The sequence below is a fragment of the Carcharhinus amblyrhynchos genome, chromosome 28 (genome assembly GCF_965287045.1).
Source record: "Carcharhinus amblyrhynchos chromosome 28, sCarAmb.v2.hapA, whole genome shotgun sequence".
NCBI lineage: Eukaryota > Metazoa > Chordata > Chondrichthyes > Carcharhiniformes > Carcharhinidae > Carcharhinus > Carcharhinus amblyrhynchos.
The window spans coordinates 28,521,160-28,665,338 of record NC_137351.1 but is presented as its reverse complement, the minus strand read 5'-3'; the positions used below and the strand labels follow the sequence as shown (position 1 = coordinate 28,665,338).

The window sequence follows — 144,179 nt, the reverse complement described above, 5'->3', positions numbered from 1 at the left end:
GGTACACTATTGAAGAATTTTTGAAAATCCAAATATATTTTATATCTTGCAGATTTATTTCCCTGAAGGACAATAGTGAACCAGATAGATTTTTAAGATAACCCGGCAGTTTCATGGTCACCATCGCCAGAGTATGTTCTCGATTTAATTATTTAACTGAATTTAAATTTCCCTGCTGCTATCTGAGCTCATTTCCCTGGATCATTAATCCAGGGCTTTGAAGTGCCAGTCTGATGACATAACCACTATACTACCAAACCTGATAAATGTTGATCCTTTCATCACATTCCAATCCTCTTCTTGCTCCTATCCAACTCATGCAGAGTTCCTTGTGTGTGTTACTTTTGCTTTACTATATTAGTAGACAACTTTCTGTCCTTTTTTCATGGGACACGGGCATCGCTAGCTGGCCAGCATTTATTGCCCTTCCCTAGTTGCTTGAGGGCAGTTGAGAGTCAATCATGTTGCTGTGGGTTTGGAGTCACAAATAGGCCAGACTAGTTAAGGATGGCAGATTTCCTTCCCTAAAGGACATTTGTGAACCAGATGGGTTTTTTCGACAATCGACAATGATTATCAGGAGATTTTTAATTCCAGATTTTTTAAAAATTGAATTCAAATTCCACCATCTGCCGTGGTGGGATTCGAACCCGGGTCCCCAGAACTTTAGATGAGTTTCTGGATTAATAGTCTAGTGGTAATGCCACTAGGCCATCGCCTCCCCACTCACTCCTGTCCTTTCACTCATCAGGGCAGATCACAAGAACGCCAACAGAAAAGGAACAACACAACAATGTATACTGCACGTGAAGAGACTGCATGTCTCTTTCTCATAGTAATACTCAAGTTTTGTACTCCCAAATGACTCCTCCTGTGCTCAGATACTTGGCTGTACAGTTGCCAGTTGTCACCTGAAATCCAGTGAATGGGCTAAGGTTGGAAGGAAACGTTGAGTTGTCGCAACCTTTAACAAGAGCTGGGATTCTTCAGCTGTTCACAATCTTCCAGTGCCGCCAATGGCTCACCCCCGCCATGGGGTCCCTGGCAGTGAGTGGTGCGTTCAACAGAAAACCATTTTGACGGAGACAGGACCAGGAGATCCACCCCCAGTACTGCGAGACACAGGACAGGTTTCATAGAAAATCCTACCCATGGCTGCATGGACAAGTTGGGCCACAGGGCCTGTTGCCATCCTTGAAACCTCTATGAAATATAATGAACAGGAAATGATGGCCAGGTCCACAGAAGTGGGCGACAGTGGCACCTTTTCAGGAATGTACAAGGTAAGACCATCCAACAGTGCTATGCATGAAATAGATAATCCAACTTTGCATGCTACAAGATACTGCCTCGATCAGATGTAAGTATAGTCCGTACATAGCCTTGCTCTGTGACTGCATCTCATGTCTATCTGTTGCTCATTCAAGGTGCAATTGAAAGCTTTGCAGTACACACAGTTACTATGGACATTAAAGCACAAACCTTGTCACTTAGTGACACCAGACCAGGCACATGGAAATAATCACGCACCAGCGAGTCAGTGACACTGAGTTGTTCCATCATGTTACCCAGTGACGTAGGAGGTACAAGTGCAGACAAGAAGAATTAACACATTGGTCACCTGTTTGAGCTCAGTATGGCAGGGGGTAGGGGCACATTCATTGATACTAAAAGTCTATTCAGAAATGAGTTGTAAGTGTAACAGTTGAGGGCAGCAGTGATCATTCCAGCCATTTGCACAGTCTTTCTTATATTGTGTTATTTATAGTGCTAGATTTTCACTGGGTGAGGCTTACTCCAGGATATGGAACAGAAGCTCAAATTAGACCAGATTTAATTTAAAAATTGTATTTACATAGCACTTTTTACATCCACCAGAAAACTCAAAGCACTTTGCAGTCAATTAAATAAGTGTAGTCATAGTTGTAACGGCATAGTTATACAGTACAGAAGAGGCCCTTTGGCCCATTAAGCCTGCACCGACAAAGATACACTAAATCTACACTCATCCCACTTTCCAGCACTTGGGCCCACAACCTTGAATGTTATGACATGTCAAGACATGTTCATCCATGTGCTTCTTAAAGGTTGTGAAGTTTCCCATCTCTATTATCCTCCCAGGCAGTGCATTCCAAACTCCCACCACCCTTGAAACTGCCTGCCCCTCACCTTAAAATTGTAACCCCTCGTTATTGACCCTTCAACAAAGGGGAACAGTTGCTGCCTGTCCACTCTGCATCTCAACAGAATACAGGAAAGAGATAGAGAATCTGGTGAACTGGTACAGCGACAATAATCTCATCTTCAATGTCAACAATATGAAGGAGATAGTCATCGACTTCAGGAAGCTTAGTAAAGGACATGCCCCTGTCTACATCAATGGGGATAAAGTAGAAATGGTCGAGAGCTTCAGGTTTCTAGGAGTCCAGATCACCAACAACCTGTCTGGTCTCTCCATGTTGATGCTATAATTAAGAAAACTCACCAAAGCCTCTACTTTCTCTGGATTCTAATGGAATATGGCATGTCAGCTACAGCTCTCACCAACTTCTATAGATGCACCATAGAAAGCATTCTTTCTGGTTGTATCACAGCTTGGTATGGCTCCTGCTCTGTCCAAGACTGCAAGGAACTACAAAACGTCATGAATGAAGCCCCATCCAGCCTCCCATCCATTGACACTGTCTACACTTGCCACTGCCTTGGAAAAGCAGCCAGCATAATCAAGGTCCCCGCACACCCCGGACATACGCTCTTCCACCTTCTTCTGTCGGAAAAAAGATACAAAAGTCTGAGGTCACGCACCAATCGACCCAGGTACAGCCTCTTCCCAGCTGCCACCAGACCCCCGAATGGACCCACTCTGCACCAAACTGTCTCTTTCTACACCCTAGCCATGACTGCAACACTACACTCTGCACTCTCTCCCCTCCATGTACGATACGCTCCGTCTGCAAAGTGCACACAGACAATGTGAGTGGAGAGAGAGTTAAGCACAGGTTGAAGAGGTGTGTATGGTCTCCAGCCAGGACAGTTGGTGAGATTCTGTAAGCCCAGGTGTGTCATGGGGGTTACAGATAGTGTGACATGAACCCAAGATCTTGGTTGAGGCCACCCTCATGTGTGCGGAACTTGGTTATCAGTTTCTGCTCGGCGATCCTGCATTGACGTGTGTCGTGAAGGCCATCTTGGAGAACGCTTATCCAAAGATCAGAGGCTGAATGCCTGTGACTGCTGAAGTGTTCCCCAACAGGAAGAGAAAACTCCTGCCAGGTGATTGTTGAGCGGTGTTCATTCATCCATTGTCGTAGCGACAAACCAGAGCACCTGGAGGAAACTCATGCAGACACGGGGAGAATATGCAGACTCGGCACAGGCAGTGACCCAGGCCAGGAATCGAACCCAGATCCCTAGTGCTGTGAGGTAACAGTGTTAACCACTGTATCACCATGCCGCCCCTATCTACGTAACACAACACTCCTCCATATGTACCCTGTCAGTACCCCTCAGGATTCTTTTATATGGAACAAGTTATCAGTTCCGACAATGAGTTTGAAGTTATGTTTAGGGCAGAGATGAGGAGAAATTTCTTCACCCAGAGAATGGTCATTCCACAATTCTCTACCACAGAAAGCAGTTGAGGTCAAAACATTGAATGTTTTCAAGGAGTTAGATATAGCAATTGGGGTGAAGGGGATCAAAGGATATGGGGGGAAGTTGGATGATCAGCCATGATCATAAGCCTGCTCCACCATTCATTAAAAGGCTGAGTGGCCTCCTGCTCTTGTTTTCTATGTTTCTATGTTATCCAAGGTTAAACGGGAAAGAAGTAAAATGGAAGTAGTTTTGGGAGGAGCTATATTACTCATCCCTGAATATAAATAAAATCAGAAACTCAAACATCTACCACCAAAACCATCGAACATAATCCTGTGAACTTACACTGAAGAAGTTTTGTTTTAAATTCATTCGTGGGACATGGGTGTCACTGGCTGGCCAATGTTTATTGCCCATTCCTAGTTGCCCTTAAGGTGGTGGTGAGCTGCCTTCTTGAATCACTGGAGGCCACGTGCTGTGGGATGACCCACAAATGCTGTTAGGGAAGGAATTCCAGGATTTTGACCCAGCAACTGCAAAGGAACGGCGATACATTTCCAAGTCAGGATGGGGTGAGTGGTTTGGAGGGGAATTTGCAGGTGGTGGTCTTTCCATGTATTTGCTGCTCTTATCCTTCAAAATGGAAGTGGTCATGGATTTGGAAAGTGCTGTCTAAGAATCTTTGGTGAATTGTTGCAGTTCCTCTCATAGGTAGAGTTCTCATGATGCCAGGTCGAAGTCCAACAGGTTTATTTGGTAACATGTTGGACTTTAACCTCGTGTTGTGAGACTTCTTACTGTGCCCACTCCAATCCAACGCTGGCATCTTCACATTATCTTATAGATAGTACACACTGCTACTACTTATTGTCGGTGATGGAGGGAATGGATGTTTGTGGATGTGGTGCCAATCAAGTGGGGCTGCTTTGTCCTGGATGGTTTCAAGCTTCTTGAGTGTTGTTGGAGCTGCACCCGTCCAGGCAAGTGGGGAGTATTCCATCACGCTTCTGACTTGAGCCTTGTAGATGGTGGACAGGCGATAGTGAGTCAGGAGGTGAGTTACTTGCGGCAGTATTCCAAGCCTCTACCTGCTCTTGCAACCATTGTGTTAATGTGGCAGGTCCAGCTGAGCTTTTGGTCAACGGTAACCCCAAGGATGCTGACAGTGGGTGTTTCAGGTAGGTTGCTACATAAGGCTAAATCTCACTGGATCCAGGTGTGGTATCTAAATGCATACAAAATTGGCTTCTTGCCAGAAGCCAGAGGGTGGAAGTCTATGATCAGCGGTGAGCCCCAGGGATCAGTGCTGCGTCCACTGTTATTTGATATTTATATTAATGATTTGGTTGAGAATATAGGAGGCTTGGTTAGTAAGTTTGCAGATATACCAAGATTCGTGGCATAGTGGACAGTGAAGAAAGTTATCTCCAATTGCAACAGGGTCTTGATCAATTGGGTCAGTGGGCTGACAAATAGCAGATGGAGTTTAATTTAGATAAATGCGAGGTGATGCATTTTGGTGGATTGAACCAGGGCAGGACTTACTCAGTTAATGGTAGGGTGTTGGGGAGAGTCACAGAACAAAGAGATCTAGGGGTACATGTTCATAGCTCCTTGAAAATGGAGTCACAGGTGGACAGAGTGGTGAAGAAGGCATTCAGCATGCTTGGTTTCATCAGTCAGAACATTGAATACAGGAGATGGGGCGTCTTGTTGAAGTTGTACAAGACATTGGTAAGGCCACACTTGGAATACCGTGTACAGTTCTGGTCACCCTATTTTAGAAAGGATATTAGTAAACTAACAAGAGTGCAGAAAAGATTTACTAGGATGCTACAGGGACTTGATGGTTTGAGTTATGAGGAGAAGCTGGATAGACTGGGACTTTTTTCTCTGGAGCGTAGGAGGCTGAAGGATGATCTTATAGAAGTCTACAAAATAATGAGAGGCACAGATCAGTTAGATAGTCAATATTTTTTCCCAAAGGTAGGGGAGTCTAAAACTAGAGGGCATAGGTTTAAGGTAAGAGGGGAGAGATACAAAAGTGTCCAGAAGGGCAATTTTTTCACACAGAGGGTGGTGAGTGTCTGGAACAAGCTGCCAGAGATGGTAATAGACAGGGGTACAATTTTCTTTTTTAAAAAGCATTTAGACAGTTATATGGGTATAGAAAGATATGGGCTAAATGCAGTCAATTGGGATTAGTTTAGGGGTTTAAAAAAAGGGCAGCATGGACAAGTTGGGCCAAAGGGCCTGTTTCCATGCTGTAAACCTCTATGACTCTATGAATTTGCGGTGACTTCAAGATTATATTAACTTTTAACATTAATTGAGGACCAATTCATTGGATTTTCTGTGGGACGGCAGTTCAGTAAGATAGACTCATCCCAAGGATACCTCCAAATTATAGAAGCATAGAATCCCTACAGTACAGAAGGAGGCCATTTGGCCCATTGAGTCTGCTCCGACCACAATCCCATCCAGGTCTTATTTCCATAACCTCACATATATTTCCTGCTAATCCCCCTGACAGTAGGGTCAATTTAGCATGGCTAATCAATGTAATCCGCATATCTTTGGACTGTGGAAGGAAACCGAAGCACCCGGAGGAAACCCATGCAGACAGACAGAGAAAGTGCAGACTCCACACAGGTAATGACCTGATTCTGGAATTGAACCTGGGACCCTGGTGCTGCGAGGCAGCAGTGATAACCACTGTGCCACCCTGTCACCCAGGAAGGTGAAGGTGGCAACAGAATCGCAACCACTGCTAATGATTGTTATTCACAAAGGGCTGTCCGGGTATAAACACCTACCATTTGGAATAACATTGACACCGGCATTATTACAAAAGTCCATGGATCAAATCCTAAGTGGCCTCACTGGTGTCCAGTGTTAGTTAGATGGCATTCTAATCACAGGCAAAAATGAACAGGAACATTTAGTAAATGTAGAAGAAACACTGAAGTATCTGGAGAAGCACAATCTTCACGCGAAGAAGGAAAAATGTGAATTTTTTCAAATCGTCGATCAGTTATCTCGGTCACATAATAAATTAAGACGGCCTCCATAAAGAACCAAAGAAAATGACGGCGATCCAAGAGGCACCAGGAACACATCACAGTTGCGATCATTTTTAGGTCGAATAAATTATAACTGAAAATTCGTTCCAAATGTCACAGCACTACTGAAACCACTTCCTACCTTATTATGTGTTAACCAACAATGGAAAGAGTGTCAAAGTGAGTACAAAGGAGTTAAAGATGTGCTAAAGAAAGCTGAAGTATTGTTCCATTTTAAACCAATGTTGAAATTTCAACTATGGTGCGATGCAACGTCCTATGGAGAGGGTGCAGTTGTCTCACGTATCATGACAGTGAAAGAAGAATGACCAATGGCATTCATAGAATCCCTACAGTGCAGAAGGAGGCCATTTGGTCCACTAAGTCTGCACCGACCACAATCCCACCCAGGCCCTATCCCTATAACCCCATGCATTTACCCTAGCTAGTCCCACTGACACTAAGGGGCAATTTAACATGGCCAATCCATCTAGCCCACACATTTTTCGGACTATGGGGGGAAAGCAGAACACCCGAAAGAAACCCACACAGACACGGGGAGAATGTGCAAACTCTACACAGACAGTGACCCAAGCTGGGAATCAAACGCGGGTCCCTGCGTTGCGAGGCAGCAGCGCTAACCACTGTGCCACTCACTCACATCACAAACTTTATCAAGCACTGAACAAAATTGTGCTCAACTTGAGAAAGAAGCCCCGGGCATAATTTTTGGAGTCAAAAGATTTCACCAGTACGTGTGTAGGAGACACTTCACTTTGTTGACCAAACACAGACCATTGACAATAATTTTTGGTTCATGCAAGGAATTCCATCATTAGATACAGGTCACCTACAAAGATGATCTTTCATATAATCAGTGTATCATTATGATAACAAGTATAGGGGAATCGATGCCAAAGCCAATGACCCTTTTCAAAATTGCCAATTCAGGACAAAATCAAATCATTGGATAAGTATATCAATATATTCTACTTTTCCCAGGTAGACCGTGCACCAATAACATTGTCTCAGGAGCAAAGGCACATCAGGATGATTGGTGTTGAGGAAGCATTGTCTTAACACGATCATTGCTGGACTAACAAATGAAGAATCCTGAATTCAGACTTTATGTCACAAGGGAGCTCGAATTAACTGTTCAAAATGAAGAACTACTACAGGGGAATCAGAGTGACCTTTCCTCCATGTTTGCGAAGCCGAATCCTGGATTGACTGCACAAAGATAATCCAGGGGTAGGAAGAATGAGAACTCGCAAGAAGCTACTTCCAGTGACCGGGACGTGACTCTCAAATGGAAGAAAAAGTGGGGCAATGACAGCACTGCGCTAGAATACAAAATACTCCACCTCTACAGCTACTTCAGCCATGGGAATGGCCACAGAAACCAAGGTACAGAGTACAAATAGGCTTTGAGGGACCAACTGAAGGATACGCATTTCTTGTTCTAATTGATGCACGTTCAAAATGGCCCAAAGTCATGATCATGTTTACAACAACAGAAAGAACTCCGGGGAAGGTTAATGAGTTATTCGCAAGATTTGGAATGCCGAAGTCAGTGATAAAGGAACACTATTCAATCCGAGGAATCTGTGGATTGCATTAGTTGCGTACAGCACACAGGGACTGCACCATATCATCCGTCCACTAATGGAATGGTGGAAGGGCTTGTACAGTCACTGAAACATTCCTTTAAAGTGTCAAAAGACAAAGATTAATTATCCAGGAGAGTAAAGAAGTTTCTCATGTCCTATCAGAACACTGCTCACATGACAAATAACAATTCACTGGCAATGTTGTTCTTGAGAAGGAACAAAGTACCAAATTCAGCCTCCTCATATCACCTGAAACTGTTACAATTTTAGAGCGGCAAAGTCAAGCACAAGTTACTCACCATGAATGAACATTGAAACAGAGGACCCTATTTTACCATTTTGATTCTAAGTGCCAGTTGGACTTGAAACTGGGAGTGTTTCAGATCTGACCCGTTCTCAGGCGTTTCCATACTCACTCTGCCTGAAAAAATATCAGCGATTCCGAATCGCGCTGTGGGCAGGACTTATCGTGCCCGAAATCCTGCAGCTCCAATTGGTGCCTCCAACTGCGCATGCGTAGAAAAAAGTGATAGGATGCGGCTCCCCTACCATATCGCACCCAGCTTGGATAATGCCTCCCCCGGCCCCCACAGACATCGCCCCACCACCCCCCCCAACATTACTGATCCCCCCCCCTATCCCCCCCACCTGTCCACCATCCAGACCGATCGTGGCCCCTTCCCCCTCACTGGTAGAGCGATCCACCCTCCCCTCTCCACCCTACAGATATCGGGCAGGGTGATTCCCCCCCTCACTCCCACCCTGGACCCTCCCGCATGAGGCCCCCATCTCCTCCAGGCTGTGTGACACCTCGCGCTCTCTCCCCTGTCCCCGTTCGTTAAGGCAGTAATCCACCACCTCCTTCCATTCCCATCAGCACACCTGCAAGTGCTCACTTGCCTTCCTCTCAACGCTAACAAGCAAACTGCGTGGAACTTGTAGGAATTCTCTGCCAAACTGCCTGCAGCTGATCTGCCCTAATGAGAGGCAGCTCCACTAATAACTCAAGAATGGACAGGCATTCTTGTTCTTGCACAAAATGTGTGCATGACCAGCTTCCCCGATGCTAGCATGCCTAATCCAACTAACATTCACATCTTTGGCTTGTGGGAGGAAACTGGAGCACCCGGAGGAAGCCCACGCAGGCACAGGGAGAATGTGCAAACTCCACACAGACAATCACAGAATCATAGAACCCCTACAGTGCAGAAGGAGGCCATTTGGCCCATCAAACCTGCATTGACCACAATCTCACCCAGGCTTCACTCCAACAACCCCACACATCTACCCTGCAAATCCCCCTGATGCTAGCATGGCCAATCACTCAACCACGTATCCCCCAGATCCTCCCATCCCCAGCACTCTGCACGCTTCCAGCTCCTGACCCCAAGCGCCTCCTTCCGATTTCCCCCCAGTGAGCCCCGCTGTGCTTGCCCGCTAAGGACCACCACCTGATACACTGCAGGAGTCACACCATGGCTCCTTCTGTCTCCACGGGAGAAGACCGACTACGACATTAATGAGAGTGTGAAGCTAGGGGGTGGTGAGGCAGACATCCGGGTCCTCACCCCCTTGAGGAGCTGGAGCTCTCAAGGGAGGGGCAGATGTGGGCTGTCAGTGACAACATGGTCGGACTGCCGTCAAGACGTGAACGCTCGTCATTCGTTCAATCACTCTTGAGGCAACTTCTCGGGGGCGAGGGGTAAGGAGATGTATGTTTATTTGCACAGAGAAGGGAGTGGGTGCCTGAAACTCACTCCCTGGAGAGTTCACGGCGCGGGCTCGTTGGGCCGAAGGGCCTGTTTCCCGTGCTGTGTTGTGTTGTTCTTTGTCTCGAATGCAGATACGATAGTGACTGTTAAGGTGAATGGGATAGGAATAGAAGTCTCCGGAAGGATAGGGGGTTACAATCAGATGGGCAGCCTGGCTGCTACAGGCCGGGAGGGCTGAAGGACCTGTTCCTGTGATGTAATTTTCTTGGCGCTTTGTTCCATGTTCGATGGAGAAATGTGAATCACGTGTTTGGCATCCCGGGTCCCTCTCCCTCCCTTGCACTTAGCCTTGTGTCCTGTGTTGCAGAGACAGATCCGGATGCCCCGGGGCCTTCTAGATGACAGGCCCCTCCTGCAGCTCCCACTCAGGACAGTTTGGATGAGTTCTTGGAGGAGGGCGGCACGGTAGCACAGTGGTCAGCACTGCTGCTTCACAGCTCCAGGGTCCTGGGTTCGATTCCCGGCTCGGGTCACTGTCTATGTGGAGTTTGCACATTCCCCTCGTGTCTGTGTGGGGGTGCTCCGGTTTCCTCCCACAGTCCAAAGATGTGCGGGTTAGGTTGATTGGCCATGCTAAGAAATTGCCCCTTAGTGTCCAGGGATGCGTAGGTTAGAGGGATTAGTGGGTATAATATGTAGGGATATGGGGGTAGGGCCTGGGTGGGATTGTGTTCGGTGCAGACTCGATGGGCCGAAGGGCCTCTTTCTGCGCTGTAGGGTTCTATGGGGATGGGTGAAGGGACCTCTGAAGGTGGCACCATTTTGGTATCAGCTTCTATCTCGCGACTCACCATTCCAGATACTGACACGTTGGTGGGTCCAATTCGAGGTGAGGCTTCTGGGTCACTCTCTGGTAAGCACAACACATCTGCTGATGTACATCGGGTGGAGGAGAGAACGTCCGAGGCCTCTGTCACCCGAGGGCCTGCCGGAGGCGGGGACTCAGCTGGCCCCGGGCTACACGCTGGGCCTCTGAGATCACTTCTCTCTCAGCTGTTGGGAGATGCAGCAACTGAACCAGGGAATGCAGGAGGGGCTGACAGCCACACTGGACCAACTATGAGGCTGCTGGGAGGAGTGCTAAAGCTTCCAGGCCGACCAGCTATTGCCTGTCTTGCCTGCTTCCCAGGTCAACATTGCAAGGGTGGCGCCTGCAGTGGAAAGCCTGGGGCAGGGGATCCTGACCATGAGTGGCAGGTTCCAAGCAATGACTGAGTCACAGGAGGCCACAGCTGAGGAACTGAACAGGCTTCTCGAGATCCTGCGGCCCATGACTGAGAGACTCTTGCGGAGACCCAGTGGGCCAGCGCTGAGACGTGACAGGCTATGGCAGCAGCCATTGAGAATGTGGCCCAATCTCCAAGGGCACTTGCTGCAGCCATGGCGAGGTGGCCCCCGACTCAAGTGGCCATCGCAGAGGGCTCGAACACCACGGGTAGGACACTGGCAGTCCTCCAGGACTGCTGGTGCCAGGCGACACAAGAGCTTCTGGAAGCATGGCCGTCCCATGGAAGCCCAAGGGAGGAGGGAGGGCTCGAGTGCATGCCTCGGCCTTCCAACCAGGAGACTGTGGCTGTGGCTACACCTTCTGACTCCCCACTTCCTGATCTCGGGGAATCTCAGGGGCAGAAGAGGGTGTCATGGAAACATCCCAGAGACCTGGAAGGCAGACAGGGCCCTCAAGATCCAGGCCCTCCAGAGGACACCCACTATGCGCCTCATAGGCCACAGAGCGAGGTAGGCAGCTGGCCCCCTCCACCTCCAATGTACATTCTGGGGGTCACTGAGACGCAATGGTGGGCCATGTAAGGTTAGGAAGGTGTAATTTCACTGAGATGGTACGGGTGAAGGGCTACACTACTTAGAAAGATATCTAAGCACCTCAACCTTTTCTGTTCACAAGTTTTTATGCTAGATTGTTTTATTTAAACACCTTTATTGCAAATAAGTATATTTTCACCACCCACCTGCAACTAATTTGTCTCAATTTTATGAACCCTCTTCCATTGGTGATCGTCAGAGAGGTGCTTCATGTTGATGTCAGTTTGGGGAGGCCCCTCAGTGCTGTGTCACTGAGAAACGGAAGGCATTGGTTCCCCGGACCCCATAAGCAATTCCCTCCCATGTGTCCCACCCCAGGGCCCTTTATGGGGGTTTCAGATCCCTTACCCACTACACAGATGTGGGCCCGGGTGCCAGCGCGCATGCGGAGCTCATCACAATGGTGCTTAGCGAGTTGTCATCACCCTCCTCTCTGCCAAAAAAAACTCACTAACACAGAGTACCAGGCCCACCACTCTGGTGTGACAGTGCTGCCGGAGAGAGAAGGAATTGGGGGGAGGGAATGGACCCCACAGACACAAGCCCCTAGCGAGTTGCCTGGTTATCAGGGCCTCCCTTGCTGCCCTTGCATGACTATGTGGGCTGCTAGCCCTTAAACACCTGGGTGGTGTTCCTCGGCATGTTCTTCCTCAACTTCCTCCTCCCCCTCTTCCTCTTCCTCCTCCCTGCTGGTTATTCTCCCCAATCAGCCTCCACATCCTCCTCCTCCAATAGGGTACCTCTCTGTAGAGCCAGATAGTGGTAGTGTGTTGGGCCTTGCACTATGTGGGCAGAGATCAGAGGGCTGTATTGTAAGGTCCCACCAGATCGGTCCAGGAGCCCAAGTAGAGCCCGTCTTGAGTAGCTCCACCATTGCGTGGGGGGCTACATGGGCCTCATTATAGCGGGTCTGTGCCTCAGACAGGCCTCCCACACAGGCACCATCAGCCATGTCTGAAGCGGGTAACCTATAATCACCCATGAGCCATCCCTGCAGCCTGGGCTCCTCCTCAAATACCTCCGGGTTGTCCTGACAATGAAACTGCCCTGCACACTTCCTGGGCGTCTTGCGCAGACACGCATAATGTTCATGTTACGAACAAAGAACAACACAGCACGGGAAACAGGTCCTTTGGCCCAACGAGCCCGCGCCGCCATTTTAACATTATGAGTGCCCTCCTCTACCTATGACCTTTGTCTACGCCTATTGGGGAAGATTGAGGGAAGACTAATTCAGGGACAATTTGTTACACCAATCGGCCTAAGAACGTATGGTCGCACACGAGTTGAACATTCAGGGAGGGGAACCCCTTTCTGTTGATGAATCTCTGCGGTTCTGTAGGAGGGCCTTGAGGGTGACGTGTGTGCAATCGATGGCCCCCTGAACATTAGACATCTCCACAATGGCTGCGAACCCTATAGCCCGGGCATCCTGCTGGGCCTGGTCCAGACTGCCCAGGCACACAGGTGTGCACAGCTGGTTGGGAGATGCCACAGACATCTCCGCTAGGGGTCTGGAGGGAGCCAATCGCATTAAAGTTCTGAGCGGCCATCAATTTGACAGCCACCGAGAGTGGGTGACTGCCACCCCCTGCACCCCACCCTTGGTGCTGGGTCCTACAGCAGAGTTGTCAACGGCACATTGTGTCTGACATCTGTATTAATGACACTCATGCACGAACTGCTGGGGTCCCTGCTCCCTCCTTTTCCTGCAACCCCCCCCCCCCCCCACCTGCTCTGGGTGAATGGTGGCCACCTCCTGCCTCTGGTGGTCATATCTCTCTACTCCTGCAAGTGGTAAGGCCCAGGCTCCCTGTGCCCACAATTCTTCCTCCTCGTCCTCCTCCTCCTCAGCTCCAGCAGTAACCAAAAAGACAGCAAGATCGATCAGTTGCATCGCAAAAGCCATCTCGTCACTCTGGGCAGAGGAGGCAGCGGGGGGATGGGGAGATGGACAGGAACGTATGTAGAGGTTATGGAATGCCGCATGCCCTTATCACATCAACAGTCACTGTCCACATCCCCAATTCCCCCAGCCACAATCTCCCCACAATCACACCCCCCCCAATTCCCCCAGCCACAATCTCCCCGCAATCACACCCCCCCCACTCCCCCAGCCACATGCACCCCACAATCACAGCCCCCCCAATTCCCCCAGCCACATGCACCCCACAATCACACACCCCCCCAATTCCCCCAGCCACAATCTCCCCACAATCACACCCCCCCCAATTCCCCCAGCCACAATCTCCCCACAATCACACCCCCCCCAATTCCCCCAGTCACAATCTCCCCACAATCACACCTCCCCCAATTCCCCCAGCCACAATCTCCCCACAATCACAGCCCCCCCAATTCCCCCAGCCACAATCTCCCCACAATCACACCCCCCCCACTCCCCCAGTCACAATCTCCCCACAATCACACCCCCCCCAATTCCCCCAGCCACAATCTCCCCACAATCACAGCCCCCCCAATTCCCCCAGCCACAATCTCCCCACAATCACACCCCCCCCAATTCCCCCAGCCACATGCTCCCCACAATCACAGCCCCCCCCAATTCCCCCAGCCACAAACTCCCCACAATCACAGCCCCCCCAATTCCCCCAGCCACAAACTCCCCACAATCACAGCCCCCCCAATTCCCCCAGCCACATGCTCCCCACAATCACACCCCCCCAATTCCCCCAGCCACATTCTCCCCACAATCACAGCCCCCCCAATTCCCCCAGCCACACACTCCCCACAGTCACAGCCCCCCCAATTCCCCCAGCCACATGCTCCCCACAATCACACCCCCCCCAATTCCCCCAGCCACATTCTCCCCACAATCACACCCCCCCCAATTCCCCCAGCCACATTCTCCCCACAATCACAGCCCCCCCAATTCCCCCAGCCACATGCTCCCCACAATCACACCCCCCCCAATTCCCCCAGCCACATTCTCCCCACAATCACACCCCCCCCAATTCCCCCAGCCACAAACTCCCCACAATCACAGCCCCCCCAATTCCCCCAGCCACATGCACTCCACAATCACACCCCCCCAATTCCCCCAGCCACATGCACTCCACAATCACACCCCCCCAATTCCCCCAGCCACATGCTCCCCACAATCACAGCCCCCCCAATTCCCCCAGCCACAAACTCCCCACAATCACACCCCCCCAATTCCCCCAGCCACATTCTCCCCACAATCACAGCTCCTTGCAAAGTTGAGAGGCTGCAGCAATGCTATCTGCAAGGGCTTTGCGCATATCCTTCAGCTGGAAGTGAGTTCAGTGCACTATGGCCCAGCAGGACCCGAGATCAGTGCTGAGACTCGGGTCCGTGCTGCAACAGCACCCCCCACCCACCCACCCACCCACCCACACACCCACACACTCTCGCAGAGCCCCCACCGACCCGAGACAGAAAATAGCCGCCACAACAGGACACCCACGAGTGGCAGAGAGCTGTCGGACGCTATCCACTTACCTCCTCACTAACCCTCTCTGACGGAGTGCCCACTTTTACTGAGCATATCTGATTCGGGCCGATTTCCCCATTGGCGAACGCGATGGTAAAGGGGGAAGTGCTGGTAAGATTGGGCGTCCAGTCCATGAATTCAATTAAAATGCATTTAAATTGCCGTCGCACCCGTTTCAGGCGTGGCCCCAATCGCAGCCATTTTCAGCCATTGGTAAAGGGCGGGGGAGGGGTGGGGGGGGGGGCGCGGGGAGGGGGGAGGCGGGGGGGGGGGGTGGACGGCTGCGGACGCGGTCACAGATTGCACTACTCGCCTCATGCCCGACTTTACCAAGTTTTCACGCCTGAAAATGGGCGCCAACTGATGGTAAAATCAGGTCCAGAGTTAACTATAACCCAAAACCTCTCTTCCCTTCCAGTTAGAGAGAACACAGGGACCTTCGTGGGTGTATGAAGGAGCAGCAATCTTAATACTGCACAGTACCACTCCTGACAGCCTCCAGCTCAGGCAGTTAGCAGTACTTTAAAGACTTTGCTAATAGTTACGATATATCACAGAAATAAAGACACTTCACTGAAATATCTTCCAGTATAACTAAATCCCTGAAAAAGGGAAAGATGGTTATTAGCATACTAAGCTCTTTGTTATTTGGCTAGGGCACCTAGAGAACATTTATTGACAGCCTGTGCATTTGGCAGGCATCCAAAAACCACTGAGGTGCCTTGTACACTCAGACTGAGTTACAGCTGTGATGATGAAATAGGTTATCATTGCAGGTGTAAATCTTTTAAACATTAATCTATCACTTTCCTTTCAGAAGCTGATGGACCCTCTTGTGTTTTAGCAGCGACTTTTCTCTTTTTATCACAGATTTTCAAGGTTGAAGTGGCTGAGCGGCACTGGTCAGTCTCAAATTTGAAGGACGGAGGGGAAGCTTGTAGAGTTGTAGAGCCATAGAGGACAGAAAAATGCCTTTTGGCTCTGCGTCTCCACCTAACCATTCCAATCCCATTTCCTTGGTCCATAGTCTTGTACACGATGGTGTTTCAAGTGCACATCTAAATGCTTCTTAAACGTGAGGGACAGTGCCCCTGCCACACTTTCAGGCAGTGAGTTCCAGATTCCCATCACCCTCTGGTAAAAGTTTTCCCACAGTTCCCTCTAAATCTCTTGCCCATTAGTTTAAAATCTATGCCCCCTGGTTAGTGACCCCTCAACGAAGGGGAAAAAGTTTTTACCATCTACCCTATCTATGTCCTCCATAATTTTGTCCATCTCAATCAGGTCCCCCTTTGGCCTCCTCTACTTTAAGGAGAATAACTCCAGCCTATCCAGTCTCTCTTCATAGCTAAAACACTCCAGACCAGGCAATATCTTGGTGCATCTCTTCTGCGTCCTTCCTAGTGCGGCAACCAAAAGTGCACACAGTGTTCCAGCTGTGGCCTAACAAAGATTTTATGCAGCTCCATCATAACCTAACTGCTCTTATAATCTATGCTTCAGTTAATAAAGGCAAGTGTCCCACATGTCTTTCTAACCACCTTATCTACTTGTCCTGCTGACTTCAGGCACCTATGGACAAACGCCTCAATGTCTCTATGGTCCTCTGTACTTCCCAGCACCCTACCATTCATTGTGCATTCCCTTGCCTTGTTCGTCCTCCCAAAATGCATCACCTCACTTTTCAGGGTTAAATTCCATTTGCCACTGTTCTGTCCATTTGAACAGCCCATCTGTTTCATCCTGTAATCTAAGGCTTTTCTCCTTACTATTTACCACACCACCAACTTTTGTGTCATCTGTGAACTTACTGATCATACCCACCATACTCACATCTAGATCATTAATGTACCCTACAAACAGCAAGGGATCCAGCACCAATCCCTGTGATCCACCACTGGACACAGGCTTCCAGTCACAAAAACAACCTTTGGCCAACACCCTCTGCCTCCTGCCACTTGGCTAATTTTCAATCCAATTCACCAAATTGCCCTGAATCCCGTGGGCAGTTATCTTCTTGATCAGTTTCTCATCAGAGCCATGTCAAATTCCGGACTTAAGTCCGTGTAGACTATAGCAACTGCACTGCCCCCATCTACACACCTAGTCACCTCCTCAAAAAGTCAATCAAATTTATTAGATATGATCATTTGGAAAGATGCAGCTTAATCCAGGATAGTCAGCAAGGTTATGTGAGGGGTAAGTCTTGCCTCACAAATTTGATTGAATTCTTTGAGGAGGTAACTACTTGTGCAGACGAAGGTAGAGCAGTTGATGTTGTGTACTTGGATTTTAGTAAAGCGTTTGATAAGGTTCCCCATGGTAGGCTCATGAAGCAGGTAAGAAGGTGTGGGATAGAAGGAAATTTGGCTGATTGGATAAGTAACTGACTATCTCACAGAAGGCAGAGGGTGGTGGTGGACAGTAAATTTTCAGACTGGAGGCCAGTTACCAGCGGTGTACCACAGGGATTAGTGTTGTGTCCTCTGCTATTTGTGATTGTTATCAATGACTTGGAGGAGGGGGCTGAAGGGTGGGTTAGTAAATTTGCTGATGACACCAAGATTGGTGGAGTAGTGGACGTGGTGGAGGGCTCTTGCAGGCTGCAAAGAGACATTGATAGGATGCAGAGCTGGGCTGAAAAGTGGCAGATGGAGTTTAACCCTGATAAGTGCGAGGTGATTCATTTTGGTAGGACAAATTTGAATGTGGATTACAGGGTAAATGGCAGGGTTCTGAGGAATGTGGAGGAACAGAGAGATCTTGGGGTTCATATCCACAGATCTCTGAAGGTTGCCACTCAACTGGATACAGCTGTGAAGAAGGCTTATAGTGTGTTAGTGTTTATTAACAGGGGGTTTGAGTTTTTAAGAGTCATGCAGTTATGCTGCAACTATACTGGACCTTGGTGAGACCACATTTGGAATATTGTTTGCAGTTCTGGTCACCTCACTATAAGAAGGATGTGGAAGCATTGGAGAGAGTGCAGAGGAGATTTACCAGGATGCTGCCTGGTTTGGAGGGTAGGTCTTATGAGGAAGGGTTGAGGGAGCTGGGGCTTTTTTCTTTAGAGCGGAGGAGGATGAGAGATGACTTAATAGAAGTTTATAAGATGATGAGAGGGATAGATAGAGTGGACGTTCAGGGAGTATTTCGTCGGGTGGATGTAGCTGTTACTAGGGGGCATAATTATAAGGTTCGTGGTGGGAGATATAGGAGGGATGTCCGGGGTAGATTCTTTACTCGGAGAATGACTGGGGTGTGGAATACACTGCCTGCTGTGATAGTGGAGTCGGACACTTTAGGAACTTTCAAGCGGTTATTGGACAGGCACATGGAACGCACCAGAATGATAGGGAGTGGGATAACTTGATCTTGGGTTCGAACATAGCTCGGCACAACATCGAGGGCCAAAGGGCCTGTACTGTGCTGTACTGTCCTATGTTCTATGATCTCCCTTTGACAAAGAAATGCTAACTATCCTTGATTAGACCCTGTGTCTCCAAGTGGAAATTAATTCTGTTCCTCTGAATATTTTCCGATTATTTCCCTACCACTGATGTTACATTCACTGGCCTGTAACTTCCTGGTTTGTCCCTACTTTTGGCTTCCACTGCCTTCCATGGTAGAGAATGCCATAAGTTCATCACCTTCTGAGTGAAGAAAATTCTCTTCGTCTCAGTCCAAAATTGTCTACCCCATATCCTGAGACTGTGACCCTTCCAGCCCATGGAAATAATGGCCCTGCATCCAATCTGTCCATGATGTGGAGATGCCAGCATTGGATTGGGGTGAACACAGTAAGAAGTCTCACAACACCAGGTTAGAGTCCAACCAGTTTATTTGATAGTAACTTACAAGCTTTTGGAAACAGTGTTCCTTCGGCAGGTGTGTGGAAGGTTGAATCTGTCCAGCCAGGTCAGATTACTACGAGAACTCATTCGCTGGTAGATTGCTGAGAGAGTTGGTTTCTTGAACCAGGCGACACGCTTATTTCAAAAGAGAATGGGAGACAGCGGCCTTCAGCCTGTTTCCTTCACTGAGGATGTTCATTCTCTATAAGATAAACGTGCGTTCTTAACTTTCATGTTACATTCTTATCCTGGTTAGGTGCATTGGTCCGAACAGTCACCGGACTGTGGCAACTAGGGAAATTTCACAGTAACTTCATTGCAGTGTTAACATAAGCCTACTTGTTACTAATAAATAAACTTCAGCTTTTAACTTTAATTATTAATGGCGAAACAGGGCGAAGGAGCTGAATGGCCTGCTCCTGTTCCTGATACTTCATTATGCTCCGGAGGGTGAGGGTAGTTTCTACTTTAAAGTGATAACAGAATTTGAAATATATATCATAGATCTGTACAAGATCTAAGATTCTTGGTTATCCTTAGTTTTTATCAGTATGTTTTAGACAGTGGAGGGTTCAGCGACTTCTGCTTCATGCTAATAAAATGTATAAAATTTTCTGGAGGCTGCAATACTTAAAACTGATCGAAAAGTAATCTGCAATCATATCTGTGTATGATCAGGTGGGTTCTAAACTTTATATTTCAATTCTAAATAAATCACATTCCATTGCTTTCAATTTACTCATGTGTGCATCATTGTTATTTGTTGAGATTGGCCCAGTCAGAGAGCTAGATGTACCGGCACTCCTTGTGGTTGGAACACACTGTTGGTTACAGGAAACTTTGGGATTGTTCCTTTATTGCACTGTAAAGGACATTGTCCAAGATAGCTCTGCTGTGACCAGGTGAAAAGGGGTGAACTGGCTCCTCTCTATTTGCCCTCCTTGGTGGGTCACGATAAAAGTTTAAAGTTTCTTTTTCATGAGGAGGTGTCTGTTCCAACTCAAAATGTATTTAATTATTTAAGCTGTGAGCAATAAGAAGCCAATCAAACATGATCTACTTGAGTCAAACAAAGAGCAAATTTATTATCCACTACATCCAAGAAAAGTAATAAAATTATAATGTCAAGCATTCGGCCCTTGTGTAGTCATTCGGGCCCAGACACACACACACACACACACACACATGCATGTGCAGACACATGTATGCACATACACATATACACACACGCGCATACACATATATACATATGCACGCAAACACACATATACATACACATACATGCACATATATACACATATGCACACACACATACATACATATGCATATACACATACACACACATATATGCGCACCCACACACATACATGCACACATATATGCGCACACACGCATATACATACAAACACATATATATACACATACACACACATACGCACATACACACATACATACACACATATACACACACACATATACATACAGAGATACACACTTATATACACACATATACATACATGCAGACACATATATACACAAACACAACACACACATGCACAGGTGTTATAACATATCAAAGGGATTAGACAAAGTCAACACGGATTTATGAAAGGGAAATCAAGTTTGACAAACTTACGAGAGTTTTTTGAGGATGTAACTAGCATAGATAAGAGAGAACCAGTGGATTTGGGTTTACAGAAAGTTATTATTGAAGTCCCACACAAAAGGTTAGTATGTAAAATTAAAGCACATGGGATTAGTGGTAATATATTGACATGGAATGAGAATTGATTAGCAGACAGGAAACAGAGAGTAGGAACAAATGGGTCATTTCTGAGTGGAAGACAGTGACTAGTGGAGCACCAGAGATCACAGTTGGGCCCCAGATTTTACAATATATATCAACTCCTTCATGCCCCCAATTCCCACACCCCATTCCCAGAGACTGATTCTTGACCTTCCCGAGCCACCACGCACAAAACCAACTGGTGCACGCCACCTTTAAACAAATGACAACCAGGTTAGACTCTCATGCGCTGCTGACTTTACCTTAAAGGGAGGACTTAATTTAAAAAAAAATTTTACACTGACGAGTATTATTGGCATGTAAATATGTTATTAGCACAGGGTGTTGTGAGGTCTGACATGCTGCAGACACACGGTGGACTGCTTCCCTCATACTCCAACCTATCCAAAAATTGAAATTTCACATCCCATCTAATAATGTCACCCTGCACACCAAATTTGCTGACTCCATAAAATCTGCACCATCCACCATACACTGAACCCTCCCTCCACAAACCCCATGTTTCAGCTCAATGCCCTGTCTTTCTTGTGTTTATTTAACTGAGATTTTGACTCAGAATTTCCATCCAACTGCATTATTTACTTTGCTTAATTCAAAGTTAGTTTAGTGCCAAGAGAACCAACTTAGAATTATGGCGAGTTATTTATTCATTAGTGTCACAAGCAGGCTTATACTGCAATGAAGTTACTGCGAAAATCCCCTAGTCACCACACTCTGGTGCCTGTTTGGGTACACTGAGGGAGAATTTAGCATGACCAATGCACCTGAACCAGGGCCCAGGTTTGGTTCCCGGCTTGGATCACTGTCTGGGTAGAATCTGCATGTTCTCCCTGTCTCTGTGTGGGTTTCCTCCGGATGTTCTGGTTTCCTCCCACAGTCCGAAAGATGTGCGGGGTTGGGTGCATTGGCTGTGCTAAATTCTCCCTCAGTGTACCCAAACAGGCACCAAGGTGTGGCAACTTGCAGATTTTCACAGTAACTTCATTGCATTATTAATATAAGCCTATTTATGACTAATAAATAAGTAAACTTTAACCATAAGAACGTAAGAACATAAGAAATAGGAGCAGGAGTAGGCCATCTAGCCCTTCGAGCCTACCCCGCCATTCAATAAGATCATGGCTGATCTGAAGTGGATCAGTTCCACTTTCCCGTTTTCTCCCCATAACCCTTAATTCCCCTGTTTATCAGAAACCTATCTACCTGTGACTTAAATATATTTAGCGAGGCAGCCACCACCACTTCAACGGGCAGAGAATTCCAGAGATTCACCACCCTTTGAGTGAAGAAGTTCCTCCTCAACTCCGATCTAAATGCTCCCCCCCCGTTATCTTGAGGCTGTGCCCTCTAGCCCTGCTATCCTTTCTAAGCGGGAAGAATCTCTCCACCTCTACCCTATCCACCCCCTTCATTATCTTATACGTCTCTATAAGATCCCCCCCCTCATCCTTCTAAACTCCAACGAGTACAGACCCAGTCTATTCAATCTCTCTTCATAGGCTAACCCCCTCATCTCCGGTATCAGCCTAGTGAACCAGCAAGTCTTCCAGACTGTGGGAGAAAACCACAGCACTTGGCCGAACCCCATGCAGACAAAGGGAGGGTCGGGGTGGGGGGGGGAGGAGGGTGCAGACTTCGCACAGTCGGTGACCCAAGCCGGGAATCGAACCCCAGTCCCTGGCAGCAGTGTTAACCCCGTGCCACTCTCCCAGAACTCGACAACGCTCTGAAACAATGGCGAAAGAGTAGGATTAAAGAGGTTGCCTTTAACCCCAAAGATGTCTCCCCCCCCCTCTCTTTGTTGGGTGCTGTCTTTTATTTACTGCGAAGCCTTGTGTGGCAAACATCACTTCCTCCAAACATGTTTTATAAACTGCCCCTTCCAGGAAAGAACCTCCCCTCCTCAATGTGTACCATGTATTGTTTGTGAGGTCTGAGTAAACTTGGGTGGGAAAGCAATGGATGAAATGTTGCAAATAGGAGGGAGGAAGTAAAACACAGGGATCTCTTTCATCCCCTAGATAGGAGTTTGCCCAGAGAGTGTTTGGAGGAGGAGGTGGGGGGATTGTTTTGGATGGCATTTCAATAAAGGGAAATAAACAAGCGCATGCGTTTGAAGTCAGGGAGCGACACAGAGAGAGAGAGAGAGACAAGGCTGGCCGCCTGTACCTTGCCTGTCTGCTGTAGCCAGCGCTGTGACTGTAACACTTCATTCGTCAAGGGCATCGGCATCAGTGGAGCTTTCCGCATTCCAGGGGGAGTTTGCTTTGGAGGCGGAAATCAAGGATTAGGGGGTGGGTGGGGGGGGGGATGGTTTTGTTAAAAAAATATATATGTGAAATAAGGTGTGGAGGGAGCTGTTAAGCCAGAGGCTCCCTCCTTTCTCTCTCTCTCTCTCTCTCCCCTCTACATCTGGTTCCATTCCCCTTGTCCTCTCTACATCCAGCCTTCCTCCTTTCCCGAGGTGGATTTCGCCAAGTCCCTTGTTTCCTAAAGTCGAGGGTGGTGGTGGTGGTGGGGGGAAGGACAAGGGAGAGAGAGAGAGAGAGAAAGGGACACACAGAGAAAGAGAGAGAGAGAGAGAGATGGCTCGACCGAGGCCGAGAGACTACAAGGCTGGCGATTTGGTCTTTGCCAAGATGAAAGGGTACCCGCATTGGCCGGCGAGGGTGAGTAACACAAGCCGCAGCAGGAGGGCTGGCGAGGTGGGGGGAAGGAGCGCTGCTCTCCCTCCCTCCGGCCACTGTGGCCGAGACACACGGGGAAATTCGCCTCTGCCTCCCCTTCTACTGGGTTGACATGTTTTATCTTGTGCTTACAAATATGGTTGTATAACCATTAGCATCTGGAGTGAACTCCTTCAGCCAAAGGATTAAACTGCTCTCCTAGAGAATGTATTTGTAGAGAGACAGAGAGATTAAATCTGATAGGGAGAGGTGGGTGGGTGTGGGGGGGGGGGGGGGGGTTAAATCTGAATTAATCTCAATAAAATGATTGATTGACTACTGCCAACTGGGGCTAAGGGATCAGGTAATATGTGAAACCCAATTGAGGTGACCCATTCTCACGTTAGATGATTACTGCTGTTTATAAAACCATGCCAGTAAGTGATCACAGTGTTACAGGTTTGTCTGGCAGTGTATACCTTGGCCTAGACCCAGTTTATATGGTCCTACAACCATTTTTGGTTGCCAAGTGTTTGCATTGGTCTCCAGGAAGGTAAAGATGGTGATATGAACGTTTGTAAATGTTTGGTGGTATAGTAATGTTTTGGAACATCATGAGTAAAGAGCGTGTTGTTGTGTGTGTGTGTGTTCTGCGTTGACAACTGGTAAACAAGAAGCAAGGAACGATGTTCATCATTCTTAAATCAATATCACGTTGCTATGACTCATGTAGTCACACAAAATGTTTACAGTCAGGTGTTGTTGGCAAGGTAGCTCGGAAATGTGCAGCTGAAAAGCCAACATCAGTGTGGCACGGATGGCTTCTTGAGGCCAGGTTTTCCTGACGTGGGTTCAGGGAGTAGGAAATGTTGCCCCTCAATCCAAATCTCGCTTCTCGTCAAATCTAACTGCGCGCCACAGTGTGAAAACCATCCCTTCCCCACTGGTGTGTAACAGGTTTGTACAGAAAGTGTGAGAGAGCTTGATCGCATGTGTTTGATTATTGATGTGTTGGTGATTATTTTCAGAATTTGTTAGCCTGTTCAAAGTGGCCATTAAAAGCCAGGTGGATTTATGAGGAGAGTTCTTAATGTGATATTAATATTCAAGATGATTCAGGAATAGTGGCCCACGTTTTTGTGGAGTTTCCAGGGGCCATTGAAAACAGCAGGTGGGACTAAGATCTACAAGTCCTTGCCAACTCAACCTATTTTCCATGGGATGGGTGGCAGATGCATAATTTGGCACTAGGTTGGCATTGGGGCTGTAGGACACCATGGGGGAAGGTTGGGTGAGGTTGGCATGAGTTGATAAGTATGTGCATGGAGAAATTTCCTTGACACTAAGGAGCAATTTAGCATGGCCAATCAACCTAACCCACACATCTTTGGACTGTGAGAAGAAAATTGAGAGAGGTGATACTCAACGAGACGTTGGAGTACTTATGCATCAGTCACTGAAAGTAAGCACACAGGTACAGCAGGCAGTAAAGAAGGCAAATGGTATGTTGGCCTTCATAACAAGAGGATTTGAGTATCGGGATAGGGATGTTTTGCTGCAATTGTATAGGGCGTTGATGAGGCCACACCTGGAGTATTGTGTGCAGTTTTGGTGTCCTTATCAGAGGAAGGATGTGTGTACTATAGAGGGAGTACAGCAAAGGTTTACCAGACTGATTCCTGGGATGGTAGGTCTGTCATACGAGGAGAGACTAAATCAGTTGGGATTATATTCGCTGGAGTTTAGAAGAGTGAGAGGGGAATCTCATAGAAACCTATAAAATTCTAACAGGGTTAGACAGGATAGATTGAGAAAGAATGTTCCCAATTGTGGAGAACTAGAGGTCATAGTTTGAGGATAAGGGGTCAACCTTCTAGACACGAGGAGAAATTTCTTCACTCAGGGAGCGGTGAATGTGTGGAATTCACTACCACCGAATGTAGTTGAGGCCAAAAGTTGTCTGATTTCAAGAAGAAATTAGATATAGCTCTTGAGGCTAAAGGGATCAGGGGATATTGGGGTGGGGTGGGGAATCAAAATATTGAATTTGATGATCAGCCATGTTCAAAATGAACGACTCGAAGGGCCTAGTCCTGCTTCTAGTTTCTATGTTTCTAAACCAGAGCTCCAGGAGGAAACACACGCAGACACAGGGAGAATGTACAAACTCCACACAGATAGTCACCTGAGGGTCTGTGGTGTTGTGAGGCGGCAGTGCTAACCACTGTGCCAACGGCAAGAATATCTAATGTTTAACATAACAACTGGGACAAGGTTACAGAGGACTGTGAAAGCCTTTGAAACAACCCACCTCAGCATTTGCAAGCCCCTGTGGCTGCCTCCCTGATGCTATCCTGCACTCAGCCCCCTCCATCCCCAGAATTGTATTTTTCCCTGAAAAGGGGAAAAGTTAATAGATTCTGCAAAGTTCAAGGGTTCACCAAATGCATCACATGGAACTTGGACAACATCCAAACCTTTGGACTATCTGCAATGAATATATAACCACAAGTGGGGGAGGGGTGTGCAGGGGATTTGCATCGTTGAGCATTCAGTTAATGTTCAGAAGTAGTATCAGGTACACTCCCTGAGCAAGTCCTGTTTGTCTACCACCCTCTCTTGTTAACTTGCCTTGGCTTCCAGTTAGACAATGATTTGACTTTAAAATTCTCATCCTGTTTCCCTAGAGCGTAGGAGGATGAGGGGTGACTTTATAGAGGTTCGTAAAATCATGAGAGGGATGGATAAAGTGAATTGCCAAGGTTTTTACCCCTGGGTGGGGGGAGTCCAAAAGTAGAGGGCGTAGGTCTTAAGGTGAGAGGGGAAAGATTTAGAAGGGACCTGAGTGACAACTTTTTCACACAGAGGGTGGTGTCAGAGGAGGTGGCAAAGGAGGGTACAGTTCCAACATTTAAAAGATATTTGGACAGGTACATGGATGGGAAAAGTTTAGGGGGATATGGGCCAAACGCAGGCAAATGGGACTAGTTCAGTTAGGAAAGCTGGTTGGCATTGACAAAGAACAACACAACACGGGAAATAGGCCCTTCAGCCCAATGAGCCCACGCCTCCATTTTAACATTATGAGTGACCTCCTCCACCCATGACCTTTGTCTACATCTATTGGGGAAGACAAATTTAGGGACAATTTGTTACACCGATCAGCCTAAGAGCACGTTTTTGGGGTGTGGGAGGAAACCGGAGGAACCAGACAAGTTGGGCCGAATGGCCTGATTCCATCTGTACATGTCTATGACTCTAAATCCCCCAATGGTCTCGTACATCCCTATCTCTGTATTCATCCCCAAGCCTCCAATATCTGTGTTGCTCCAATTCTGGCCTCTTCCGCATCCCTGAATTTAATCACTCCATGTTTGATGGACTTGCCTTCAGCAAGTTGTTAAATCTGCCAATAATTTTCAGGTAAATTGAAGCAAATTCTGAAACTCCCCTTCCTACGACACCCCTCTCTCGCTCTCTTTCTCCTTTAAGATGCTCCTCAAAACCAAGCTTTTAATCAGCTGCCTTAAATCTTATTATGTGGCTCAACGTCACATGTTGTTTGACAATGCTGCTGTCTGGGGCATTTCACTGGTCCAAGGACACTATATAAATGCAAGCTGCTGTTATCAATAGCTGTTTCCCGGGCTTCAGTGGCAGTCCTTTCATTCTAATCAATCAAACTTGTTACCCTTGGAAAGTTTGACCACTTGTTTCAACCTTATGCCAGCTTCAGACACAAGCGAAGGATATGCAGCAGCCAGAATGATTCAAGAGCATGTCAGTAGAATATTGAAACGATGCTTCAAAGGCCTTGACAGATCAGTGCAAACCTGTCAGAGTCACCCAAAAACATTGTAGAATCAGACAGCACAGAAGGAGGCCATTTGGCCCATTGTGTCTGTGTTGGCTCTTTGAAAGAGCTATGCAATTAGTTTCGCTGCTCTTTCCCCATAGCCCTGCAAACATTTCCATTTCAGGTACGTCCACTTCCTGTTTGACCATGTTGGGTGGTGTGCTGTGCAACTTTCCAATATGAGGAAAACCAACCGTGAAATCTGATTGGAAAGTAAACTGAAAGCTGCATTTATGTAGCACCTTTCATGATCTCATCACATCTCAAAGCGCCTTTCGGACAAAACTGTCCCAATGAAGAGTTGTCACTGTTGTGAAGTAGGATGCATAAATTGGTTGAGATCAGGGTGGCACAGTGGTTAGCACCGCTGCCTCACAGTGGCAGGGAGCTGAGTTTGATTCCTGGCTTGGGTCACTGTCTATGTGGAGTCAGCACATTCTCCCCACGTCTGCGCGGTTTTCTCCAGGTTCTTCCCATAGATCGAAAGACATGCTGGTTAGGTGCATTGGCCGTGCTAAGTTCTTCCTCAGTGTACCCGAACAGGCGCTGGGGTTTGGCAACCAGGGGATTTTCACAATAACTTAATTGCAATGTTAATACAAGCCTACTTGTGACACTAATAATAAATAAATACTGCAGGAAATACTATTGTATCCTATATTTTTAGAAGTGTCATTCAGTCTCGATTCTGCATGTACTTGATAAACATAAACTACCATCAGATGCTGTACTTTTTGACAATATTTGCTCTTGGAGCAAGCAACATTGACAATATTACCCATCCTTTACTGGCCTTGAGAAGTTGATGGTGAGTCTCCTGTTTGGGGCACAGGAGTGGTGTAGGTGCATCCGCAGTGCTGTTAGGAGTTTGAGAATTCTCACTCAGCGATAGTGAAAGAATAGTGATACAAGTCAGGATATTGTGAGAGAGGTGAACTTGCAGCTGATGTTCCCATGTGTCTGCTACCCTTGTTCTTGTAGTTGGTAAAGGTCATGGGTTTGGAAGGTGTTTTTGTAGGAAAACTGGTGAGTGGCTGCAGTGCGTCTTGTAGCTGCTACACACTGTGCATCGGTGGTGGAGGAAGTGAATGTTTAAGGCAGTGGATAGTGTCTCAGTCAGGTGGGCCACTTTGTATTGGATGTTGTTGAGTTTTTTGAGTGCTGTTGAAGCTGCACTCCAGGCAAGAGGAGTGTATTCCACCACACTCCTGACTTCTAGTAAAAATAGAGACTTTGGGTTGTCAGGGGGTGATATGTTACTACCTTATTCTGGATCATCAAAAATGCCCTGGATTTACAACTCCAATTTTGGTTCTTGGATGTGAGTCCTGCCCCAGTTTGTGTATATCTTCCCAATCTGATCCATTGAGGGCAGAGTGGGTGAAATAATGACTAGTAAACTGCCAGTGGGAGATCCTTGGTTTGAGCTAGCGTTATACTTCCTCAAGGAGGGTCACTATTGGGTCCATTCATTCGTTTGAAGAGATGAGGGGACAGCGCAGCAGAGAAAAATAGTTTTCTTTTATTGAACAGAACTTAAACAATTAACATGACAGAAGCAAGAAAAAAGTGAACTTGGAGACTGGCTTCTAAACCAGTCCCTCTAATCTAAGAACTGAACTGAACAGTCTAAAACCAAAATATATTTCAACTCTTATCTTGTTATTGGAAGTGTTTTTCGCATGCTGTCTCCGTCTAGAAAAAACGACCTTGCAGCTGCTGTTATGAGAAACTGTTGTTTGCCTGTATTGTGTACCCTTCAGGAATGCAGTCAATTTTTGGCTAACCGGTCTTGCCTTCTGATTCTGCGTGTAGTCAAGTTAGCTATAATTGTTCAGATTAGCAGAGTTAATCAACCCCTACAGTAAGCAAACAGGGCTACGCATACACATGATCCCTCAGTCACCCAATGGCCATTCAGCCATATGGCTGTCTAACTGCCTGCCTTCCAGTATGTCTAATCTCATTTCAGTGTCTGGGGCTAAATGGCAAATGAAAGGGGCATTAACGATATCATTTGACGACTCTCCTCTCTGCCAGTTGCTATCATGTTTTCATGGTGAACACTCCCTCAGCATGTCTATTGAAGTGCAGGAAAAGACCATTGGGAATGTGAAGTCCTGCATTATGCCTTCCTCCATTCAATCTGTCAATGCATTGAATGTTGATGAGGTGAAAGGCGCTATATAAATGCAAGTTTCTGTGTTTGTGATTGTAGGTAGAAGTCCATGGCCTCCAGTTACCAGTTTGTTTTTGTTTCAACTATTCATGGGATATGGGCATTGCTGGCAAGGCCAGCATTTGCTATCCATCCCAAATTGCCCTTGAGCTGAATGGCTTGCCAGGCCATTTTTTTTTGTAGTTTACGTTAACACTGCAATGAAGTTATTGTGAAAATCCCCTAGTCGCCACAGTCCGGTGCCTGTTCGGGTACGCTGAGAAAAAATTTAGCGTGGCCAGTTCGCCCAACCTGCACATAAGAACATAAGAAATAGGAGCAGGAGTAGGCCATATAGCCCTTCGAGCCTGCCCCGCCATTTAATAAGATCATGGCTGATCTGTCGTGGCTCAGTTCCACATTCCCGCCCTCTCCCCATAACCCTTAATCCCCTCTCTTATCAAAAACCCATCAACCCGCGTCTTAAAAATATTTAGCAAGGCAGCCTCCACCACTTCAACAGGCAGAGAATTCCAGAGATTCACCACCCTTTGAGTGAAGAAGTTCCTCCTCAACTCCGTTCTAAACCGCCCCCCCTTTATCTTGAGGCTGTGCCCCCTAGTCCTATTATCCTTTCTGAGCGGGAAGAGTCTCTCCACCTCTATCCTATCCATCCCATTCATCATTTTATATGTCTCAATGAGATCTCCCCTCATTCTTCTAAACTCTAACGAGTACAAGCACAGTTTATTCAGCCTCTCCTCATAGCTCAACCCCCTCAACTCTGGTATCAGCCTAGTAAACCTCCTCTGCACTCCCTCCAAGGCCAAAATATCCTTGTGTAAGTACGGCGCCCAAAACTGCACACAGTACTCCAGCTGCGGCCTCACCAATGCCCTATACAGCCGCAGCATGACCTCCCTACTTTTATATTCAATCCCCCTCGCTATGAAGGCCAGCATCCCATTCGCCTTCCTGACCACCTGCTGCACCTGTAAGCTGGGTTTTTGCGACTCATGCACAAGGACCCCGAGGTCCCTCTGCACCGTCGCCTGCTGCAGTTTTTTGCCACGTAAGTAATAATCCTTCCTACCATTATTCCTACCAAAGTGGACCACCTCACACTTGCCAACATTAAATTCCATTTGCCAGTTCCTGGCCCATTCGCCCAGCCTATCTAGATCCTTCTGCAGACTCTCCACACCCTCCGCACAATTTGCCGTTCCCCAATCTTGGTGTCATCAGCAAATTTCGACACCATACACTCGGTTCCCTCCTCCAGATCATCTATATAAATGGTAAATAGCTGAGGCCCCAGCACCGACCCCTGGGGCACTCCACTAGCCACCATCCGCCAATCCGAATAGCACCCATTGACCCCCACTCTCTGCCTCCTATTTGACAACCAATCCTCTATCCACGCTAACACCCTACCCCCAACTCCATGTCCCCTGACCTTCTGCAATAACCTCTTGTGAGGTACCTTGTCAAACGCCTTCTGAAAATCAAGAAAGACCACATCCACTGGCTCTCCTCTATCCACCGCCCTAGACACATCCTCATAGAACTCCAGTAAATTTGTCAGACACGACTTCCCTTTAATGAAACCGTGCTGCGTCTGCCCTATCAAGCAATTGCCCTCAAGATGCCTCGCTATTTCCCCCTTGATGACGGATTCTAACATCTTACCTACAACAGACGTTAAACTAACCGGCCTATAATTCCCTGCCTTTTGCCTGGCACCCTTCTTAAACAACGGCGTAACGTTAGCCGTTTTCCAATCTTCCGGCACTTCCCCGGAATCCAGCGACGTCTGGAAAATAACCACCAAGGCATCCACTATCACCTCCGCCATTTCTTTCAGAACCCTCGGATGCATTCCATCCGGTCCTGGTGACTTGTCCACAATCAGCCCCCTCCAGTCTGTCGAGCACCGCCTCTCTAGTAACAGTAATGACATTGAGACCCTCCAGTCCTACCACCTTTCCATCACTAACACCCGGCAAATTATTCACGTCCTCCTCCGTGAAGACAGACACAAAAAAGTTATTCAAAACCTCAGCCATTTCCCCTTCCCCTACCACTAAGTTCCCCTTCTCATCCTCTAAGGGACCAACGTTCACCCTAGCCAGCCTCTTCCTTTTTATATATTTATAAAAACTCTTGCTATCCTTTTTTATATTAAGCGCTAGCCCAGCTTCATAGTTTATCCTACCCTTCTTTATCAACTTCTTTGTCAATCTTTGTTGACATTTAAACCTCTCCCAATCCTCTTCTCGCCCACTACTCTTAGCTACTCTAAACGCCTCCGCTTTTAATTTAACACTTTCCTTCACCTCCTTTGTTATCCACGGCTGATTACCTCTCCTCCTACTGTCCTTTTTGACCATCGGAATAAATTTCTGCTGAGCACCAAGAAAGATCTCCTTAAAGATCCTCCACTGCTCCTCAGCAGACCTATCTTCCAACACGCTCCCCCAGTCCACATTCGGCAATTCTTCTCTCATCCTACCATACTCCCCTCTATTCAAACAAAGGACGCGTGTCCGGGAACCCACTTTCTCCTCCTCCATCTGCACCAGAAACTCCACCATACAATGATCGCTCTCCCCAAGAGGATCCTTCACCGCAAGTTCCCTAATTCTACCCGCCTCATTACATAGCACCAGATCCAAGATAGCTCGCTCCCTCGTCGGCTCCAACACACACTGTTCGAGGAAACTATCCCGGCAGCATTCCAAGAACTCCTCCTCGAGCCCACCATGTCCAACATGGGTCGACCAATCAATATGTAGATTGAAATCCCCCATAACTATGGCCGTCCCATTCCTGCACGCCGCACTTATTTGCGCGTTAACAGCCCGCCCCACCTCCAGATCATTATTCGGGGGCCTATAGACGACACCCACCAGCGTCTTCCTCCCTTTGCTGTTCCTAATCTCCACCCACAACGATTCCACGTTCTGCTCCTTGGCTCCAATATCATCCCTTGATACCACCCTGATGCCATCCTTAATCAGCAGAACTACGCCCCCCACCCCCCCCCCCCCCCCCCCCTGCTTTTTCCTCCTGCCTATCCTTCCTAAACACTTGATACCCCTGGACATTCAGCTCCCAGTCCCTGTCACCTTGCAGCCACGTCTCTGTAATGGCCACCAGATCGTATCCATTTGTGCTGATCTGCACCACCAGCTCATCCACTTTATTCCGAATGCTTCGCGCATTCAGATAAAGTGCCTTCATCCCAGCCTTCACCTGGACCCTATTTGCCGTAACGCCACCAACCATACTCACGCCCCCTACTCCCTCTATTATTGGGACATCCTCGGCCTCTTCCCTTACCTGTACCCTCTCCTTAACTTTAGACCCCGTAATGTCACCTACCCTCGCACCCTCCCCCCCCTAATTAGTTTAAAGCCCTACCTACAGTCCTATTTACACGATTCGCCAGGACTCTGGTCCCAGCACGGTTCAGACCAACCCCATCCCACCCGAACAGGTCCCACCTACCCCAATACTGATGCCAATGCCCCATAAATTCAAACCCATTCCTCCCACACCAATCCCTGAGCCACCCATTCACTTCCTTAATCCTGTCCACCCTACGCCCGTCTGCACTCGGTTCAGGCAGTAGCCCAGAAATGACCACCTTGTCGGTTCTACTTTTTAATTCCATTCCCAGCTTCTCATACTCCCTCCCCAGATCCTCAGTTCACATTTTGCCTACGTCGTTGGCACCCACATGTACCACAACGACCGGGTTCTCACCCTCCCACTCCAGGTTCCTCTGCAGCCCAGATGCGACATCCCGGACCCGAGCACCAGGCAGACAACACACCCTTCTGTGCACTTTGTCATTGTGACACAGGACAGTGTCAATACCCTTCACCCCACTATCCCCAATCACTACTACGTTCCTTTTCACCTTCTCTTTGCCTATGTCCTGCTGCATCACTGTACCGTGTGCAGTTTGCTCACCGACCTCACCTCCCTCGTTCTCGTCCACACTGGAAGCAAGAACCTCAAACCTGTTATGCAGATTGAGAGGCTGAGGCCTCCGCTCCCCACCCCCCTTCCTCCTCTCAGCAGCCCCCTCTTGTCCCTGACCCTTAGAGTTAGCCAGTCTGGGGGGGGGGTGGATGTCACTTGCACCCCATTGACAATGGCACTCTCCCTCCCCCGATGAGCCTCAGTGTCTGTAGCTCAGAGGCCAGCTCATCTACCTTGAGCTGGAGCTCCTCCAGCAACCAGCACTTACTGCAGACATGGTCATTGGGAAGGACCCTGGGGTCCACCAGTTCCCACATCATACAGAAACAGCACATCACATGCCCCTCCATTATTCACTGTAGTGGTATTGAAAATTTCCACACGAACTCACCTGGCCCTTTTTCTCCCCAGCCCTTTTGATATTAAGCCCTAATAGCTCACTCTGCTTCCCCCCTCACTCCGCTGCCCGCTCCGACGCTGCCCACTGTCTATACCAGGCCTCCTTTTAAACCTGGCGCTGATTTAAAGCTTGCTGGCCCACAACTCCTTTCTAACCACTCCCTCAGAATTCTTAAAGCGGTAAATACAAAAAGCCCGCAAAAATGCTTTTAAATGATTTAAACAGTTCTACAAGGTACAAAGTGCTTTAAACTTATTTAAACAGGTTTTTAACAGGTAGTTTCTTATCTCTGTCTCTGCTCCTTCACTCGTCTGCTCCAGCAAACAATATTCTTTGAACTGTGGGAGGAAACCCACGCAGACACTGGGAGAATGTGCAAACTCCACACAGACAGTGACCCAAGGCAGGAATCAAACCCGGGTCCCTAATGCTGTGAGACAACAGTGCTAACCAGTGTGCCAGGGCAGTTAAACATCAGCCACTTTGTGTAGACCCAGAGTTGCATGTCAGCCAGACCAAGTAAAAACAGCAGATTTCCTTCCTTAAATTAGCACAGTAGTGAACCAGACTGTCTTCATGATAATTATTTTGTGGTCACCACTACTGAGGCGAGCTTTATGTTCCAGATTTATTAATTGAATTTAAATTCCAGCAGCTGCATGTCCTCTGGAGTATTGGCCTGGACCTCTGGATTACTGGTGTAGAGACATTACCACAATGCCAACTTCTTCCCATGACATGACCATTGATGAGAGATACTACGTTTGTGCGGAGGACCCTGTCCTCGTAGAATCCCTACAGTGCAGAAGGAGGCCATTCAGCCCATTGGGTCTGCACTGACCACAGTCCTACCTAGGCCCTATTCCCATAATCCCTACTAATCTCTTGACAGTAGGGTCAATTTAGTATGGCCAATCGACCTAACCAGCACATTATTGGACTGTGGGAGGAATCTGGAGCACCCGGAGGAAACCCGTACTGACAAGGGGAGAATGTGCAAACTCCACGCAGTAAGAAGTCTGACAACACCAGGTTTAAGTCCAACCGATTTATTTGATAGTAAACTCACAGGCTTTCGAGGTTAAACTCTTTGTCAACTCTTCACCTGACAAAGAGTTTAACCTCAAAAGCTTGTGAGTTTACTATCAAATAAATCGGTTGGACTTAAACCTGGTGTTGTCAGACTTCTTACTGCGAATTACCCCAGTCCAACGCCGGCAGCTCCACATTAGAACTCCACACACACAGTGACCCAAGGCTGGAATTGAACCTGGGTCCCTGGCACTGTGAGGTAGTGGTGCTAAGTGTTATATTCACTGTGCAGAACATTGAATGGTGGACTGGTGTTTAGAGCGCCCCTGTGACATGACTTTTCTACTTCAGGGATCTTATAAAACAAATAACTTGTTTTTGCTTTTCACATCAGTGAGATATACAGCCATAGATGTATTCAGATGTATGTTGCTGTTGTCCTTCTGTCTCGCGGTGCAGAAGTCATTAGTAGACTGCACACACTCAGTAGTTTTACATTATCTAGTAGTAAAAAATGTGGATGATCGGAGCACAGTCTTGTTTTAGAAGCAGGACTGTTGGAGATCTGAATTCTGCCCACAGGGAGGTGTGTCTCTTAGGAAGAACTCTGCTCCCTCACTGCCTTCACAGGCCACACTTCACCCATACCTCATAATTTCCCCCAAATCTCCTCCCTCAAGCCCCTCAGGGTGCACATGCTGACGCTGTTCCAAAGTGCTGGCTTGTTCAGAGCTTTTCTGATCTCTGCCTGGTTTAGGGGTACAGTGGCACAGTGGTTAGCACTGCTGCCTCACGACCCCAGGGATCTGGGTTCAATTCCAGCCTTGGGTGACTATCTGTGCAGAGATTGCATGGTCTCCCCACGTCTGTGTGGGAAGGACGTCCTTGCTTTAGAGGGAGGACAGCAAGCTGATTCCTGGGATGACAGGTCTACCATATGAGGACAGACTAAGTTGGGTAGGATTATATTCACTGGAGTTTAGAAGAGTGAGAGGGGATCTCATAGAAACGTATAAAATTCTAACAGGGTTGGACAGGTTAGATTCAGAAAGGATGTTCCCAATGGTGGGGGAGTTCTGAACTAAGGGTCATTGTTTGAGAATAGAGGAGAGAGATAGGGGTATTCTCAGCTGCTGCATCTTGTTGGTGAGTGAGTGAGTAACAGACAGGTAGTCAGGGAATTAAAGAGAAGTTGCTGCTGCTGCCCCTTTAGAACTGAGATGAGGAGAAGTTTCTTCACCAGAGGGTGGTGAATGTGTGGTATTCACTCCCATAGAATGTAGTTGAGGCCAAAACGTTGATTTCAAGAAGAAATTAGAGATATCTCTAGGGGCTAAAGGGATATGGGAGGAAGCGGGGGGATCAGGATATCGAATTCGATGATCAGCCATGATCAAAATGTTTGGCAGAGCAGGGCCGAATGGCCCACTCCTGCTTATAATTTCCATATTTCCTCTGGGTGCTCTCACAGTCCAAAGATATGTAGGTTAGGCAGATTGGCCATGCTAAATTGCCCCTTAGTGTCCCAAGTTGTGTAGGTAAGATGGATTAGCCATGGGAAACGTGTGGGGTTACGGGGATAGGGGTGAGGAAGAGGGTCTGGGTCAGATGGTCTGCCAGAGAGCTGGTGCAGGCTCGATGGACCGAATGACTTTCACTGCGTTGTAGGGATTCTATTATTCTTTGATATGCAGAAGAACAACATATGTCCATTCATCATGATGCTGTGTGCCAAGGTACTACACGAGTGTGCCTGTTTGACAGTAAGCAAGGAAGGTTTGAAGGAATGACAGGAGATGGGTGGCATTGATGGCTTGCTGCTTCCTGTCTCCTTCCTTTAAGTTTTCCGTTCCAATGATTTGCAACATGGCCTCCGCAATTTCGGAGGCCCCTTCTGATGCGTGGTTGGCTAAAAGAGAGACTTGCACTTAAATAGGATCTTTCACAACCACAACAACTCCCGAGATCCTTTGCAGACAACAAATACTTTACGATGAGCGCTGACTGTTGTAAAGGAACGCGTCTGTGCTGTTATACGTACTGTCTGAGGCCAGAACTCTCCATTCACCTGATGAAGAGGGGGGAACCTTGAAAGCTTGTGAGTTTACTATCAAATAAATCGATTGGACTTAAACCTGGTGTTGTCAGACTTCTTACTGTAAAGGAATACGGCAGCCAATTTGTGTGCAGCTCGCTGCCACAAAAATCAGTTTGATAACAACCTGTTTTGTGATATTGATCAAGGGCTGAATGTTGGCCAAGACATGGGGGATAACTCCTGTGCTCTTTATCAAAGCCATTGGATCTTTTACATCCATCTAAAGGAGCAGAGAGTGTCAAAAGATGGCACCTCCAACAATGTAGCACTTCCTCGGCACTGCACTGGAGTGTTAGATTGGATGTTTGCGTTAAAATTTCAGGGTAGAACTTGGTCCCATAGCTTTATGATTCGGGGGTAAGAGTGCTAACAGCTGAGCTAAATGTCCTGTGATCCAAGGAATGGTTTTGAGATGTTCCGAATGATGTAGCGATGCACAGGTTACCATTCTGCATCACCAGGATGTGTTGAGTAAAGGGACAGAGATTGTGTTGCTGAATGATTAGCAACTTAATTAATTAAATTGTGCTTTTTGCAGTACAACAGTAGTTCCCATTGTGCATGAAACTTGTTCTTTTCTGTTACATGCCTTTGTCATAGTAAGCAAAGAGCTTTCCTATCAGCTGAATGCATTGCCCCTGACAGAACAGGTAGTGGATACACTTTATTCATTGACTTAGTACAGAGATGTTTAGGCTCAACTTTCATTCTTTGAGTATGGCGTTACACTAAGACACTGCCTGCCTTCCCAAGTATCATCGAATTCCCTACAGTGCAGAAGGAGGCCATTCAGCCCATTGATTCTGCACCAGTCCTCCGACAGAGCATCTTAGCCTGCCTTATCCCTATAACAACACTTATTTATCCCGCTAATCCTCCCTCCCCACCCACACATCGTGGGACACTAAGGGGCCACTTAGCATGGCCAGTTCACCTAAGCTGTGCATCTTTGGAATGTGGGAGGAAACCGGAGCATCCGGAGGAAACCCACGCAGTCACGGGGCAAACTCCACACACACACTCACCCAAGGCCAGTATTGAACCCAGGTCCCTGAGGCAACAGTGCTAACCACTGTGCCACCGTATATTGGAGTATTGTTCATAATTTTCACATGCTGATTAAACCAACTTGGGGAAAGTGGCTTGTGGAAGCTGCAATGCTGAAGTTATCACAGAAAGTGAAACCCAAAGCAAACCATCCCTGCTTTACACCCCAACACTATGCAACACTGGGCAGGAGCTGCATGCTGCCTCTGGCCAGGCTTAGAAGGGCTGTTACCATTGTTTTGGATCATTAACATTCCCTGGAGATATCCCTAATGTAGGCTCCCAGCCTGGTTGAAGAGCCAGGAAAGTGAGACCTGTCTGTAGGCCCCAACGCCTTGAAGCTGTTCATCCTTCTAACAACACACACATTTATCCTGCTAATCCGCCCCCAACCCACACATCTTGGGAGACTAAGGGGCAATTTAGCATGGCCAATCCACCTAACCTGTAGCGTGTGGGAGGAAACTAGGCAACCCGGAGGAAACCTACACAGACATGGGGAGAAATCCAAGCCGGGAATTGAAACTGGGTCCCTGGCGCTGTGAGGCAACGGTGTTAACCAGCTTGCCACCATGCTGCCCAGTAGAAGTAGTAAATCCCAAGGCATTATGACAAAACACAACAAAGGAATTCACCTAGTATCCTGACCAATATATCCCCCAACAAACATTACTAAAAACAGATGATCCAGCCATTCGTCACTGTTTTTGAGTACTTGCTGTCTGTAAGTTGGCAGCTGTGTTTTTTTACAAGAATGACAGGTTATTTCAGGAGTACTTAGTTTGTTGTGCAGATTTATTGGCTAGAAAATGTCCTGAGCTGGTAAAAGAATCTATATAGATTCAAGTCTTTCTATTTTTAAGATGATAAAATTGTCTGGAACTGTTTTAAGCCCGTATTTCTGTGATGGTGCAGATGGCATTACTTTTGCCAAACCCTCAGACTTATAGACTCCCTACTGTGCCAACAAGGCCATTCGGTCCATTGAGTCAGCACTGACTCTCTGACAGCCTATGTTATCCTCCCAAGCCCTCTCCCCACCCTATCCCTGTAACCCCATGCATTTCCCATGGCTAATCCATCTAATCTGCACATCTTGTGACACTAAGGGGCAATTTAGCACATCCAGTCCACCCGACCTGCGTTTTGGACTGTGGGAGGAAGCTGGAGCACCCAGAGGAAACCTGTGCAGATGTGGGGAGAATGTTTCTGTGCAGTTTGCACAGTCACCAAGGCTGGAACTGAACCCGTACTAACCACTGTGGCACCGCGCCTAGACAAGCTGCACTGAAGTCCTGAAATGAGAGTCTAATGAGGTTTACAGTTTATTTTATCAGTGCCACAAGTAGACTTACATCAACATTGCAATGAAGTTTCACTCAGAGGGTAGTGGGTGAGTGGAATCGGCTGCTATCAGTGGTGGTGGAGGCGAATTCATTAGGGTCTTTTAAGAGACTTCTGGTTGAGTACATGGGATTTAATAGGATTGAGGGTTATAGCTAGGCCTGGTAGGTAGGGATATGATCAGGGCAACTTGTGGCCAGAGAGCCTGTTTGTGCTGTAGTGTTTTATGTTCTAAGTTATTGTGAAAATTTCCGAGTCGCCACATATCAGATAAACTGAAGGAGAATTTAGCATGGCCAATGCACCTAACCAGCATCTCTTTCAGACTGTGGGAGGAAAACGGAGCACCCAGAGGAAACCCATGCAGATACGGGGAGAATGTGCAGACTCCATCTGCATAGGTAATGACCCAAGCAATAGCTGACCTCTTTAAGGGGTATACATTTGGGAGGGTCGTGTGCCCCTATCACTGATGAGGAATGAGTGGGGGGATCTTGATGCAGAGCACAAGCTTTCGCATCAGAGTAGGTGCTAGTGCTGGAGGTGTTAACATCATGAAAGTACTCTGGACGTTAAATTGCTTGTAAATAACTCATTTTAGTTAGTTATCCTAACTAGTGGTCACCAATCACAAGTGTTGAATAGGGCAACAAATTGGTCACAAGTCCCATGACTGCATTAGTTCTGTTCTTAAGTTTAGTGTTAGTGCCTGCTCCCTAAGTGGGTCTCAGTTATCAGAAATTTGTTTTTTTAACACAACACTGAGTCATGAAATAACCACTAAAACCTCTCATTGCACATTCTAATCCTGATATCCTCATTTCTTCTCTTTTGGAAGTTAAGCTGATTAGCACTCTTGTGAAATGAGGCCAATTGTAAACCCATAACCGAGTCTGTATTACATCCTGTACATTAACAAGTACAGGGCTGGATTTTTGGATAGACCCCAAGAGTTGGTGGGGAAGCCATCCCCGGTTATTCCAGCTGCTCCACAGCCATTTAGTGCTCAGCAGGGTGTGAACTGGCTAAGGGTGAGACTCCGACCATCTGGGAAGATGTTATTTTTTTCTTCATTCATGGGTGTCGCTGGCTAGCCAGCATTTATTGCCTATCCCTAGTTGCCCTTGAGAAGGTGGTGGTGAGCTGCCTTCTTGAATCGTTGCAGCCCCTGTGCTGTGGGTTGACCCACAGTGCTATTAGGGAGAGAATTCCAGGATTTTGACCCAGCGACTGTGAAGGAACAGCGATCTATTTCCAAGTCAGGACGGTGAGTGGCTTGGAGGGGAACTTGCAGATGATAGTGTTCCCGTGTATCTGCTGCCCTTGTCCTTCTAGACGGAAGTGGTCATGGGTTTTGAAGGTGCTGTCTCAGGATCTTTGGTGAATTTCTGCAACGCATCTTGTAGATGGTACATAGTGCTACTACTGAGTGTCCGTGGTGGAGGGAATGGGTGTTTGTAGATGTGGTGCCAATGAAACAAGCTGCTTTGTCCTGGATGGCATCAAGCTTCTTGAGTGTTGTTGCAGCCGTTCAGGCAAGTGGGGAGTATTCCATCACACTCCTGACTTGCACCTTGTAGATGGTGGACAGGCTACGGGGAGTCAGGAGATGAGTTACTCACCGCAGTGTTCCTAGCCTCTGACGCTCTTGTAGCCAAAGTGTTTATGTGGCGAGTCCAGTTGAGTTTCTGGTCAGTGGTAACCCCAAGGATGTTGACAGTGGGAGAAGAGCCGCCTTAGGGAGTTGCCAGCCAGTCGGATGATTGGAAGCTCTGTTGTCCCAACGGCGCCAAGTTCAAGTGGTGGCCACTGCTGGGACTGCAGACAGAACTGAAGAAGAGGAGCTAGTAGAGACCAGAGTATCAGCAGGTCCTGGCTGGTAGGTCCCAGTGAGGAGAGTGAGGGAATTGGGGAACTTGTCTTGAGAGGCTGTGGTATGGGATGTTCAAAGAAAGTATAAACCCGGCTGGCAAGAAGGGGAGGATGCTGCCTTGATGGATACCAAGGACCTCCAAAGAAAATAACCCCCTCCCTTGCCCGACACCAGCCCGCGTAACTAAATCTGCCAGGCTATCTCCTTGGTATGTGCCTTCTTCCTCCAGAGTGGAAAATAATATGAGGGCAGAATGAGGCACTTCAGTGTAAATGCTACTCCATATATTAATCAACCCAACTTTCTCAAACTGATGTATGTGAGAAACATCATTCTGACGAGTGCATTTCTGGAAGTAATTCATATTCTCTACTCTTATGAGATTTATTTAACTTAAGAGCAACTTTTTTATTATTTCCTTTTCGTTACATGGGATATGGACTTCACCGTGAAGGCCAACATTCCCAACCTTAATTGCCCGTGGGAAGAGTGTGGTCAGCCTTCTTGGAATGCTGCAGTCCGATGTTACTTGTACAATTCAGGGCAAGAAGTTCGAGGATATCAATCCGTCAATGCTTAAGTAGTGTTGATATATTTCCAAGTCAGGGTAGGTGTGGCTTAGAGGGGAAGTTGCAGTTGCTGGTATTACCATGCACCTGTGGCCCTTGTCTTTTTCTCAGTTTTGGAGGGGCATAGATTTGGGAGGTAGTGTTCAGGGAAACATGTTGAGTTCCTGGAGTGCATCTGCCTTCCACGTGATCAATGATGAAGTTAATGTTTTAATCTGGTTACAGGGCAGGTCTGTCTAACTCATTTAGTTTGGCTAACTTTTCTCAGTGAGCTGCAAACCACACAAGGTCCAAACTGCAATTAAAATGTTATTCTCGTAAGCACCCAGATAAATTGAATCCAGGGATCCCTCCTAAGAACTACCTCCTAAGAACAGTGTAGCCTGCTCCAGACTATCTTCATACTGACCTCTAAGATTATTGCCCCCCCATGTACAATTTCCTTTTGCTCCGATGACCTAAATGGAGTTTCTAACCTTTCAGGGTTCACTGAGTTCTCAAACTAACTTAGCTCTAACTCACAAAACTAAAACATCTCTCTGGTGTTAGGGACAAGAGGGTGATTAATATAAACAGCCCTGATTTCACTCCTCACTATCCATCTGTAAACAGAAAGATGTTTCTGATTTCCCCCTCTCTCGGTGGCAGTACAGTTTTCCCCAACCCTTAAATTTGGAGTGTTTGAATCCTTTATGAATAACTTGCACAGCAAGTAGGTAAAATGGGAGGGCTGATATACTTTAGACAGACACAAACCGGGATTGGGACTTCTGCAACACCTGTTCAACTCATACAATAAAAAGGGGGACACGTGAAAGAAAGAGCTAGAAGGGTAAGATCATGATAAAAATAAGAATAATGGGTTTATGCCAATCCAGAATCAAACACCCAATGGCATATTCATTCAGAGACTAGTAGGTTACCTTTGCAAGGTGATCAGTCTTTCCAGGAGCAAGGACTTCATGATGGGAGAAGGCACATAGAGTTGAATTAGTCTTGAAGGCACCAGTTCCAGTGCTCCAGTAGGTCACAGTGTAGCTGAGACACAGATTTACTTTAGCTCCTACCCGCTCAATGGTAAGATGGTGGACTGAGACAGGCTCCTGACCTGGAGCCTTGCTTCCTCTTCCGAGGTCAAACAGTGACTAACTGAGATCTGGTCCATGTGGCTATGTTACAGGTCGTAGCAGCTTGAGGGGTGGAGAAGGGGAGGTCGTGTGAGATGCCTGCCACCAATTCTGCTAGATGTTGGACAAAGAGAAAAGATGGACTTTCCCAGTTCTGGAATTTTGAGCTGTTTAAGAGGAGTCAGGATCCTCTTTGTCCTTTGTGGACATTCTGTCTCCGGCACCAGAATTCTTTTTTAGCGTTGCAAAGAGGCTTTGTGGGGTTCCAGGAAGGGGCATTAGTGACAAGACTCTGATGTTTGTCTGAAGTTTAGAAATTCCTCTGGTACGGGTTGTGACTGGTCTGGGTGCATTTATTCTTTCTGTCTCCTGGCCAGGACATGGGACTGCTCTCATAGAATCTCTGCAAAGCAGAAGGAAATCATGAGACCTTTTTATGCCCTGTTTCTGATCAGAATGTTCCACTCACCTGACAAAGGAACAGCGTTGTGGTGGGTTTACTATCAAATAAACTTGTTGGACTTTAACCTGGTGTTGTGGGGCTTCTTACTGAGCAGAAGGAGGCCATTCAGCCCATCAAGCCTGCACCAACCATAACCCCACTCAGGCCCTATCCTCGTAACCTCATATATTTACCCTGCTAATCCCCCTGACATTAAGGGGAGATTTAGCATGGTCAATCCACCTAACCCACACATCTTTGGACTGTGGGAGGAAACCGGAGCACCCAGAGGGAGCCTGTTTCAGTGGCTTAATAGTGGTGTTATATTTGCTAACTTCCAATCTGCTGCTGGTTCCCTTTTGCAGGGAAGACATCTCATACTCACCAGCCATTTTACACGGGTTTCTGGTCAACTTCTTGAGAACTTGTGGTTCATAGCCCCTCGCAAGAGTTATGAACCATAATCTGGACTCAGGAACCTTTATGAAAGATATGTTGAAAAGGTCTTATTTACATCCCTTCCATACGCACTCACTCAGTACAGAATCAATGATAGTAGCAATGGCGATTCTTGAAAGCTCATGAAAGAAAACAGCGATTCAGGAACCTGCATTGAAACGAAACTGGCAGTTTACAAGAGTGTCAATTGTACAATGACATTCATTGTGTCTATAACAGAAGGTTTATCCAACTTTACTCCTTTTAATCTTATTCAAGCTAACACCACTTCAGTGTCATAAACAGACCCCTGCTGAGCTAATCCATTAGTGACTCTTGGAGCTCAGCCAAGCATTCATAATGGGGTCATCTGGAGAAACAGATGTCTGACCATCTGTTTCTGTTGAGACAATTACCATCTCGTTAGCGAAAATCTGGTTCAAAATATTTGTTCAATGTTGTTGCCATTTCCCTAATCCCCAGTATAATTTCACCACTCTGCTTCAAAGTGATGAAGATTTACTTTGGTTACTCTGCCCTTTAAATACTCAAAGGCTCTTACGGTCTGCTTTTATATTCTTGGCGTCTATTCTATTTTTTTCCCCCTCTTTTATCAACTTTTTGGCAGCTGTTTGCTGGTGTCTAAAACATTCTCAATCCTCAGATTTGCTCCAAATCTTTGCAAGCTTTTACACCTCTTTAATTCTAGCTTCAATCTTCTGATTAAGCCATGGATGGTTCTTTCTTGTGGAGTTTGTGCTTTTTGAATGAAGTGCATTTTTGTTGAAGATTTTGAATTGTTTCTTTAAATGTTTCCCACTGTTTATTTATGGCCAGGCCTTTTAGTGGCAGAACAGTGGCACGGTGGTTAGCACTGCTGCCTCACAGTGCCAGGGGCCCGGGTTCGATTCCAGCCTTGGTTTGTGTGGAGTCTGCACGTTCTCCCTGTGTCTGCGCGGGTTTCCTCCGAGTGCTCAGGTTTCCTTCCACAGTCCAAAGATGTGCAGGTTGGATGGAATGCTAAATTGCCCCTCAGTGTCCAAAAATGCATAGGTTAGGTGGATTAGCTTAGGTAAATACACGGGGTTAGGGCAGAGTGAAGGTCCTGGGTAAAACGCTTTTTTTGGAGAGTCGGTGCAGATTTGATGGGCTGAATGGTCGTCTTCTGCAGTGTAGGGATTCCATGATTTAGCGCATCAATCATAGCCACTTCTCCCCTAATGCATATGTAATTGATGCTTATAAACTGCAGATTTGCATTTGTGACTGAAATACTTCGCTTTCAGACTTAATGTTGAATTTAGTTGTAATATGACCATTAGTTCCCAGTGGATCTTTTACTATGAGATTACTAATTAACCCTGTCCCCTTACTCAACCCTAGATTTAAAATAGATTTATCCCCAGTAGGCTTGACAATGTATTGCTCCAGGAAAATGTCATGGAAACATTCAACAAACTCAATCTCCAGACCGTCAGTTTGATTGGTCCACATTAAGGTGAAGTTTATTTATTCGTGTCACAAATAGGCTTACGTTAACACTGCAATGAAGTTACTGTGAAAATCCCCTAGTCGCCACATTCCGGCGCCTGTATACTGAGGGAGAATTTAACATGGCCAATGCACCTAACCAGCTCGTCTTTGGACTGTGGGAGGAAACCGGAGCACCCGGTGGAAACCCACGCAGACACAGGGAGATTGTGCAAACTGACAGTGACCCAAGGCCGGAATCAAACCCTGGTCCCTGGCGCTGTGAGGCAACAGTGCTAACCATTGTGTAGCCCCTTATGGAGATTAAAATTCCTCAAAATTATTGCATTGCCCATTCCAATAGCTTCTTGTTTTGATTCTCTGTTAAACAATGTGTCTACTGAAAGGCCTATGAACTATTCCCATGGTGGCACAGTGGTTAGACTGCTGCCTCAGAGTGCCAGGGACCCAGGTTCAATTCCACCCTGGCCTGTGTGGACTTTGCACATTCCCCCCATGTCTGCCTGGGTCTCCTCCGGGTACTCCGGTTTCCTCCCACACTCCAAAGATATGCAAGTTGGGTGGATTGGCCATGCAACGTTGCCCCTTAACGTTAGGGAGATTAGCCACGGTAAACATGCAGGGTTACAGTCACAAGATGGGGGAAGGGGCCTGGGTAAGGTACTCTGTCACAAAGAGTTGGTGCAGATTTGATGGTCTGAATGGCCCCCTCCTGCACTGTTGGGATTCTATAAATATCAACGAACTAATAAATGAACTTAAAACAGATTCTTCTTACTCTTGCTATTCCTAAACTCCACCTGATTCTACTTCATGAACTCCTGAGCCAATGTCCTTCCTCACCAACATCCTTACATCACCTTTATCAGGGCTACCCTCCCTCCTTTGCAATTCTGTCCATCTTTTCAAAATATTATGCCCTCTGGAATACGTATTTCCTGACGTTGGCCACCATATAACGATTTATCTTTGTTTCTGCCACTATCATCCATCTTATTTCAGAGTTTTCGCACTTTCAGATTTATTTTCATGTTTTGGGTGGGACAGTGGTTCGGGTGGCACGGTGGGTACCACTGTTGCCTCACAGCTCCAGGATCTTGGGTTCGATTCCCGGCTGTGCGGGGTTTGCTCGTTCTCCCTGTGTCTGCGTGGGATTTCTCTGGGTGCTTTGGTTTCTTCCCACAGTCCAGCGATGCGCAGATTAGGTTGATTGGCCACACTAAATTGCCCCTTAGTTCCGGGATGCATAGGTTAGAGGAATTGGCGGGGTAAATATGGGGATAGGGCCTGGATGGGATAGTTGTCGGTGCAGAATCGACGGGCCGAATGGCTTCCTTCTGCAGGGTAAGGGTTCATTGATTCTACGAAACGCTATGCCTTGCACTCTCTGATGCACAATTCCTGTTAGACTCTGCCCTCTGTGCCCACTCCACTTGTCTTTAACTGTATTATAACACTGCTCTGTTTTCCTCAACTTGCCTCTTTGGATTTCTAAATCTCTCTCTGCCTGAAACCTCCTCTCCCACTGTCCCTGTTAGCATAACGTCCAGTCCGCAGCCCAAGTTATGGGATCCGCCAGGGACACTGATCCCAGCCCAGATTACACGGATTCCTTCCCAACACGGCAGCTCTGTCTCTCCTGACTCCTGACTCTGGATCAAAATCTCTTCTTTCTATATCGTTTTTTGAGCCACGTGCGGAATTCTCCAATCTTTGCGGCCCTATACTAGTGGGTCAGGTAACAATCCAGAAGTAATTACTTTTGATGTTCTGTGTTTGCACCCTAACCCTACAAACTCTGTCTGCAGCACTTAATTCCTAGTTCTACCTATGTTGTTAGTTCCTACAAGGACCGTGGCCACTGGATTCTCCATTTTCCACTTCAAGTTTATCTCCAGCCACAAGGAGGTGTCCTTAACCAACCTTCAGAGTGCCTGGTCATTTCAACAAATGTAACAGGAACAGGAGTAGGCCACTCGGCCCATTGAGACTGTTCTGCCATTCAATAAGATCCTAGCTGATCGGATTTTAACCTCCGCTTCGCATCCCTGCCTGCCAGGATACCTTTTTCACTCCTTTGCTTAATCCAACTACCTCTGCCTTAATGATGTCCGACAATTTAGTTATGTTTTGAGGAGTAGAATTCCAAAGACTGACAACCCCCAGGAAGAAAAATTCTCCTCGTTTCTGTTTCAATGGGGGACCCGTTATTCTTAAACAGTGACCCTGTGTTCTAGATTCTCGCACAAGAGGAAATATCCTTTCCACATCCACCCTGTCACTACCCCCTCAGGATCTTATATGTTTCAATCAAGTCGTCACTCACTCTTCTCAACTCCGGCAGGTACAAGCCTAGCCTGTCCAACCTCAAGACCATCTACCCATTCTACGTGTTAACCCAATAAACCCTCTCTGAACTGCTTCCAATGCATTTACATATTTCCTTAAATAAGGTGACCAATATTGTATACAGCTTTCCAGATATGACCTCACCAATGTCCTGTACAATTGAGTGAGAAATCTCACAACACCAGGTTAAAGTCCAACAGGTTTATTTGATAGCAAACGCCACTAGCTTTCAGAGCGCCATTCCTTCTTCAGGTGAGTGGGAGTTATGATCACAAACAGAGCATATAAAGACACGGACTTTGGATTGGATTCAATCCAACTATTATTCATGTAAATTGAGTTTGTGTCTTTATATTAGGCTTTAGATTAGGCTTGTACTCGTTAGAGTTTAGAAGAATGAGGGGAGATCTCATTGAGACGTATAAGATGATGAATGGGATGGATAGGATAGAGGTGGAGAGACTCTTCCCGCTCAGAAAGGATAGTAGGACTAGGGGGCACAGCCTCAAGATAAAGGGGGGGCGGCTTAGAACAGAGTTGAGGAGGAACTTCTTCACTCAAAGGGTGGTGAATCTCTGGAATTCTCTGCCCGTTGAAGTGGTGGAGGCTACCTTGCTAAATATTTTTAAGACGCGGGTTGATGGGTTTTTGATGAGAGAGGGGATTAAGGGTTATGGGGAGAGGGCGGGAATGTGGAACTGAGCCACGACAGATCAGCCATGATCTTATTGAATGGCGGGGCAGGCTCGAAGGGCTAGTTGGCCTACTCCTGCTCCTATTTCTTATGTTCTTATGTTCTATATGCTCTGTTTGTGATCAGAACTCCCACTCACTTGACGAAGGAGCAGCACTCCGAAAGCTAGTGGCGTTTGCTACCAGATAAACCTGTTGGACTTTAACCTGGTGTTGTGAGACTTCTTACTGTGTTTTCCCCAGTCCAACGCCGGCATCTCCACATCCTGTATAACTGAAGCATAATCTTCCTACTCTTGTATTCAGTCCCTTTGCAATAAATGATAACATTGAATTAGCTTTGTTAATTATTTGCATACGAACTTTGTATGATTCATGCACTAGGATACCCAGATCCCTGTGCATTTCAGAGCTCTGCAATCTCTCACCATTTAGATATGTTTCCTACTTCATCCTGTTTCATGTTTTCTCATATGATACGCCACTTGCCAGATCTATTTACCTCACCTATCTCTATTCTTTTGTGGCCTCCAAATGTCCTCTTCAAAACTTACTTTCCTACCTAACTTTGTGTCATCAGCAAATATAGCAACTATACCATCAGCCCCTTCATCAGTTTATATAATTTATACAAATTTGACACCCAAGCAGTAATCCCTGTGGCAAACCAGTCATTACATCTTACCAAGCAGAAAATGACCCGCTTATGCCTATTCTGTTTCTTGTTATCAAATCCATGTCATTATTTTACCTCCCTTTTATTTCCCACAGTTTTCTTTTGAAGTTATATCATCTTAAATGCTTTCTGGAAATCCAAGTATAGTACATCCACTGGTTCCCCTTTATCCAAAGCACATTATTTCTTCAAGAAACATTGGTGCTCCTAATTCCCCTCTCGCTGATTTTAAACAGTGAAACTCCCAGCTCCTTCCTTGCTGTTTTTATATGGTGGATTTCCTAGCTCCTTACTTGCTGTTTTTAGATGGTGAAGCTCCTGGCTCCCTCCTGGCTAATTTTAAACATCTCCCTGTCTATTCTGTCCCTGCTCGCTACCATGATCATTTTTGCTCCCTCACTTAATTGGCATCCTGCACCATGCTGCCATTGTCACTTTTTGCTTAATCACCCTGCAGTCTTGTCCACACAGGCAACAAGCACCTTATATCTATTGGTTAAGGTTCCTTCACCGTGACCTGCTGGATCCCCAATTCCTACCTAAAGTTTTATTAGTGTCACAAGTAGGCTTACATTAACACTGCAATGAAGTTACTGTGAAAATTCCCTAGTCGCCACAGTCCGGTGCCTGTTCGGGAGAATTTAGCATGGCCACAGTTAGAACATAAGAAATAGGAGCAGGAGTAGGCCATCTAGCCCCTTCGAGCCTGCCCCGCCATTCAATAAGATCATGGCTGATCTGAAGTGGATCAGTTCCACTTTCCCGCTTTCTCCCCATAACCCTTAATCCCCTTGCCTACCAAAAACCTATCTACCTGTGTCTTAAATATATTCAGCGAGGTAGCCTCCACCACTTCAACGGGCAGAGAATTCCAGAGATTCACCACCCTCTAAGTGAAGAAGTTCCTCCTCAACTCCGATCTAAATTGCCCCCCCCCCCCCACCTTATTTTGAGGCTGTGCCCTCGAGTTCTGCTATCCTACTAAGCGGGAAGAATCTCTCTACCTCTACCCTACCTAGCCTTACTTATCTTGTAAGTACCTAACTAGCACGTCTTTGAGGCAGCATGCTAGCACTGGGACCCGTGTTCGAATCCTGGCTTGGGTCACTGTCTGTGTGGAGTTTACACATCCTCCCCGTGTCTCCATGGGTTTCCTTTGGGTGCTCCGGTTTCTCCCATGGTCCAAAAGACATGCTGGTTAGGTGCGTTGGCCATGCTAAATTCTTCCACGTGTAGCCGAACCGGCGGTGGAGTGTGGCGACTAGGGGATTTTCACAGTGCAGTGTTAATGTAAACCTACTTGTGACACTAATAAATAAACTTTAACAACTATGGGAGAAAACCGGAGCACCCAGAGGAAACCCTTGCAGACACGGGGAGAACATGGAGACTCTGCACAGACAGTAACCCAAGCTGGGAATTGAACCCTGGTGCTGTGAGGCTATGTTGTGCCACTGTGCCACCCCAAAGCTGTGCTAGTCAGGTGCCATGGCCATGCTGAATTCTCCCGTAGTGCTAACCACCGTGCCACTCAAAACCATCATAATTTGCTGTCACATCCTCCTGTCCCCCATTGACCAACCAAGGTCTACCTAATCCAAGGGTGATCTCCTCATGGATCTGCATCCAGGTTATTCTTCCCCCTTTCTGATGTTCTTCACTGTTTGCAATTCAGACTCCAGCTGAAGTCAACAATTTCTGCTTCCATCCAATGTCTGCAGCAGTCCCTCGTAAGAGACTATCAAATGTCTTCTGGAAGTCTGTATTAATAACATCCATAGATATTCCCTGGTCCACTATCTCAGTCACCTCTTCAAAAAATTCAACAGGTTCATCAGGCATGACTTACTCTTTACAAATCTAATCAGCGAAAGCTTTCAAGGTGTTTAATTATCCTTAATTATCCTTATACTTAATTATAGACTCTTGCATTTTCCTGACAACAGATGTTAGGCTAACTGGTTTTTAATTTCCTGCTTTCCCTCTGTCACCTTTCTCAAACAGCAAACGTGCACAATTTCTCCAATCTAAGGAAGCAGTTCCCAAATCGGGAGAATTTTGGACGGTTATAGTTCGGGCGTCTGCAGTGTATCCACTCCAGTGCACAAACTGGGGATTGCCAAACTTGTTCTGTTAGAGCTGCTTACCCCATTGATTCAGATCAGTAACCAGGCTTAGTGCTATAGAGCAATATAGCATGGAAACAGGCCCTTCGGCCCACCCGGCCAATGCCAACCATGGTGCCCTCCCAGCTAGTCCCAATTGCCCGCGTTTAGCCCATATCCCTCCAGTCCTTTCCCATACATGTACTTCCCAAATGTTTTTTAAATGTTGCTATTGCACTTCAACCACGTTCTCTGGTAGCTCCTTCCATAGACACAGACCGCCTTCTGCGTGAAGAAGTTGCACCTCGAGTCTCTTTTAAATCTCTCCCCTCTTACGTCCCCTAGATTTCAATTCTGCTACTCTGGGAAAAGCACTACATGTACTCATCCAATCAATGCCCCTCATGATTTTATACACCCCAATAAGGGCACCCCTCATTCTCCTACGTTCCAAGGAACAAAGTCTTAACCTGGCCAACCACTGCCTACACCTCAGGCCCACTAGTCCTGGCAACATCCTTGTAAATCTTCTTTGAACCCGTTCCAGTTTATCGATGTCTTTCCTAATACAGGGTGACCAAAACTGTACGCAATACTCCAAGTGCAGCCTCACCAACAACTTATACTGTAACTGTAACATTATGTCCCAACTCCTATACCCAATACCCTAACTGATAAAGGCCAGTGCGCTAAACGCACTCATCACCGCCCTGTGACGCATTCAACGAACTATGTACTTGTACTCCTAGGTCCCTCTGTTCCTCAACACTCCCCAGGGCCCCACCCTTCACTGTATAAGTCCTATCCTGGTTTCGCTTTCCAAAACGCAACACCTCACACTTAGGACGGCACGGTGTCACAGTGGTTAGGCGGTGAAATTTGAATTCAATAAAAATGTCAATTATCATCAAAAATCCATCTAGTTCACTAATGTCCTTTAGGGAGGGAAATCTGCCATCCTTACCCGGTCTGGCCTACATGTGACTCTGTTGTTGATTTGGGTACAATCAATACCATGTCACTTAGAGTATTCAATCTTCTAAGCTTTATTACTCATGCACAAGGCAAACACACATACAGCGGGATGCACTGCTGGCTGTTCTCTCATATATCTGATTCATACAGATATATTGCAGTAATAGTTCATCACAGCAAATGAGAAATGAGCAACTTTCTAATCCTTAATTTACATACATGGTCCACCAATCATAGGATAGCTTTTTTTGTCCTTTCTTATCTAATAGAAAACCATCTCCTCCTAATCCACCATTACCATAATGTCACCATATCTTGTTTTTGATGTGCGTTTTTGTTTTTGGTTCATCCTCTGGTCATGTCCCATTGTCAGGGACACAGAGGGTGATGCTCTCATTGCGACCCGCAACTTTTCTGGTGGGTCAGGCTGGGAGATGCACGCCACTGGCCTTTTCTGGGATTTGCGCATGCACTGGGAATGCATGCGCATCTCCCAGAGCTGGAGAACAGTTGGAGTCCAGGCCACACTGGAAACCAGCAGGAAGAGAGAAAAGATTGGGACCACTGCGCGTGTGCAGAGTTGCAGAACTGTCAGACTCCGGCGTGAATAGGCCCTGCCCGCCCGAGTTTTTAATGATACTCACGATTATGATCTCTGCAGTGTACAGAGTGCAGAGATTTGAGTGTGAAGTTGAACTGAGAAAACAGTCATGATCTAGAACAGTTTTCCCATCAATTCAACACTTTTGGGAGAATCGCCCCCCCTCAGCATTTAAGAAACTGACACAAGGCTAGATTCGTCACTTCTCTGAATAAGTAACCACTGACCTCACCCAGGCCCTGTCCGCACATCAGCTCTTTCCATTCTTTCTGACAGAGCTGCCTGCCACTTTGGTTATCCACTTTGGCAGGAATAATAGTAGGAGGGATTACTATTTAAAGGGCGAAAAGCTGCAGCATGCTACAGTGCAGAGGGACCTGGGGGTCCTTGTGCATGAGTCGCAAAAACCCAGTCTGCAGGTGGTCAGGAAGGCGAATGGGATGCTGGCCTTTATAGCGAGGGGGATAGAATATAAAAGTAGGGAGGTCTTGCTGCAACTGTACAGGGTACTGGTGAGGCCGCAGCTGGAGTACTGTGTGCAGTTTTGGTCGCCGCATTTGCGCAAGGATATTTTGGCCTTGGAGGGAGTGCAGAGGAGGTTCACTAGGCTGATACCGGAGATGAGGGGGTTGGACTATGAAGAGAGGCTGAATAGACTGGGCTTGTACTCGTTGGAGTTTAGAAGGATGAGGGGGGATCTTATAGAGACGTATAAGATAATGAAGGGGATGGATAGGGTAGAGGTAGAGAGATTCTTCCCGCTCAGAAAGGACAGCAGGACTAGGGGGCACAGCCTCAAGATAAGGGGGGAGCAGTTTAGAACAGAGTTGAGGAGGAACTTCTTCACTCAAAGGGTGGTGAATCTCTGGAATTCTCTGCCTGTTGGAAGTGGTGGAGGCTGCCTCGCTAAATATATTTAAGACACTGGTAGATAGGTTTTTGGTAGGCAAGGGAATTAAGGGTTATGGGGAGAGGGCGGGAAAGTGGAACTGATCCACTTCAGATCAGCCATGATCTTATTGAGTGGCGGGTCAGGCTCGAAGGGCTAGATAGCCTGCTCCTGCTCCTATTTCTTATGTTCTGCCATAGTTCTGGTAACTTAATTTCCATATCGCCAGGCCCACAGCAATGTGGTTGAATCTTAAATGCCCCTGAAGGACGATTAGAAATGGGCAATAAATGCTGACCTAGCAATTTAGCACAGCCAGTCACCTAACCTGCACATCTTTGGACTATGGGAGGAAACTAGAGCACCCGGAGGAAACCCATGCAGACTCGGAGAGAATGTGCAAACTCCACGTGGTCAGTCACCCAGGGCTGGAATTGAACCCAACCAGTGACACCCACATCTCATGAATGAATCCAAATGGTTTTGCGTCCCTATAAGACCTCAGTTCATAGTTTGGCCACTTCTGGGAAAACATCCAGCTTTTTAGCATCCCTGAGTTATTCACAGAGCTTTGGACCTTTTGTTTTAGCTGAAACAAGCTTACACGCTACCTCCAAGATGTCTCCTCTTATGCCAAACAGATAAACTGATCCCTTCCAGAGAGATTTGCTTCTTCTCCATTTTAAAAAAAAAGAGTCTCTGTGTTTCTCATTTGTCTTTGACTGCTGTCTCTTTGTGTCAGCATACCTTCGCCCTTGGGCATGCCTGCTTATGGCTCTCTTTTCTATGCCAGCTTCATGCATGCCTTCCTGTTGGTACTGCTTCCGGGTCAAGGGTCACCAGGTCACATGAACCAGAATTCCTTATTATTCAAAGAAAATTGCAATTGTTCTATTTACAATTGATGGAAACTCTTAAAAGTCATGGGCAAATGTTCTTTAAAAATAACCACAGATCCCACAAACTTTTTTTTTTAAATGACAAATTTCCCATTCTTTTCTGCTTCAAGGTCAAACCCTCACATTGTGCATGTTGTCTTAAATGGTAAATAGATTCTCCATCTTCCGTTGATGTGCAGCTGCTAATACAGAATTATTCACATGTAGAACATCCTATCCCAAGGATTGCCGTGGTGTGTCAAATGAAGTGAAAGCAAGAATCATAGAATCTCTACAGTGCAGAAGGAGGTCATTTGGCCCATTGAGTCTGCACTGGCCACAATCCCACCTACGCCCTATCCCCATATTCCTACACACATACCCTCGAATCTACATCCCAGGACACTAAGGGGCAATTTTAGCATGGCCAGTCAACCTAACCCGCACATCTTTGGACTGTGGGAGGAAACCGGAGCACCTGGAGGAAACCCACGCAGACACGGGGAGAATGTGCAAACTCCACACAGACAGTGACCCGAGCCGGGAATCGAACCCAGGTCCCTGGAGCTGTGAAGCAGCAGTGCGAACCACTGTGCTACCGTGCCACCAAGAGTTTTCAATTCCCCTCCCTTGGAAAAAATACTATGGCTGGAATTTTACCATCCCGCCCGCCACGGGAATCGGAGCAGGCGAGGGGGCGCCCATGGGAAGGTCTGATGACCTCGGGCAGGATTTTACGGTTCCCGGGATGAGCGAGGCTGTAAGATCCAGCTGTGTGTGTGTGCGTTCATGCTATCTATGCCCCTCATGATTTTATACACAGGGACTTGGAATTTTACCGGCATGCCTGCCCCGGGATCAGGGCGGGGCGAGGCTCACAGAACGGAATTCTCCACTGGCCCAGGGCGGGATTTTGTTAAAAACCCGGCTAAGGTTCTGCTATTTACCTTAAAGCAAGAGCACACCATCAGATGGAACTGTCCTGCGAGGGGATTCCTTGCACAAAAGGATGCCAGGAGGTTGATTGTTCTTTTCCAAATCAATTTTGTGGATTTCTCATAAATAAAAATGTCAACCCAGATATTAACAACCCCTACTGTGTTTCCTGCAAGCTCTGGAAAATAAATGCAACAGGATGAATAATGAGATGGAAAGCAATGATGCAATATATTTAAACAATATTATCCTGCGTATCATTAACTTCCCCGTATCACTAGGAAACAAACCTGCAGAAATCTGCACACTAAATATCTTTAATTCTGAACATTTACTATAGTTCGTTTTGAGCTGGGAGCAACGCACGTTCAGACTATTTTAGTAACCATTTGATAAACAGGACATATGTAAAACCTCAAGTTTAACGGCCATAATATTCAGTTACTTCAGTCAAGTACGATATTAAACTAAATGTGTCTCGCAATTTAAGAGGACGTAACTTCTCAATTGGGGATTGACAATGTAGATTTTATAATGGGATGCTATAAAGATTTTTTTTTACTGAATGTCATCTTGGCAACCACCACACCCCTTTGGACGTTATGGGAATATTGTAAAATCCTGTATGACAGTATCTAGAACATTGCAGCTCAGACTCCAGTAATCACTGGAAATTCAGCCGTGATTTTGGCGCACAAACAGCTCCTGTCTACTCACGATCACTACCTGGGAAGAACATAAACAAGTGAGGACAAAATGTGATTTGCTGATTCCACTCATGATATACCAGTCTGTCAATACTGACTGACACTATATTCATGGAGAGAAACGCTATTTAGCCGGTGGACAATAGGGCGAATTCTATAGTGTCATTGGGGCGACACGGTGGCACAGTGGTTAGCACTGCTGCCTCACAGCGCCAGGGACCTGTGTTCAATTCCCAGCTTGGGTCACTGTCTGTGTGGAGTTTGCACATTTTCCTCGTGTCTGCATGGGTTTCCTCTGGGTGCTCCGGTTTCCTCCCACTGTCCAAAAGATGTGCTGGTTAGGTGCATTGGCCATGCTAAATTCTCCCTCACTCTACCCGAACAGGTGCTGGAGTGTGATGACTAGGGGATATTCACAGTAACTTTATTGCAGTGTTAGTGTAAGCCTATTTGTGACACTAAGAAGTAAACTTATACTTAAAAAGCTCAGCATCTGATAGCTTTGCCTATATTTCACAAGACATAATTAAAAGCTAGAAAATGACTGTGTTTGCAATAGTGAAAGGTTAAATCTTCCCAAGTGTTAAGCATGCTCATTAATCCTTTTTTAACATTGCTGAGAAAAGAGACAGGGGGATGAATTTTACCATCCCTGGCTGCCTCAGGAATTGGAGCGGGCGAGGGATAGACCATGGGAAGGTCCGTTGATCTTGGACCAGATTCTCTGGTTTCAGTGCGAGCGAGGCCAGAAAATCCTGCCCATTGGGTTGAAGCTTTTTGTCTTGCACTCATCAGGACAAACTGCCAATTATAAAGAGAACAACAATTTATACTGTGTGAGAAGAGAGTGGTTGGCAAGTGGACTCTGATTTACCATGACCCGAGTATACTTGCCAACCGACCAGCACTCTCTTCACACGCGGTATAAATTGTTGTTGCCTTTACTATTGCTATTTTTGTGTATCTGCCCCAATAAGTGAGAGACAAAAAGCTTTGACCATGTGTCTCTTTCTTTCCAGCAACACTCAAGTTGTACACTACCTGTTGTCAATAAGAAAAGCACTGGAACTCACGTAGCAGGCAATACATTCAATACTCCTGGCCCACACCAGCTGATTTAATGCTGTCTCATAAAAAAAGGCAGGGAGACAATGCCAACTTTTTTATAAAAAGCAAATTAATTGCAGATGCTGGAACCTGAAACCAAAAGAGAAAATGCTGGAAAATCTCAGCAGGTCTGACAGCATCTGTAAGGAGAGAAAAGAGGTGACGTTTCGAGTTCAGATGACCCTTTGTCAAAGCTAAAAGGCGTAGAAAGCAGGAGATATTTATACTGCAGGGTGAGGGAGTGAAGGATGAGTCATAGCCACAGTAATCAGGGGAAAAGAATGCTAATGGCTGTCAATAGAGAGAATAAAGGGTGTGAATGACCAAATGGCAGAGAAGCTATAAACTGAGAGATGGAGATATTGAGGGGAGGGGTGGGGAAGGTGGGACAGAGGCAGAGATGTAGAAAAGGGGAAGCGGGGAGGGTGGGGGGAAGAAGCCAACTCTTTTGCTTGACAACGTTCTAAAACAATTGAGCCTTTCGCAAAGTAAAAAGCTACGAGGTGCAAAAGACAGAATAGACAGAAATGGAGGAAATAGTATAGCATTGGATGGTCATCCCCGTGTCCTGTATAAATGAGACCTGGAGGAGTGTGTGGAATGTTTCACTACATCAAGCAACCAGCTAAGGTAATAATGGTCAGTCTTTAATGCAGCTACAACATTGTGATATTAATCTTCTACTTAAAGGCTAAGATGGCCCATAGCTAAAAGTAGCAATAACACCATCCTGGTGATTGGTCTTAAAGCATCATGGACTGCAACAGAGGAAGCCATCCATGATATGTGGAAAAGAAGAGAATGTAATGAATGGAGGATAACAAAGGATAATAAGGCTTGCCTCCAGCACACGGTCAATATCATTGGACTGAATCTTAACACACAAAAATGGACTGGTTGAATTTTAACTTCTAAGCCACCCCAAAGAAATCTGAAACAAGAACTGAATCCATCCAGTTGCCATTTTAACAGAGGTGGAATGGCGAGGTCTTTGGTGGGTGTCCAATCTGCTCAAAGAAATACAACTGGTCATTTAAACACGATAGTGCCTTCATGTTAACAGTCTATGTTTAACTCAGGTAGGCCAGGTTTCCAAGGCCTCAGGAAACCTGTCAGAAGGGTGAGCAGGGCAGAATTGTAAGATAAGCGCCTTACAAGCAGCACTTGTGAATCACCGCCTGGTGTACCAGTGTTCCTTGCTGCACCTACGATGTTCCTCATCAGCATGTTCACCATCTGGCCATGTCAAGGCTCTCTGATGTCCATGTTACAGGGAACGCTATTGAATGTCTGCCAGATAATAATTCTAGAGAGGGAGTTGTACTGTGCAACACCTCAGATTGACCAAGATAGCTAAAGCATTGTTTAAGATCCCCGCGCTGTGTTTAGTAGACATCCCGGTCGCAGTGCATAGCACCGTGGTGAAGTTATAGCGATCTGCTTCTGTCCATACTGATGTGAGGGGCCGCAAGCTGCGGCTGGAAAAAGTGGTCTTGGTCTCCTAGGAGCTCGGGAAGCACGGTGGCACAATGGTTAGCACTGCTGCCTCACAACACCAGGGACCCGAGTTCAATTCCTGGCTTGGGTCACTGTTTGTGCGGAGTTTCCACATTCTCCCCACATCTGCGTGGGTTTCATCCGGGTGCTCTGCTTTCCTCCCACGGTCCAAAGATGGGCAGGTTAGGTTGAATGGCTATGTTAAATTGCCCCTTGGTGTCAGGAGGACTAGCTAGGGTGAATATGTGGGGTTATGGGGATAGGGCGTAGGTGGGATTGTGGTCGGTGCAGACTCGATGGGCCGAAGGGCCTGTTTCTGCACTGTAGGGTTCTATGAGGTGCCCAAAAACCTAGAGGATGTAGGTTTAAGGTGAGAGGGGAACAATTTTGAAGGGACCTGACGGACAACTTCTTCTCGGAGACGCTGGTGTGTGTATGGAATGAACTGCCAGAGAAACTGGTTGAGGCAGGTTCAATAGCAACATTTGAAAAGCATTTGGATAAGGGCGGCGCGGTAGCACAGTGGTTAGCACTGCTGCTTCACGCTCCAGGGACCCGGGTTCGTTTCCCGGCTCGGGTCACTGTCTGGGTGGAGTTTGCACATTCTCCTTGTGTCTGCGTGGGTTTCCTCCGGGTGCTCCAGTTTCCTCCCACAGTCTAAAGATGTGCGGGTTAGGTTGATTGGCCATGCTAAATTGCCCATAGTGTCCTGAGGTTAGAGGGATTAATGGGTAAATATGTAGGGATATGAACGCAGGGCCTGGGTGGGATTGTAGTCGGTGCAGATTCGATGGGCTGAATGGCCCCTTTCTGCACTGTAGGGTTTCTATGATTCTAAGTACATGGATGGGAAAGGATTACCAGGATATGGGCCAAACGCGAGCAATTGGGACAAGCTAGGTCAGCATGGGCCAGTTGGGCCGAAGGGCCTGTTTCCATACTGTCTTCAGTATGCTCTATGACTGAGTCGGAGAAAGAGAACTTACTTTTATGTTGCACTTATCACAACCTCAGCGCACCACAGGCAATGAGCTTGGAAGCGGAGTAACTGTCGTAGGAAACACATCAGCCAATTTGTGGGGAACAAGGTCCTACAAACAGCAATGTGACAAATTGATTTTTGGGATATGGATTGTGTGGTCAATATTGGCCAGGGGACCGGGGAGAACACTGCTGCTGTTCTTCAGGTAGTTCCATACGACCACCTGATATGGCAGAACGGTTTACTGCTTCAGCCAAGATATGGGGTTCTTCCAAATGTGTTGTGTGCCCACATTACCCTGGTTTACACCCCCATCCAATGGTACAATATTCACCTCAGTAGAGAGTAAACTCAGGTGGAGGATAAAACCAGATTTAAATTGCTCGCACGGTTTATTCCTGTTAACCTGATGTTGCTTAATTCAAGTCAGCTGCGCATTCGGATTTGCCCAAACAAAAAGATCTTTGCAGGACCGTGTCGACTCTGTGCTCATCATGACCAATCTGCATATGAGTTTCACTTCTCCAATTGATTGATCAGTTGACTGATGTGGTGGCACAGTGGTTAGCACTGCTGCCTCACAGCAACAGGGACCCGGGTTTGATTCCAGCCTCAGGTGGACTGTCTGTGTGGAGTTTGCACATTCTCCCCGTGTCTGCGTGGGTTTCCTCTGGGTGCTCTGGTTTCCTTCCACAGTCCAAAGAATTAGGTGGATTGGCCATGCTAAATTGCTCCTTAATGTGCCAAGATGTGTAGTTTAGTGGGGTTACGGGAATAGGGCCTGGGTGTGATACTCTGTCAAGACAGTTGGTACAGACCCAATGGGCTGAATGGCCTATTTCTGCAGTGTAGGGATCCTATGACCAGACTTGATTTTAATCCCCCTACAAGGCAATGGGGAAAGGGGGTTAAAAAGTGAAATGCACAGGATATGACCCTAAACCCCAAAATATTTTTACCACAGATATTGAGGCCTCCAAGTAGCAAAGCAGGGTGTTTATTAGCATAAAAACATTGTGCTCCCACTGTGTCATTGGAAGATCTCCAGGTAAGGGGATGTAACGCGGACATTTTTCTTTCGGGTGCAACCTATTTCAGGATCCCAGTAGAAGTTTGACTACCAGTCTCCCCGGCAATTTAAACTCAGCTGTTTATTATTTATTCTCCACTGTATTGGGGAGCTGCAGAGCATCTCGATTTTCCTCAGAAAGTAGAGAAGGAGGTGGGAACAAGAAACAACTATGACCATCCGATAGGCTTCTATACCTTGTGTTCAATTATTGAACAAAGTGGATTGGTTCCCATCTCATTCCATCAAGTTTCAAGTTTTTAAATATCCAGATCACCAACAATCTGGTTACCAACCCCCACCCCCACCACCACTGTAGTTAAGAAAGCCCACCAACACTTCTACTTTCTCAGAAGACTAAGGAAATTTGGCATGTCAGCTACAACTCTCACCAACTTTTACAGATACACCATAGAAAGCATTCTTTCTGGTTGTATCACAGCTTGGTACGGCCTCCTGCTCTGCCCAAGACTGCAAGAAATTACAAAAGATCGTGAATGTAGCCCAATCCATCACCCAAACCAGCCTCCCATCCATTGACTTGGTCTACACTTCCCACTGCCTTGGCAAAGCAGCCAGCATAATTAAGGGCCCCACATACCTTGGACATTCTCTCTTCCTCCTCCTTCCGTTGGGAAAAGGGTACAAACATTTGAGGTCACATACCAACTCAAGAACAACTTCGCTGCTGCCATTGAATTTTCCTACCTCATACTAAGTTTCTCTATACTCTAGCCATGACTGTAACACTACATTCTGCACTTTCTCCTTTCCTTTTTTATGAACAGTATGCTTTGTTTGTATAGCGCGCAAGAAACAATACTTTTCATTGTATCCCAGTACCTGTGACAATAACCAAATCAAATTGTGCCTGTAGATGAAGTAGATGATAAGAATGCTGAAAGTGATATTGCTTATAAAAGGATTGTGATCTACCTATAAAAGTTACGCAAAGAATAATTGATCCGGTAACCTAAATTAAACCATTCTTTCTTGATTTTTCAGAAGGCGTTTGACAAGGTACCTCACAAGAGGTTATTGCAGAAGGTCAGGGGGCATGGAGTTGGGGGTAGGGTGTTAGCGTGGATAGAGGATTGGTTGTCAAATAGGAGGCAGAGAGTGGGGGTCAATGGGTGCTATTCGGATTGGCAGATGGTGACTAGTGGAGTGCCCCAGGGGTCAGTGCTGGGGCCTCAGCTATTTACTATTTATATAGATGATCTGGAGGAGGGAACCGAGTGTATGGTGTCAAAATTTGCTGATGACAGCAAGATTGGTGGAAAGGCAAATTGTGCGGAGGGTGGGGAGAGTCTACAGAAGGATCTAGATAGGCTGGGCGAATGGGCCAGGAACTGGCAAATGGAATTTAATGTTGGCAAGTGCAAGGTGGTCCACTTTGGTAGGAATAATGGTAGGAAGGATTATTACTTACGTGGAGAAAAACTGCAGCAGGCGACGGTGCAGAGGGACCTCAGGGTCCTTGTGCATGAGTCACAAAAACCCAGCTTGCAGGTGCAGCAGGTGGTCAGGAAGGCGAATGGGATGCTGGCCTTCATCGCGAGGGGGATTGAATATAAAAGTAGGGAGGTCTTGCTGCGGCTGTATAGGGCATTGGTGAGGCCGCAGCTGGAGTACTGTGTGCAGTTTTGGGCGCCGTACTTACGCAAGGATATTTTGGCCTTGGAGGGAGTGCAGAGGAGGTTTACTAGGCTGATGCCGGAGTTGAGGGGGTTGAGCTATGAGGAGAGGCTGAATAAATTAGGCTTGTACTCGTTAGAGTTTAGAAGAATGAGGGGAGATCTCATTGAGATGTATAAGATGATGAATTGGATGGATAGGATAGAGGTGGAGAGACTCTTCCTGCTCAGAAAGGATAGTAGGACTAGGGGGCACAGCCTCAAGATAAAGGGGGGGGGGGCGGTTTAGAACGGAGTTGAGGAGGAACTTCTTCACTCAAAGGGTGGTGAATCTCTGGAATTCTCTGCCCATTGAAGTGGTGGAGGCTACCTTGCTAAATATTTTTAAGACGCGGGTTGATGGGTTTTTGATAAGAGAGGGGATTAAGGGTTATGGGGAGAGGGCGGGAATGTGAAACTGAGCCACAACAGATCAGCCATGATCTTATTGAATGGCGGGGCAGGCTCGAAGGGCTAGTTGGCCTACTCCTGCTCCTATTTCTTATGTTCTTATGTTCATTACAAGGCACATTTAACACAGCACAGCTTTGCAAAATGTCTCACAGGACAGCAACCACAGGAGGCAATATTTGGACAGGTGGAAATTGGTTTTAAATAGCATCTTAAAGGAGAAGAGTGAAGTAGAGAGACTTAGATGCATAATCCTAGAGCTTAAAGTTTAACTAGAGTTGCCAATGGCAGAACGATTTAAATTGGAGTTGTGTTGTCAAAATTTGCATTGCAAATTATGCAGCAAAACTAGTGCTAAGAAAATTTGATTTCAATTCCATGAGTTTGAATAGGGAGGGGTGCTGTCATAGAATCATAGAATTCCTACAGAACAGAAAGAGGCCATTCAGCCCATCAAGTCCGCGCCGACTCTCTGACAGAGCGTATTACCCAGACCCTATCCCTGTAACCCAACACATTTACCGTGGCTAATCCCATCTGACCTACACATCTTTGGACACTAAGGGACAATTTAGCATGGCCAGTTCACCTAACCGGCAGAGTCTTTGGACTGCGGGAGGAAACTGGAGCGCCCGTATTTTCAAATTGAAGCCAAGTTCCTTATAAGTTGAAAATGGACAAACAGTGTGAATAATGGATCAATTAATGAGTTTGGTAACTAACAAAGAACAAAGAACAGTACAGCACAGGAACAGACCCTTCGGCCCTCCAAGCCTGCACCAATCATGTGTTCCTAACTAGACCATCCGTTTGTATCCCTCGATTCCCAGTCTGTTCATGTGGCTATCTAGATAAGTCTTAAATGATCCTGGGATGTCTGCCATAACCACCTTGCTTGGTAGTGCATTCCAGGCTCCCACCACCCTCTGTGTAAAATATGTCCCCCGCATATCTATATTGAGCCTTACCTTGAACTTGTGACCCCTTGTGTTTGTCATTTCTGATCGGGGGAAAAACCTTCCAACTGTTCACCCTATCTATGCCCTTCATAATTTTATAAACTTCTATTAGGTCACCTCTCAACCTCCGTCTTTCCAGGGAGAACACCCTAGTTTACTCAATCTCACCTCATAGCTAATAGCCTCCATACCAGGCAACATCCTGGTAAACCATTTCTGCACTCTCTCCAAAGCCTCCACGTCCTTCTGGTAGTGTGGCGACCAGAATTGGATGCAGTATTCCAAATGTGGCCTAACCAACGTACTATATAACTGCAACATCATATGCCAACTTTTATACTCTGTGCCCCTTTCAATAAAGGCAAGTATGCCATATGCCTTTTTCACCACCTTTTGCACCTATGCTGCCACCTTTAAGGATCTGTGGACTTGCACACCCAGATCCCTCTGTGTGTCTATACTCCTGATGGTTCTGCCATTTATTGTGTCGCTTCCCCCCCTCCAACAGATCTACCAAAATGCATCACTTCGCATTTATCTGGATTAAATTCCATCTGCCATTTCTCTGCCCAATTTTCCAGCTTGTCTACACCCTGCTGTAATCTCTGACAATGTTCATCACTATCTGCAACTCCAGCAGTCTTTGTGCTGTCCGCAAACAGAGTAATTTCAGCAGTCAGCTGGATAGGAACTGTGTTTTATTGCACAAAGTAAAACAAAACCACGAGCCTGTGGTGAACACAAACGGGTCCCAATCGGGACAGTGCAATAGTGGACCCACTCAGGGGCCTGCCTTATACAGGGCTCGGTATACGAACCCCTCCTGGTGAGTTAATTCCCAATTCCTAGGGAGCCCATTTTCAATGAGTCCTGCAGGGAGGTCAGCCTGGTCTGATTGCCCCAGAATTGCTGGATTGATGGGAACAAGAGTAGACCAATCAACCCTTGTTCCACCATTCAATGACAGCTGAGAGATTAGCGGGTAAATACATAGGGATATGGGGATAGGATGGTATTGTTGTCGGTGCAGACTCGATGGGCTGAATGGCCTCCTGCTGCACTGCAAGATTTCCATGAATGGTATGTAATTTGGGTTTAAGTGATGTGAGGGTGATAGAGTGTCATTAAGGCTGAAGGAATTTCATTCCACAAGACATTTTTAACAATTGTTAAGCCTTAGTTGCGATTAGAAGACTGAAATATTGAATATTTTCAAAAAGGGACAAGTTTTCCTGGGTATTCATTTGTATTTCTACACAGGCAGGAAGAGTATTCCCCATTGTCACAGCAGCGAGCAGAATTAAACAGAAGTGTGTACTGACAGAATTCATTCATTACATTCTGTACATTTGTCCCAAATCAGATTTCACTTAGCTGGAAGAAATTTAGAAGCTGAAATTGATGCATAAAATGTTGCGTTCAATGCCTGTGTTTATAATGCCTCATTTAGGTGATAGTTTATTAGTTTATACTAGTATATTTTATTACATTCTAAAATGTTAACAATGATTATCAGAGCTCAGTGTGTTTTCAGTGTTCAGTATTCTCAGACCATGGCAAGGTTTCCATTTTATATTCACAGTTCCCTTTACATTGATTTGCTCTCTGCAAGTCTTGAAATGCAACAAAAAAATAAACACTTAGGCCTGAAAATATCTCTCCATCCATCAACCACTGCCCCCCTCCCCGGTGGGTTTGAGTCATTGTAGAATCACATGGATGGGATCCGTTCTGGGATCCCACTCACTCTGGACCACAGGCGGTTTGATGGTGGGACAGGCAGAGTCTCGGTTGGAAAACATGGCCCTTGCCCCTTTTAAGGTCCATAACTAGGTGTCTTTACCTGGTCCAGCCTCAATTTTTACGCCAGCAAGTTCTCATCCTCAGACTCGGGTGGGAACAGGGGGTGGTGGCTCCTCTTTTGACTGGGTGCGCCCTCCCCTCATGGACCAGGGACCTCGGTACCCCCCTCCCATTCCTGCCTATTCCCCCATCACTGGAATTGCCCTGTGGCCACTCTTTGCTCTTCTCTCTCTCTACATTCCCCCCCCCCCTCCATTTGAGGTTGTGCGATTGTTTGAAGGCAAGAAGTGGGGGTGTGGGGATGGCCTCGGCGAGACGTTCGTCTTCATCGATGACATGTTGCACATCAGCACTGTCGATCGATGAGTCGAGCGCCATATCCTGTTCTTATGAGGGCGTCTTTAAGCTTCTGTAGGTGTCTATTGCAATCCTCCTCATCTGAGCAGATCCTGTGTATACGGAGGGCTTGTCTGTAGGGGATGACTTCTTTAACATGTTTAGGGTGGAAGCTGGAGAAGTGGAGCATCGTGAGGTATCTGTGGGCTTGCGGTATAGTGAAGTGCTGAGATGACCATCCTTGATGGAGGTGTGTGTGTCCAAGAATGATTTTGGAGAGAAGTCCATAGTGAATCTGATGGTGGGATGGAATTTGTTGATGTCATCATATAGTTGTTTGTTTGCCATGAGTCCAAAGGAAGAAAATGTCATCAATGTATCTAGTGTATAGCATCGGTTGAAGGCCCTATGCGGTGAAAAGACCTTGTTCAAACCGGTGCATAAAATGGTGGTGTATTGAGGTGTGAATTTGGTCCCCTTGGCTGTTCCCTGTATCTGGATGAAGAACTGATTGTTGAAGGTGAAGACATTGTGGTCCAGGATGAAGTGGATGAGTTGTAGCATTGTATCTGGAGATTGATTGTTGTTGAGTACTGAGGCAGTTGCAGCAATGCCGTCATCATGGGGGATGTTGGTGTAGAGTGCCGAGACATCCATTGTGACACGGAGTGCTCCTAGTTCAATGCTCCATGTGTACTGAGTTTCTGTAGGAAGTTGGTAGTGTCACAACAGAAGCTGGAGGTTCTTTATATAATGGGTTTCAGGATGCCCTTGACATAGCCAAAGAGGTTCTCATACAGGGCCCCATTGGCTGATACGATGGGACAGCTGGGTGTGTTGGCCTTGCGTATCTTCGGGAGGCAGTAGAGATCCCCAACCTGGGAAGTACATGGGATGAGAGCAAGGATGGTGCTCTGAGGGTCCGGATTAAAGGTCTTGATCAGTCTGTTGAGTTGATGGCTGTGTTTGTTGATTGGATCTGCGGGGAACCGAGTGTAGTGTTCCTGGTTGTTCAGTTATCGGTACACTTCTTGCAGTAATCCATTCTGTTCAGTATGACGATGGCCCCTCCTTTGTCTGCTGGTGTGATGACAATGTTGCGGTCACTCTTGAGAGCGTGGATGGCATTGCATTGTGCTTGGGCGATGTTCGGGGCTGTCTTCTGAGTGCGGCTAACGAATCTGGCATTGACGCGCCTCCTGATGGCTTGGGTCGAGTCGAGGGCAGCCGCCTTCTGGAGGAGTCCAATCGACTCCTTCCTGTTGGGTTGCTCCACCGCGGACCCCTCTGTCGGCTGTTCCGGTTCATTGGCTGTCTCGTCGTGTTCGCTGTTGGCCTTCTAGGGTTTGTGGAAGAATTCCTGCAGCCTCATTCGCCTGATGAATTCCTCTGTGTCCGTCGCGAGACTGATGGGGTCTATTTTAGTGGTGCTGCAGAAGTTGAGCCCTAGGCTGAGAACTCCGACTTCATCTGGTTAAAGTGTGTAGTCCGGCAAGTTGACGATGGACTTCCCTGAAGTGGTACTGTTTTCTTCTGTGGTACCGGGAGGGACTTGGTTGCTGCTGGTGACGATGCCGAGTTTCTCAACCTTCCTGTTTTTGGTGTGTGTGTAGATGGCGTAGTTCTGTTGTCTCATCTGCTTGGCAGAGTTTCACAGCTGCGTCCTGAGCGCAAGTTGAGAATATGGACTCTATCTTGGTTTCCAGGTTGCGGTGTGTCCATAACACAGACTACGCTGAGAGACTTTGCCGTCACATCCCTCTCACACTCCTCAACCACCTCATACACCAGCTCTACAGCAAACGCCACGTCCTGGAATTCCCAACCCAACGCCAGCCCACTGTCCAATCTTCCCAACAAACAGTAATAGTTTAAGGAGAGGGCTCACCACTATCTCATCAGAGTAACTAAGGATGAACAATTCCTTGCTAACAGCAGATTAAAGATGCTGTTTGAATTGGTTTAGATAGGTATCAAAATGGAGAATCAACAAGGCCTGAATTTTCACGATAGCGGGTGCTCGGTGTCTGTCATCCAGAGAGTTGGTGGGGAGCACACCCTCTCTGACAGGTCCACTGCCATTTTACATGAGCTTTGATTGACAGCTGCAGGAAGGAATATCTTGTCCCACCTTGCAGAGCCGTTGCCGTCTCCAGCCCATCTAGTCACAGCGCTGCAGTGGCTGTAGGACATACTGCAGCAGCATCAGGGCTGAGACTGTGTGCAAGGAGCTGTCCAGGAAGGTCATGATGTGAAGGTGCTGGCGTTGGACTGGGGTGGGCAGAGTAGGAAGTCTCACAACACCAGGTTAAAGTCCAGCGGGTTTATTTGGCAGCACGAGCTTTCGGAGCCTCAGGCTCCTTCCTCAGGTGAGTGAGGACTTGTGTTCACAAACAAGGCATATATAGACACTAATTCAATCTACAAGATAATGGTTAGAATGCGAAGTGAGGATGGTGTGTGTCATGGGCACCATAGTCTTGCTGTACTTGATCATTAGGGGATGGGGTGGCGGTTATTTATTTGTGTCACAAGTAGGCTTACATTAACACTGCAATTACGTTACTATGAAAAAGCCCTAGTCACCACACTCCAGCGCCTGTTCGGGTATACCAAGGGAGAATTTAGCATGGCACCTAACCAACGCATCTTTTGGACAGTGGGAAGAAACTAGAGCACCCGGAAGAAAGCCACGTAGACATGGGGAGAATGTGCAGACTCCACACAGACAGTGACCCAAGCCAGGAATTGAACAATTGATCAATAATCTGAGGTCCCTATCTGCTTCAAGAAGATGACCATCATCCCAAAACCTGAGAAAAACCAAACAACGTGTCTTAATGACTATCGTCCAGTGTCTCTGAGATCCATCATTGTGAAGCGCTTCGAAAGGTTAGTCATTGCGCGAATCAATTCCAGTCTCCCAGACTACCTGGATCCATTACAGTTTGCCTACCACCGCAGTAGATCCACAGCAGATGTCATCTCCCTGGCCCTGCGCTCAATCCTGGAATACCTAGGTAACAAGGATACCCAAGTCAGACTCCTATTTATTGACTACAAATCAGCCTTCAACACCATTATTCCTGTGAAACTCATCTCCAAACAACATGGCCTGGGCCTCAGCTCCTCCCTCTGTGACTGGATCCTGAACTTCCTAACCCACAGACCACAATCAGTAAGGATAGGCAATAACACCTCCTTACAATCATCCTCAACACCGGTGCCCCACATGGCAGTGTTCTCAGCCCCCTACTGTACTCCTTATACACCCATGACTGTGTGGCCAAATTCTCCTCTGACTCGATTTTTAAGTTTGCTGACGACACCACTGTAGTGGGACAGACCTCAAATAATGACGAAACAGAGTACAAGAAAGAGATAGAGAATTGCATGGACTGGTGCAGTGACAATAATCCCTTCCTCAACGTCAACAAAATGAAGGAGATTGTCATCAACTTCAGGAAGCTTAAGAAGAATACGCCCCTATCTACGTCAACGGGGACAAAGTAGAAAGGGTCGAGACCTTCACGTTTTTAGGTGTCCAGATCACCCCCATGCCAACGTTTTAGTTAAGGAAAGCCCATCAAGACCTCCACTTTCTCAGAAGACGAAGGAAATTTGGCAGGTCAACTACGACTCTCACCAATAGAAAGCGTTCATTCTGGTTGTATCACAGCTTGGTACGGCTCCTGCTCTGCCCAAGACCGCAAGAAACTACAAAAGGTCACGAATATAGCCCAATCCATCACGCAAACCATCCATTGACTTTGCCTACACTTTCCACTGCCTCGGCAAAGCAGTCAGTATAATTAAGGACCCCACACACCCAGGATATTCTTTCTTCCATTTTCTTCTGTCGGGAAAAAGATACAAAAGTTTGAGTTCACGTACCAACTGACTCAAGGACAGTTTCTTCCCTGCTGCCATCAGTCTTTTGAGTGCACTTACCTTGCCTTAAGTTGATTTTTCTCTACACCCTGGCTATGACAGTAATATGACGTTCCGCACACATTTGTTTCCTTCTCTGTGAAGGGTATACTTTGTCTGTATGGTGCGCAAGAAACAATACTTTTCACTGTATGTTAATACCTGTGACAATAATAAATCAACTCAAACCTGGACTCCTGGCGCTGTGAGACAGCAGTGCTAACCACTATGCCACTGTGTTGCCTGGGGAGAGGGGAGCAGGGGGGAATGTGTTTAAAATTTGGTGAGTTGCTGGTTTGTGCATTGCACCCTGAAGATCGTGTATACTGAATACAGTTCACGAGTGCTTAAAGTGGGTGGGCACTGAATTCTAGCACTATTTCTATACTAGCGGTATATCACATCAAATATTGGAAATAATGTTGAGCAAATGTATAAAGCCTGAGGTGAAAGATTTTTTTTTTAAATCTAATACGTGCCAAGTAATAAACTTCATAGTGCAGCACAGTGGTTAGCACTGCTGCCTCACAGCGCCAGGGAGCTGGGTTTAATTCCCGGCTTGGGTCTCTGTCTGTGTGGAGTCTGCACATTCTCTCTCTGCATGGGATTCCTCCGATTTCCTCCTACAGTCCAAAAGACGTGCTGGTTAAGTGCATTGGCCTTGCTAAAATCTCCCTCCATGTACCCAAACAGGTGCCGGAATGTGGCGACCAGGGGATTTTCACAGTAACTTCATTGCAGTGTTAATGTTAGCTTACTTGTGACAGTAATAAGTAAATCAGTGTAATTTATTGATGACTGTTGAAAGATAAATAACGTCTTGCGTGTATATGGCACACTTTTGCAGCGACCGGACATCTCAAAGCACTTTGAGTATATTATTTGGTATATTTATTATTGCAATGTAGGGAGAGACAGAACCAATTTGTGAACTTCCACAACAGCAGAGTGCTAACAACCAGCTGAGCAAAACAGGTTGAATCAGCAGCTGAATCTTTGCTCTGATTTTCTTTCCACGGAAGTTCAGAGATGAATAAATAGATTCCTGGTCCCTGTTATAATGTTTGCTTTGTTTTGAAGTTTAAAATCTTGGAAAAAAATCTTTTCCAAAGTCACTGAAAAATCAGCTATCGATTCGCTATTTGTTTTTACGCTGATTGGTGGAGACTAGTTTCACCTCTCCGACCTCTCTGAAGTAGATCCGTTGCCCCTTTCAGCTGAGACAATGATTGTTGACCAACCTCCTGCGGTCCTTTTGATTTTAATCAAATACCTTTGGTTATTTAGATATCTTAAATCAAACAACTACAGTTAGATGGCTGCCTATTCGAGTATAATGAAGTCTCACAGTTTGTTTGTACCCAGCCATGATGTCAAGCTAATCAAATTTAATATTCCTTAAAACATTTCTTGGTGGCTTTTTGTTAAAATGACGTGTTTTATTTGATTTATGTCCAAGTTTGCATGGTGTGTGACTTATGGGGGAGCCTTGAAGACAGCAGGTGGGTGGGTACACCATCATCTCTTCAAGTTCCCCTTTACATCACAACTTGGACATATGTAACCTCAATGGAATTAGCAACCTAACTAAGTGGTCTGGGCATCTTTACCACACCACTGCAAAGGTCCAAGAAAATAGCTCACCACTAAGGGATGGGAAATAGTGCCAGCCTCGCTAGCAATACCTTTATCCCATGAATTTATGGGTGGCGATGGCCCAAGGGCTTGACGATTAATCCAGGAACTCAGCTAATGTTCTGGGGGACCTGGGCTCAAATCCTACCATTGATTGAATTTGAATTTAATACCCAATTTCTGGAAGTAAGAATCTGCTGATGACCATGAAACCTCGGTAAAAACCCAACTGGTTCGCTGATGTCCTTTAGGGAAGCAAACTGGTCCTGGGATGTGTAGGTTAGAGGGAATAGCGGGTAAACGTGTAGTGATATGGGGCTAGGGCCTGGGTAGGATTGTGGTCGGTGCAGACTCGATGGGCTGAAGGACCTGTTTCTGCACTGTAGGGTTCTATGTTCTATGTTCAGTCCTTACCTGGTCTGGCCTACATGTGACTGAACAGCCACGGCAGTGTGGTTGACTCTCAATTACCCTCCACAGGCAACTAGGGATGGACAATAAATGCTGGCCAGCTGGCAACGCCCATGTCCCATGAATGAATAAAAAAAACTTAAATGCAATCTGAATATATAGCTGGCAGGAAATGTTGCTCGCTACCAATGCATTTGAAGTGATTGTTTTTGTAACCTTGTCCTCAGTGTATAATTCCTGTGCTCTTAGAACAATCTAGCAGAAATCAAAATTGATTCTGTGTGTAATGTGGCTAATAGTAAAGAACCCAGTGGATAGGATAACACGGGGAGACTTCTTAAGTGGTAGAGTGATGCACTGGCTGGAGTTCTCCGGTTTTGCACACCTTGCTGGCACTCCCAGTGAAAACAACAAAATTGGCACCTAACCACATTCCATCCACTGCAGCGGGATCGGAAAATCCCAAGTGCGGGCAAGGTTGGTGGATTCTAACCACTGGGGCAGCGCAGTGGTTAGCAACGCTGCCTCACAGCGCCAGGGATCCAGTTTAAATTCTGGCCTGGAGTGACAGTGCAAACTCTGCACGTTCTCCCCATGTCTGCGTGGATTTCCTCCGGGTGCTCGGGTTTCTTCCCGCAGTCTGAAGGTGTACGGGCTAGGTGGATTGGCCGTGCTAAATTGTCCCTTGGTGTCCCAAGATGTGTAGATTAGTGGGGTAAATAAGTAGGGTTACAGGGGTGGGATGATGTTAGAGAGTTGGTGCAGAATCTCGGGGATTAGCAGGGCAAACACATAGGGATAGGGACTGGGAGGGATTGTTGTCAGTACAGACTCAATGGGCCGAATGGCCTCCTGCACTGTAGAATTTCTATTCAACACTTTATAAATGGTGGAAAAGAAAATAAAAAAGTAAAATTCCACTGTGCTGCTGGTGATAAATTCAACAATTCATGAAGCGAAGAAATCAAGTCAACAATTGGGAAAACAGATTAAAGATTGAACTGGAGGCAGGGAGAATAACCAGATTAGAGAAAGCACTTGTGCCTTAAACACATTGTGGAAAATCAAGAATGGGGGTAAGAAAATAGGTATTAAAATGTTAGTGGATTCAAGGAGGAAAGAAGAAAAGTCAGTTTGCATCTTAAACAAGTTTGTAAAGTGAGAAGTGAACAGTTTTACAAACTGATCTGTGAACATAAGAAATAGGAGTAGGCCATCCAGCCCTTCGAGCCTGCCCTGCCATTCAATAAGACCATGGTTGATCTAAAGTGGATCAGTTCCACTTTCCCGCTTTCTCCCCATAACCCTTAATTCCCTTGTCTATCAGAAATCTATCTACCCGTGACTTAAATATATTTAGCGAGGCAGCCTCCACCACTTCAGCGGGCAGAGAATTCCAGAGATTCACCACCCTTTGAGTGAAGAAGTTCCTCCTCAACTCCGTTCTAAACTGCGCCACCCCCCCCCCCCCCCCTTATTTCGAGGCTGTACCGTCTAGTCCTGCTAGAACTAGAAGCCCTTGCATCATTGAGCATCCGTAAGATGTGTGATAATCAGGCCAGCTTGAATTATGTGACAGATTCGGGGCTATTCCTGCAGTAATCCCGACCAGATTCTGTGGCACCAGAATGCAGCCACTGTGCCAATTTACGCAAGGTCTGAAGATGTTACAGTTTCGACTGGGCCAGAATTTGGCGCCAAAAGCGAGTTTAATGGCATTCATCATTATGCAAATTGTCCGCCCATCTGTGGCAAAGACAAGACACCCTGTGAATTGACAATTGCCACAAATTACCAAACAAATTGTATCACTCTGCTTTAAGTCCCGTAAAAATGATGGCCTGTCCTCAACCTACTGGTGAGTTTCAAAAAAAATTGCTACATTTGCGCTCTGGTGGCCAATTAAACTCACCGCAAAGAATTAGAGTTGGTGTTTATTCTTTTATAACAAGCAGATTTATGTTTAAGCAATGCACTCAATCTCCCCTGCTCAGAGTGGAACAATATCAGCCTGGAGTCTCATTATTGCTGTTGGAAATCTGTTAAAAAAGAAGAATTCTTAGTGTTTAATTCTGAGTTTTTCTCACCTCTCACTTAACCCTCTCTTTACTTCCCTCTCCATCTTCTTATCTCTGATTTGGCTCTAATTCACTTTATTTCCTCCTCTATTATTTCTGTGCGTCTTCAATCCTTGGATCACATATAGCTAGGGAGATATACACTGTTCATCCTGTCGGTCCCTTACTGGGCCATTATCAGTTTGCAATTTGTACGTTAAGGGTCAGAAACTGTTTTGAGATGATGGTGGAGGGAATAACTCTTCCCAACGGGACTTGACCCAATTTTCGGCCCACCGTCTAACCTGTCTTAAGTCTTGCTTTCGTCCCTTTACCTTTACAGTTGCCTTCTGGCGTGCTGTAACCAAACACAAACTTCACACTTCAAAGTGTTTGCTCCCTCGCTGAGTAACATCAGGGGAGCTCTGCCTGCAAAATATGTAGATTAGAAATGATGCATAAAAACAGGGCTAATCAGGGACTTTTTACTTTAAGGGGAAAAAAAAATGCTGATTTCCGTGTTGAAACTGTTTACCCAGAATCTTTACAGTGCAGAAGGAGCCCATCGAGTCTGTACCTGACATCATCCCACCCAGGCTCCATCCCTGTGACCCCACTTATTTATCCCACTAATCTACACATCTTGGGACACAAAGGGGCAATTTACCATGGCCAATCCACCCAACCTGTACATCTTTGGTCCGTGGGAGGAAACCGGAGCACCCGGAGGAAACCCACGCAGACACTTGGAAAACGTCACACAGACAGTCACCCGAAGCCAGAATTGAACCCCGGTCCCTGGTGCTGCGAGACAGCAGTGCTAACCACTGTGCCATGATGCCATCCTTTACTGTTTAACCAACTGTAATAAGACCATTGGACGTAGGAGCAGACTTAGGCCTCTCGGCCCATCGAGTCTGCTCTGCCATTCAATCATGGCTGATATTTTTCTCATCCCCATTCTCCTGTCTTTTCCCCATAACCCCGATCCTCTTATTAATCAAGAACCTATCTACCTCTGTCTTAAAGACACTCAATGACCTGGCCTCCATAGCCTTCTGCGGCAAACAGTTCCATAGATTCACCACTCTCTGGCTGAAGAAATTCCTCCTCATCTCTGTTTTAAAGGATCGTCCTGTTAGCTTGAGGTCGTGCCCTCTGGTTCTAGTTTTTCCTTCTAATGGAAACATCCTCTCCATGTCCACTTTACCCAGGCCTCACAGTATCCAGTAACTTTCAATAAGATCCCCCCTCATCCTTCTAAACTCCAGGGAATACAGACGCAGAGTCCTCAGCTGTTCCTAATATGACAAGCTCTTCATTCCAAAGATCATTCTTGTGAACTTCCTCTGGACCTTTTCCAAGGCCTGCACATCCTTCCTTAGATGCAGGGCCCAAAACTGCTCTCAGTGCTCCAGATAGGGTCTGACTGGAGCCTTGTCCGGTCTCAGAAGTACATTCTGCTCTTGTGTTCTAGCCCTCTTGACATGAATGCTAACATGGCATTTGCCTTCCTAACTGCCAACTCAGCCTGCACGTTACCCTTAAGAGAATCTTGAACAAGGTCTCCCAAGTCCCTTTGTGCTTCTGATTTCCTAAGCATTTCCCATTTTCTCTGCCTCCATTCCTCCTTCCGAAGTGCATAACCTCACACTTTCCCGCATTGTATTCCATCTGCCACTTCTTTGCCCATTCTCCTAACTCTCCCTCTGCAACCCCCTCCCCCCCCTCAATACTACCTGTCCCTCTACATATCTTTGTATCATCTGCAATCTTAGCAACAGTGCCTTCAGATCTTTCCTCCAAATCGTTAATGTATATTGTGAAAAGTTGTGGTCCCAGCACTGACCCCTGAGGCACACCACTAGCCACCGGCTGCCATCCTGGAAAGGATTCTTTTATCTCCACTCTCTGCCTTCTGCCAGCCAGCCAATCCTCTATCCACGCCGAGATCTTACCCTTAACACCATGGGCTCTTAACTTATTGAACAGTCTCCCATGTGGCACCTTGTCAAAAACCTTCTGGAGATCTAAAGAAATCAGAGAAATCAAATTAACTGTAAGTTAACACCTTGGCGCCTCTTTACCTACAATATTTAAACGCTGGAAATTTGAAATCAAGGCACTCAAAAAATGCTCAAGCATCTGTAAAAAGGAAAGGCTGGCTAGTGTTTCAGGTATGTGGTCAATCCTGTACAGATGCTCATCACCTTATCAATGATAAACCCAACATTTTCTGTTGAGATAGCTAAATGTAAATGGCAGCTAAAACTTAATATATTAGCAATAACCTGTAAGTGATAACTGATGTTGTGATTTGGAATGGTACCAGTGCACAGCAGTCCTCTAACCCAAGCATGTCGAAAGTTGCCCATAAGTTCTGAGAAATCTTCTACTTTCTTGAGATTAGATTCAAATTCATTTGTACACCATTCAATGCAAAATGTACCATGAACTATTACAGCTGCGCAGTGTTTGAGATGGTAATGAGGAAAGATAGTGGCGTAGTAGTATTGTCACTAGACTAGTAACACAAAAGACCCAGGGCAAGTCTCGGAACCCGGGTTCGAATCCCTCCATGGCAGATGGTGAAATTAGAATTCGATAAAAATCTGGAGTTAAAAGTCTGGTGACCGTGGAACTATTGTTGATTATCTTAAAAACCTACCTGGTTCACTAATTTACTTCAGGGAACAAAATCTGCCACAGATTAAAAATGCTAGAATCCGTCATCAAAGAAGAAATAGCGAGGCATCTAGAAAAGAATGGTTTGATCGAGCAGACGCAGCACGGATTCGTTAAGGGGAAGTCGTGTTTGACAAATTTATTGGATTTCTATGAGGATGTGACTAGTGAGGTAGACAGAGATCGATGCTGATCAAGCCCCGGAACTGATCCACTTCAGATCAGCCATGATCTTATTGAGTGGTGGGGCAGGCTCGAAGGGGTAGATGGCCTACTCCTGCTCCTACTTCTTATCCTTTCCTGGTCTGGCCTATATGTGACTCCAGATCCACAGCAATGTAGTTGACTCTCAATTACCCTCTGAAATGGAGGGCACTTAGGGGTGGGCAATAAATGCTGGTCCAGCCAGTGGTGCCCACATCCCATAAATGAACTTTTTAAAAAAACTTGAGAAAGATTCCTTGGTATATTTAAAAGGATGGTTTGATTAATACAACCAAATAAAAAACATTCTATATCCACTGCCTGTATATAACCCACTGAAGGTGACTATTTTAAAATGCCGTACCAGAACATTGGCAATCCACACCTGGCAATCTGCACAATCATTCACAGAGCAGTGGGTGCAACTTCTAATCTGGCTCGCTCACCTGGGCTGAAAACTGAGCACCCAAACTGGGAGCAAAAACCTGGGTCAGTGGCTCCACTCTTCCCAATATTGGGGTGGCACATTGGCACAGTGGTTAGCACTGCTGCCTCATGGTGCCAGGGACCCGGGTTCAGTTTCCCCACCTTGGGTCACTATCAATGTGGAGTTTCTCCCTGTGTTTGTGTGAGTTTCCTCCAGGTGCTCCAGTTTCCTCCCACAATCCAAAATGTGCAGGTTAGGTGCATTGGCCATGCTAAATTGACCCTGGGGATTAGCAGGGTAAATATGTGAGGTTATGGGACTAGGACTTGGGTGGGATTGTGGACGGTGCAGACGCAATGGGCTGAATGGCCTCCTTCAGCACTGTTCTGTGATTCTATGAATAATTAATTGGAGAGAATTTCTACTCATCCAATGCTGTAAGTCCCAGTCTTCTCTTTGCATTTATGATGCCCTTGGAACATCGAACTGATGTTTTAGTGATCCAACCAGCAAACCTGCAAGACCTCTCTTAACTATTTAACGCCTCGAGTACGTTCCTGTTTCGCACACAATCTGTAGCAGCCTTCCCTCTGCTATTTCTTGTAATCTTGCATTTCCCTGTATTAAGCTCCAGGTGCCATCCCTTTGTCCACTGTTGAAGCTTGCCAAGATCCTTTTGATTAATGGTTTTCACCTTTCAGTATCAACAGCAAATGTGAACAATTTGGGCACAATTTCTTCCAATCATTAGTGGAAATTTTAAACAACTTTGGCCCAACATTGCACCTCTGGCACTCCACAGATATGTTCCTATGCAGAAAGTCAATGTTGTCCACCATTCAATTTAAATATATCCCAATCTCTCCCATAGGTTTGGGATTTGTTTAAATGTCCACTTTGTGGGGCAATCTCAAAGTGTATCCCTCCAATCCAGATAAACAATATCCATCATCTCTCCCCTATCTAGTATAAGCTTATCGACTCAAACAAGCCTGGACCTCTTGCTCTGAGAATCATATTGACTCATCCGGCTCCCCTCATTACTCACTTTATATCATCTTTCAATACTTTCAAACACTTTCCAAACAGTGGAAGTGAAGTTTAACGGTCCATAATTTAATAATTCATCCTCTCGCCTCTGTTTTTTGACAATAATAGCTATATTTCCCTAATACAAAAATAGAAAATGCTGAAAAATCTCAGCAGGTCTGACAGCAGCTGTGGAGAGAGAATAGAGCCAACGTTTCAAGTCTATAGGTGACTCTTCATCAGAGCTGGCTGGAAGAGAAGGGTCTGATAAAGGGTCATCCATCCCACAATGTTGGCGCTATTATTCATTACTCAGGTGCTGTCAGGCTTGCTAAGATTTTCCAGTGTTTTCTAATTTTGTTCCAGATTCCAACATCCGCAGTATTTTTGCTTTTACATTTCCCTATGAACCAGCCTTCTGGATTTGGACTCGAATCCAGAGAAAATATCCGCCCAATCGTTTGAACTGATTTATTCCAAATGCGAGTTGTCAGAGGCAATATGAGCCTTCAACATTTTCCCAAGTCAGCCACATTCAATTTGAAACAATGCCCCTAGTCCTCCCCTCTTTTCTTTTGCGCACACCCTTGCGACGTTACTATTTCAGTTTCTCTTTGTCTTCAGACACTATTCCCCCACCGTCACGGTTGAGTGGCTCACTCGCTTTCTGCATCCCTTTGCTTAGTCCCGATGCGCTCTCCTGTTCTGCGTTATAGTCGCAGCGATGTTTATTTACAAGCGAGTGGCCTTTAGGGACCAATAAACACAGAGATACTGAATAATCCATATTCCAGTACCTGCAGCAGGGCTGAGCTGCATTCAGGGAATTTAATCTAGGACAAAAGCCTCCTGGAAGCTGCTGATGTTATTTTTCTCTCTCTCTCTCTCTCTCTCATTGTGACTGGATGCTAACAAGAGAAGCTCGCAATTAGTGTGCCAAATGGGAGTGGTTTCAATAACGAGGCAGATTGGTGCTAATTATAGGAGGAATCTTCTTTCATTTTCAACAGATTGTAATGAAGTTGTAACAATCTCCAGTGGTGAAGATGAATACTGATTCAGCTGCCAGTTGAGACTGAATTGTATGACAGATATCAAGGGTCTGTTTCACTAATGCAATTAGAAATAGTGGGATTTAACAGTTCCTAAGCTCTGGAAGAGAATGGTCAAAACCTCCACCAGTAGTGAGCATCTCCAAGAACTTGAGTGACTGCGGTAAGAGGAAACTGGCTTTGTGTATACCTCACACGAAAGGATATTTTTAGCCTGAATATATTTTATTTTTGTTTGCTTCAAAAACAAAATCAAAGGCTATTCTTTGAGAATGTGTTTTTTTTTCGGTCTCACTGTTGGATGTTCAGTTAAAATTTCTCTTTGATTTTTGTTTTGAGGCTTATGAATTTAGAGCATAGAATCCCTGCAGTGCAGAAGGAGGCCAGTCAGCCCATCGAGCCTGTACTGACAACAATCCCAACCAGGCTCTCCCCGTAACCCTATCCTTGCTAATCCCCCTGACGCTAAGGGGCAATTTAGCCTGGTCAATCCACTTAACCCTGCACATCTTTGGACTGTAGGAGGAAACAAGAGCACCCGGAGAAAGCTCGTGCAGACACGGGGAGAATGTACAAAGTTCACACAGACAGTGGCCCGAGGCTGGAATCGAACCTGGAACCCTGGCGCTGTGAGACAGCAGTGCTGCCCACTATGCCACCGGGCCGCGTATATTTAAAAACTGTGTGAATGGTGAAGCTTTGATTGTCCTATGCGGTATTTTTTGGTTTTTAGAAGGTTTGTCGTTACTCAAGATTGTTTAAGTTGACAGCAGTGAGGTTAAAGCTTGTACGTCTATGCTGCTGACATTTGCCCTGAATGCGTTTTGGGAATAGTACACCCTAGCCTGTGGCTTTTCATCCATTTTAAGAAAATTTACTGTTAAATGCTTGAAGGAAGAATGGTGGGTGTGCAATGGAGAGGGTGATTAGTAACCCGTGGACTAAAATGGGAAAGGTCTGTTTGGGTCCCGTTCCCCTGGGCCCCTCCCCACTGATAAAACCCTGCTCTCCTCCAATACTGACTCAAAACCAGAAAATCCCAATACTGCTGGACTCCACTCCTACAATTCACCAACACCCCCTTCCTCAAGACCTCTCTCACCTACAACATCCACTCTCTAACTTGTAATGGTTCAGGTCAGAAACTCCAAAGTGCTTCATGGAGATCATAAGTTTTGCATCTTGAATTTGGCTAGGATAGGCATGATATGTTTCACCTCAGTACGATTCGAATGACTCACTAGGGAGCTTTTACCAAACAAAGTTGATTTAAGATGCATGGAAAGGAAATTAGCAATAACTTCTATCAATTACAAACAAAAACAAAATAGCCATGATGGTATATAACCCTTAACAGTATATCTAAGATGTTCCAGTCAAACCAAAACCTTCCATAGACAAACCCTTTAAACAAGTTCAAACAGCAAAGACTAATGCTCACACGATATTGGAATTTAGTCCTTTGGGTAAATGCTGCAGTTCCCTCAAAACTCCGAACAGTCTGAGGTCAGATCAGCTTCCCGGACCAGGGACACTCTGGTCGAGCCACCAACCACAGATTTCTACTCCAGGAAGGCAAGACTTTGTTTCCAGATAACCAGCAGAATTCCCGAATAAAACAGGGAGAGAGAGGAACACTGCTTTCAGTCTGATGGCCATTCCCTTCTAAACTAAACACTGCTTCCAGCCAAAATCAGAAAATGAAACCCCTAGGGGGGAAAAAAAACCTGACCAGAATCCATGACCTTCCTCCTAACAATGCAAGGCCATGAAAGAACCCGGAGTAAACATAAACAACTCCCATTTAAGCCACTTAAAAAGCAATAAAAGGACTCCCGCTGTCAACTGGCAGCAATAACATTAGCTAAGGCTGTGAGCTACAGAGAACATGATTTTAAAAAAAACTCTGAAAGAGTGCACTACCATCACAGACTGTACTGATCATTATAGCGGGGGAGTGAGTTGGGGGTGGGGGGAGCTCGTCTGGTTACCCGAGCTGGGGTACACTATTTGAGCTGAATGGTCTATTTCTGGGCTGTATATTTTATGTAGTTCCAGCACTCTGCTAGGCTGCAAGCTTGTTTCTAAATTAATTAATCAAGCTTTCCTCTGGTATTATTGCATAATTAATCTGTACGGAATGAAAGTTTAATGAAGGAGAAAGGAGGTAATCTGATCATTCCAGCTCAGTGAATATAGTTGAGTCACACCTCCCTTCCCCCCCAGGTCACCCCCCATTCGAACAAAGAACAGTACAGCACTGGAACAAGCCGTTTGGCTCTCTCTAGACCAACCGTTTGTATCCCTCAATTTCCCCGTCTGTTTATGTGTCTATCTGGATAAGTCTTAAATGTGGCTAATGTATCTGCCTCACCCACATAACTTGGCAGTGAATTCCAGGCCACCACCATCCTCTGTGTAGAAAAACACTTCCCCCACACATCTCCACTGAAGCTCCCCCCCCCCCCCCCCCCCCCCGACCACCTTACCTTGAACTTGTGCCCCCTTCTCATTGCCACTTCTACCCTGGGAAAAAACTTTCAACTGTTCACCTTTATCTATATCTCATTTTTTTTTAAAGTGAGAAGTCTCACAACACAAGCTTAAAGCCCAACAGGTTTATTTGGTAGCATGAGCTTTTGGAATGTTGCTCCTTCTTCAAGTGAGTGAAGAGTTGTGTTCACAAACCGGGCATATATAGACACAGATTCAATTTACAAAATAATGGTTGGAATGTGAGTCTTTACAGATAATCAAGTCTTACAGGTGCAGAGAATGTGAGTGGAGAGAGCATTAAGCACAGGTTAAAGAGGTGTGTATTGTCTCCAGCCAGGACAGTTAGTGAGATTTTGCAAGCCCAGGCAAGTCATGGGGGTCACAGATAGTGTGACATGAACCCAAGATCCTGGCTGAAGCCAGCCTCGTGCGTGCAGAACTCAGTCTGTGCTCAGAATTCTGCGTTGTGTGTCGTGAAGGCTGCCTTGGAGAACCCTTACCCGAAGATCAGAGGGTGAATGCTTAAGTGTTCCCCGACAGGAAGAGAATACTCTTGCCTGGTGATTGTCGAGTGGTGTCCATTCATCCGTTTTCGTAGCGTCTGCGTGGTCTTCCCAGTGTACCATGCCTCAGGACATCCTTTCCTGCAGTGTATCAGGTAGACAATGTTGGCCGAGTCGCAAGAGTATTTACCGTGTACCTGGTGGATGATGTTCTCACGTGAGATGATGGCATCTGCACATATGAGGGCAGCCTAAACCGGGATCTTGGTTTCATGTCACACTATCTGTAACCCCTACAACTTGCCTGGACTTGCAAAATCTCACTAACTATCCTGGCTTGAGGCAATACACACCTCTTTAACCTGTACTTAACCCTCCCTCCGCTCGCATTGCCAGTACCTGTAAAGACTCACATTCCGACCATTATTTTGTAAATTAAGTCTGTGTCTATATGTGCCCTATTTGTGAACACAACTCCTCACTCACCTGAAGAAGGAGCAACACTCTCAAAGCTTGTGCTACCAAATAAACCTGTTGGACTTTAATCTAGTGCTATGAGACTTATTACTGTGCTTACCCCAGTCCAACACCGGCATCTCCACATCGTAAGTTTTAAACTTCTGTTTTATTTTATTATTCATTCATGGGACGTGGGTGTCGCTGGCTGGCCAGCATTCATTGCCCATCCCTAGTTGCCCTTGAGAAGGTGGCGGTGAACTGACTTCTGGAATTGCTGCAGAACACCTGCTGTGGGTCAACCCACAATACTGTTAGGGAGGGAATTCCAGGATTTTGACTCAGCGATTGTGAAGGAACGGTGATATATTTCCAAGTCAGGCTGGTGAGTGGCTTGGAGGGGAACTTGCAGGTGGTGATGTTCCCCAGGTATCTGCTGCCCTTGTCCTTCTAGATGGAAGTGGTCGTGGGTTTGGAAGGTGCTGTCGAAGGATGTTTGGTGAATCGCTACACCAATTCCACTGGTTTGTCACTTCCACCTCACCTCTAGAATTCAGTCTTTCATCCATGTTTGAACCAAGGCTGTAATGAGGTCAGGAGCTGAGTGACCCTGGCAAAACCCAAACTGGCCATCACTGAGCAGGTTATTGCTGAGCAGGTGCTGCTTGATAGCACTGTTGATGACCCCTTCCATCACTTTACTGATGATTGAGAGTAGACTGGGCAGTAATTGGCCGGGTTAGATTTGTCCTGCTTTTTGCGTACAGGGCATACCTGGGCAATCTTCCATATTGTTGGGTAGATGCCAGTGTTGTAACTGTACTGGAAGAGCTTGGTTCGGGGAGTGGCAAGTTCTGAGCACAAGTCTTCAGTACTATTGTCGGAATGTTACCAGGGCCTATTGCCTTTGCAGTATCCAGTACCTCCAACCGTTTCTTGATATTACGTGGAGTGAATCTAGTTGGTTGGAGACTGGCATCTGAGATGCTGGGGACCACTGGAGGAAGCTGAGATGGATCACTCGGCACTTCTGGCTGGAGATTGCTGCGAATACTTCAGCCTTATCTTTTGCACTGATGTGCTGGGCTCCTCCATCATTGAGGATGGGGATATTTGTGGAGTCTCCTTCTCCAGTGAGTTGTTTAATTGTTCACCACCATTCTCGACTGGTTGTGACAGGACTCCAGGGCTTAGATCTGATGCATTGATTGTGGGATTGCTTAGCTCTGTCTATTTAACATGCAAGTGATCCTGTTTGGAAGCTTCACCAGGTTGACACCTCATTTTTAGTTGTGCCTGGTGTTGCTCCTGGCATGCCAACACTCTCTATTGAACCAGGGTTGTCCCCCTGGCTTGTTGGTAATGGTTGAGTAAGGGATATGCAGGACCACGAGGGTGCAAATTGTGCTGGAGTCAAATTCTGTTGTTGTTGGCCCACAGCACCTCACGGTTACCCAGTCTTGAGTTCAAAGTCTGTCCCATCTAGCACGGTGACAGTGCCACACAACACGATTGAGGTTATTCTCAATGTGAAGGCGGGACTTTGTCTCCACAAGGACTGTGCGGTGGCCACTCTAACCAATACAGTCATGGACAAGATGCATCTGCAGCCGGCAGATTAGTAAGGATGAGGTCAAGTATGTTATTTCCTCTTGTTGGTTCCTTCATTACCTGTTGCAGACCCAGTCTAGCAGTTACATCCTTTTGGAGTTGACCAGCTCGATCAGTAGTGCTGCTGCTTGGTGGTGGACATTGAAATTCTCCATCCAGAGTACGTTTTGAGCCATTGCCACCCTCAGTGCTTCCTCCAAGTGTTGTTAAACATGGCGGAATACTGATTCATCAGCTGAAGGAGAACGGTATGTGGTAACCAGTGACAGGTTTCCTTGTCCATGTTTAACCTGGAGCTATGAGACTTCATGGGGTCTGGAGTCGATGTTAAGGACCCCCAGGGCAACTCCCTCCTGACTGTATACCACTGTGCTGCCATCTCTGCTGGATCTGACCTGCTGATGGGACAGGACAGACCCAGGGGTGGTAATGGTGGTGCCTGGAGTGTTAGCTGTAAGATATGACTCTGTGAGAATGACTGTCAGGCTGTTGCTTGACTAGTTGATGAGACAATTTTGACACTGGCCCACAGATGTTAGTAAGGGGCACTTTGCAGGGTTGACATGGCTGTTTGTTTCGCCGTTGTCTTTTCCAGTGCCTAGGTCGATGCCAGATGATCTGTCTGGTTCTATTTCTTTGTTGAGACTTTGTGGCTTGCTCAGCCATTCCAGAGGGCAGTTAAGAATCAACCACATTACAGATGCTGGAGTCACATGTAGGCCAGGCCAGATAAGGATGGCAGATTTCCTTCCCTAAAGGGCATTAGTGAACCAGATGAGTTTTTTCTGAAAATCGACACCGATTTCATGATCATCAGTAGCCTCTCAATCCCAGATATTTTTTGTTGAATTCAAATGCCGTGGCGGGATTCGAAACTAAGTCCCCAGAAAATTATCCGGATTTCTGGATTAATATTTGAGCAATAATACCACAAGGCCATCACCTCCCCAGTAATTCTATAATTCCACTTTTCTCTAAGCTGCTGCACTTTTTCACCCTGGGCTGAATTAGGAGTCAGAAACTGGGAATGGGTTCTGGATCTTGACCCTGCATGCTGTGCTTTAGACTGCCCCATCCCATTTTTCTAGCACATGAATGACGAGGAATGGGCTCATTATAGGATTCCTACAATGGAGAAGGAGGCCATTTGGCCCATTGAGTCCGTACTGACTCCAACACAGCATCCTACCCAGATTCAATCCCCCGTAACCCCACATACTTCCCCCACTAATCCCCCTAACCCACACTAAGGGGCAATTTAGCGTGGTCAGTCTACCTAATGTGCAGATTTTTGGAGTGTGGGAGGAAACTGGAGCACCTGGAGAAAACCCCCATCATCAAATTAGGGAGTGTTGATGGACTCCGACCAATGCAGGGCAATGGGTGCTTCTCTCATGCCTGGGCATTGCCCTGTGGTGCCAGGAGGCATATAACCCTCTACCCTGCCTTGAACGATGCACTCACCTGAACTCCTCTAGCTTGTTCTTCTTGCCAGGTGCACGCCATAGGAGACCTGTCATACTGGTGCGCCAATGTGAATGGATAACTCAGGATTATCAGATGTTGAAGCCTGATAATTAGATGTTAATTTATTCTGATGGGGATCCTGCCAATGAATGTTGGGATTCCAGTCACGTCACTGGTGGGGGATGGGGACAATTGGGTCAGGCCTAACAAATACGCGATTTGGGCCCCTTGCAGGATTTTCCACTCTCAGTAGCTGATTCCGCCCAATGAAAACAGGGACAGAAAATCAGAACAGAAAATCCCCCTCCACTTTATGGTTAACACTGCTGCCTCACAGCGCCAGGGGCCCAGGTTCGATTCCCGGGCCATGCTAAATAAATTCGCCCTCAGGTATTCATAGAATCACAGATACCTGCTGTGCAGAAAGAGGCCCTTCGGCCCATCGAGTCTGCACCAAACACAATCCCACCCAGCCCTACCCCCATATCCCTCCGTATTATACCCACTAATTCCTCTAACCTATGTATCGCTGGACACTAAGGGGCAATTTCTTAGCATGGCCAATCAACCTAATACGCACATCTTTGGACTGTGGGAGGAAACCGGAGCACCCGCGCAGACACGAGGAGAATGTGCAAACTCCACACAGACAGTGACCCGAGCTGGGAATTGAACCCAGGACCCTGGAGCAGTGAAGCAGCAGTGCTAACCACTGTGCTACTGTACTCGAACAAGTGCAGGAGAGTGGCAACTAGGGGATTTTTACAGTAACTTCATTGCAGTGTTAATATAAGCCTGCTTGTGACACCAATAAATAAATCTAAACTTAAGATTGGTTCTGACCGCAAGTCCCTCCGTGATGGACTATCAAACTGTATTGATTGACACAAACTGCAGTGCTGCTGATCTCTGTGGTATTAGCTGTATTGTCGACTGATGTTGATTTAGCTCCAAGACTTCCAAGTGCAGTAACACAGTCCAGCATCAGTGGGAAATAACTTCTTATCAAAAATACTTTGAGTGCAAGCCAGGTTGTGAAGGTACAAACAGAGGACTCTTCATCCAAGAATCTTTTCGCTATTTGAAGACAAGTCCCCATTCTGCATTCAGGCGCTGTTTAGACTATAACCTGCAAACCCCCAGTTGACATCAGGAGTCATGATCCAAATGTGAGTGCGCCCTTAAATGGAATTTTGTCTAAATTGTCTAAGATCCCTGTTGGCAATCCTGTTCTGACTGAAGCAAATAGTGTGTTAGTAATCAGAAACAGATGGGAAAATGTGCCTGTCACATCTCCTTAACATAATGTCCCAACTTAGAACAGTAGGATGGTGTATAAGCCCTGTGGCCCAGTGCCATGCATTGCGTAGAATCCAAAACTGCAGATTCCCCAAAACATGCATTTTCCCTTTTGCACGATAGCTCAAAAAAGTGATGAAAAAGGATATTTGCCACATTGTTCCAACAGTTAAAATTGAATACAGACCTTTTCTTTTGGTGGAGAGGCTTAGTTTATAAATATCGTTCTGCGCATTGCTACGATTAGCCGACAACTTTCATCGTTCTGGTAGACACCTGATACAGTCTTAATGAAGACAGTTGGATGGTCCTGGATCTTTTATTGCCCCGCAATCCCTACGTTCCACGTTAACACTGAGCCGAAAGTGTAATTGTCAACAGGATCCAAGATTGGCATCTAACCACAACACGACTCGGTTATTCTTGGAAATTCCTCCTCCCTCCCTCCCTCCCTCCCTCACAGAAGCATCTTGTGTTGAGTTTGCCAGATGGCCAACATTGGGTAATGGGTACATTGGACTCAAGTCAGTGACTCACACTTGTGGTTAACATGCACACACTAAGTGTGTTGTTTTTCACTGTCACATACACCGAGTGATTTGCTCCCACTGAGTCATGACTGGGATATTTTATTGCTTCCCCCCTCCTCCCCCCCCCGCAAATGTCTTGTCAACAGTGCAGAGGAAGAACATGCAAAGCTTCGTCACCAATTTAAGAATATGCTGAAATCCAATTGGGAATGTTGAACGCAGCAAAGTGATACAGGAAGCCTGAATTACCCCACATTATGTATAAGGCATCAATTCATTAAGCATTACCCAGATACTGATGTTTAGCATAATTTTGGTGCATGTGGAACAGTTGATTCCTATTTCATTTGATTTGATTTATTATTGTCACATGTATTGGGATACAGTGAAATGTATTTTTCTTGCGCAGATTAAAACATACCGTTCATAGAGGACATAGGGGAGAAGAAAGGAGAGGGTGCAGAATGTAGTATTACAGTCATAGCGACAGTGTGGAGAAAGATCAGCTTAATTTATTGGAAGATCCATTCATAAGTCTGGTAGCAGCAGGGAAGAAGTTGTTCTTGAGTCAGTTGTTACGAGACTTCTTTTTCCCGAGGTGGAAGAGAGAATGTGTGTGGCCCTTGATTATGCTGGCTGCTTTTCCAAGGCAGCGGGAAGTGTAGGCGGAGTTAGTGGACGAGAGGCTGATTTGCATGATGGACTGGGCTACTTTCACAACCCTTTGTAGTTTCTTACAGTTTTGGTCAGAGCAGGAGCCACACCAAGCTATGATACATCCGGAAAGGATCTTTCTGTATGTAAACAATTTGTGTTTGCACTAGGGACTTGCTTTGACTGCATGTGGGTTGAATGTCGCATAATTACCCCAGTAGTGCCTTTTGCATTACAAGACTGAGGCACTTCACAGAATTGAAGGGGGGGGGGGACACAGCAAAAAGTAAGAGAGATAATGGCTTCAAAAGGCTTTGAGAGCTTAAAGGATTTCAGAAGATAATTCTAGAACACAGGAATGTGGTGGGTTGAAGATTTCACCACCCCTGATCAAATGGAGGATTTAGGAGCAGTGAGTTTCCAATATCAAATTTAAAGTTTGCCTCACAATTATTCATCAGAATGTGGTTTTTAAATCTGTGTAAGCTCTGCGATGGTTTCCAGTTTTGCAGCAGCTTTTTATAAGTGAAGTGAGTACGTGTGATTTATGTGTGTGCTGTTATTAAACATTCATTTCCTGTTAACTTTACTTCTTTGTAAATCTGATCCCTACTTTGTAGGCTGCAGTACACAGTATGCCTGTGAGTTATTTGTCTGCCTGTTGTAAAGTTTCGTTGTAATCATTTTCGGTTCCAGTTCTCTCTATGCTCCCTGAGTATTGGGATATGTGCAAAACTCTGTGGTGGAGGAACATAAGATAAAAGTAAAGTACTGCGGATGCTGGAATCTGAAACAAAAATAGAACATGCTGGAAAATCTCAGTGGGTCTATGGAGAGAGTATAGAGCCAATGTTTCGAGTCTAGATGACCCTTGGTCAGAGCTAACAGCTCTGATGAAGGGTCATCCAAACTCGAAATGTTGGCCGTATTCCCCACAGATGCTGTCAGACCCACTGAGATTTTCCAGCATTTTCTGTTTTTTTTTGTGTAGGAAGCATGGGAATTAAGAGCAGAAGTGGGCAATTCAGCCCTCACCCCCTGCTCTGCCATTCAATCAGATCACGGCTGATAGCTTCCTGGTTCTCCGTATCCCGTTAACCCATTTGATATCAGAAATATGCCTGTCTCCTTCTTGAAGCTGTTTGGCTAAGATCAAGTGCGGTATCGACACGCTGCGCTTGGTTGAAGTCATTAGGTTACATTTCAGCTTCATTCGAAGCAACTTTTAAAAGCGGCTTCTCAGCCTTTTGGCTAAGATGCAAATGAGATCAAGCCTTGGAGGAGGAGCTACACCTACTCCAATCAGCTTGGATCGTGTAGATCAAGCCCAGGACTGGAGGTGAGAGCCCTGTCTTGTCAGCTTGGATCGGGAATGTCCCAACTTGTTGGGACTCTGAATTGGACTTGATTTGATTGAATTGGAATAAAAACAAAAAAATAGATTCAGGCTCCACTGTGCTATGGAGCAAAATATTTAATATATTTTTTACTACCCAGACTCACTTAAAATGACACCTTTATGGACATTTTAATTGAATTTTGCAGCATTATCTCTGTAATTTACTACAATCTTTGGGATTTGTTGTGAGATGTGATTCTATAATAGACTCTGCCCCTCTCAGATGGTTGTAAAAAATCCCACAGCGTTATTTGATAAAGACCAGGAGAGTTCTCCCTAGTGTCCTGACCAATATTTCTCCTTCAGCCAACAGCTGAAACGGGTGATTTGGTTATTATTCTCTTTGCTGCTTAACATAGAACACTACAGCACAAACAGGCCCTTCGGCCCACAAGTTGCGCCGATCATATCCATACCTACCAGGCCATAGAACTATCTGTAACTCCCAATCCTATTAAATCCCATATACTCATCCAGAAGTCTTTTAAAAGACCCCAGCGAGTTCGCCTCCGCCACCACTGACGGCAGCCAGTTCCACTCACCCACCACCCTCTGAGTGAAAAACTTACCCCTAACATCTCCTCTGTACTCGCTCCCCAGCACCTTAAACCTGTGTCCTCTCGTAGCGACCATTTCAGCCCTGGGAAATAGCCTCCGAGAATCCACCCTATCTATTCCTCTCAACATTTTATAAACCTCTATCAGGTCGCCTCTCAACCTTCGTCTCTCCAGGGAGAAGAGTTCCAGCTCCCTCAACCTATCTTCATAAGGCATGCCTCCCAATCCAGACAACATCCTTGTAAATCTCCTGTGCACCCTTTCAATAGCTTCCACATCCTTCCTGTAGTGAGGCGACCAGTTTGTGATATGCAAGTTGATTGCTATGTTTACCACACTGCAATGGTTTCAAGACCTCTAATATATCTAATTGAAATTTCCTGAGATTTGATTTATTATTGTCGCGTGTATTGGGATACAGTGAAAAGTATTGTTTCATGCATGCTATACAGACATATCTTACACAGAGGGAAAAGCAACTTAACTGCGGATGCTGGAATCTGAAACCAAAAGGGAAAACGCTGCAAAATCTCAGCAGGTTTGACAGCATCTGTAAGGACAGCTGACATTTCGAGCCTATAGGAAGAAAACATCAGCTCTTTTCTCTCCCTACAGATGCTGCCAGACCTGCTGAGATTTTCCAGCATTTTCCCTTTTGGCCTTACGTAGGGGAGAAGGAAAGGAGATGGTGCAGAATGTAGTTTTACAGTCATTGTTAGGGTGTAGAGAAAGATCTGCTTGATATACAATAGGACCTTTTGAAAGTACGACGGCAGCAGGAAGAAGATTGTAAACAGCACAAAGCTAAAGTTTCTTTTTCCCTCGACTTGTTTGCCCATAACAGTCACATCTCAATCCATATGAGGCACGGGCTTTGCTTGTGTTTGTTATCTGTCTTTGCATTCATGAGAAGAAATATCCAGAGCGTGCATGAGTTCTAAACACATGATGGAATTTCCAGCCCTGGATCCCCTCTCAATGCTAAGAGAGTCCGAAATGCAGTGTTGCCTTCTCAAAGGTATTTTCTGAATAGATTCTATGTAATGCAGTTTACCCATTTCATACTTAGTCTATCTGCGCTAAATTTAGTGAACAGAGGGAGTTGAGTCACAAGTTGTGATGGACATTTTAGTCCTGATACAAATGCTCATTTAATACCACAAATATATTTGGCGGTGTCGCACCACACCAACAGGAAGTGCTGTCAGAGTATTTCTGGATGTGCCTATTTTTAGAATTCCAGTTTGAACTTTTTGGCTCAACAATGGTTTCAACTAGTGTCTGGAGGGTGCACCAGGTTCTCCAGACATCGGGTGAAATGCAGCTGGAAAACGCTGCTACAAAATGAAATGTCACCCCTTCGGCTTGTTAGGTGTGTGGCCTCTTGAACTCGGAGGAAGAAACGGGGAACTTTGAAGAATAAGAATAGTAAGATAAGGGTGACGCAGGTGGTTAGCGCTGCTGCCTCACAGTGCCAGGGGCCCCGGGTTCAATGCCAGCCTCAAGTCACTGTCTGTGCGGAGTTTGCACATTCGCCCTGTGTCCGGGTGCTCCCACAGTCTAAAGATGTGCCAGTTAGGTGGATTGGCCTGCTAAATTGCCCCTTAGTGTATGTGACAGTGAGAAATAACACTGTCGGGGGGGTTAGCAGAACAAGTATGGCATTACAGGGATTGGGCCTGGGTGGGATTGTTGTCAGTGCAGGCTCGTTGGGCCGAACAGCCTTTTTCTATACTGTAGGGATTCTATGGGTCTATTTTATGATTCTAGGAACTGGAAATTGCTTGGTTCCTTAACCCCACTGCCACCCCAACCCTGTTTTCAAGTGTCTTCGTGGTCCCCATCCTTTCTTGTCTGTGTAATCCCCTACAACCCCCTGGGATCTCTGCACCTATACCAATCTCTTATGCAACCCTGATGTTTATCATTCCACAATTGATGGCGTTCTTTCAGTTTCCTCTGCCTTAAGAAATGGAATTTTCTCCTCAAACCTCTCCTGTGGTCTATCAGCCTGACTTCAGTAAGGGGGAAAATGGCAGAGCCTACGATAGGCCATTTAGAAAATCCTAATAGTATTGTACTGTGTGCAATTTTGGTGTCCTTATCTGAGGAAGGATGTCCTTGCTATCGAGGGAATACAGCGAACTTTTACCAGGCTGATTCCTAGGATGGCAGATCTGTCATATCAAGAGAGACTAAGTCGGTTAGGATTATATCCATAGAATTATAGAATCCCTACAGTGCAGAAAGAGGCCATTTGGCCCATCAATCCTGTACCAACCACAATCCCACCCAGGCCCTATCCCCCGTATCCACCCGCTAAATCCCTCTAACCTACGCATCTCAGGACACTAAGGGGCAATTTTAGCACCCTCAATCAACCTAACCCGCACATCTTTGGACTGTGGGAGGAAGCCAGAGCACCCAGAGGAAACCCACCAATATTCATTGGCATTTAGAAGAATGAGAGGGGATTTTGTAGAAACTTATTAAATTCTAACAGGGTTAGACAGGGTAGATTCAGAAAGAAAGTTCCCAATGGTGGGGAAGTCCAGAACGAGTAGTTTGAGGGCAAGGGGTAAACCTTTTAGGATTGAAGCAAGGAGAAATTTCTTCACCCAGAGGGTGGTGAATCATAGAAATTCTACAGTACAGAAAGAGGCCATTCGGCCCATTGAGCCTGCACAGACCACAATCCCACCCAGGTGCCTGGGACCTGGGTTCAATTCCTGCATTGGGTCACTGTCTGTGTGGAGTTTGCACACTCTCCCCGTGTCTGTGTGGGTTTCCTCCAGATGCTCCGGTTTCCTCCAACGGTCTAATGATTGGCCATGCTAAATTGTGCCTTAGTGTCAGGGGGATTAGCAGGGTAAATATGTGAGATTACGGGAATAGGGCCTGGGTGGGATTGTGGTCGGTGAAGAATTGATGGGTTTAATGGCCTCCTTCCGCTCTGTAGGGGTTCTATAAGGGGTGAGGTTTAGCCGGCATGTGAACACTGTTGGGAGCTGGGATACTGCATTGGAAAACCAAGATGGCCGTTATAGGGACCCCATCCCCACTCCTACAATCATCCCAGCGCAGTTCACAAACTGCGACACAAACACGCCCCTGGTGTGAGAAGACAAAACTATTGGAACATGAAATCCCGTATGGGTCAGGTGCACCCCCTGTGAGCTGGGGTTTGGTTTGGACAACTTATCAATTGTCCCTAAGTTGAATCACCCTTAATCTGGCACACATATAATTCTCTAAATTTGCACCCCTTTATTGTGGAGTCCATGAGATGTAGACAAAAGTCGTAGGTGGAAGAAGGATTGGAATGAGGCACTCACTGAGTGTTAAAATGGGGGTGGCGTGGGCTTGTAGGGCTGAAGGGCCTGTTTCCTGTGCTGTGTGTTCTTTGTTCCCCAAGACCAGACACAGGAAGATTAGGTCCAAAGTGGTCAGAAATCCAAACCTTGGCCAGGATATTACTGCCCCGCCTGCCACAGGAATCAGGCGCGGATAATGAAAGTCTGTTGACCTTGAGAGGGATTTTACAGTTTTGGGATGAGCGAGGCTGTAAAATCCCTCCGATTGCGTCAGCCGTTTTGCTTTCTGGAAGCCGTGCATGAGGGATCTTGGCATAACTTCATATAATCTAAGGTGCACTGCGTTAATAATGATTATTGCTTGTTGATGTAGGTACAATGAAGCCCTTGTGTAAACAACACCGACGGGGCTTCTGGTTGTCACAACTCACGGAATGGATTTCAGAAAATGATATCACCCCTTTTGTTTCTTTGTAGCTTCATTCAGCTGCATTGCATCTTAATTGTTTTCTATAGCTGAGTAAATAGAATTCTAAACAGTACAAAGCAGACTCTCGGCCAATTGTGCCTGCGAAAATAATAGCCAGTTTTAAATAAAAGATACTACAAGAGCCAGAACTTGAGATTTTCAAGAGAACAAAACACAAGAAGTGTCTTTGACTATTGTTGCTAAATGTTTTATGACTGTACTGTGGGATAAACAGAAAATAAAACAAGATGTATCCAGTTTTAAGTACATCTTTCACACTTCTTACGTAAGGTGTCCATCCAATGATAAGGTGATATTTAGTGGGATGATTTCTTAATGGCACAATGGAATCAAGAAGTGCAAACTCAAATGGAGGAACAAGCTAGTTACAGAAGTAGAAATTTAATCCAGGAGCAGAACTGAAGTTTATTTATTAGAGTCACAAGTAGACTTACGTTAACACCGCAACAAAGTTACTATGAAAATTCCCTAGTCGCCGCACTATAGCATCAGAGGACAGGAGCTCAGATATCACAGCACCTGACTAACCAGCAGGGAAGAGCAATTTTCAACCCAGGCTGTTGTTGTAGGATGTAGAGGAGCCAAGACATCTCCTGGCCTTTATCAGAAGAGAGGGGCCTGAGCTGTCTTCAAATTTGGCGGCACAGTGGTTAGCACTGCTGCCTCGCTGCAGCAGGGACCCGGGTTCAATTCCCGGCTTGGGTGATTGTGTAGATTTTGCACCCTTCCCCATGCCTGCGTGGGTTTCACCCGGGTGCTCCCTTTTCCTCCCACACTCTAAAGAAGTATGGGTTAGATTGATTGGCCGTGCTAAATTGTCCCTTGATATCATGGGGACTAGTGTAAATGTAGGGGGTTGCAGGGATAGAACCTGGATGGGATTGTTGTCAGTGCAAGCTTGTTGGGCTGAATGGCCTCCTTCTGTACTGTAGGGATCCCATGGTTCTATGTTCAGCTCTTATTTGCATTGAGCAAGTGAGGGCTGAGCGAAATCTCTCCTAATCCGTGATGAAGGAATCTTGGAAAGCTAGTAGCCAAGCCCAAAACAAACTAGAAATGGAGAAGGGAACGCACCGGGAGGTCAGCAACAGGTCGCAGAGGAGAATGAGTACTCCACAAATCTACACAGCAAAGTTACAGAGAAAGGTTGAAAAGGTTAGGACTTTATTCCCTGGAGCGTAGAAGAATGAGGGGAGATTTGATAGAGGTGTATAAAATTATGATGGATATAGATAGATAACAACAAATGCAAAATCACAATGTTACAGGTGTTGGAAATGTGAAGTGAAGGTGGCAAAGGCTGGAACCATAGAACACTACAGCACAGAAACAGGCCCTTTCGCCCTTCTTGGCTGTGCTGAACCATTTTTCTGCTTAATCCCACTGACCTGCACCTGGACCATATCCCTCCACACCCCTCTCACCCATGTAGCTGTCCAAGTTTTTCTTAAATGATAGAAGTGAGCCCGCATTTACCACTTCATCTGGAGCTCATTCCAAACTCCCAGCACTCTCTGTGTGAAGACCGCCCCCCCCCCCCCAATAATCCCTTTAAACTTTTCCCCCTTCACCCTTAACCCATGTCCTCTAGTTTTTTTCTCCCCGAGCCTCAGTGGAAAAAGCCTGCTTGCATTCACTCTATCTATACCCATCATAATTTTATACACCTCTATCAAATCTCCCCTCAGTCTTCTCTGTAACTCAGTTCCTCAAGTCCCGGCAAGGAACTGCTCCAGAACCTGCCTCACCCCTAGCCAAGCTCTTGTAGTACAGCTAGAACATGGCTTCTACCCAGAAATGTGGAAAATTGCCCAGGTATGTCCTGCACACAAGAAGCAGGACAGTCCAACCCGACTAATGACTGCATCATCACTTTACACTCAGTCATCATTAAAGTGATGGAAGGGGTCATCAACAAGGCTATCAAGTGGCACTTACTCAGCAATAGAGTGCTCACAGCTGCTTGGTTTGAGTTCTACCAGGGCAGGCAGCCGATGACCTTATTACACTCTTCATTCAAACATGGGTTAAATAGTTGAACTCGGGTGAGTTGAGAGTTACAGATCTTGACATCAAGGCAGCATTTGATTGAGTTTAGCAAGAAGAAGCCTTAACAAAACTGGAGTCAATGGGAACTAGCAGGAAAACTCTCCACTGGGTGGAGTCGTTCCTGGCACAAAGGAAGATGGTTGTGGTGGTTGGAGGTCAATCATCTCAGCTCCATGATAACTCTGCAGGAGTTCCTCAGGATAGTGCCCTAGACCCAACCATCTTCAGCTGCTTCATCAATAACTTGCCCTCCATCAGAAGGTTGGAAGTGGGGATGTTCGCAGATGACTGCACAATGTGGAGCAGCTCCACAGATACTGAAGCAGTTCATGTCCAAATGCAGCAAAACCTGGACAATATTCAGGCTTGGGCTGGCAAGTGGTAAGTAACACGTGCCACACAAATGCCAAGCAATGACCAGATGAGAGAGAATCTAACCTTCGCCCCTTGACATTCAATGAGTTCCCCATTATCAACATCCTGGGAATTACCATTGACCAGAAACTGAATTGGACTTTTCGTATAAATACTTTGGCTACCAGAGCAGATCAGAGGCTAGGAATCCTGCGGCAATTATCTTATCTCCTGGCTCCCCAAAGCCTTTCCACAATCAGGAGCGTGATGGGATATTCCCCACTTGCCCAGATGAGTGCAGCTCCAACAACACTCAAGAGGCTTGACACCATCCATGCCAAAGCAGCCAGCTTGATTGGCACCCCAACCACAAACATTCACTCCCTTCACCATCAATGGAAGCCATGTGTACTACCTACAAGATGCACTGCAGAAATTCACCAAGGCTCCTTTGACAATAGGTTCCAAAGCTACAATCACAGATACATGGAAACATCACCACCAGGAAGTTCCCCTTCAAACCACTCACCATCTAGACTTGGGAATATGTTATTGTTCCTTCACTGTCATTCAATCAAAGTCCTGGAACTCCCTCCCTTGACAGCATTGTGGGTGTACCTACACCACATGGACTGTAGAAGTTTAAGAAGACAGCTCACCATAATCTTCCCAAGGGCAATTAGAGATGGGCAATAAATACTGGCCTAACCAACGACGCCCACATCCATTTAATGAATGAAAAAAAGGGATGAAAGACAAAGAATGAGCACATATTTTCTCACTGTTTCTGACTGGCTTAGTTGCCTTCTGGTAAAAGAAAATTGGAAAATAGACTTCACATACCAAGGCAGTAGACAGGACACCAGACCAAAGTAGTTATGCATGGGGATGAAATAGGAACACATGAACACAAGGGCAGCATGGTTACACAGTGATTAGCACTCCTGCCTCACAGCGCCAGGTTCAATTCCAGCCTTGGGTGACTGTCTGTGTGGAGTTTGCACATTCTCCCTGTGTCTGTGTGGGTTTCCTCTGGGTACTCTGGTTTCCTCCCACACTCCAAAGATGTGCAGGTTAGGTGGATTGGCCATGCTAAATTGCCACATAGTGTCCCAGGATGTGCAGCTTAGGGAATTAACTGGGAAAATACATGGGCTTACTGGGACAGGGCAGGGTAAGATCCTCAGAGTATCAGTGCAGACTCAACGGGCCGAATGGCCCCCTTCTGCTGTGTAGTGATTCGATGATGTTTGAAGCTATGTTCTAATAATGAGGAAAATCAGAAGTCATTTAATCAATCATTTATCTCCAATTAAAACTTCTACCACTAGATGACAGTAGATTCCACACACAGAGCCTTTAAAACTGAACTGACCTAAAACCCAGGGTCATCCTGAATCTTAATCAACCCCTAAAACTCACTGTTCACCAAAACCAAGATAATAAACAATGAAATTGCAGTAAAATATTCGCCTTTAAAACATTGTCACACCCAGATCACAGCATGGTTGAGTGATGTAATCTGAATGTTATCAAATAGAATTTGGATGCCCTGGATTTGGTTAGTTCAGTTGTAAGAATGGCCTCCGATGGAATCACCTACATTTAGTTTTAACTGGCCGTCTGTTGTAATTGCTGATCCTTTCTTTGTTGCTGCTATTGGATTTTCTGCTTGCAAAGGAAACAGGATTGAGATTGTGCGGTGGCACAGTGGGTTAGCACAGCTGCCTCACAGCGCCAGGGACCCGGGTTCGATTCCAGCCTCGGGTGACTGTGTGGAGTTTGCATGTCCTGCCTGTGTCGGCGTGGGTTCGCACTGGGTTCTCTGTTTTCCTCCCAAGATGTGCAGATTAGGTTGGATTGGCCGTGCTAAATTGTTGCTTGGTGGCCCAGGATGTATGGATTAGCGGGATAAATAGGTGATGTTATGGAGATAGGGCCTGGGTGGGATGCTCTGTTTAAGAACCAGTGCAGACTCGATAGGCCGACTGGCCTCCTTCTGCACTGTTGGGATTCTAAGTCTCCTTTGCATCTGAAATATTGACTTGAATCAGTAATAAGTTTATAAGCTGGACCCCATTTGTTTGATACCTATTTTACCCAACAAAATCTCAATATGATTTACTTCAAATTGATTTTTGCAGCTTGCTTTAATATGATGTTACGCAACTTTAATTCCACGTTAATTACTGGAGAATTTGCAGATTGCAGTCTGATGGTTCTGTTGGTTAAACCGAGTGGTTGTTGCTGGGCAGAAGTTGTCATTGAGCTTTGTGTTAACATTCAGAACAATGGAAGGCAAAGTGTTCCAAATGGTTGTTGTTGGTGTGGGGAGGGGATTAGTCACTCATCTTCATTAAAACTGTAAGTCTGTAGGTGCTGGGCCTTCGAAATTTTAACTCTGCCTATTGCGGGGAGGGGCTAAAATTCCACCTTGTATAAAGAAAATGTAATCACAGCAAATTTCCTAAAGAACTTTGGGGCGGCACGGTGGCACAACGGTTAGCGCTGCTGCCTCACAGCGCCAGGGACCCGGGTTCGATTCCCGGCCTCGGGTCACTGTCTGTGTGGAGTTTGCACTTTCTCCCTGTGTCTGTGTGGGTTTCCTCCGGCTGCTCCACTCTCCTCCCACACTCCAAAATTGTGCGGGTTAGGTTGATTAGCCATGCTAAATTGACCTCTGTGTCAGGGGATTAGCAGAAGTAAAATTAGAAGGGTAAATACGTGGGGTTACGTGAATAGGGCCTGGGTGGGATTGTGGTCAATGCAGACTCGATGGGCCGAATGGCCTCCTTCTGCACTACAGGATTCTATGATTCTAACAATGTAAGTAATACTGATTAAAAAAAAAATCGGATGCAGCAATTGTATGTCACTACAGATCTCAGCAATGATATAAAAGTGTTTGGGGCACAGTTAGGAAATTCTAACTGTGGGCATGAACTGGCATAGCTGCAAGGACCAAGCTGGGCAGAGAAGGATGGGAGATTTTTAACTTTTCCCAACTCTTCACTCCCGTCTGAAACTAAAGGGATTTGGCATCACCGCCAGCGCTCGGGAGACAGAATGCAGCTCGGTGTGTGTGTGGTGGGGGAGGAGGTGAAGGCAGGATGGGGACCCAGGGCAGTAGTTCCTGGGAAACTAAGTAAGAGGCTGGGGAGGGTGGTTGGGCTCAACTGGGAAAGTCCACAATCGAGAGCTGAAGCCTGGGTCCAGGGAAGCAGCTGATCTCCTTGTGAGCTTCCTCCAGCCTCACAAGAAACGTTTAGAAGTTTAATAAACTTACCTGGCCTTCCTCCTTTGACCAGGATCTTGCCCATGGCCAGGCTATTGCAACAGGTTTGACAAAGTGCAGGATTAAAATGGTGTGACTGTTCCAATGACTAAGAGCAGAAGGATTTTTTTTAGTTTATAGAGGTTTACAGCTTGAAAACAGGCCCTTCAGCCCAACTTGTCCATGCCACCCTGTTTTGACCACTAAGCTAGTTCCAATTGCCTGCATTTGGTCCATATCCTTCTCTCCTCATCTTACCCAAAGAACTGTCTAAATGCTTTTTAAAAGACAGAGTTGTACCTGCCTCTATTATTTTAGAATCATAGAACCCTACAGTGCAGAAAGAGGCCCTTCGGCCCATCGAGTCTGCACCAAACACAATCCCTCCCAGGCCCTACCTCCACATCCCTACACATTTACCCACTAACCCCTCTAACCTACACATCTCAGGACACTAAGGTGCACTTTTAGCATGGCTAATCAACCTAACCCGCACATCTTTGGACTATGGGAGGAAACTGGAGCACCCAGAGGAAACCCATGCAGACACGAGGAGAATGTGCAAAACTCCACACAGACAGTGACCTGAGCCAGGAATCGAACCCAGGTCCCTGGAGCTGTGAAGCAGCAGTGCTACCCACTGTGCTACCGTGCCGCTATTGCCTCTGGCAGCTCGTTCCAGACACCCACCACCATCTGAGGGAAAAACTGCCCCCCTGGACCCCTTTGTATGTCTCCCCTCTCACCTTAAACCTATGCCCTCTGGTTTTAGACTTCCCTTCCTTTAGTTAGGACATCATGAGCTGGAAGGGCTAAAGGGCCTTTTCCTGTGCTGTACTTTTCTTTGTTCGGAGGGAGACTTTGCTGTTTGAATTAGACCACCACTCCTCTGTGGCAAGTGGTCTTAATAGTTAAATAGTAGGAGCCTGATAAGACACTTTTCTCCCCACCAAACCTATCCCCACCCCCAACTATCTTAAATCCCCTGAGCTCAGTGCTACCAAGCAGGGATAGGTTTTAGTTTCCTTTTAGTTTCTGTTTTATACTCATGAGCATGTACAATATTGAAGAGCTGAAGTCATTAACGTGAGTTTGTGTTGAGGGTGATGATCATGCTGAATCCTCTTCTCTTGCTCAACAGATCGATGAGCTCCCCGAGGGAGCTGTGAAGCCACCAGCAAATAAATATCCAATTTTCTTCTTTGGAACTCATGAGACGTAAGTACATTTAAAAGGAATACAAGGTTAACTGTGATCAGCATTGTACATTTTGTTAAATGAAAGGGACTCGGTGTTACAAAAACGGACCCAGACTCTTAGTTATCCAAATAGATCTGAATGAAGCCTTTTCCAAGAAATTCTAGCTAAGTATGTAAAGTTCGTAAGCAGGTAAACAAATAATGTACAACTACAGGATTCCGATTTTGAGTTTGGTTTACCTGAAACTATGTTTCTCGGCTGACTGTAGAATCCCTACAGTGCAGGTGGAGGCCATTTAGCTCATCGGGTCTGCACTGACCACAATCCCACCCAGCCCCTACCCCCATAACCCAAATTGTTTACCCTGCTAACCCCCTGGTGTTAAGGGGCAATTTAGCATGGCAATCCACCTATCTTTGGAATGATGTGTGGATAGTGTAGATATATATAAATATGAAAACTGTTCAGGTACTTTAAATGAGCATTTCAGGAATATCTATTTATTTTTAGAACCATAAGGGGTAATTCTACAAGTTCCCACTGTTAGCTCAGAACCTTGCAGCTAAGAGAGGATATAGAATCATGAAATCTTACAGTGGCCATTCGGCCCATCGGGGCTACACTGACCATAATCTCACCTAGGCCATATCCTCATCACCCCATGCATTTACTTTAGCTAGACCCCCAACTCAAAGGAGCTATTTAACATGGCCAATCCACCTAACCCGCACATCTTTAGACTGTGGGAGGAAACCAGGGCACTCAGAAGAAGCCCACACAGACACGGGGAGAATGTGCAAACTCCACATACGTAGCAACCCAAACCAGGAATCGAACTCAGGTCCCTGGCGCTGTGAGGCAGCAATGCTAATCACTGTGCCACCATATGTGGAGGTTGGTTACCTGTTTGCTCCTGATTTGGTGGTGTGTTATTTATCACTCGAGCAGTCCAAGTTGTTGTGGCAACCTGTAATTTTCCATGTGGGTTGTAGTCAGGGGTTATGCACAGTGATGGTAGAGGCTCCAAACTCTTTCCATTACATTGCTGAGCAGGGATCTCTCCTGCCCTTACAGCCTGCCAATGCCGTGTGTGGGAAGTATTTGCAGGTTGATGTCCAACCAGTTTGGAGGTTTTATAAATGAACCTTCCTAGACCGTCAAGCCCTGGGGTGATTTGAACCTCAGAGCTTTGGCCCAGTGGCAGAGATGCTAACCCACTGCACCACAAGGCCTCCACCCCCCTCCTGGTTTACTACTCACTCAACTGGAGTGAATGAGAGCAAACAGAGTGGGAGCAGTCAATTCTTCTCATGCTGGAGCTGGCGGAAATAGCGGAGGATGATCCTTTGAATGTGGAGGCTGGTGGGGTGAAAAGTGAGGACAAGGGGGACCCTATCCTGGTTCTGGGAGGGAGGGGGGTGATGAGAGCAGAGGCCCGGGTGATGGGTCAGATGCGGTTGAGAGTCCTGTCAACCACAATGGGTGGAAAACCATGATTGAGGAAGAAGGATGACCTGTCGGCAGTGCTGTTTTGGAAAGTGGCAGCATCAGAAGAGAGGAGGCGCAAGTGAAGGAACTGAGAGAATGGGATGGAGTCCAGACAGGATGCGGGGTGTGAAGAGCTGTAGTCAAGGTAGTTGTGGGACTTGGATACTAGTGGACAGTCTATCACCAGCAATGGCCTCAGAGAAATCAAGGAAGGGAAGTGTCGGACATGAACCAGGTGAAGGTGAGAGAGGGGTGGAAATTGGAAGCAAAATTGTTCATTTTTTCCAGGTCCAGATCTCAGCTGGTAAAGCTTTGGGTGGGAACAGCACCTGTTGCGATTGAAATAATGAAAAGGACTGAAGGTTCCTAGAAATCTGAAATAAAGATGGAAAATTCTAGATTGGTTCAACAGGAGAGGGAAAGGGAAGGAAAGAACAAAAGCAAAATTCTGTCTGCCTCTGCACTTTCTGAAAACCTGTTACATTGCACAGTGGTTAGCGCCAGGGACCCAATTCGATTCCTGGGTTGGGTCACTGCCTGTGTGGAGTCTGCACATTCTCCCCGTGTCTGCATGGGTTTCCTCCCACAATCTAGACATGCTAGTTAGATGCATTGGCCACACTGGATTCTCTCTCAGTGTACCCCAACAGGCGCCAGAGTGTGGTGACTAGGGGATTTTCACAGTAACTTCATTGCAGTGTTAATGTAAGCCTACGTGTGACACTAATAAATAAACATAAACTTATATCTCTGACGTGTTCCCGATTCTGATGAAAGGTCAGGGATCCAGCTCCGTTTCTCTCTCCAAGTACCCTGCTGAGAATCCCCAGCATTTTCTTGTTTTTATTTGTTACTACTGCTTTAAAATAATATTGTTCACCAGTTTAATCCCTGCAAATAAATTCTTTACTGGGAAGATTTTTGATTAGAGTTAGAGAACAGTGCAGAATACTGGGGTGGCACAGTGGTTAGCACTGCTGCCTCACAGCGCCAAGGATCCAGGTTCGATTCCCGGCTTGGGTCACTGTCTGTGTGGAGTCTGCACATTCTCCCTGTGTCTGTGTGGGTTTCCTTCGGGTGCTCCGGTTTCCTCCCACACTCCAAAGATGTGTGAGTTAGGTTGATTGGCCATGATGAATTAGACCCCTTAGTGTCAGGGGATGACTAGCAAGGTAAATACATGAGCGTATGTATTTATACATGAGAGTTAGGGGCTGGATAGGGTTGTGGTCAAAGAACAAAGAAAATTACAGCACAGGATGCAGACTCAATGGGCTGAATGGCCTCCTTCTGCACTATAGGGATTCTGTGAGTATTTCACAATTTATTGTGTGTGTAGAATAATCCAGTGTGTTTTCCGTTTTCTTCTGATTTTCTTGTTGAAAATCTATTCTGGTCCTTAAAAAGTCAAACCTGTCTGCTTGAAACTGTTGACAGTCTCTTGCCAGGTTGGCTGTCTCATTTGGAACAGCTGTGGTGAAAAGTCAGCAAGAATATCTAGTGCTTTTCCTGCTAACACAGAAGAGGAGCTTGTGTTTACACTGCAGAGCCATTAATGTTTTTGCAATCGAGCACGAGACAAGCTGATTAGTGACTAAAGAGTATTGGCTTTAGAAATCACCTTTTCAATAGGTGGCATAGTGGTTAGCACTGCTACCTCACAGTGCCAGGGACCCAAGTTCGATTCCCGGCTTGGCTCACAGTCTGGGTGGAGTCTACACATTCACCCCATGTCTGCATGGATTTCCTCCGGGTGCTCCGGATTCCCCCTACAGTCTGAAAGACATGCTGGTTAGGGGCATTGGCCATGCTGAATTCTCCCTCAGCGGACCCAAATAGGTGCCAGAGTGTGGCAACTAGGGGATTTTCACAGTAACTTCACTGTGGTGTTAATGTAAGCCTATCATAGGGTCCCTACAGTGCAGAAGGAGGCCACTCGGCCCATCAAGTCTGCACTGAACACAATCCCATGTAGACCCTATTCCTGTAACCCCTCATATTTATCTTGCTAATCCCCTGACACTAAGGGGCAACTTCTTAGCATGGCCAATCAACCTAACCCGCACATCTTTGGACTGTGGGAGGAAACCTGCACAGACACAGGGAGAATGTGCAAACTCCACACAGACAATGACCTGAAGCTGGAATTGAACCCGGATCCCTGGCACTGTGAAGCAGCAGTGCTAACTACCATGCCGCCCATCATTAGCACTGCCTGTATTGAATGAGACCAGGAGGTGGAACAGAGATGCCATTAGCATGGCCTCCCTCCACTGGAGGGAGCCCCACCACTACCACTTGTGATACTAATAAATAAAACAAATGTCATGGACTAACCCCCAAGCCTAACCTTCAACAACTCTTAAGTGAATCACTTTGCAATATTAACGCAGAAAAACCAGGAGCACCTGGATAACGTTATTTTGTCCGCAGTTTTAAGGAGATATTGGCTCAAATTCTCTGACCATTCCTGCCGATGGGATTCTCTGGTCCTGCCGGCAGCGAACCCCCAGCTGCAGGTTTCCTGGTGGCCTGGGATGACTTCAACAAGAATTCCTACAGACAGCACATCACCTCCCACTGCCCGGAAAGCCGCTGAGCCAGAGAATCTCCCCTATTCGCTGTATAAAATAACTCACCCAGTGAAGGAGCAGCTCGTGATTCCAGATAAACCTGTTGGACTTTAACCTGGCGACTTCTTACTGTGCCCACCACCCCCCCCCAGTCCAACGCCGGCATCTCCACATTATTTAAAATAAATGGTTGAGATCTCCCTAGACAGGAAATATATTTGCTGGGCTAATGTTTAGCGTAGACAGAGTGGGTGAGATTCTCTGGTCTCCCCTCAGTGTTTTTTTACCCTGGAGGCTGGCTGATCTGTTCCTGCTGCTATCAACGGGAATTCCCATTAAAGCTACCCCACGCTGCTGGAAAACTCACGGCGAGGGCTCTGCCATCGGCAGGACCAGGGAATCCCACCGGCATGAACGGTCAGAGAATTCCAGCCAGTATCGCGTATTTTCTTAAAGATACACTTGAATTTTCATTCTGATTGTTAGTTCATACATTGTTTTTTAAAAAAAACCTACTCTTGACTTGACTATATGCTGCCTTTGGTAAGTGCAATGTCAAATGAATCAAGTCAGACATGTCAGTCACAGCTTTGATATCAGTTTACCCACTGGGGGTGGAAATGTGTGTGCTGTAATTGTTCATAATATCATAGAATCCCTACAAGTACAGAAGGAGGCCACTTGGCCCATTGGGCCTGCACCACAACAGCCCCATCTAGGCCTCATCCCTGTAACCCCACATATTTACCCTAGCTAATCCCCCTGATGTTAAGGGGCAATCTTTAGCACGGCCAATCCACCTAACCTGCGCATCTTTAGCGTGTGGGAGGAAACCGGAGCACTTGGAGGAAGCCCACCCAGACATGGGGAGAATGTGCGAGCTCCACACAGGCATTGATCATGGCACCAGCAGGCTAGGGAGGTGAAGAATTGGAGCAGGGTTCCCACGCTTGTTCGCTCTCCTTGACTGCGGCTAAAATGTGAGGGCATAATGGCAGAATCTGTCAGTAATGCCCCTCATGGTCCAATAGCTTGCCAGTCACTGGCTGGGCCGGCAAATGGAAAATAACTGCTAGGGTGACGAGGTTGTTGGAAGCTGTGCTATGGGAGCTCAGGGCCCACCAGTGCCTTCAGAAGAGAGTGAAGAAGACATTCGAAGAAGACAACACAAAGGTACACAAGTTAGATGCAGGTTTCCCCCATAGCATTTCTGAAAACTATCAAACGCAAAGAACCGCAGATAAGAATATTCAAAAAGTAAATTGATTTCTTCAGGAGATATCTTGTTTAAAACAACATTCTTTTAATCTAAATGCTTCAGTCAGAAATCGCACATTAAGACACAAAACTTGGAAGTAAAAATTTATTACTAAAAATTGGAAATGAAAACCTCACACAGATAAAGGTTAGAAGTCGCTGTTGGCAACATTAATGAACAAAATGTGCATGCTCCTCTGTGACATTTTCCTGTTGCTATGTTACCAGAAATATCAGCCCATTTATTTTAACTCACTTAATGCCTTTTAAAATAACTGTGCAATACATCCCAACAATAGTGCCAACCTTGATGTTTAATTAGGTGCAAAGTCTATTTGCTTCTCCAGGAGATAATTTAATGCTTTATTATGGTCTAATAACATTGTAATAACCTTTCTAATAATACCCATGTCCCCTCTGTCCTCGCTAATCCCAGCCCATGTGAGTTGCAGTTTCTGTCCACGTCATGTATGACCTCAAGATTTTTCTATTCTAGTGTTCTGTGGGCCTTGACTCACTGCTCTAGAATTACCTACCCAATATCTTCACTCCTATTTAAAACCTACTTCATCACCCTTTGTAACATCTCACTTTTTTTGATTAGCTGTTTGTATTTTCCTTGTACCTCTCCAAAACATCTGTTAGCTCTTTTTGTCTCTGTGAAACTCAACTCATAGAATCCCTATAGTGCAGAAGGAGGACATTCAGCCCATTGAGTCTGCACCGACCACAATCCCAACCACACCCTATTCTTGGAACCCTCTCATATATACCCTCCTAATGCCCCCCGACAGTCCCCAAGAGGCAATTCAGCATGGCCAATCAGCCTGACCCGCACATCCTTGGACTGTGGGAGGAAACCGGAGCGCCCAGAGGAAATCCACGCAACACGGGGAGAACGAGGAAACTCCACACAGGGAGTGACCCTAGGCCAGAATTGAACCCAGGTCCCTGGTGCTGTTAGGCAGCAGTGTGAACCCCAGTGCCACCGCGCCGTCCATAACTCAACCCCCCATGTCCAGCCCTGCATTCTTTCATCAGCCTTGTCCTCACTGCCTGTTAGTCCCACAATCTGTCTCAAATATTAAAAATCTCATCTTTGAGTTTAGATTGTTTCATGGCCTTTCCTTCTCTCACTGTTTCTCTACAAGCCGATTCCCTGATGGACTCATGTCATACGATCTCCCCAACTCTGCGCTCTGCAGAATTTTGCATCTCTCCTTTCGCCTAACATTAGCAACCACGCCTTCAGCTGCCGTAGCTTTCTGCTCGAGAATTGCCTCGAGCTATTGGACCATGAGGGGCATTACTGACAGATTCTGCCCTCAGCCAACACTCACATTTTAGCCGCAGTCAAGGAGAGCGAACAAGCGTGGGATCCCTCTCCCCACTTTAAAACCCACCAGGGCGGCACGGTGGCACAGTGGTTAGCACTGCTGCCTTAGCGCCATGAGTTTCCGGCTTGGGTCAGTGCCTGTGCGGAGTCTGCACATTCTCCCCATGTCTGCATGGGTTCCTTCTGGTGCTCCAGTTTCCTCCGACAGTCCGAAAGATGTGCTGGTTAGGTGCATTGGCCATGCTAAATTCTTCTTCAGTGTACCCGAACGGGGGCCAGAGTGTGGCAACTAGGGGATTTTCACAGTTACTTCATTGCAGTGTTAATGTACATAAGAACATAAGAACATAAGAAATAGGAGCAGGAGTAGGCCATCTGGCCCTTCGAGCCTGCCCCGCCATTCAATAAGATCATGGCTGATCTGTCGTGGCTCAGTTCCACTTTCCCGCCCTCTCCCCATAACCCTTAATCCCCTCTCTTATCAAAAACCCATCAACCCGCTTCTTAAAAATATTTAGCGAGGCAGCCTCCACCACTTCAACGGGCAGAGAATTCCAGAGATTCACCACCCTTTGAGTGAAGAAGTTCCTCCTCAACTCCGTTCTGAACCGCCCCCCCTTTATCTTGAGGCTGTGCCCCCTAGTCCTACTGTCTTTTTTGAGCGGGAAGAGTCTTTCCACCTCTATCCTATCCATCCCATTCATCATCTTATACGTCTCAATGAGATCTCCCCTCATTCTTCTAAACTCTAACGAGTACAAGCCTAGTTTATTCAGCCTCTCCTCATAGCTCAACCCCCTCAACTCCGGTATCAGCCTAGTAAACCTCCTCTGCACTCCCTCCAAGGCCAAAATATCCTTGCGCAGGTGCGGCGCCCAAAACTGCACACAGTACTCCAGCTGCGGCCTCACCAATGCCCTATACAGCTGCAGCAAGACCTCCCTACTTTTATATTCAATCCCCCTCGCTATGAAGGCCAGCATCCCATTCGCCTTCCTGACCACCTGCTGCACCTGCAGGCTGGGTTTTTGCGACTCATGCACAAGGACCCCGAGGTCCCTCTGCACCGTCGCCTGCTGCAGTTTTTCGCCACGTAAGTAATAGTCCTTCCTACCATTCTTCCTACCAAAGTGGACCACCTCACACTTGCCAACATTAAATTCCATTTGCCATTTCCTGGCCCATTCGCCCAGCCTATCTAGATCCTTCTGCAGACTCTCCACACCCTCCGCACAATTTGCCTTTCCCCCAATCTTGGTGTCATCAGCAAATTTCGACACCCTACACTCGGTTCCCTCCTCCAGATCATCTATATAAATGGTAAATAGCTGAGGCCCCAGCACCGACCCCTGGGGCACCCCACTAGTCACCAACCGCCAATCCGAGTAGCACCCATTGACCCCCACTCTCTGCCTCCTATTTGACAACCAATCCTCTATCCACGCTAACACCCTACCCCCAACTCCATGTCCTCTGACCTTCTGCAGTAACCTCTTGTGAGGTACCTTATCAAACGCCTTCTGAAAATCCAGAAAGACCACATCCACCGGCTCTCCTCTATCCACCGCCCTAGACACATCCTCATAGAACTCCAGTAAATTGGTCAGACACGACTTCCCTTTAATGAAACCGTGTTGCGTCTGCCCTATCAAGCAATTCCCTTCAAGATGCCTCGCAATTTCCTCCTTAATGACGGATTCTAACATTTTACCTACCACAGACCCGAGTCCTACTTGTAAACCTACTTGTGAAGTCTTCACCCTTTGTTTTTTAGTTTGCTGTTCATATTTTCCTTGAACATCTGTGAAGCATCTGGAGGCTTTTTCTTCTGACATTAAAGGCACATTGTAGATGAAAGTTGTTCCCAATGTTGTTGGTGCTCTTATTGAGCACTCCTTGTCATGAGCTTGCCCCTGGTCAGGGGATTAGGGGAGGCATTTATTTAAATGAATGAAAAATTGGCTAACTGACCGATCCTGCAGGATATGCCTGTGGGAGAATCAGTCCGTGTTATATTGTGGCATTGTGTTTTGATGCGTACTTTATTTCATCTGTGAAGCTAGTTGAAAATCGTTTGAGATCAAGTATTGAATTTTTCCGTTGCAGTGCCTTTCTGGGACCAAAAGACCTTTTACCGTACAAAGAATACAAAGATAAGTTTGGGAAGTCTAACAAGCGAAAAGGCTTCAACGAAGGTCTGTGGGAGATCGAGAACAATCCTGGTGTCAAGTTCACGGGATATCAGGTAGTGACTACAACTGGGTACGCCACTGTTTTAATAATGTAGTCCTGTGCATTAGGCAGATTATTGGCAATGTTATAGCCTGAATTCTCTGGTCATTCACGTCCAGCTGCCATTGCCAGCGAGAATGGAAAACTTGGCGCTCAGCCAAGTCTCCGTTCATTGCAGCGGGACTGGAGAATCCCAACTGCGAGCAAGGTTGGAGAACCTGGTCCAGTATTACCGAATGCAGGCAAAGAATATTGAGGTCCAGTGCAATGCCGAAACAATATGGAATTGTAAACATGTATACTTCACAGTCTACCTTTTGTTTTCCTGGTGTTTTTTTAATTGGTGGTCGTATTTCACAATTGAGCCATAATTCATAGCTATGTATAATGCACCAAATATTAAGAACACATTGACACAAAGTTCAGGAGAGGGGTAGGCCATTCGATTCTGCTTTCCCATTCAATAAGATCATGGCTGATCTAATGCAACAACATCGCCAGCCCCATATCCCCTGATTCTCCAACAGGCCAAAAAATCTTTTCAATCTGTCTTAAATTCAACTTGTAATTCAAAATGAGTTAAGTACTCAAAATTAAAATGATCAAGCAAAGGGCGAATATAAATACTGCCATTCTAACAGAAATCTACCATTAGCACTGGCCTGACTGATTTTTTTTTTCAAAAGAACTATGTTTCCAGGAGAAGAAAGACCACAGTGAATTATCCAGTATTTAATCATCCATTCCTTCACTTTTTTTTTATTCATTCATGGGACATGGGTGTCGCTGGCTGGCCAGCATTTATTACCCATCCCGAGTCGCCCTTGAGAAGGTGGTGGTGAGCTGCCGCCTTGAATTTTTGCAGCCCACCTTCTGTGGGTTGACCCGCAATGCCGTTAGGGAGGGAATTCCGGGATTTTGACCCAGTGACTGCGAAGGCATGGTGATATATTTCCAAGTCAGGATGGTGAGTGGCTTGGAGGGGAACCTGCACTATTCCATCAGCCTTGTCCTCATTGCCTGTTAGTCCCACAATCTCTCTCAAATATTAAAATTCTCATCCCCAACTCTGCGCTCTGCAGACTCCGATCTCTTTTACATCTCTCCTCTTTGCCCAACATTAGCAACCATGCCTTCAGCTGGCTTGGCTTTCTGCTCGAGAATCGCCTCCCTGGATCCTTCTCCCCTCTTTAAAACCCACCAGGGCAGCACGGTGGCACAGTGGTTAGCGCCACGAGTTCAGTTTCCGGCTTGGGTCAGTGTCTGTGCGGATGTTGCCATGTATCTGCTGCCCCTTGTCCTTCTAGATAAAAGTGGTCGTGGTTTGGAAGGTGCTGTCTAAGGATCTTTGGTGAATTTCTGCAGTGCATCTTGTATAAGGTACACACTGCTACTACTGAGGAGAGAATGAATGTTTGTGGATGTGATGCCAATCGAGCGGGCCGCTTTGTCCTGGATGGTGTCAAGCTTCTTGAGTGTTAGAGCTGCACCCATCCAGGCAAGTGGGGAGTATTCCATCACATTCCTGACTTGTGCCTTGTGGACAGGCTTTAGGGAGTCAGGAGGTGAGTTATTCGCCACAGTTTTCCTAGCTTCTAATCTGCTCTGGTAGCCACTGTGTTTATATGGTGAGTCCAGTTGAGTTTCTGGTCAATGGTAACCCCAGGGATGTTGGGGTTATCCTCATGACCTTCAGTTCATTCAACTAAGGACAAGATTTTCTATTGGTTGGAACCATTTCAGGGTGGGATTGGGGTGGGCACAGCGGGAGTGGGATGTTGTCACGGTGTGTCTCAGCTGTGTTTTTTACGGTCTCACCGCAGTGTGTTTTCTGGTGGCAGAAGTGGTTCGTCATCAGCTGCTGGCAGGATCTTCCGGTTCTGTTGACATCAACTGCATTTGTGTGGCTCACCTATCCTGCCATTGGGGAACACGCTGAGGATTGCCTTCAGCAGGACTGGAAGATACTGCTGGTCGGAAGGGCTGGAAAATCCCCCCATAGTCTGTAACTGTCCCCGTGTTCAGCAGCGAATTGGCTGGAGGGTAGGTTTGGCGGTCAGTTAGCAGCAGCGGGCATGCAGTATGGCTGTGTCTCTGAAAGTGTGGGCCTGATCTGAAGGCATGAAGGCAGTCATTATTGTGGCAGCAGAAGGAGAGACAGAAGCTTAGCTGAGGATGCCCCACTAGTACAGCCCTTGAAGTCCTTTTAGAGAGAGTAGGTGAGAGGCAACATGCCTTATTACTATTATTAAGGCAGCACAGTGGTTCGCACTGCTGCCTCACAGCGCCAGGGACCCAGGTTCGATTCCCGGCTTGGATCACTATCTGTGCGGACTCTGCACCTTTTCCCCATGTCTCCTTGGGTTTCCTCCAGTTTCCTCCCACAGTCTGAAAGATGTGCCGATTAGGTGTATTGGCCATGCTAAATTCTCCCTCAGTGTACCCAAACAGTGCCAGAGTGTGGCGACTAGGAGATTTTCACAATAACGTCATTGCAGTGTTAATGTAATAAATAAACTTTAAAACTTTAAATTATTTAAACAGTTCAACCACCTCGATAAGATCAGCCCTCAATGCTGTATGTTCAAGAGTAAGACCACCAGGTTTATGCAATCCCTCCTTGTAATTTTACCCACCTAAGGATGAGTTTATCTTACTTGTAATTTTACCCACCCAAGTCTCAGTATCGTTCTTCTGGTGTGAATATAAATGGGCACAGAACATTATACAAATCAACAAAACATTATTCAATGTTGTGGCAGCTCTACTGTGGAAAATGTCATGAACAATGTGTTCTTTACAAATATTTAAAGAAAGGAAATCTCTATTTAACACTTGCTGGCACTGGTTCTGGGTTAGAAGATCAGGGAGATTTGTAATTATTTCTGTCAGGCAATGTGACTATGTAGTGCCTGCTGGATGTTAAATATAATGAAAAAGTAGGCACGAGTCAATATTTAGCACAGAAGAAGCGAACAGCGATAAGTGACAAATTAACAACCGTGTAGAGTTCTCTTCATGTTGCAATTGTGATGTACTCTCACGTTGTATAAAGCCACAAGACTAGAGACAACTAATTTCAATCTGACAGTATTAGAAAGTATCAACCAGCCCGCAAGATTTCCCTCCCTACTAATGAAATTAGTATGCTTCTGTGATTCTGTTGGGCTAAGTAGATGGGATGAGGTGGGAGTTCAGGTGTTTTTTTGTATGTCTGTGCAGATTTGATGGGCCGAAGGGCCTCTTCTGTGCTGTGTGATTCTGTGAAATTGTACATGTGTGAGTATGCACGGGTAAGAGTGCGGAGGATTTCATTCAAAGAGTGGAGATCACTGTACGAGTTCAAAGCATCCCAAGACAGCATAATTCAGTAGCGGGAAGTGCCCACAATATCACAGGGTAGATTTTCAACATGGGATGAAAATTGAATGTGTCTTTAACCAACAGCTAATCTACCCCACCAGCGAGTTTATCTGGCTGAAAACTCAATCCTATCCATCTGGCAAAGGTTTCGCAATATGCTGTTGTTAAATATAAACACTAATGCTGCAGGGGTGTATGAGGATTTAGAATCATAGAATCCCTACAGTGCAGAAGGAGGCCATTCAGCCCATCGAGCCTGCACCTACAACAATCCCACCCAGGCCCTTTCCCCATAATCCCCACATATTTACCCTGCTAATCCCCCTGACACTAAGGGGTAACTTGATTTGGCCAATCCATCTAACCCACCAATTGGCTTGAGGGCACACTGGAGGCCTGAACTCTGGGTGTCATGTTGCACTTACCTGGCTAGAATGTAAACCTTTTGTGGCTCGACACCAGGCCAACTCCAGGAAACATTACCGCGGCGGACATCTTCTGCCTCCTCCAACCAAGCCTGCTCTGTTTACCCAAGTGACCTTCTCCTGCCACCCTCCTGGAATAGTTTTAAGTGTCGGTTTGTTTATTGGTGTCACAAGTAGGAAACCCACGCAGACACGGGGCGAGCATGCAAACTCCATACAGACACTGACCCAAGCCAGGAATTGAACCCAGGTCCCTGGCGCTGTGAGACAGCGCTGCTAACCACTAGGGCACTGCGCTGCCCTCGCACTGTTCACCTGTTGAAGCCCACCTGCTCTCTCTGGTGCTTGACCACAGTTTCAGTTGTTATGTTGGGACAGTGTGCAAGTTGAGTAAACCTGGATGCATTTGCCTATATTAAACAGTGGCCCGTTAAACCTGGTTTACTTTGAGAAGCACTATTAGCAGCATTGGTTATATTTAGCACCCAGTTCATTGCTACAATCCAGATAGCACACTTTGACGAGTATTTACCAGTTCTATAGCTTGAGGCAAGTCTCTGTTTAAAAGAGAAGTTGAAATACGAGTTTAATCTGTTTTACAACAACATCAAAATTAAATAAATGACATGTAATGTTTAAAAGAAAATGAACTTATTGGGAAATTTTTGCTTTCTGTTCGTTAGTTTTATATTTTGTCAGTCATGTCAGTTTTCTATTTTCATTTGATGTGCAGCGTTCCTCCTGCAGCACATTTCTTGTCCCATTCTTTGGCGCAGTTTCCGGAACCTTTTATCACTTATACCTCACTGTCCTTTGGGTTCCATTGCAGTGACTATCTTCCATGTTGAATTGGCATGACTTTTATCAGCAAAGCAAATAAACAATCATAGGAGTGTAGATCCAACTTCACCTGGCGCCTGTTTTCAGGCCCAGGACTGAAGAGATTAGAGCCCAGACCGAGAGGTGGGCCCTGGTTCATGTTATAATAATGAAGGCAAGCTTCCAGTGCCAGAGCTGAGCCCAGATCCCAAAGGCCCAATTCTCCTCATTGCCCTGACAAAATTGATCCAGCTAGCAAAGGGACAGGAGGAAAATGAGACAGGAGGTCTACTGTCTAATTTCAATGGGTGGCACAGTGGTTAGCACTGCTGCCTCACAGCACCAGGGAACTGGGTTCAACGCCAGCCTCGGGTAACTGTCTGTGTGGAGTCTGCACATTCTCACCATGTCTGCTTGGGTTTCGTCTGGGCGTTCCAGTTTCCTCCCGCACTCCAAAGATGTGCAGGTTAGGTGGATAGGCCATGCTAAATTGCCCCTTAGTGTCCCAATATGTGTAGGTTAGCGGGATAAATACTCAGGGTTACTGGGAACAGATCTGTGTGGGATTACCCCATAGTGTAATCTAGGATAGGGCCTGGGTGGGATTGTTGTCAGTGCAGACTGGATGGGCCAAATGGCCTCCTTCTGCACTGTAGGGTTTCTATGATTCTATGATTATCCTTCGGCTGCGTGTGAGAGAGAGCAAATCAACAAAGAACCATCAAAAAAGTTTAAGGTTTATTTATTAGTGTCACAAGTAGGCTTACATTAACAATGCAGCGAAGTTACTGTGAAAATCCCCTAGTTGCCACACACTGGCACCTGTTAGGGTACACTGAGGGAGAATTTAGCATGGCCAGTGCACCTAACCAGCACATCTTTTGGCTTGTGAGAAGAAACTGGACGACTCGGGGGAAACCCACACCGACACAGGGAGCACGTGCAGACTCCGCACAGTCAGTGACCCAAGCCAGGAATCGAACTCGGGTCCCTGGTGCTGTGAGGCAGCAGTACTAATTACTGTGCGATGAGTGATGAAATACACAAGCAGGTAGTTAATTGCCAATTTGCAAGCTCTATAGTAAGGAGCATGTTACTGAGGTACTTGCGGAGCAGAGCAGAATGAGTGTGAGCATCAGTAAGCAAACGATATAAACATAGGCAGCATACGAGAGGATGCTGACTGTCGAGTTACTTTCTCCATCAACCTTTCAGAAGTCTTCAGGTTTCTCCTGTTAAGTTTAGTTGGTCTCATCAATAGATGAAGGACAGGGCACATCCTGTAATGTAGGAACGCAAGGAGGTGTTTGGTATCCTGGACAACCTCATTAGGCAGGAAGTGTTGTTAGCTGGAGTCACTTGAACTTTTTGTGTCTCGGAGCTTGGGCATCAGCTGGTATCACGGTGGTGCATTGCTGAGACTGAGAGCTACAAGGATAGCACATTTCTGGGGGTGGCCATAGTTTAGGGATATTCAGACAGAGAGGGAACCGGATGCCCAAGGAGGACCAGGTAGGTAGCAGACTTCCACTGAGAGCATCTCATTCTCCGACAGCATTCAGTTGTGAATATGATGAGAGTGATGGCTCCTCTGGAGAGTGCAGCCTCAAGCCCACGGCACTGTGACATTAACAATGTTCATAAAACAATTGGATTATTACAGAAACCCACCTCATTCATTAAAGAAAATCTGCCACCTTCACCTAGTCCGGCCTATGTCTGGTTTCATATCAATGCAATTGATGGGAGGCCTTGTGGCGCAGTGGGTAGCACCCCTACCTCTGGACCAGAAGCTCTGGGTTCAAGTCCAACGCCAGGACCTGTTGGCCATGGAAGGAGTGTTCATAGCACAGTTCAACAGGTTGATAATTAGCCCAGGAATCCCCCTGCCAATTCCCCCACTTATCCCCAGAAGATAAAATGAGGGCGTGAAGATACTCTTTAAAAAAAAATGCATTTACAAACCTCTAAAATAGCCTGGTGACCCACTCAGAATCAAACCCACTGCAGGAGGGGGTGAGGGAAAAACACCGTGAATGTATCAGGATTGCAGCAGTTCAAGAAGGCAGCTCACCACTAACTTCCTGAGGGCAGTTGGGCAAGGGTATAAATGCCAGCCTTAGCAGTCATGCCCACCTCCCAGGAATGAAATTTTCACGGGAGTAAGGCAATAAGCAAGGCCTCAGAGGTGGTCATCTCCAGGTTCCTCCCACACGCAGCAGCTTGGATAGAAATAGGAGGATAGAGAAAGAAGGTTGTTGGTGCAGGAGGGAGGGTCTTACATTCCTAGGACATTGGGACCAGTCCTAGGAGAGACACAACGTATACAGATCAGGGGTCCAGGCCCCCCATGATGTGATTCACTAGTGCCGTTCAGCGCAGTTTAAACTAATTTGGCAGAGGTGTGGGAACCATGAGGTAACATGAGAGGAGGAAAACAAGGTACACAAGGAGTCGGGAGAGACTCATAGCACTGGTGTACAAAATAGTAAAGAGGGGAAGAGGGAGCGTAATTAAGGTCTAAATTGGATCCACTGTGCATGGATGTGATTGTAAGAGTGATTGTAAATAAGTTTGGTGACCTTGAGTTAGAAATCAAGAGATCAGAGTAAAATTGAAGAGGGAAGCAGAATTTCCATGTAAAGTGCAACATAATCATAAGGAGTGTAACCCTCTAACAAGTAACAATGTATTAATATATGAATTTTTAATGTAAAATCTTTGGATTTTAAATTCATAGAATCCCTACAGTGCAGAAGGAGGCCATTCAACCCATCGAGTTTGCATCAACCACAATCCCACCCAGGTCCTATCCCATAACCCATGCATTTATCTAACTAGTCCCCCTGACACTAAGGGGCAATTTAACATGGCCAATCCACCTAACCGCACATCTTTGTACTTTGGGAGGAAGCCAGAGCACCTGGAAGAAACCCATGCAGACATGGGGAGAACATGCAGACTCCACACAGACAGTGATCCAAGCCAGGAATCGAACCTGGATCCCTGGTGCTGTGAGGCAGCAGTGCTAACCACTGTGCCACCGTGCTGTCCAAATTGTTTGAATTAAAAATGTTTTTCTATTCTTAAACACTTTATCTGTTCCCTTGCATTTACTATCTGTTTGCTCCATCAATCATATTGCTCATTAGGAGAAGCAACATTGTTTTCCACCTGCTTTACTGGTCAAATTTCAAAGTTTGGAACCTGTCAGTCAGCCCTCCCTCAATCCATCGAGTTACTGTCAGTCTTGAAAAGCGAAAGCATTAACACCAGGTTTAACACCAGGTTAAAGTCCAACCAGTTTATTTGATAGTAAACCCACAAGCTTTCGGGGTTTGCCTACTTGCCTAAACTTGTAACACCGAGAATGTGACATTATTGAGCCAAGCAACTCAATGGCAGGACTCCCTAGCCATTCCCACTGGCAGGATAATCTAGTCCCACTAACGGTGACCTCCCCCACTGCCGCAGGTTCCCTAATGGTGGAGGGAGTGAACAATGGGAGATAATCCCGTTGACAGTGGTGTGACCTGAAGATCCCGCCTCCAGCACCATCTAATATGCCACGGGGTGGGGGAGGGGTGGAAAACCCCACCCAGTATCTGATTGGGCCATTCGTGTGTCAATCACCTTGAAATAGAAATAGATCAAGCATCCAGAAAATGCAGGGAACGATCAAAGTGTGTCCTTTAACTGGCAGTCTTAAAGGAACAAACTTCAATCTCATGTAAACATTTTGAAAATGGAACCATAAAATGTCTACAGCGCAGAGAGAGGCCATTTGGCCCATCGAGTGTGCTTCGACTCTGAAGCACAATTTAGCAGATATAGATCAATATTAGCTGGAGAATTCAAAGCTCATGGTTTGGCGAAACAGATTGAGCTATGGATGGATAACTTTTTGTCACCAAATATTTTTGTGGTCAGTTAGAAAACTCACTAACTCACTTAAAGGGAAAATATGATTCCAGGTGGCATGCTCCTAACCGTGGGCTGGCACTCCAGCACCATTCTGAGGGATTGCTGCACTGTCGGCTATGATTTTTACGAAGGGACATTAGAAGGTGGCCTGGTGTATCCCCTCGGGTGAAGATAAAGATCCTATGAACCATATTCAATGGAGAGGTGGAGGGTTTATCCACAATGTCCTGGTCGACATTTATCCCACTCCCAGCAATGCCACAAAGCTGATTATATGTCCATTAACGTGGAAACATGGAACATTACAACACAGTACAGGCCCTTCGGCCCTCAGTGTTGTGCCGAGCTATGTCCAATCCCAAGATCAAGCTATCCCACTCACTAGCTTATCGTTGTTTGTGAACCCTTACTGTGCAGATATCAGTGGTACATTCTCTACATTATAACAATGACTACAGTTCAAAAATACTTCACTGACTATACAGCACGCTGAGGCATCCTGAGGTTGTGAAAGGCGCTGGTCTTTCCTTACAGAAGTGCTGGAAAATCTCAGCAGGACTGACAGCATCTGTGGGGAGAGAGTAGGTTCAACGTTTCGAGTCTGGATGACCCTCCATCTGAAGTTTTGCTTTTATCCTGGTCTTTCCATATATTTTTCTAAGGCCATTTTCCCAACATTTTCCCTTTATGTATTGACATGCGTCAGTAAATTATTTAGATTCTGAGTAATCTCAAAAGAACGACACCCATCGGTATGAGGTCACTTTATTGGGCAATGCCTATATTGAACTAGGGAGAGTTCCATGGGTTCACCCTCAAAGGCCAACTTTTCTTTAGAAAGAGTGTCACTTAGCAGAAGGAATTGGAGTAGATCTAACCATCAGAAAGGACTAAGACCAATGTAAATTTAAAATTACACATGCGACCTGTAATAGTTGATTGTTCTTTTTGGCCGCGTTCAATACGGCATCGTTAAGTCATGTTTCACCATCCTACTGTCTTTCTGTTTCAGGCAATACAGCAACAGAGTTCGTCAGAGACAGAAGGAGAGGGAGGGAATACAGCAGATGCCAGTAGTGAAGGCGAAGGGGGTGAAATAATAGATGAGGAGGGAAAAGCTAAAAGCAGAAATGAAAAAGCAGGCTCCAAACGAAAAAAAGCTACTTTCAAGGTAAAGGAATAGAATCTTTCCACGTACTCCAGGTGCACGGTTAATATCCCTTTTCAGTATTGTTTTAGGTTAAAGCCTCAAGATTGTTTCTTGTTTGGAAGGAAATTATATGGAATTAATCTTCTAAAATTGTTCTTAGTCAGAATATTTATTGCGTGGTGATTCCTATTACCGAATGACACAGATTTTTCCATAGCTAATCATTCCAGGAACAGGTCGCTAGTTAGCACTGCTGCCTCACAGCATCAGAGACCCGGGTTCAATTCCAGCCTCGGGTCACTGTCTGTGTGGAGTTTGCACATTCTCTCCACGTATCCTGCGGGCGCTCCGGTTTCCTCCCACAGTCCAAATATCAATGGATTAGGTGGATTGGCCATGCTAAATTAAGAACATAAGAACATAAGAAATAGGAGCAGGAGTAGGCCATCTAGCCCTTCAAGCCTGCCCCGCCATTCAATAAGATCATGGCTGATCTGTCGTGGCTCAGTTCCACTTTCCCGCCCTCTCCCCATAACCCTTAATCCCCTCTCTTATCAAGAACCCATCAACCCGCTTCTTAAAAATATTTAACGAGGCAGCCTCCACCACTTCAACGGGCAGAGAATTCCAGAGATTCACCACCCTTTGAGTGAAGAAGTTCCTCCTCAACTCCGTTCTAAACCGCCTCCCCTTTATCTTGAGGCTGTGCCCCCTAGTCCTACTGTCTTTTTTGAGCGGGAAGAGTCTCTCCACCTCTATCCTATCCATCCCATTCATCATCTTATACGTCTCAATGAGATCTCCCCTCATTCTTCTAAACTCTAACAAGTACAAGCCTAGTTTATTCAGCCTCTCCTCATAGCTCAACCCCCTCAACTCCGGTATCAGCCTAGTAAACCTCCTCTGCACTCCCTCCAAGGCCAAAATATCCTTGCGCAGGTGCGGCGCCCAAAACTGCACACAGTACTCCAGCTGCGGCCTCACCAATGCCCTATACAGCCGCAGCATGACCTCCCTACTTTTATATTCAATCCCCCTCGCTATGAAGGCCAGCATCCCATTCGCCTTCCTGACCACCTGCTGCACCCGCAAGCTGGGTTTTTGCGACTCATGCACAAGGACCCCGAGGTCCCTCTGCACCGTCACCTGCTGCAGTTTTACGCCACGTAAGTAATAGTCCTTCCTACCATTCTTCCTACCAAAGTGGACCACCTCACACTTGCCAACATTAAATTCCATTTGCCATTTTCTGGCCCATTCGCCCAGCCTATCTAGATCCTTCTGCAGACTCTCCACACCCTCCGCACAATTTGCCTTTCCCCCAATCTTGGTGTCATCAGCAAATTTCGACACCCTACACTCAGTTCCCTCCTCCAGATCATCTATATAAATGGTAAATAGCTGAGGCCCCAGCACCGACCCCTGGGGCACCCCACTAGTCACCAACCGCCAATCCGAATAGCACCCATTGACCCCCACTCTCTGCCTCCTATTTGACAACCAATCCTCTAACCACGCTAACACCCTACCCCCAACTCCATGTCCCCTGACCTTCTGCAATAACCTCTTGTGAGGTACCTTGTCAAACGCCTTCTGAAAATCCAGAAAGACCACATCTACCGGCTCTCCTCTATCCACTGCCCTAGACACATCCTCATAGAACTCCAGTAAATTTGTCAGACACGACTTCCCTTTAATGAAACCGTGTTGCGTCTGCCCTATCAAGCAATTCCCTTCAAGATGCCTTGCAATTTCCTCCTTAATGACGGATTCTAACATTTTACCTACCACAGACGTTAAACTAACCGGCCTATAATTCCCCGCCTTTTGCCTGGCACCCTTCTTAAACAACGGCATAACATTAGCCGTTTTCCAATCTTCCGGCACTTCCCCGGAATCCAGCGACGTCTGGAAAATAACCACCAAGGCATCCACTATAACCTCCGCCATTTCTTTCAGAACCCTCGGATGCATTCCATCCGGTCCTGGGGACTTGTCCACAATCAGCCCCCTCCAGTCTGTCGAGCACCACCTGTCTAGTAACAGTAATGTCATAACAGGGTAAATACGTGGGTTACGGGGATAGAGCCCAGGATGTCGGTGCAGGCTCAAAGGGCTGAATGGCCTCCCTTTGCACTGTAGGGATTCTATAAATCTCTATAAAGTTAGTCTGTTGCCAGGCGCTTATAGTTGGAGGGGTATTACCCCTTATCAGGTGTGTCTGTCCAGGAATCTCACCCACCCTTACCCCCAGCTATTGGTGCGTTTGGAAGGATTTTCAGGTTGACGCACTCAACCTGTTTGACCGCATTATGAACACACCTTCCTTGGACACCAAGTCCTGGGGTGGGACTCGAACCCAGAGCTTCTGACTCAGAGGCAGGGACGCTACCCACTGCACCACATCACCTCCACAATGTATCGTGAACAGAAATGGTTTTGTGCACAAATGTTTGGATCTTGCGTTTAGTTGGACTTATCGGGATTGCAGTCTGAGTCGTATCAGTTCGTCAAAGTAAACCACAGTCACCTTTAGCATTTGAACAACTTACATTTTGGCTTCATTTAGTTCTCTTTCAATGTTATCAGGACTCCTGTTTGTACGGTATTCCTCCTTTTAAGACTTGCTTCCCTTTTTAAGTGAGGGCTTTCAAAGTTGTGTAGAAAGAAACACTCTCATCCCATCTCCTGAACCAACTTGTGGGATTTCCCTGCCGTGAATTCCACCGGTGTGGAGATGCCAGCGTTGGACTGGGGTAAACACAGTAAGAAGTCTCACAACACCAGGTTAAAGTCCAACCAGTTTATTTGATAGTAAACCCACTAGCTTTCAGGGTTTGCCTACTTGCCTGAACTTGTAAAATCTCACTTACTGTCCTGTCTGGAGACAATAACACATCTCTTTAACCTATGCCCAATGCTATCTCCACTCACACTGTCTGCATCTTTAAGACTTGAATAGCAGGTTGGCTGTAAAGACTCGCATTCTAATCAGTATTCTGTAAACTGTGTGTGCCTTTATATGCTCTCCAGACCTCTCCACTCACCTGATGAAGGAGCAAACCCTGAAAGCTTGTGGGTTTACTATCAAATAAACTGGTTGGACTTTAACCTGGTGTTGTGAGACTTCTTACTGTGAATTCCACCATCAGAGGTCTTTTTCTGAGATTGTGCTGGTGGAATGATTGTGGTCGGAATTCCCTGGTTGTTCATGCTAGCGGCATCTTCTGATCCTGTCGATAGCGCACCCTGTTGCGTGTTTCCCGGTGGCGTGGGATGGATTCAGTAGGAAATCCCATCGACAGAGGTAGGACCAGAGAATCCCAACACCGGTGAACAGTGCACCACCTCCTGCCGCGAGAGGCAAGCCACCGCGAGGCCAAAAACTCTGTCTCTCTCTCTCTCTCTGGATACCCTTACCAGTAATGTTCCTCATGTGGGATGCACTGTGTTAGCAAGTCATTAGAGCGATGAGACAGCTGAAGGCAAGACTGGAATAACGGCAGTTAAAGCAGAATGGTAAAACTCGCACACGGTATGGTTAGTGTGAAGCGGAAAGTGTAGTCTGGGAGCAATTAGTGTAAAGCACCGCGTTAAGCTCACATTGGCAGTGGTTGCACTTCCTGTGGGAGCTCGATCCACTGAAGGAAATGGGCACCATATGTACACTCCGCTCGGAGCCAGACACAAGGGGATGTCTGGGCCCTGAAGGCACCAGCACCATTCCAGAGGCAGGAATTTTTAAAACACCAAGGGTGAACCAGAAAAAAATGTCGATTGGGATTTTGATCCAGGTTCTCTCTGAGGAAGCCTGGTAAGGGTATGGATTAATGTACACATGCTAGACATCCCATAGCAGTAACAGGTTCACTTTGAAGGAGTTTACATTGTTTTCTGTACCAATGGTTGGGACAACAGCATCTCCCAAGCAGCATTCCTGCCATCTGTTTGTGAGCAGCTTGGAAAGGGAGACCACTGTGGCCTTGTGACAGGCCCAATCATGTGCAAAACAGACAAAGATCCCAGAGAGCACCCTGTGCACACTAAATCCTGACTAGCTATGTGGACCCTGCCTTATTCCCCTGGCCTTACTCTGCAGTGGAGTTGGTGATCTATCAGGGCCTGTGTACCCTCAGGATCATCGCTACAGTTCACCAAGTAGCAAAACTTGGGCATTTTGTCTCATTTTGCGACAGTAATAACTTACAATTAAATAGTGACTGGAACATTACCATCATTCACTCCGGCAGGATTGTCCCATCCCACTGCAGTGAGTGAAGACTTAGCTGGCCGCTAAATTCTCCGACCTTATAACCCAGAGATTGATGTTTAGCTTAATCTTGGTGCATGTAAACTGTCTGATTCCAATCTGATTTGATTTGGTTTATTCTTGTCATATGTATTGGTACTCAGAGAAAAGTATTGTTTCTTTTGCACCACACAGACAAAGCATACTGTTCATAAAGTACATAAGGGAGAAAGAAAGGAGAAGGTGCAGTATATTGTGTCATACTCATAGCTAGGGTGTAGAGAAAGATCAGCTTAATGTAAGGTCGGTCCATTCAAAAGTCTGACAGCAGCAGGGAAGAAGCTGTTCTTGAGTTGGTTGGTACGTGACTGCAGACTTTTGTATCTTTTTTTCAAATGGAAGGAGGTGGAAGAGGGAATGTTCGGGGTGCGTGGGGTCCTTGGTTATGCTGGCTGCTGTTCCGAGGCAGCAGAAAGTGTAGACAGCCAATGGTTGGGAGGCTTGTTTGTGTGATGGACTGGGCTTCTCTTGTCAGAGAATCACAGTGGCGCAGTAGTTAGCACTGCTGCTTCACTGCGCCAGGGACCCAGGTTTAATTCCTGGCTTGGGTCGCTCAAAGGGCTAGATGGCCTACCCCTGCTCCTACATCTTATGTTCTTATGTGTGGATTTTGCTCTTCTCCCTGTGTCTGCGTGTGTTTTCTCCAGGTGCTCCGGTTTCCTCTCATAGTCCAAAGATGTATGAGTTAGGTTGACTAGCCATGCTAAATTAGGAAGGACTATTACTAACGTGGCAAAAAACTGCAGCAGGCGACGATGCAGAGGGACCTCGGGGTCCTTGTGCATGAGTCGCAAAAACCCAGCCTGCAGGTGCAGCAGGTGGTCAGGAAGGCGAATGGGATGCTGGCCTTCATAGCGAGGGGGATTGAATATAAAAGTAGGGAGGTCTTGCTGCAGCTGTATAGGGCATTGGTGAGGCCGCAGCTGGAGTACTGTGTGCAGTTTTGGGCACCGCACCTGCGCAAAGATATTTTGGCCCTGGAGGGAGTGCAGAGGAGGTTTACTAGGCTGATACCGGAGTTGAGGGGGTTGAGCTATGAGGAGAGGCTGAATAAACTAGGCTTGTACTCGTTACAGTTTAGAAGAATGAGGGGAGATCTCATTGAGATGTATAAGATGATGAATGGGATGGATAGGATAGAGGTGGAGAGACTCTTCCCGCTCAAAAAAGACAGTAGGACTAGGGGGCACAGCCTCAAGATAAAAGGGGGGCGGTTTAGAACGGAGTTGAGGAGGAACTTCTTCACTCAAAGGGTGGTGAATCTCTGGAATTCTCTGCCCGTTGAAGTGGTGGAGGCTGCCTCACTAAATATTTTTAAGACGCGGGTTGATGGGTTTTTGATAAGAGTGGGGATTAAGGGTTATGGGGAGAGGGCGGGAAAGTGGAACTGAGCAGCGACAGATCAGCCATGATCTTATTGAATGGCGGGGCAGGCTCGAAGGGCTGGATGGCCTACTCCTGCTCCTATTTCTTATGTTCTTATGTTCTAAATTGCCCTTTAGTGTCAGGGGGATTAGCAGGGTAAATACATGGGGTTACGGGGATAGAGCCTGGCTTGGATTGTTATTGGTGTAGACTCGATGGGTTGAATGTCCCCCTTCTGCACGACAGGGATTCTATGTAACCTGGAACTCGGGGTCACGGTTTAAAGAAAAAGGTCACTTGTTTAAGACATAGATGAGAGGACATATTTTCTGTCAAAGGGCTGAGAGTCTCTGGAATTGTCTTCCTCAGAAGACAGTGGGAACAGTCTTTGAATATCTTGAAGGCAGAGCTAGATAGATTTTTGAGTAACAAGGGGGTGAAAGGTTAACAAGGGGGTGAGAGGTTATCAGGGTAGGTGGGAATGTGAGTTGAGTTTACAGTCAGATCAGCCATGATCTTATTGAATGGTGGGGCAGGATCGAGGGGCCGAGTGGCCTACTCCTGTTCCTGTTGTATGTTTGTATGATATTCCTACCAGATATAACACAATACCATTTATGGGAATTGGTTGTCTTATACTTTTCTCCAAAACAAACACCTTCCCTTGAAACCTGACATTATCCGTAGCTGGGATTCTCCAGTACCGCTGCAGTGAATGGAGCTGAGCGTCGCATTCTCCATTCTCGCCAGCGCTGTGGGGCAGGAACCAACGTGATCAGAGAATTCCCCTGTCCCTTGTCTGTGCAACAGCAAAGGTGTGGAGATGCCGGCGCTGGACTGGGATAAACACAGTAAGAAGTCTCACAACACCAGGTTAAAGTCCAACAAGTTTATTTGATAGTAAACCTACAAGCTTTCGGGGTTTGCCCCTTCGTCACCTGACGAAACCCCGAAAGCTTGTGGGTTTACTATCAATTAAACTTGTTGGACTTCAACCTGGTGTTGTGAGACTTCTTACTGTATCAACAGTAAATTAACACAGCTTTGACCTCTCGGACAATCCAGATTCACGGGGCAGTGAACACTGTTCTGACCTGTACAGGGCGATATTTTAACAAATCCACAAGACTCTGACATAACTCTTTTGCCGAGCAGACCCATCTACTCCCTGTATGTGGAAATCAGCGCGTTCTGATATGACGTGAGTTATTTACAATATTCACAGTGTTCCTATGGAGTAAAACGAGTTGTTTCTGAAGGTCACGCTCGAAGGATGATCTGTGAGTAAAGTTCCATGTTCTCCTAAATCGCTAAGTTCAAGGAGGTGGGGGGGGGTTAGAACATAGAACACTACAGCACAAACAGGCCCTTCGGCCCACAAGTTGCACCGATTACTGCTATAACTACTAAGCCATGGACCTATCTGTAACCCCCAATCCCATATACTCATCCAGAAGTCTTATAGAACATAGAACACTACAGCACAAACAGGATGGGGCAAGCCAGTGTGAAATCAACACTACACAGATTGTGTTCACCTCAACAGATGGAATAAATGTATCTTAGCATCCAAGCAATTTTGCTGGGATTTCTAAAGCAGTCTTTGGTCTGGGAAAATGTTCTGATTTTTTTCACCCTGGGGATGTCAGCTTGATTGGCAAGGCTGCCATTTATTGCTTCTTCCAATTTGCGTTTTGGACTCCGGCAGTCACGTGGTGAAGATTATTCCACACTGTTGTTAGATTGGGAAGTTCCAGGAATTTGACTCCTTGACGAAGGAACGGTGATACATTTCCAAGTCAGGATGGTGTGTGACTTGAAAGGGAACCCATTGGTGGTGGTGTTCCCGTGCACCTGCACCCCTTGTCCTTCTGGACTGTGGAGGTCGCAGGTTTAGAAGGAGCCTTGAGAGGTGCTCGTCTTGTACATGGTACACCCTGTTCATTGGTGGTGAATGTTTAAGGTGGGAGATGGGAGGTACCAATCAAGTCAGCCGCCATGTTCAGATGGTGCCGAGCTTCTTGAGTGTTGTTGGAGTTGTACACATCCAGGCAAGTGGAGAGTATTCCATCGTACTCCTGACTTGTGTCTTATACACGATGGAGAGGATTTGGAGAGTCAGGTGGTAAGTTACTTACCACAAGCAGCTTCAGAAAAGACTGGTTGTTTTAAAACTTTTGATGGGGGTCTTGATTTTCCACTCACAAAGCCATGCTGACTGTCCCTAATCAGTCCTTGTGTCTCTAACAGGTGGAAATAATGTCTCACAAATTTGATTGAGTTTTTTGAAGGGGTAACCAAGAAGGTAGATGAGGGCAGTGCAGATGATGTTGTTTACATGGACTTTAGCAAAGCATTTGATAAGGAACCGCATGGTAGGTTGTGGCATAAGGTTAAATCTCACGGGATCCAGGGTAAGGTAGCTAAATGGATACAAAATTGGCTTCTTGACAGAAGCCAGAGGATGGTTGTAGAGAGTTGTGAGAGCTGTGACCAGTGGTGTGCCTCAGGGGTCAGTGCTGGGTCCACTGTTATTTGTCATTTATATTAATGATTTGGTTGAGAGTATAGGAGGCATGGTTAGTAAGTTTACAGATGACACTAAGATTGATGGCATTCTGGACAGTGAAGAAAGTTATCTCCAATTGCAGCGGAATCTTGATCAATTGGGCCAGTGGGCTGACGAATGGCAGATGGAGTTTAATTTAGACAAATGCGAGGTGATGCATTTTGGTGGATTGAACCAGGGCAGGACTTACTCAGTTAATGGTAGGGTGTTGGGGAGAGTTATAGAACAAAGAGATCCAAGGGTACATGTTCGTAGTTCCTTGAAAGTGGAGTCACGGGTGGACAGAGTGGTGAAGAAGACATTCGGCATGCTTGATTTCATCAGTCAGAACATTGAATACAGGAGTTGGAATGCCTTGTTGAAGTTGTACTGTGTTGTCAGACTTTTTACGAAGTTGTACTAGACATTGGTAAGGCCACACTTGGAATACTGTGTGCAATTCTGGTCACCCTATTATAGAAAGGATATTATTAAACTAGAAAGAGTGCAGAAAAGATATACTAGGATGCTACCAGGACTTAATGGATTGAGTTATAAGGAGAGGCTGGATAGGCTGAGACTTTTTTCTCTGGAGTGTAGGAGGCTGAGGGGTGATCTTTTCAAGGTCTATAGAATAATAAGAGGAGATCAGCTAGCTAGTTAATATCTTTTCCCAAACGTTGAGGAGTCTAAAACTAGAGGGCATAGGTTTAAGGTGAGAGGGGAGAAATACAAAAGTTTCCAGAGGGGCAATTTTTTCACACAGAGGGTGGTGAGTGTCTGGAACAAGCTACCAGAGGTAGTAGTAGAGGCGGGTACAGTTTTGTATTTTAAAAGGCATTTAGACAGTCACATGGGTATGATGGATATAGAGGGATATGGGCCAAATGTGGGCAATTGGGATTAGCTTACGGATTTTAAAATAAAAGGGAATCATGGACAAGTTGGGCCAAAGGGCCTGTTTCCCTGCTGTCTACCTCTATGACTCTGTGACTATCAGTGCATGGTGTCATGTCCTTGGATAGATCAAGACAATCTTTTTCAGTGGGATATGATTTTCTTTAACAGTTTCTGCTGGAGGTATGTTATAATGCTTCATATGCAGTGTTCAACATTGAGTAACATTACATATAACTGCCCACAAACATCCAAAAATAGCCACCAAACATTTCTGTGAAACTCTCACATTAACGGTCATGCCACAGAATGACCATCTCAAACAAGAGAGAATCTAACCATCTCCCTATGGCATTTAGTGGAGATACCATCGCAGAATCTCTCACAGTCAATCATTTATTAGTGTCACAAGTAGGAACAGGCATTGGAGTGTGGCGACTAGGGGATTTTCACAGTAATTTCATTGCAGTGTTAATGTAAGCCTACTTGTGACGCTATTGAGAAAAAACAATGAAGTTGCTGTGAAAATCCCCTAGTTGCCACACTCCGGTGCCGTTTGGGTACACTGAGGGAGAATTTAGTATGGCCAGTGCATCTAACCAGGACATCTTTCAGACTGTGGGAGAAAACTGGAGCACCCGGAGGAAACCCACAAAGACATGGGGAGAACATGCAGACTGCGCACAGACAATGACCCAAGCTGGGAATCAAACCCAGGTCCCTTTCGCTGGGAGGCAGCAGTGCTAACTACTGTGCCATCATGCTGCCCTCGGATTGAGATGAGGAGAAATTATTTCACTCAAAATGTCATGAATCTACGGAATTCTGCACCCCAGAGGGTTATGGATGCTCCAGGATTGAATATATTTAAGGCTGGGATTGACGGAGCTTTGGTGTCTCTGGGAATTGAGGAGAAAAGGGGAGTGGGTGGGAAAATGGAGTTGAAGCCCAAGATCAGGCATGATTGTATTGAATGATGGAGCAGATTCGATGGGTGGTGTGGCCTACTCCTGCTCCTATTTCTCACATTCTTGTTTTCACTTAGAAAGACAAGGGTGTAACAGCGAAGCTGTATAAACATCCAAATAAACCTGTTGTGTCAATTACTTTAGAATCATTCCAAAACAGGCTCTGATGTTATTAATCGGATCTTTTCACAATAACCCCGTTTTCACACTGAACAAGTTACTAATGCAAAGCATCAGTTGTCAGCTGAATGATCGACATTGATAAGTGTTGCTGATTATGAACCCAGTTTGATCTAACTGTGTTTTCTGCAACCCACCATAACCAACACTTTCTCCATCAACCTCGTATCACACACAAGCCATTAAATAATTTATAAAAAGCAAAATACAGTGACTGCTGGAGATCGGCGATAAAAACAGTCAGTGCTGGAAAATCTCAGCAGTTCTGGCAGCCGTCAGCCGAGAGAGAAACAGAGTTAAGGTTTCGAGTTCGATATGCCTTCAGCACTGTCTGGCACTGTCCCTGTGCAAGTGCGATCAAGAACTCTTTATCCTTGTCCAAAGTGAATTAGGACAGAGACCATCAAAGCCAGTCATCAGCGTGAAACATATACTTTGTCTGATGATATGAAGCTATTGATATTTATTAATGAATTCGCTCAGAATTTACTGTCAAAAGGAGCAATTTTAAGTGTTCGGTGTTGTTAATAAATAAATTGTCCAACAGTTTGTGGAAAGTTAATATCCTGTGAATTCGTCAAAAATCCTTAAACAGCACCTTCCAAACTCTCAGCCACTTCCATCTAAAGGGACAAGGGCAGCAGATACCTGGGAATACCACCACTTGCAAGTTCCCCCTCCAATCCACTCACCATCAATACTTAGAATATTTTTATTTAATTTATCAGTGTCACAAGTAGGTGGCACATTGGTTCGTACTGCTGCTTCACAGTGCCAGGGCCCCGGGTTCAACTGCTCAGGTGACTGTCCGTGTGGAGTTTGCAACACAGACAGAACGTTCTCCCTGTGTCTGCGTGGATTTCCTCCAAGTGTTCCAGTTTCCTCCCACGGTCAAAAGATGTGCAGGTTAGGTGGATTGGCCATGCTACGTTGCCCATTAGTGTCAGGGGGATTAACAGGGTAAATATGTGGGGTTACCGGGAGAGGGCCCAGGTGGGACTGTTGTGGGTACAGGCCCGATGGGCTGAATGGCCACGTTCTGCACTGTGGAGTTTCTGTGATTCTATGACCACTGCAACAAAATTACTGTGAAAATCCCCTAGTCGTCACACTCCGGCGCCTGTTGGGGTACACTGATGGTGACTTAAGTATGGCCAATGCACAGTAACCAGCACGTCTGTTGGATTTACCATTTACTCGCCGTCGCTGGGTCAAAATCCTGGCATTTCCTCCCGTGTGGCATTGTGGATCAACCCACAGCATGGGGACTCAAGAAAGGCAGCTCACTCCCATCTTCTGAAGGGCAACTGAGGATGGCAATAAATGTTGGCCAGCCAGCGACGCCCATGTGCCACAAATGAATAAAAAAATTGCGAGTTGCCATAAATCACAAAATGAGTTGGTTCGTTCAACTGGTGAAAACGGCAACTCGCTGGCAACCTCCTGAGAGTTCTGCGTTCTAGAGCAAAGAAAATTACAGCACAGGAACAGGCCCTTCGGCCCTCCAAGCCTGCACCGACATTGCTGCCAGACTTAACTAAAAACCCCCTACCCTTCCGGGGACCATATCCCTCTATTCCCATCCCGTACTTGTCAAGACGCCCCTTAAAAGTCACTACCGTATCCGCTTCCACTACCTCCCCTGGCAATGAGTTCCAGGCACCCTGTGTAAAGAATCTGCCTCGTACATCTCCTTGCCCCTGGCACCTTAAACCTGTGCCCCCCCAGTAATTGACTCTTCACCCTGGGAAAAAGCTTAATCATAGGTTAATCTCACCGTTGAAAATTAGGGCTGGTAGCAAACAGTGTAAATAACATTTTAATGAAAAGATTGATTTGTTTGCACTCTTTTCAGCCCTGAAATGCAGCAACTGAACCTGAGGAGCCTCTTTCCTATAGGCATTGACTTGTTTTTAGAGAATTCAAGCTCTATTTCGTTTTTCTCTGTCAATCAGATTTTTTTTCATCTTTGCCGCTCTTCCTGTGCCTGATTTGACTCTTAAACCATCCCATTTCTTGGGAGTAACTTTGTAGCCAGAATTTTGCCACCCCCCCTCCACAGGGAATCGGAGTGGGCGTGGGGCAGACAATGGAAAGGTCTGTTGACCTTAGGCGGGATTTTGCCTCTTTCGGGACAAATGAGGCCATAAGATCCCACCCAATGTCTCTTTTTCAGTTCTTAAAACAGATTGATGTTAGATTGTTGATCTGGTCATTCGCCGAGGTCCCAAATGCCCCATTGCCACTTACTGTGGCTTTATCAAGTCGCACTTCCAGCAGGTTAGGAGGAAAAACATACTGATTTGAAGGGTGAAGGGCGGAGTCTGAGTAACAAGATACTTGAATCCAGGAAATACTGTGCCATTATTACAATGGAGAGGAGGTCTTGTGGCACAGTAGGTAGGTAGCGTCCCTGCTCCAGAGCTGGAAGCTCTGGGTTTGAGTCCTCACCCAAGACTTGGTGGCTATGGAAGGTGCATTCATAACACAGTTAAACAGATTGTGTGTCAACCTCCAACTCCTTTCAAACATGCCAATGGCTGGTGGTAAGAGCGGGAGAGACTCCTGGTCAACCACGCTAGATGTGGGATGGCGCCCCTCAGGGTAAAAGTCCCTGACAACAGATTAGTGACCAGTTTCAGGAATTACTATGGAAACAGAGTGAAGTCTGCCTTAGTGCACCACTATGTACGGGAAGAGGATTGGTTTGGGTTTGCAATGGAGATTGTACTGTAGTGCTGCCATCTCATGGCTATCTTGATGAGGTACATCAAAGGTTCTTCATCCTTCTCAGGAGTTGAAGGAACCATAAGTTAAACCAATGGTTGCCCAAATCAGGGCCAAATAGACACTGTAAGGCAATGTGCACCTGCAGGTATTTATAAATGACATCAAAAGTGCAACATGCTGGAAAATCTCTTCAGGTCTGACACCATCTGTGAAGAGAGAATAGAGCCAATGTTTCCAGTCTAGATGACCCTTTGAAGGCAAGGAAAATCGGACAAGATTTATACTGTGAGGGTGATGGGTGAGGCGCTGTAATTGATAGGAGTGGCATAGGACAAAAAGCAAATGACAAAGGGAATGTAAACGGTGATGATAAAAGCCGAGGATGGTGCTAAGAGCACTCATTAAGAGATGGAGAGATTTATAAGTGTCTGATATTCCAGAGATTGCTGCAGCTTGTGTCATTAAAGAGGCCATGCAGTCTTACAGCACCGTAATCAGAAACCGGCAGATGTTGTCATCTCTGTAGGTTCAGAATGGCTTTCTTTTTCGCGATTTGTAACAGATAACTTTCAAATATTTCAATGAACAAATGCACAATTAATTATGTTGTAGAAGAAACATTTGCATCTTCTCACGTAAAGATCTGGAAGCTTATACATTGCAAGCTAAGAACAGTCAATTTTTTTAAGAAGTTTATTTAGACTTTATTCAAACCCAGAGGCAGCTCTGGCGTGGTACCAGGGTACGGCCCAGGCATGGCTCATTCCCATCCGGGGGCTACACTCACCTGTGCGACTCCAGTGGATTCTGTTCACCAGCTACATGTCAGGGAGACGGGCGAAAAGGGATGCCAGCACGTGAGAGGTTACGGTGATAGGACAGTGGAGAAGGCCTGGATACGAGTCAGTGCAGACTCGATGGGCTGAATGGCCTCTCCTGCACTATAGGAATTCTGTGATTCTAATATCATTACATATGACAACACAGAAACAAATGGGAGTTCAGTGGTTACTGAATTTGAATCCCAGCTGATACTGTGAACTGGGTAGGAGGGAAGGGAGTGTTCCCAGATGTGTAGGTTAGGGGAATTAGTGGGGTAAATAAGTGGGGTTATGGGGATAGGGCAGATTTGATGGGCCAAATGGTCTCTTTCTGCACTGTAGGGATTCTATTCTTTTCTAAGGCAGACCAGGCAATGTTCTTGAAATCAAATTATAATTACTATGTCCTCCCAGTTAAATGTCTGTACCTTTTTGACCATTTCTTATATCTGTCTAAGCTTTGATTTTTAGGGAAATACTTAGCCTTGCTCACCAAGAAAAATAGAAGTGACACTGGTTTACATTCAAAAATTAATTTTAACAAAGGAATGAACCAGAGAGCAACACATCACCCCCTCCCCACCCATCCCCCCCCTCCACCCCCACCCCCCCATTCTCATTTACTGGGATTACGGAGAAATCAGAAGGGGATGATGTTGTGAACCCTCAAGGATTCCTAAAATGCGACTTTTAATTTGATATCACCTTATCTCTTCTGGTGACCATTGTAACTTTGGCCGAAGATCACTCGTGTGTCTGACGGAGGGGGGGTTTCTGTGGTGAGAAATGGGCAGAAGACTCACTCCGCTGAGCACCTTGTTTTGCTGTAATCGCCGTCCGTATGTTTTCCAGAAATCTGCAAAGCAGTCGCGGAAATCCTCCGATCAGGAAGGCAAAGACGAGGGTGATCAGGACATCAAGGAGGAGGAAAGCAAGAGTGGCTCAGAAGGCGGAGAGGCAGACGGCGATACAAAAAACGCTGCCGAACATCAGAAAATGAATGAAGAGGTAGAACGATCCATTCTGCTGACTGCTTTAGAGGCTTTTGATGAGATTCTTGATTGACGGCTAGTTTGTTGCCTGAGATTGGTGGTTATGGGGACGGATAAATGCTCAACTCATGGGTCTGCATGTCATTTTTACAGTCACAGTAGCACAGAAGGAGGCCATTCAGTCCATTGTGTCTGGACTGGCTCTTTGAAGACTCATTCGATCCAATCCTTGCAGTTTCCCCGTCGCTCTGCAATTTTTTCCTTGATTGAATTCCTTTTGAAGATTGTTGTTAAATTTCCCCTTGCAGTCAGTGCATTCCAGACCATAGCATATAATCGTAAATCAGAATCTTTTTATGTCTTGCACTGCTACCTCATAAATAACACATTCCCATAAAACTGTTGGGAGACTGACCTAAATCCTAAAGTTTAAGCAAAATAACTTATCACAATTTAAACCATTTGCCTTCCAACATTTTACTGCCATTGTTTAGGGCATTGGTGAGGCCACACCTGGAGTATTGTGTGCAGTTTTGGTGTCCTTACCCGAGGAAAGATGTCCTTGCTATGGACGGAGTACAGCAAAGGTCTACCTGGCTGATTCCTGGGATGGCAGGTCTGTCGTATGAGGAGGGACCAAGTCGATTAAGATTATATTCCCTGGTGTTTAGAAGAGTGAGAGAGAATTTCGTAGAAACTTCTAAAATTCTAATAGGGTTAGACAGGGTAGATTCAGAAAGAAAGTTCCCGATGGTGGGGAAGTCCAGAACTAGGGATTATAGTTTGAGGATAAGGGGTAAATCTTTTAGAACTGAGATGAGGAGAAATTTCTTCACCCAGAAGGTGTTGAATGTTAGAACAGAGTTGAGGAGGAACTTCTTCACTCAAAGGGTGGTGAACCTCTGGAATTCTCTGCCCTTTGAAGTGGTGGAGGTTACCTCGTTGACTATGTTTAAGTCAACCAAAAATGTAGTTGAGGTCAAAACATTGTCTGATTTCAAGAAGAAATGAGGTGTAGCTCTTGGGTCTAAAGGGACATGGGGAGAAGGCAGGGTCAGGATATTGAATTTGATAATCAGCCGTGATCGAAGTGAATGGCAGAGCAGGCTCGATGGGCCAAATGGCCCACTCCTGCTGCTAATTTCTATATTCATTAAAATCAAAAACTTCATTGCATTGATTATCAAGAGGGTTTTTCTTTAATATTCACATTATGAATTGCCACAAGGAATTATTACTGGACTAAGTGTTCCTTCATACAGATATGTATCTATGAATATATATTTTGAATATATCTGTTTACATCCATTGTTTTCTTAATGCAAGTTACACAGTTTTATGTCAAATGTTATCGAATCTTGTATTCTTTCATTAACGTTACTGATTTCTTTAGTCACAGGACTGACAAGTTGCACGCTTTTGCTTTACAAGCCTAATTAATATAACTCAATGGATCATTTTAACGCAACAGGTTATTTCAAAATCACTACTATCGATTTCATCTATATAAAGCATATAGACTATGATTCAATTTCATTTCAAATCTTTTCATGTATGACCAGCAGTTCACAATCCTCATGTTGGGTAAGATTGATGATGTCTCTCTATATCCTATCCGTTAGCTGCTAATGTCTGTTGACCCCTTCTGGCCTTGGTCTACGTTTACTTTGTCAAATCCTTTTAAAATTTTATACACCTTGATATCCCCTCTCAACCTTCTAAACTCCAGCGAGTATAAGGCCAAACTGTGGCACCAGGCCATTGAGATTGTCTCCACGTGGAGGCAAATAATTGCCAAAGGGGAATTGGATTGTTGTAGGATAATTCAATAGCAAGGATCTGGGGAAAATATCTTAAAAATGAGACTTCTTCAAAGCACTAACACAGACTTCCTCTGAATAGTGTGATGGCTCACTATCCTTACTCACAACTGTAAGATTACTATCCACAAGAGTCCTCCTGTATCAGCACGAGTTACCATGTCCAGGAGAGGAGTGCCATGAATGCCATGATGGAACCATCATCCAATGGGAAAAAAAAACACAGCATGGCGGCACTGTGTCCCCAGCAGTTAGCACTGCTGCCTCACACCGCCAGGGACATAGGTTCGATTCCCGGCTTTGGTCACTGTCTATGCGGAGACTGCACATTCTCCCCGTGTCTGCGTGTGTTTCCTCCAGGTGCCCCAGTCTCCTCCCACAGTCCGAAAGATAGAACATAAAACAGTACAGCACAGTGCAGGCCCTTCAGCCCTCGATGTTGTGCCGAGCTATGTCTGAACCCGAGATCAAACTATCCCAGTCCCTCTCATTCTGGTGTGCTCCATTTGCCTATCCAATAACCGCTTGAAGGTTTCTAAAGTGTCCGACTCCACTATCACAGCGGGCAGTCTATTCCACGCCCCAACCCTCTCTGAGTAAAGAAGCTACCTTGGACATCCCTTTTAATTCACAGAACAAAGAACAAAATCAGCCCGGGAAACAGGCCCTTCGGCCCAACGAGCCCACGCCGCCATCTCAACACCACCAGTCCCCCTCTCTACCCACGACCCCTGTCTAATGTTTTATGGCCATCCAGATTGAGGGAAACTGATTTAGGGACAATTTATTCCTGCCAATCAGCCTAACAGCACATCTTTGGGGTGTGGGAGGAAACCGGAGCACCCGGAGAAAACCCACGCAAGCACGGGGAGAATGCGCAAACTCCCCACAGACACCGGCCCAAATCCATGTGTCTGCACAGCAATCAGTGATAGTCACTGAGCTGTCGTCTTGCCCAGTATCTGGTCCAGTTTAGGCACACACTAACGACATGAAGCATTAAGCCAGTCTCGAACAACCAAGAGCAGCCCCAGTACGACCCATCGCGTGTATGCCCCTCATTGGACACGAAGTGGACCGACTTAAAACCTGTGAATGAAAAGAGAAGAAACATTATTATCATACCATATCCATTTACATTACCAGGGATGCCCCAATGCTAATGACCCTTATTTAAAAGGATCTCCTATATCCACCCATCTCCAACTCAGTCATGTGCCTGTCTAAGTCACTCTTAAAGGACTCTAGCGTGTTTGCCTCCACCACCTTACTTGGCAGAGCATTCCATACCCCCACTACCCTCTGTGTGAAAAACCTCCCTCTAATATCTGTGTTGTACCACTCCCCACTCACCTTAAGTCCACGGCCCCTTGTCCTACGTGTCTCTATCATAGGAAATAGCTGACCTCTGTTTACTCTATCTATACCCTTCATAATCTTCTATACCTCTATTAGATCCCCCCTCAGTCGGCGACTTTCAAGGGAAAAGAGCCCCAATTTCTTCAAGCTTTCCTCATACCCCAGTCCTTCCATACCAGGCAACATCCTGGTAAACCTCCTCTGCACTCTCTCCAGAGTCTCCACGTCCTTCCGGTAGTAAGGCGACCAGAACTGGACGCAGTGCTCCAAATGTGGCCTAACCAACGTTCTGTACAACTGCAACATTAGACTCCAGCTCTTATATTCTATACCCCTTCCTATAAAGGCTAACATACCACAGGCTTTCTTCACCACACTCTCCACTTGCACTGCCACCTTCAAAGACTTGTGCACTTGCACCCCCAGGTCTCGCTGCGACTCTATACTCCTTACGGGCTTACCCTTTATCATATAACTTCCCCCTACATTATTCCGGCCAAAATGCATCACCTCACATTTATCCGGATTAAACGCCATTTGCCACGTATCTGCCCAATCAACCAGCCTATCAATATCCCGCTGTATTGCCAGACACTGCTCCTCACTGCCCGCCAATCCAGCCATCTTGGTGTCATCAGCAAATTTGCTGATCACACCACCTACTCCCTCTTCCAAATCATTTATATACACTACAAAGAGAAGAGGTCCCAGTACTGAGCCCTGCAGCACACCACTAGTGACAGACCTCCAACTAGAAAAAGACCCCTCCACAACTACTCTCTGACTCCTCTTTGCAAGCCAGTTCTCTACCCATCTAGATACCTGACCACATATCCCATGAGCTTTAATCTTCTGTACCAACCTACCATGAGGGACTTTGTCAAACGCCTTACTGAAATCCATATAGACGACATCAACGGCTCGTCCTTCGTCAACCGTTTTTGTCACCTCCTCAAAGAATTCTACCAGGTTTTAAGTCGGTCCGCCTTGTTGTCCAACGAGGGGCATACACGCGATGGGTCGTACAAATGCTGCTCTTGGATGTTCGAGAGTAGCCTAGTACTTCATGTCGGTAGTGTACGCTTAAACTGGACCAGATGCTGGGCAACACGACAGCTCAGTGACTATCACTGTTTGCTGTGCAGATGCATGGATTTGGGCCGGTGTCTGTGGGAGTTTGCGCATTCTCCCCGTGCTTGCTTGGGTTTTCTCCGGGTGCTCCGGTTTCCTCCCACACCCCAAAGATGTGCTATTAGGCTGATTGGAGGTAATAAATTGTCCCTAAATTAGTTTTCCCTCAATGTGGAATGCCATAAGCATAGATAAGGGTCATGGGTGGAGGGGGGACTGGTAATGTTAAAATGGCGGCGCGGGCTCGTTGGGCCGAAGGGCCTGTTTCCCAGGCTGTTTTTGTTCTTTGTATATCTCCTACCATGAACCTTATAGTTATGCCCCCTAGTAACAGCTACATTCACCCAAGGAAATAGTCTCTGAACGTCCACTCTATCTATCCCTCTCATCATCTTATAAACTTTATTAAATCACCTCTCATCCTCCTTCATTCTAAAGAGAAAAGTCCCAGCTCCCTTGACCTTTCCTGATAAGACCTACCCTCCAAACCAGGCAGCATCCTGGTAAATCTCCTCTGCATTCTCTCTAATGCTTCCACATTTTCTTACAGTGAGGTGACCAGAGCTGCACACAATATTCCAAATGTGGTCTCACCAAGGTCAAGTATAGTTGCAGCATAACCCCACAGCTCTTAAACTCTGGATGTGCTGTTTAGGTGTATTGGCCATGCTAAATTCTCCCTCAGTGTACCCAAACAGGCATCGGAGTGTGGCGTCAGGGGCATTTTCACAATAACTTCATTGCAGTGTTAATTTATAATTAACTAATAAATAAAAATCAATATATAAAAGGCAAAGAACATTTTTTTTTAAATTTTGTTTATCCTTCACTTAAGTGCTCACAAGAAGCTGGCAGCTCTCCAGCGCCACTGGGACTGGTGGCAGCTGCTGCTAAGACATCCATCAGAGGCTCAGGATCAACCAGTTGACCTGAGGTCAAAGGTGAATGAAATCAGGCAGGGGTCACAAGATGGGTGGCAGCGGGGTTGCAGGCAAGGGCGGGGGGTCTGGCTTTCGGTGCTCCACCACCTCATTTCCCAGAGCCCGGGTCCCTCAATCAGGCCTGGGGTGCCTGATAATGAGGGTCCCCTATCAGAAGGCCTTTGGTAGACCGTTCTCAGAAGGCACAGCAAACCACGTAGCTTCCAGTTAATCCCTGAGCCACCACTGAAATGCGGTGGACTTTGCAATGGTAGATGTCAGTAGACCATAAGAAATAGGATCAGAATTAGACCATTCAGTCCATCAAGTCTGCTCCACCACTCAATCATGGCTGATATGTTTCTGTAAACACTATTCTCCTGCTTTTTCCCCATAACCTTTGATCCCTTTACCAATCAAGAACCCATCTATCTCCGTCTTAAAGACACTCAATGACCTGGCCTCCACAGCCTTCTCCGGCAACGAGTTCCATTGATTCACCACCCTCTGGCTGAAGAAATTCCTCCTCATCTCCGTTCTAAAGGGTTGTCCCTTTACTCTGAGGCTGTGCCCTCAGATCCCAGTCTCTTCCATTAATGGAAACATCTTCCTCACATACGCCCCATCCAGGCCTTTCATTTTTCTATAAATTTCAATGAGATCCCGCCCCCCTCATCTTTCTAAACCCCATTGAATACAGACCCAGAGTCCTCAGACGCTCTCTTAGTAGGCCCACAATTGGGCCTAAGTGACATTCTATTGCGAGCAGTTGGAAATTAGCCCTTTCTGACTTAACTGGGAGGGGGGTGTGTGTGTGTTGGGGTTTTGCCGCCATCAGAAGACTGACAGGGGGGCCTCCCCTTGGGTCAAGTGGGCCTAGCCGCCATGTTTCCCGCCATTAAATCCATTCCCATGTTTCAGGTTGGTGACTTTTCATCAGCCACCAACTTGAACCATGGACTCATTCACTCTACATGAGCTGGATTGCTGAGCACCTGGGTGGCACAGTGGTGGCACTGCTGCCTCACAGTGCCGGGGATCCGGGTTCGATTCCTGGCTTGGATCACTCTCTGTGCGGAGTCTGGACATTCTCCCCGTGTCTGCGTGGGTTTCCTCCTGGTGCTCCGATTTCCTCCCACAGTCCAAAGATGTGCAGATTAGGTGGATTGGCCGAGCTAAATTGCCCCTTAGTGTCCCAAGATGAGTAGGTTAGAGGCATTAACCATAAGAAATGTGCGGGGTTACAGGGTGGCAAAGAGGACCTGGGTCAGATACTCGGAGAGACGAAAGACATGCTGGTTAGGGTGCATTGGCCATGCTAAATTCCGAACAGTGTACCCAAACAGGCGCTGGAGTGTGGCGACGAGGGGATTTTCACAGTAACTTCACTGCAATGTTAATGTAAGCCAACTTGTGACACTAATTAATAAATAAAACCTACGATATTGTGTTTTAATTATTTTCAATTCTTCATTGCAGACTTCAATCATCTGAATCCTGGCCACTAAACATGGAGGGAGCAGTCCTTGGGTGTCAAGTATTGGATATTTTACATACATTCCTTTTGCCACTGTCGACATCAATTTGCAGTTTGTGCAGGCTTTTCTTCATCGTGCTACTGATTATAGTTTTGCGCACATGCCAGTCAGTGAAAAGAAAACAAAAAATGTCTTTTATTTTATATTTTCCCCCACCCCGGAGGGATGTTGTGAGCAACGTATCCCACCCTCCTTTTACAGTACTTCATTCTTATCGTTGCTGCGCTGTCCTCTTATCGAGAAAGGATATGATATTTATTTTTGAAGCTTGCTTTAAATGTGAAGAATAACTTTTCTCCTTGTACTCAGCTCAGTTTTATTCTCCCCTGTGCCATCTGTTCTATGGGATTTTTTAAGCATTTAATTAGTATCTTTACACAAAAAAAAATGTCTGTTCTACTGCTGTTCAACAATGACTGCCGAGTAGAATAAAATTTATGGAATGCACGGATGTTTCTGTCCCTTTATTTTACTGATGACTGCAAGACCAGATACCTGGGGATGGTCCTTGGCATGACGGAATGAGTTCCTCCCAGTAGCAAATCCAACCGACTGTTCCTGCCGTGTGAGAATCGTAGAATCTTTACAGTGACATGCGGCCCAGCGAGTAATTAAAGGACTTAAAGTGTACTCATTTCAATTACAGAGTCTCAAAAGAGTCATAGAACCCTACAATGCAGACAAGGGCCCTTCAAGTCTGCACCAACCACAATCCCTCCCAGGCCCTACCCCCCTATCCCGACTTATTTTACCTGCTAATCCCTCTAACCTAAGCATTTTAGGACACTAAGGGGCAATTTTAGCACAGCCAATCCACACATCTTTGGAGGTGGGAGGAAACCAGAGCAACCCCACGCAGACACGAGGAGAATGTGCAAACTCCACACAGACAGTGACCCGAGGCCGGGAATCGAACCCAGGTCCCTGGAGCTGTGAAGCAGCAGTGCTAATCACTGTGCTACCGTACCGCCCTAAAGTCCTGCATTATTATCATTCATCACTACCTCCCCGAGTTGGGAATGAGTAATTGGCATGCCTGCTGCCTTCCGTGGCTGTGGTAGCCGTTTCTCTCTCTCTCTCTCTCTGGAATTGGACTCCGGAATCAATGAACCTGACAATCCCACCCAGGCCCCCCCCCCACGCCGCAACCCCACCTATTCACCCCGCTAATCCCCCTGCCACTAAGGTGCAATTTAGCATGGTCACTCAAGCTAACCGGCACATCTGTGGACTCTGGGAGGGAACCGGAGGAAACCCACGCAGACACGAGGAGAACATGCAAACTCCACGCAGATAGTGACCCGAGGCTGGAATTGAACACGGCTCCCTGACACGGTGAAGCAGCAGGGTGCCACTGTTGGCAAACATCGGATGAAAATGGTCAATTTAACGTGGGTACAGAGGGTCAGTGCCAGCCAAGCATTGCCAGCGAGGGGCAGTCTCGCAATATGTTTCTCGTGAAGGGTTGCAAGTGGACTGGCAAAAGGCTCCTCCAGCTATTTACAGGACTGCAGACCTGTCTGAAACAAACTGGACGGAGTAGTACTAAAGCATAACACTGAAGCTAGTGTCACATTAGCACGCCAGCAACAATTACATTCATTGGATAAAAGCAAAATACTGCGGATGCTGGAATCGGAAATAAAAACAGAAAATGGTGGAAAAATCTTAGCAGGGCTGGTCATTGGGGGAGTGGGGTCAGGGCTGGTCATTGGGGGAGTGGGGTCAGGGCTGGTCATTGGGGGAGTGGGGTCAGGGCTGGTCATTGGGGGAGTGGGGTCAGGGCTGGTCATTGGGGGAGTGGGGTCAGGGCTGGTCATTGGGGGAGTGGGGTCAGGGCTGGTCATTGGGGGAGTGGGGTCAGAGCTGGGCATTGGGGGAGTGGGGTCAGGGCTGGTCATTGGGGGGGGTCAGGGCTGGTCATTGGGGGATTGGGGTCAGGGCTGGTCATTGGGGGATTGGGGTCAGGGCTGGGCATTGGGGGAGTGGGATCAGGGCTGGTCATTGGGGGATTGGGGTCAGGGCTGGTCACTGGGGGATTGGGGTCAGGGCTGGGCATTGGGGGAGTGGGGTCAGGGCTGGTCATTGGGGGAGTGGGGTCAGGGCTGGGCATTGGGGGAGTGGGGTCAGGGCTGGTCATTGGGGGAGTGGGGTCAGGGCTGGTCATTGGGGGAGTGGGGTCAGGGCTGGGCATTGGGGGAGTGGGGTCAGGGCTGGGCATTGGGGGAGTGGGGTCAGGGCTGGTCATTGGGGGAGTGGGGTCAGGGCTGGTCATTGGGGGGGGTGCGGTCGCGGGCTGGTCACCTGGATGGGAGACGGGTCAGGAATACCAGCGATCGGGGAGTGATGGGTTCAGGAACATCAGGAAGGCCAGTGATTGGAGACAGGTGATTGGGAGACCGGCAATGGGGGGAATGGGGGCAGTACGCACACAGCAAACTCCCCACTGATAGATTGGTGCATGCACAGTGGCCCACTCGGCGCTCTGCTACCGGCTTCTCGGGCACAATGAGGTCCTGCTCACCTGATTTCCAGCCCCCCCGCTCCCCTCCCAAACCCAAACCTTTCAGCGTGAATCTCTCTGTGGCACTTACAATGCACAGAATGCTGGAGATTTATTCAGGTAATACACCCAAAAAAAACAGGCAGTGAATTCTCCCATTTTCCTGCCTGTTGGGCACTTAGTTTTGCTTTGGGAGAATCCCGACCATTATCCAACTCACCCATGAATTTCCCATTGAGCTGCATTCTGTTTGGGGGAAGAGATCCACACTGCCA

At 46.4% G+C, this 144,179-nt stretch overlaps 1 protein-coding gene across 1 annotated transcript; it reads left to right on the top strand.

Annotated features, from left to right (window-relative positions):
• The first annotated feature begins 23,301 nt into the window (after positions 1-23,301).
• hdgfl3 (HDGF like 3) lies at positions 23,302-141,848 on the top strand. The gene is made up of 6 exons (XM_080214250.1): positions 23,302-23,661; positions 101,198-101,274; positions 110,017-110,155; positions 119,686-119,844; positions 134,494-134,649; positions 141,343-141,848. The coding sequence occupies exons 1-6, from the start codon at positions 23,578-23,580 to the stop codon at positions 141,355-141,357; spliced, it is 630 nt and encodes a 209-aa protein (XP_080070376.1). The 5' UTR covers positions 23,302-23,577; the 3' UTR covers positions 141,358-141,848.
• The last annotated feature ends 2,331 nt before the right edge of the window (positions 141,849-144,179 follow it).

What these genes read in the sequence shown, in the direction of transcription:
- hdgfl3 (XM_080214250.1), top strand. Translation starts at nt 23,578, where the DNA reads ATGGCTCGACCGAGGCCGAGAGACTACAAGGCTGGCGATTTGGTCTTT. An exon ending in TCAAGTTCACGGGATATCAG is followed by an intron (nt 110,156 to 119,685) that starts GTAGTGACTACA and finishes TTTCTGTTTCAG; the next exon opens with GCAATACAGCAACAGAGTTC. An exon ending in GAAAAAAAGCTACTTTCAAG is followed by an intron (nt 119,845 to 134,493) that starts GTAAAGGAATAG and finishes TATGTTTTCCAG; the next exon opens with AAATCTGCAAAGCAGTCGCG.